At 44.5% G+C, this 144,179-nt stretch overlaps 2 protein-coding genes across 5 annotated transcripts; both read right to left on the bottom strand.

Moving 5' to 3' along the window:
• Positions 1–1,836: 1,836 nt before the first annotated feature.
• On the bottom strand, positions 1,837–10,007 carry CLEC3A (C-type lectin domain family 3 member A). The gene is made up of 3 exons (XM_081118231.1): positions 9,805–10,007; positions 5,069–5,152; positions 1,837–3,365 (listed from the first exon to the last, which is right to left on the bottom strand). The coding sequence occupies exons 1-3, from the start codon at positions 9,917–9,919 to the stop codon at positions 2,974–2,976; spliced, it is 591 nt and encodes a 196-aa protein (XP_080974357.1). The 5' UTR covers positions 9,920–10,007; the 3' UTR covers positions 1,837–2,973.
• Positions 10,008–33,727: 23,720 nt separating this feature from the next.
• Positions 33,728–136,142, bottom strand: VAT1L (vesicle amine transport 1 like). Of its 4 annotated transcripts, XR_013997532.1 has the most exons (11): positions 135,328–135,717; positions 120,284–120,413; positions 115,921–116,136; positions 96,288–96,430; positions 89,580–89,683; positions 87,406–87,461; positions 83,594–83,788; positions 38,038–38,121; positions 36,193–36,287; positions 34,539–34,600; positions 33,728–34,028 (listed from the first exon to the last, which is right to left on the bottom strand). XR_013997532.1 is itself a non-coding variant. In XM_081118403.1 (10 exons), the coding sequence occupies exons 1-10, from the start codon at positions 135,552–135,554 to the stop codon at positions 34,594–34,596; spliced, it is 1,257 nt and encodes a 418-aa protein (XP_080974529.1). In that variant the 5' UTR covers positions 135,555–135,690; the 3' UTR covers positions 34,511–34,593. The 4 variants fall into 4 exon arrangements, 3 of the variants coding, with proteins under 3 accessions (XP_080974529.1, XP_080974530.1, XP_080974531.1); XM_081118403.1 differs by lacking the exon at positions 33,728–34,028 and having other exon boundaries at positions 34,511–34,600; positions 135,328–135,690; XM_081118404.1 differs by lacking the exons at positions 33,728–34,028; positions 34,539–34,600 and having other exon boundaries at positions 34,934–36,287; positions 135,328–136,142.
• Between the last annotated feature and the right edge of the window lie 8,037 nt (positions 136,143–144,179).

Here is a 144,179-nt window from a genome sequence, read left to right as displayed (position 1 = left end):
GCAGAAAAGTTGGCCTAAGAGTAAAGACTCATTTATCAATCTTGCCTAAAGACCAATTGTTTCCTTAAGAATGCCCAACAGGCAAAAGAGACCAAAAGGAGTCTAGGTTAGTGAATCTTGTGGGTGTGGACTTTGGTTGATTGGCTAAATAATAAAGTCAAGATCCTGAGTTTGACCCTGGGCCAGCCAAATAATCCCTTAATCCACTCCTTCCAGTCTGCATCTCCCATCCATCTGCTCATTGTCTTGCTAACTCACCTGGATTTCCTCTCACTAAATTTTACCTATTTCTTTGAATTAAGCTGCTTCTCTTTAGCTTTCTGATTGGGGTGCTTGGGGAAGATGATATTATTTAACCCCATCTCCTAGAAACCCAAACTGACACTGACTTGTGTGAGCCGTGGTTGTCTTGATTCAGCCCTTTTGAAGCAGCCTCAGACTGAATGCCTTATCAAGATCTGCTGTTTGCCCAAATTGCTACCCCATGAAGGAATTGGGAGAACAGGTTAGAGCCCACTTCCATTGCCTAGTTGAACAAATTTGACCTTGTCATAGCTCCCCTATAGGTAGGTGCTAAGGGTGTAGGATCTGAGCAACTTGTTAGGTTCTGGTTACAACTCCACCGCTCCCTGACATTTGACTCAGGGCAAGTTATTATATCTCTGTTCTTCAGTTTATTCTTCTGTGAAATAAAATTGTTCTAGAACCTAATTTCCAGAGTTGTTCTAGAGATTAATAATTATGCCAAATGTAGCCCAGTACCTGGAATATGATGAGAATATCCTACCACTAATGCCTGCTCTACTAATTGTGTTATCGGTGGAGAGAGCCCATGTTTCCACCTGTTGCTTATGGGAATGGGCTTCTTGCCATATTCCAAGGAAAATAATTTTCTGAGACTCACAGGAGGATGAGATGTAGAAAGCTTTCTTTCTGTGGTCTCAAACCTCCAAGTGTCCAAGGTCCCATTTCCTTCCTGCCCCCAGGGAAGAATTGTAGCTGTGGCTTCAATAGAGGCTGGAGTCAAAGCCAGTGTCCAGAGCTGCTCTTCTGCGTCTCCACAGTCCAATACATCCGGCTAGCTTGGTTTGTGTTCCTAGCTGTAGTCAACCAGTTCATTGTGTGTGGGGTTTGCAGGTCCACATTGCTCGAGAAAACACAGGTGAACACAAGGAAGCAGGGACAAGAAGGGCCCACGAGCCAAGAGCCACAAGAAAAACAAACTCCTTTGTTTGGGGGATTATGTATTTCCAAAATTTCACAGGTTTACAGTGGCCCTGCCCATTCTGGCCAGTGATCTTTGTTCCCAGGTTTGACTGACAGTCACTTTCCCTAGTCACCCCAATTTCACTGTGCATGTGTTCGCCTCCCCTTTGTTGGACCCCTTCTCCCAGTAATCTGTGGGGAATGGGCTGATGGTTCCCTGGAGAGTGTGAAATTGCAGCTTCCTGGAGAAGCTGCCCAAATGGCCATGCTTATAATGTCCGGCCTCCCTTTTGTTCTTTTCCTATTATTAACAAGTAGCTAATTACAATGGTATCGATTTCATTAATAATCTTTAAGGAGATTAAGGTTGTATTGGAGTAGACAGTTGGCCAGGATCAACCAAAAATTGCAGATACAATTTTCTTTTTAAAGTTCCCCTCCTCCCCACAGACCTTTCCTCTTTATTGTCAGGTAAAATTATTTCCCTAGTACGTGTAAATCATGAGTCTGATCATGTCCAGGGTATTTCTCCCACCCCAAGTTGTGTCAAATTTTATATAAACCAACATAGTTTGAAAAACTATAATCAACATACAAATACATCCAGATTGATCAAAATTCAGGCTTTATTATTGTACAATGGAAAGAACCAAAACTGAATTCCAAGCACGTGTAGTTAAAGTTTGCAGAGAAAGATAATTGTTCACAAAACACATTCAATATTTAAAGGGGGGGAAAAAAAGACATTTGAAGAACAGAATAAACTTAAAATTGTTTGCTTTTAAAAAGCCCATTTCTCCCAACCCTAAACTTTGTAATTTCATAGTAAGCAATGAAGTTATTTTACACAATCTAGTTAAACGACTAAATGGGAATAGCATTTGGCAGAATAAAAAATTGCATAGACTTGTGACTCCAGAATAGTTTTATTTAAATCCAATTTTCAACCTCCAAAGATAGATTGCCCCTAATAGACTTAAATATATGATTATTGGTATACAAAGTATGTAAAAAAAGAAACTAACAATTTCATAAAGGAGGGTAGGATACTAAAGCAAGGAAAAAGCAGAAATTTCCCTTTTTCCAATTTCTCATACAACCTGCTACTTGTGTTCTGCCTTAAGGTTACCCATTCACATTGGAAGTGGTAATGTAATGCTGGAAGGGAAAATTGACCAAATATTCTATCTTATCATTTCCGTGCAGGTCTTGATTGAGAACTTTACCAAAAAAAAAAAAATTGTATGTATGGGGAAGGGGTCTTGAGGAAAAATGTTAATGAGAATCTGAGACACGTATGTTCTACCAGGAGATGAAGCAACTCATAGAAGATGTAATGGGTTAACAAGGCACTATGACTAGGATGGAACAGATTGGGCATCAGACTAAAAAGTTTTGGGATTATATAGCACCTAGAATCTCTGATTTAGAGAATTCTCATTAACAAAATATATACTAAATTGTCAAGAGAAGCTTGCTTTTCTGGCTATTGAATTTTTAATACAGACTTCATCTATACAAGTGAGAGGGACTAGGAAAGAAGGATTTTATAGCCCCTTTTGCACAAGCCACTTTAACAGTGCGTGTACGTAGCTGGATCATTATTTTCTGATCCCCCATGCCCCAAGGAGGGAAAAAAATCACAATGAAATATGGTAGCAAAATTGGCTGACTCCTGTATTCCTATGGACAATTTAACTTATTCTTGGGAAACAGCCTATGAATCACGACCAATCTTGCTTGGAAGACGTGTTTGAAAGTGACTTATTAAGGAATGATAAACTCGCATATGTACCTCTTGCTGCTACGACAGACCTCATCACTCCATTTGCCCTGAGCTGACTGGGAGAACAGGGCACAGTTTTCCCGCTTGCCACCATTAGGCTGTGCTCGGTCCCAGTTGAGGAAGGAGATGGCAATTCCATTGACATCAACAAACCTGCCTTCCGTGACCAGGTCATTGATGCCCAACCAAAAGTCATTGACACCCGGCAGGCTCCTTTTCCCATAGTCTCGAAGGGCGTTGATTTCATCCGAGTTTCTGGGGATAACCAGGGTCCCTCCCTTGGAAATGCAGTCTTCATTGGCTTCATGGAAGTGCTTCGAGCCTTCCGAAGCAAGGTAGCATTTCTTGTGAACTTTTGTGCCTCGAAGACAGACTGTAAAGATGTGAAATTTGACATATTAAGATGCTTTTTTGAGTGGAATAGATCCAGGACTGAACCTGGCAAATAGCAATACATATTTGTGGAATGAATGCTATGTGATGGTGATGCTGAGTGAACATTTATTTGCTGGAGATTTTGTATGTGTTGGACATTGGGCCAAGCATTTTACATAAATAAACTCACATAATAATCACAACAGTTCCATGAGGTGGGATTTTATTACTCTCATCATCAGGATATTGAGGCTTAGAGAAGTTGTTACTTGCAACAACTTATCATGTAAGAATATAACTTAGCATGTAAGATTACAATTACACACACCCAGGTCCATCCCTCCCTTAAAACATGGCCTTTAACCTCATGCTGCTTTGATATACACATGCTTGTTATATTGTTAGTGTATATTATATTAGTGTATTGTTAAATTTCCTTGGGACTTTTGGAACTGTAATGATATTTCATAATTATTAAAAACAAAAACAAAAGCCTGATTTGCATATGGAGAGACGGTCTTTTTCTTATGCAGATAACTCAGCCCTGCTAATATTGTTTAGGTTATCTAGGATAAACCAAACATAAAGATGGTTTAGGGCAAAGCATTGGAGAATCGGGCTCTGACATTTACTAGCTTTGTACACCTTGGACAAATTATTCAATTTCTCTGTGCCTCAGTTTCCTCATCTGTAAAATGAGGATAATCATAATGGCATGTATCTCATAAATTAAAAGAGATTGATTAACATGTTAATGTAGATAAAGCATTAACAAAACTCTTTCCCCTTCTGCATGCACATTTGACCTTCTCTAAACTTTCTGATTCTGTTTCCCTGGAAACCTGATAATGGGAATATATTACCAGTGTTACTAGGCAGCTTGCTTATGGTAAAAAATGACCTTGAATGGGTAACATTGATGGCCTGGGAGTTATAAGTACTTGGTTGAAAGCCATAACTTCAGTCTTCCATGAAGGCTGTAACTCTTATAATTGGGCAGGTCTATTGTGGGACCCTCGACGCTCTTCTTTTGAGTTGCTATGAGAGTATTGGTTCCTGGGGGGGTGAGCTTCGCAAGCAGGGCTGTTCCTGAACCACCCAGTGTAGCTTTCATGTTCTCATCCCTGGGAGCCTCGGTCAGTAGCTCCTTATAATGAGTAAAAGCTGCGGAGAGCTCTGCTCCAGAAAGAAAGGACCACCAAATACTGCCTTCTGTTGGCAAGCTGTGGTTCTAACCAGTGTCCTTCCATGTGCATTTGATGTATGTGGCCTGAGTCCTGTGACCCTGTGTTTAGTCGAATCTCAGCAGATGTCCCAATGAGTGCTTCGTAAACATCTAATAAATGCTAATTATTTAAGATAGTTAATACTTCAATTCTGTTTCATTGCCTATAAGAGAATGATGAACAGACTTAAAATGTATTATTGAAATGCCTATTTTTATTTCTATACCACCCATATATAGAGAAGGGGGTGGAAAATCAAACTGATTTCCCAAATCAATCGTCTCCTGACTTTCAGATCCTTTCTCCTGGGCACTTCTGGCTTGTCAGTATCTCTTTTAAGAAGATGTCACCTAGAACTCCACATGCACTCTAGCTATGGTTTTTGAATTGCTGGCAAATCGCAATTGCGCACCTTTCCCTCTCCCTCCCTGCCCCATCTCCTTTGAGACAAAGCACCCATGAGATGGGGTCTTACCTGTCTGCAGGGCCTGTATTTCCTTCAGGGCATTGACTTCTCTCCAGAGCTTTTCAACTTGAGTCTTTAGATCCCCATCCTTTTCTGGGGATATTTTAGGGTGGGGTGGTGTAGGAGAAATAAAAAGCATACGATTAAAATAATATGAAAATAAAACAAAATAAAATAAAGCTTTGGAATCCAGAGCCTAAGAAGGGTGGTTTTGATGAAATGGAGCCTAGTGTACGTGAAAAGTAAAGCACAAAAATAAGTTGTCTGGGAAGATTCATAGGAGTTTGGTGGGGGCGATAATACTAGAAGTGCTCCCCATCTATCTCTCCAGCCCCTTCCCATGGGACTTTCCCTCCCTCAGGCTTCAAACTCCCTGACTTTCAGTTGCGTTCCACAGCAAGCTGTCTCATTTCAGGACCCTTTCCTTTGGGTTCCTTCTGCCAGGAACACTCTTACCCATCTCTTTACTGGGTTTAAACATCTCTTCTTCTGAGAAAACTTTTTAAATTATCCTCTCCCATTAGCATCCCTCTCTGATTAATCTCTTTCTTTGAGCCTTTATTTTTCTTCAAAGCACTTTCTCCAACCTATAATTATTTTGTGTAATTTTACCTGTCTGGTTATTCGGGACAATCCTGATGTTTAACAAAATACTTAGCACATAATAGGTACTCATGATGTTTGTTGAACGAATCAACAAAATTCCAGGACTGACGGGGACTGTCTTAGAGATTAACAGTTTTGAGCTCTTCAAAGGCAGAACTCGTAATAAATCATAATAAAAATAAAAAGTGTTAAAAGCCACCATACCCTGTGCACCAAGAGCTTAATTATTTCAATATACCTGTGAGATAGAAACCATCACTATCCCCATTTCACAGAAGAAGAAATAGAGGCACAGACAGGCGAATTAACCTTTGCAAGGTCAGCCAGCTGGTAAAGTACCAGTTCAGGATTTGATTCCCACTGACTCAATTTCTCTTCTCTTCCCATCCCTCCCATCTGCTCCTGCACAGTGATTGCCTTCACCTGCTCGGTCCCTAACATATGGTCTCAGAGAGAGAAGATAATTAAAGCTTGATCAGAGCTGTCCCCAGATGCCTCCTTGTGGGCATGCCATATAGAGAATCTATGCTTTGTGCTGGGTTTTTCGAGACAGCCCCCAAATCCAAACATGCTAATTCACCATCCCCTTGAACATGTGTTTTGCAAGCCAGGTATTTCCACATGTAGGTTAGGAAAATGCCTTCTGGGGCACCCAGGGGTGGCTCCCATGTCTGTTTCACTTGATACTGCTAGTCAATTCTCAAAGCATCCAGTAGCTTAGCTCAGAAATACAAATAGCCCAAGGATTTCCTCAACAGGACCATTCAATCCAAAATAAATATATTCAAGAGTGCAAAACCATTGGCTGTTGGGCGCCAGGCTTGCAAAGACCTGAAGACTTTCTTGCAAGTTACAAGTTGTCAACTCTATAAATGTCATTCCCCATCCCTCTCAGCTTCCTGCTCCATTCTACTTAAATAGATGACGGCCACAGAGAAGCTGTAAACACTGTAATTAACATAAAGACATAAGAATTAATATTAGGCCCCTGGGAGATCAGTATGGGAGTCATTATCCAGGTGGCTTGGCTTCTGCATCTATCTTCTCTGTGACAAATGTGAATGTGTTTTGTCTACAATTAATGCAGGGAACAACTATTTTACTGTAAAAATAGTATTCATTACTGCAGCACGTAATTTTTTGAGTCCTAGAAGGTAATGCCAGAGAAATCTTTTGTTTGGAGCTAAATCACTCGATTACCATTTTGAGGTTTTGTTTTGTGTTTTTTTAAAAAAGACTTATTTTCATTTTATTATGTGTCCTCCAAAATAGGTACAGTATAGAAATAACACAAAAATAATTCCCAGAAGAAATGACCAGTAAACATGTGAAAAATACCTGAGCCTCATTAACAAGCTAATAAGTGCAAATTTTTAAAAAGTTTTTTGTTCTTTTGGTTAGATTGGCAGGGCTTAACCTGATGGTGCAATGTTGGGTGGTCAAGATGTGTGGAGATGGCCTGGCGGGGAGGGGCTCAGCGGTTGAGCATTGCCCTGTGATCCAGGAGATCACTGTTCGATTCCCAGTCAGGGCCCATGCCCAGGTTCCGGGCTTGATCCCCAGCAGGAGGCAACCAATCAATGACTCTCTCTCCTCATTGACATTTCTATCTCTCTCTCCCCCTCTCCCTTCCTCTCTGAAATAAATTTTAAAAATACGTTTTTTTAAAAAAAAGGTGTGGAGATGGACAGGCTTAGACACTAAAGATAGATCATAGATTGATGCTGTTATTTTGGGAGACAATTAGAGAGTGTGATTAACCTGAAATTTGGCTTCTAGAAATGTATCGTAACATCCTAGCGTGGGGATCAATATACATATAGACGGTCCCTGACAGGATGGTTTAATTTACGGCTTTTTGACTTTATAATGGTGTGAAAACCATATGCTCTCAGTAGAAACTGTACTTCAAATTTTGAATGTTGATCTTTTCCTGGGCGAGTGTTATTTGGTACCATTCTCTTTCATAATGCTGGGCAGAGGCAGAGAGCCATAGCTCCCAGTCAGCCTTGAGTAAAGAACCCATATTCTGTAGTATATATTGTGTTGCCAGCACTTTTTAAAATATTGTATTATGAGCACATTTAAGGTAGTTTAGGCTAAGTTATAATATTTGGTAGGTTAGGTGTATTAATTGCATTCTCAACTTAGGATATTTTCAATTTATGATGGGTTTATCAGGATGTAACTCCATCGTAAGTCAGCGAACATCTCTATATGTGTACAGAACAGTTCACTGAGGCACTGAATTAAACAGAGTGGATTGAAAACCTCACAAAAGTTTACCAAGATTAAATGAGTCGTGACCCGTACACAGTGGAATATTATGCAGCTGTTAAAAGGACTGAGGTATGCCATGCATTGATAGCCACCCAAAATTTAACAGATGGAATTAGTTTGCCTTCCAGACACTTTGTATTGCTAATTCTTATTTTGTTAAAAGTATCAATTATTAATTGTGCATTTAAAAAACTGGGAATATTAGCTCCCAACAGTTAATAGTGGGTAATTCTGTGGAGAGATTTGGGAGAGGAAAAATGTCTTTCATTTTGATTTCATATACTGTTATTTGCAGGTAGTTAAAATACTTTCAGTGTGTGAGAGGGTGGGGAGAGAACTGTCCTGCAAGTCTAGGCTTACCACTTCACATACTGTAGCATCTGTTGTTTGGGACCGAATGGCCAAAACTAGCAAGCACTGCTTTGAGAGGATAATATTAAGATGTGTACCCAGTCAGTAAAAAAAAGAAGAAGAAAAAAGTGTGTGTGTGTACACATGTGTGTGTGAGTGTGTGAGCTCTCTGTGCCCTGAACTGCAATCTCTTCAGAAATAGCCACCCGGCACACTACACATTAATATATTCGTGCCCCTCCCCACATCCCTATTGGGCAATCACCACTGTGCCACTCCCTCCCATTAGTGGTGAAATCCTGGCCACCAAACTGTGCCACATCACCCAGGACCTTCTCTCCTCCTTCCCTGCCCTCATCATCTGCAATATACTTTACCTGAGCATGGGAAATATTTCAGTCTTTCATTAAATAAAGTAACAGGGCAGTATAATTTTTATAAGGAAAAAAGATTCCACTTAAGAAACCTTGCATCAGACTTAAATTGTATAAATAAATTCCCCTAGAAAAGCGCACTTTATAATCATCAAAACACAAGACAAGCTCCCTTTCTACACACCAGCCATCTGTGTGGTGTCAAATCAAGACTAACCTTCTTGGTATTTTTTGTGCGTTTTGTTATTAATGAAGGGCAGTTGATAAGGAAATAGTGTCATAATATTTACCTTAACATATCCTGATAACAAAACGACTCAGAGGATGAGATAAAACATTGCCCGGGTTTTCCCTCTTGCTTTGGTTTCAGCATGTGGCAAATAAGTTGCCATCACCTGTGTTCTTTGCAGCATTTATTTTTTACCTCTTAACCTAATTCAAGCCACCCAAAATGTAAGATTGCTCGTAGATTTAGTTTTGCATTAAAATGTCTCCAAACATTAAATGACTGCTAGTTAAAATATGTTTAAGTTAAAGAGAGGTTCAATTTCTCAGTGACATGAAAAAGTTTAAATATATAGTATAGACTCTCCTTGTATTACAAGGGATATGAAAATATATATACATGGTAACCAGTGACAAAATGGAAGTCACAATTACCAATAGTTCTATCCTCTACTATACATTTAATAAGATTATACTTATCTCACAATTATCTTTGAATAGAGTTATATAATCTCTGAGTGAAACAGTGTACTCTGTAATCAATATGTTCTCCCTGACTCCTCACTCATAATACCAGATGTCCACATATCTGGGTGACTCCCTCTGAAAAACATTCTACATCTCTAACCCCACCTGATAAAGGATATACAATATAGAAATTTTTTTTACATTACAAGAGCTTTTTTCCTCCCTGCAAAAAAAAACCCCACCTTATTACATGACTCTTTTAAATATCAAACTCTCCAGAAAATTAAAAGGTCCCTCAGTCCCATGAAATGCCATACCCATATGATGACACGGTGCTGTCACCAGGGACCGTCCCCTGGAGGAGTTTAGAAGTGAACATGGTCCAGCCCCTCCCCACCCCGAGCGAGCCTAGTATTTTGCTGGACTGAGAACCCCCGTTACCTTTCACTCGGCGTTTGCTGTGCTTCCTGGCTTTGAATTTGGACGTGTGGCTGGCGGTCTGGTCCAGGAGTAAGGTGATAACCAGGACGTAAATTACAAGTCCACTCTTTGCCATGGCTCCTGCGCAAGTCTGGTGGCCACTTTGCCAGCTCCTCTGAAGTAGCTAAGGGACAAGTAGACTGCACAGCCACATCTTGCTCTGGAATGCCAGGGGCCAGCTTTATAAAAGTGAGCTGGGAAGGCTGGCTGCAGTCCTGCTGACGAAATGTTTGAGTGCCTCGGCTGGCCACAGCATAAGGTGGCCCCTTGTTCTCATTCCTCGTGTCAGACTTTTCTATTTTAATCTTGGGGCTACATTTCCTAGCTGACTTACCTTTTCAGAGTGTGTCAGAGTTAACGAAGGGAGGAAGTATTTTCCTTTTTTTTTTTTTTTAAATTGAAAGTCCAGGAAGCTTGGGGGTCTCTGTGAAAACCCCAACATTTAAGTCTTTCAGTTGGAGCTCTAGTGTTCACTTAATGAATGTTCTGGCAAATATGTTTAATTCAGTTTCCAGGGCAAAAAAATGACCAAAAACTAACAAACAAACAAAAACCCCCACCCCCAAACAGGAAAGTTACTGGGGGGGGGGGGAGATGCCACACCACCACCTGTGTGTCTATGCCCATTTGTACATCTACACAGCCCAAGTAGAGCTTGGGAAAGGTTTGCTTACAGGAAATAGTGGAGATGGCGAAGTGGAGAGTTCATGATAAGGTATAAGGCCTCCATTTATCAGGGTCTTATGGATTCATCAAGAATTACATTCTTGCCCTGGCCGGGTAGCTCAGTTGATTAGAGCATCGTCCAGATACCCCAAGGTTGTGGGTTTGATCCCTAGTCAGGGGATCAAATGCATAAATGAATGCATAAATTAGCGGAACACCAAATTGATGTTTCTGTTTCCCTCTCTCTCCCTTCCTCTCTTTCTCTCTAAAATCAATAAATAAAAAAATTAAGAATTACATTCTTAGAGTGAAAAGAAAATTAAGATAGTGAATTATTTTCATAAGAATTAATGTAAAATATCAACTATAGTTATGGGGGATGCCCACAACCCAATACTTTTTTCCTTGAAACTACCCCAAACTCTTAAATAACACTTGCAAGTGAAACATAGAAATAACAGAGGAAAAATAATGAAAAACCTTAGCAATGGGCTTTAAGAACAAATACTGGGAGCCAGATAGACCTTTGTGTTAAAAGCAAAGGATTTCCATACAGGTGTGACCAAGACAGAGTGAGCTAGACCTCTGGGAAAGGCCTCTACGAACTGACGCCCCCATGCTGTTATCTAGATGACCAAGTGCAGATAGAGACCGAGGCTTGAAGATTTTGGAAGGTCTGAAGAGCCACACTTATTTCATCTTTTTTTTTAGACAATACAGGAAAGATCAAGGGATGATTGATTCCTTCTGACTCCTAGTTAGAAAAACCACAGTCTAATCCATTTTCATTTTCTCCCTGCTAAAGCCACTTTTAACCTACCCACGTATTTACAACAGAGTAAGGCCACTGATGTGGGAAAGTTGGACATAATTTAGCAATGTAGGTGTCAAATAAAAAAAATAATGATTTTAATTATAATGCAAAGTCCTTATACTGACGGGCAATTTATGAGTGGGCATTTGAGAGCGTTGTGGGAACAAGCTGAGCTGGGTTCACATTCTACTTTCAGCCATTTGTCAGCTGTGTAACCTTGGGCAAGTCACTGGACCTCTCTGAGCCTTCTCCTGTCTTAACGATGGGGCTAAGAATGCTTCCTTTACAGGGCCCTGGGAAGGATTAAATGAGATAAAGGGTATAAGCACTTAGCACAATGTCTAGTGCTTAATAACAATAATAATAGCTGTAATACCCTTACCATTAATTGTAATAGTATGTACTATTTCTGGAATGCCAGATCTTTTTAGTCTTCACAGCAAGTAATGGGACAAGGAATCTCTCCATTTTACAGGTGATCTAAACTGACTGAGCCTCAGAAAAGTTAAGAGGATTTCGTCATTGTCACTCAGATCCCAAGGGTAGGAGTAGAAATTAAAATCTAGTTTTGATTGACCCCAGAAGACTGCTCTTTTGACCTGGGCTATAAAAAAAATGTGCTTTGATTTCAGTAGGAGGAAGGATCGATGTTTTACGATTGATCTTATGATTGATCAAAAATGCTTTTTGCTGGCTTCTCAAATCCTTTATTCTGAGATTTCATGTTACAGAACACTGGTAGAAAGCTAACGATTTCTCTTGGATCTTTGATATGTGCTGTGTTCATACTGAACTTACAAGAACAAGGTGTCTTTTTTCTTCAAAATAAATCTATATTGTTTTTAAGCTCTTTTTTCTTTCCAGGGAAGCCTCTGACACTTTTGCCTGGTACTCCACAGACTCCTAGCTGCTCTAAACTCCTGCACTTTCTTCCGAAATGATCTTATGCCTTCTCATGGCTTCACATTCTGCCTGGAACTTTCCCACACGTATCTCTCAACTTAAATCTCCTTCAGTCTCATATTTCCTATTGTCCATGTGCCATTTCCAGTTGGATGTCTCAGAGACATTTCAAACTCATGATGCTTAAAATTAATTCTGGATTCCTCCCCCATTAATGTCCCATGAATTTAAAAAAGCTTCAGTCTTCCTGAATCTTCCCTGTCACAATTAATGTCTCCGTCATCTACTCAGAGGGCCAATTCCAAAATCTGGGAGTCATCTTTGAGCCCAGTGTGTCTAGCCTCAAGGTCCCTTCTCATGACCGTGTCAACAGCAAGTGCTTTGGTTTTCTCCCTCCACATACATTGTTCCTCTCAGATGCCATCATCTCATCCTAAGTCACCAAGAGCTCTTGTCCTAACCCAGCTCCTGCCCAGCTCAAATGAGTGCTCCACACGTCACTAACATGGCTGTTACTCTCCTACTTAAAACCATCCAAATCTTTCCAATGTACTTAAAATGAAGCCCAGACCTCCTGTCATGGTTTCTGAGGCCCTCTTACCTGGTGAGACCTCACCTGCCCCTTCCTGATGACTCTCTCCAACTGCAGAGACCTTTGCCAACTTTGAGTCATGTTTAATTCTCTCCTTCCACCACCACTATGTCTTTCCACATATTTTTTCTCATGTCACTATATCCCACCCCTTCCCAAGCTTGCACTCATGGTGTGTGTCTAAATTCATACCATTTGCGTATGACTGACGCCCTCCTGCCCTCCAGGTCTAAATTCTAAGATCACCTTCTCAGACACACACCTTCTTTATCTGAACAACCTAGGAACGTTCTGCTCTGTTTTCTTCATCACTGTACCCGGTTTTCTTTGTAGCCCTTATCATAAGTTGGTACTTATTTAAACATTTATTTACTTAACTGATTTCCTTGCTGGATTTCAGTCTCTCTGGCTGGGCTGTAAGCTCCAGAGGTCAGGGGCTCTGTCAGGTTAGCTCAGTTCCACATGTAGCACAGCACTGAGCACATAGTATTTGCTCAATAAATATTTACTATTGTGTGGCAGGACAGTTGTGCTTTTGCTTTCCTTTCTTCCTACCTCTGCTCTGAGACGCCAGAAATTTCCAAGGCACTTGACCAAGGAAATAGCAACTCAACTCACGGAAGAGTAAAGAGACCAAGACTCATTTGGCAATAGTAACACTTGGAGCCGTGCTAAAAAGCCTTCGCTCTTAGCACTGGGCAAGTTCCAATGGTCCTGTAGGTGCTTGGCCCAGAGGCCAGACAGGGATGGGAACTTTCCTTTAATGTCTCTTCCTCCTGCAGAGACTCCAAGTCCAGTTTTTTCTCCTTCAGGGAAAAAAACAACAATGGAAGCTAACTGGCTGCAGGATTGGCTTGAAGAAGAGGAGGGATGTGGTAGGGGCAGAATTGGCTCTGAGAACACCCTCAAGGTAAGGGCTTTTGTACTTGTCTTCAATGCCAGTTGATGGCCTTCCCATCAGACATGGCCCTTTTTTTGAGGCCCCACCCCCAAAACCTCCACAGGGAAAGTAGGAAAAGAATTGGAGTGATCTGGAAAAAAAAAAATCTCATCGAGAGCTGCATACACATCAAGGATAATGGGGACCGGTGACCCTCCCACCTTGTCCTCAGGGAGGGCAGACCTCACCGGGTTTTCTTGGAGGCTGAACAGTCCCTTTTCTGTGCAGCAGGGTGATGTCACCAGCTCATCGCCTGGGCTGGACCTGGGCTTCTGAAAGGGCTATTTAAGAAGAAGCCCACATTTATAGGCAGGGAATAGGAACTATAAAAATATTGCCTTTAGTCAAAAAGTGTTTTGGTGAGGATTTAAAAACTGTCACCAGGGTTTTACTTTCTTTAATAAATTGCTGTTTACAACACATCCCCTGACCCTCCTGTGTAATTGGTGTATTTATTCTACCGGTTGCTATTTTAAAGTTGCTCTAAGCTGTTTTCCAGGCCAAATTCTAACAAACAAGTCCACCTGGATTCATTGCTGTCTGCCTGTTAATATTCAAGGCTGAATATGTTTGGAGGCTGTGTTCAGAGGTTCAAGGGCAGCATTTAGCAGAAGTGGTAGGACTGACCTTGAATATAGCACAAACCACCAGTTGAAATGCTCGGAGGAAAGATTGGTTTTGGTATATGGGCAAGTTGTCTGATTTCTCCTTAGGGCTGTTGCTTGTAGCTGCGAGTGGTGAATGTGTTAGGCCCTTTGAAGAGAAGGCAGGGACAGGTTTTAGGGAAGAGAGTTCAAAGACTCTGCTAAAATGGGGCCGCATTGAACATAGATAAGAGCAAAGACTAGGATAATTTAGGGTTAAAATTCAGATCTGTTACTTTTTAGGTTTGCGACAATGGTCAGACTTTGTCACCTCTCTGAATCTGGGTGTCTGTCTTGCACAATAGTTGAGAAAATTAGAGCATGTCTGTAAGACATTCAGATCAACATCTTGTCACCGTAGGTGATCGATCAAAGGGAACTTGGGCTCAGCTGGTGTGACTCAGTGGTTGAACATTGACCGAGGGTCCAGGAGATCTCAGTTTGATTCCCGATCAGGGCACATGCCCGGGTTCTGGGCCCGATCCCCAGTGGGGGCCATGCAGGAGGCAGGCAGTCAATGACTTGTCATTGATGTTTCCATCTTTCTCTCTCCCTCTCCCCTCTCCCTTCCTCTCTCTGAAATCAATAAAGACATATTAATAAAAAAAAAAAAGGAACTTGGGCTTTCCTCACTACCATTGTACCCATACCCATATAAGCTCCTTAGAATCACCCCACAGATTTGGTCTCATTTGCACCCACACAGAACATACTTCTATCATTCTATCATAGAACTTCTAAACATCATACACTTATTTTATAATTGTCTCCCCACATTTTAAAAAAATATGTTTTTATAGATTTTTAGAGAGAGAGGAACGTAGAGTGAGAAACATCGATGAGAGAGACATCGATCAGCTGCCTACTGCATTCCCCCTACTGAGGATCAAGCCCACAACCTGGGAATTGAACCAGGGACATCTTGGTTTATGGGTTGATGCTCAACCCCTGAGCCACACCAGCTGGGCTGCTGTCCCACATTTTTTACCATGAACATGGGTCTTGTTCTATTCTCTTCTGATTTGCTGGACCAGTGTTGTCTGACAGCGGCTAGTAGCCATCATATTAGACAGCACAGTTTTCGTGCCTGACAAGGTGACTAATACTTAGCGAACATCTAATAAATGTGTATTACATAAAATGGTTCAAGCCTGAGGATTTGGAGTAAAGAGAGTGGCTATTTAGGTTCTATTAATCTCATCCTAACTACTGTGCTAGGATTTTCATGAAATCCAGCGAGGGCGGCATTGTTTACCCTGTTTGATGGTAGATGAAATACACCCTTGGAGAGTGAAATGACTTAGAATTCTCAGCTTCTAAGTGTCAGTCAAACCTGCGTCTCCCACATCGGAGCTCAGCTGAGGCGAGAGGCCCAGCTGGTGGTAAAGGGGATTTGGAGCTTCGTGGGCTTACCTAGCGAGGTCAGGGTAGATATTTCTGCTAAAATTGGGGTGGTGGGATCAGAACAATGGAATCCCAAGGTTGGGAGAGAAAAATCTCTGCTTTGAACACTTCAGTGATGGAGAACCCACTACCCAGCGAGGCAGTCAGTTCTAATGCTAGAAAGTTTGGCCTTACCCCGAAGACATCCCTCCTTTTCCATGTCTTTTCCCCTCTTATTGTGACCAGCTTTCTTTCTTGGCAGCCTGTAAAGAAATATTTCAGCCCCCTGACATTGCAGTGTCTGACTTGCCCTGTTCACACTATTTTCCATCATCACTCTAATTTCTTTGGGTTTTTGTTGATGTTATTATAGCGGTCTCTGCCTGAGTCTCCCTGTTTCTGCCTTAGGCCTTTGGTAGCTACTTCTCTGAACTGGTTTCTAGTATGTGGTCTCATCTTGAGCTAGCTTCCTCCCCTCTAGGATCAAGTGTTCTTCTGGCTCCATCCTACCCTGCCTTCTTGTAGGGCCTCTCAGACAGTGGCAGAAGCCACGGCATCCTTGGCTGCAAACAGTCAGACACCTCACTTAAGTCTTTGCTTCCCAGAGCAACTTGCAGTCGTGGAAACTGCACAAACGACATTAAACAGACTTGGGGTTGAATCAGGGCTCTCTCATTTGCCAGCTATGTGATCTGAGTAAACTCATTAACTGCTCTGGGCCTCACATTCCTGTAAATTGGGTGTCATAATGACTAGTTGCCTGTATTATTGTAAAGATTAAAAAGATGCCCTAAAAACAAGCAATATAGTGGCTGATACAGAAGAGATATTTCTTATGTGGACTTACTATTAATAAATTAATCATCATGATCACCATCGTTGTAATAATAATAATGCCCTAGCTCTTAATGGCTTTACCATGCAATAGTTCCTCTCCAGTCACCCCACCTGGCCCATCTGCTACTCCTGTGCCCCATCCTCCAAGCACACACCGCAGTGAACAGTGCATTTTTAAAGAAAGGCAAACATTCGTTTGGTCTGTTTTCTCCAAGAGTACTGGCTTTTCAAATTTATTGTGAGTTTTGCCTGGCCCTGCTGCCAAGATAGTCTAAGAATACAAATAAGTCAGTATTCACTCCCCTTCCACCGAGAGCAAGGGCAGCCCACAGTGGAAAACCTTCATAATTCCTCTCTGTGGGCCTCCCAAGGCTGGACTTGGTGGAAAGAATTTTCGACCTTCAGGTGACAACAGTGAGGTCCTTGTTTTTCCTTGGAGTTCGGAGGCTGGCAGACTCTGCCGGTGTTGGAGCAAGAGGACTGCAGCTTGCAGAGTGAACCATTGAGTAGGTCTGTCTTTCTGGGTGCTAACTCATTCCCCACTTTAAATCCACGATCATTTTACTGGTGAAAATTTAGTGACAGAACTACAGTCATCTTGTGTTCCCCTTGAGCTGCTCAAGTAAACAGTCAAGCTGTTCCTTTTGGTTTAGATAGCATCAAAAGGGATTACCTTTGGGTCACCTTTCCAGGAAGTGCTTCCTGCCACTGAAACCTCGAATGGGGAAACTGAAATTGTCCCTAACGGGTAAACCAAGACTATTGCGTCCATGATACCTGTTTCTCATAAAGAATAGGAAATGGAGCCAAATAGTTACATAAATTGTCTGTACAAGGCACTCCATATTTACATTTCTTCTGAATCTGAGATTAATAGAAAGAGGGAGAGAATCAGCAGGTAGGAAGGATGGAAGAATCGAAATATGTTTGGCGTCGGACAAGTTGGTCTTAAGGTACTCGTGAGACACTCAGTTGGATTTGTCTAGTTGATGATTGGTAATAATTGGACACTTGAATGAGGTAAGAAGAATTGAATGAGTGAATCAATGATTTGTTAGTAGGGAATCAATGATATATTAACAGTGGGAAACCAATGATGGGTATGAAGCCAGAATACTTACACGGAGAAAAGCAGAGGATCAGAGGCAAATCCATGGGGTCCCAGATATTTAAGGGCTAGGTGGAGACAGGAAAGGGATTGAGGTGTCAGGAAAGCTGGAGAAAAGCTACACTTCCTTTCAGCGACCCAACAAACATTTTTTGACTCTCAGACAAAGGTTCTTAGGGAGGAAGGAGAGAACAGAACTGAGAAATTACGTCAAAGAAGTCAAATAGGAAAAAGACTAAAATAAACATTGATCTTGGGAGTCAGAAAATGACTTCGAGCTACTTCTGTAACTCATTAGACGAGCAAGTGAGGCGAATAGTAAGTAGAGACTAAAAAATTAAATTTTGATAGACTATTTTTTAGAGTGGTTTCAGGTGTACTGTGAAATCGGGAAAGTACAGGGATTCCCTCTACCCACAGCCCCTGCACATACGCTTCTGCTTGCATGGTGGGCGGGCATGGATGGGTGGGGTGTGTTTGTGGGCAAGGGGGTGGGGGAACCTGTCCCTCTGCAGTCTTTTGATCCACTTTCTGCTACTACCAGTTCTTTAGAGACCCAGGTCCAGACCCACAATCTTGCATGTACCTCACTCTTAATGCAGGACTGTGCTGGCCACAGGGCCACACACATCCATGGCCACAGGCTGGTGGGCAGAAGGTGGCTCCCACCACAGGCTTTGTGCTGAAGTGGCTGGGTAGGGTGGTGGTTACAGAGACTGGGGCTTGGGTTTCTTGGGATCAAATGTAGGCTTTGCTGCCAGATCTTGGATCATGGATCAGTCTCCCCAGTTTTGATTTCCCCATGTGTAAAATGGGAGATAACAGTAGGACTTAAAATGTAAGGTTATTGTGAGGCTTAAATAAGTTAATGCTTGTAAAGCATTTGTAACAGTATTTAGCCGATAGTAAGCATTAATAAGTAATAAATAATAAGTAATATTACTGGGCCAAGGGATAAAGATTTAAGATTCTTAATACATGTTACTGATTATATTTGATGGGTAAGAGAAGAAAGTCTGAGCTTTTCTCCTTCCCAGGAGGAGGGACTAGTGATAGATCGGGCCAGTTTTAGGACACGGATTGGGCTGCATGGACCAGCAGGCAGGGTCATTGATTCCCAAAGGGGTTTCACATGGAATTGGCTAGTTCTTTCTCTTTGCCTCTCTCCATGAACGTTCCTGCTCATCTCTTCGCTCCTCTGTAATATGCAACTGGATGGATGGTGGTTAAGGTCCTGAGATGTGGGTCTCAGCTCAGAAGCTCCTGAATTTTGGGCAATTTTCTGTGTTCCAGCCCAGTATACTGCAGAATGCTCTGTAGTGGAGTTTGAGGCACAACCAAGTCAGTCCTGTGTCCACTCATTACTGTCCCTTGTGCATGGAGCAGGAGGGTTGGGTGAGCCAAGGCAGGATTCAGGTATTTCTGTCCTCCCTGACCACAATATCATCTAATAACAACCCAAAATGCTGCCATCAGACACAAGTGTATTGAAAAGGGGCACACCCATTTTCCAACCTGGTAAAAAATATGCAAGAGGCAGCTTTCAATTTTATATCTTATTTTAGCAGTGTGGAGAGGTCCCTCAGGTTAGGGAGCAAGGTGGTGGACTTAATGGAGAGTCGTGCTGATACCTAAGAAATTCGGCTCTTTTTCTCAGAGGCGAAAGCCATTAGGGCTTTATAACATGAACCAGCTATTCTTTCCTTTCAGGAAACCACTAGCACATCCATTTTGAATGTCTGGTAAACAGTGAAGGAGTCAATGTTTTATGAATGTCTAGTTTTCATCTCAGGAACCTTTCTCAGCTTCTGCTTTCCTCCGACAAGCCGAGGGCCCTCCAAGTTGCATTGGATACTGTTTTTCTGCTGAAGGGTTCCTTCCAGTGGAAACCAGACAGGAAATATTCCCAGAGCTTGGCTGCTTGGTTGTGGAGACAGCAAGTCCAGGAGACAGCCTGATGTCTCTGAAAGACCCACATTCACCACGCCCGCTTCCTTCTGTAGCTCATTTCTGCCCAAGGAGACTAGGCCATCGTCCAAAATATATACCAGGGAGCTGGGATTGTTGTTGAAAACCCAGTACTTGCCTTAAGTATCCCTTATTGGAAATAAAGGAGCAAATGGTCCTGGCTTGGGTCTATTAACAATAGTTTAGAAGGAATAGGCAAAATAATTATTAACAACCAAAAATTGAAGGAGGATTACTCAAAGGGGATTAATCTCATGTTAATTAATCTTCTATGCCATCATTAAAATTCCATTGTAAAAGAATATTGGTCAACACGGGCGATTTCTAAAGGGGAAAAAGCAATCATAAAATAGAACTTATGGGTTGGGGAGTAACAGGTGTGTACGTGAGTATCTGCATACATTAGGGATAGGTCAAAATAGCAATAATGGTTACTTTTAGGTGCTGAGATGATTTTTCCCCCCTTTTTTGGTTTCCTAAGTCTTCTGCATAAAACATACACCAATAGCCCTGGCCCGGGTGGCTCAGTTGGTTGGGTGTTGTCCCATGCACTGAAACGTTGCTGGTTCGATTCCAGGTCAGGGCACGTGCCTGGGTTGCGGGCTCAATCCCCAGTGGGGGGCATGCAGGAGGCAGCCGATCAATGACTCTCATAATTGATGTTTCTATCTCTCCCTCTCCCTTCCTCTCTCTCTAAAAATCAATAAAAAATCTTAAAAAACAAAACCAAAAACCCAAAAAAATCATACACCAATATTTTAAATGTAAACATTTTACTGAAGTTTAACACACAGAAGCATGGCCAAACAGTAAGTATATAGCTTTCTGTTTCTTCATAAAATTTAAGTACGGTTGTGCTACTAGTACTGAGATAAAATAAGCAGAACAGAAACTTATTCCCAGCGCCCCAGAAGCTTCTTTGGGCTCTGTCCTAGGCGTTGCTCCTTAAAGGGTAAGCCACTGCAGGGGCTTCAGAAGATGTCAACTCAGCCTGGCTCAACTCTGTTTCACAGAAGCCCCTTCTCTGTGTGTTTTGGATTATGCTGAGGAACCAGCTTTCCCTGCAAAACACCCACATCATCAAAGTAGGGGACAATGAGACACTGTAAGGTTCTGGCTCACGCTCATGGGTTCTAGCTTACCTTCCTTTCCTTCGACTTTACCTACCTCCATCCTCCCTTTCCCACACCCATCCCTGTGGACCTCAAGTTCTGGCCTCAGACATGAAGACCACACAGCCTTGCAGAGACAGTTTAACCAGCCTCCACAATCGCATCAGGCCAAATCCCTGTAATAAGCTCTTTAATGTGTGTATGTGTATGCACACATGTTGATCTCCTAATGGTTTTGCTTCTCTGATTGAACCCTGTCTGATAGTAGATTTAGAGGGTGGGGGACGGTGGCCAGTCTTCAAGATGGCTCTCATGACTGTCCTCACTTGTGGGTGTTCACGCACTTGTGTAGCCCCCTCCTATAGCAGGGCTGACCTGTGTCACTGATAGGACGTGGTGGAAATGGTGGTATGTGACTTCCAAGACTAGGGCATAAGTGCCATAAGTGATATGGCAAGACTAGGGCATGTCTTGCCATATCATGCAGACATTCAGCTGGCCCTACAAAGAGGTAGGTTCACACTGATCCAGAACCACCCAGCTCACCCACTCTCAAATTCGTGCCTCACAAAAACTATGTGAAGTAATACATGTGTATTGTTATTTTGAGTTGCTGAATTTTGGGTTCATTTGATACACAGCAGTAGAACCACAGAATTGTGAGTAGATGAAATGGTGGTTATTTAAGGCCCCTAGATTTGGGGTTGTTTGTTATCTAGCAACAGCTGTAAAAATCCTTTCTAAAATCCTGACAGTCATGGTACAAATCTGAGTAAGCTACGGGTACAATGTGGGGGGAGGGTGCTTTTTCTTACATACTAAGAAATCTAGAGGGAGGTATTCCAGCGTAGGCTCTGTGGCTCACCACTTCGGTGTTGGTTCAGTGGTCTTTGCAGTTCTCTGGGCCTCCTTCTCAGGCATAAAATGCCTGCAGTAGCTCCAACCATCATGTCTTCAACCTCACTTTGAAAGCAGTGAGCAGCGAGCTTTGTGGGACAGAACTGTGGTCCTCACATATTTTCTGTTTTTTCAGGGAAGGAAACATGCACTCAGATGTTCCCTAGCAGATTTCCCCTTCATGTTTCATTGTCCAGAATTGAGCCACAGGGGCCCTAGACAGGGGCCAGGCCCACTTTCTCTGAGATGGCAGGTGCTTTAGTAGATACTTGAACAAAACAGGGGTTCTGTTAGCAAGGAAAAGGGCAAGGGGATGGCTTTTGGATAAACAACCAGTGGTGTCTGCCACAAACTTTCTATGCCAACATCCTATGTGTATTTCAGATTTCCACCCCTTCAGGAAGAACAACTCTGACTATATCAGAACTTTCTTTTAAACTCTTGGGGGGGTGTGAAGCATTGGGTACCTTTCTTTTTAGAACAACAATCACTGTCATTTGAATAGTTTGTTATTTAACAATGCCTACATCTCTTGCTAGACCACACATCTCATGATTCATGCCAAAGGATGCAAGACCCTCAGTTTGTGTGGCATACATGACTCCAGGAACGTTACTCTCCTCCACCACTCTGCCTCTCTTGTTCTTCTTATTTTACTTATTTATTGTTATTTCTCTTTTTTTAAATATATCTTTATTGATTCAGAAGGAGGAAGGGAGAGGGAGAGAGAGACAGAAACATCAATAATGAGAGAGTCATTGATCGGCTGCCTCCTGCACGCCCCTGACTTGGGAATCGAGCCCGCAACCCGAGCATGTGCCCTGACCAGGAATCCTGAACCACGATCTCCTGGATTCTAGGTTGATGCTCAACCCCTGAGCCACACCCGGCAGGGCTATTGCTATTTCTGATCTATAGAAATCATTGTGAGAAGTAAGATTTTCAGTTTTCTGCTGACTTTTATTTGTATATCAACCCCAGGATGTTCAGTTGACTTGTTGGGCATCACTGTTTAGTAAAGCAAGATGTTGGCTGTTTAACAGATGTAATCAACTATGAGAAGTGCCATGATGGGGGAATTGGATTTGTTCTTTACTTTATATAACTGAAAAGGCTTGGTTAAATATTAATCGGATCCTCCTGGAAACAGGGCCTGAGTTCAGTGATACGACTGGGGTTCATGTTCACAACTTAGCATCCATGCTCCTTACTGCCACCCCTGGAGTGATAATGCCGTTCCCTCAAGGCTTGTTGAGTCAGGGAGGCTCGGTAGAGGCGGGTGGGAAGATGACATGTGTCCGACTAGTTTGCTGGGCTGTGAATGGGGGAGACCACTGATTCGATTTGACTAGAATATGGTCCCATGCCCTGGACAGGTAGCTCAGTTGGTTAGAGCATCAACCCTAAGGCTGCGGATTCCTTCCCCAGTCAGGGCACATACAAGAATCAACCAATGAATGTATATGTGGAACAACAAACCTCTCTCTCCCTCCCTCCCTCCTTCCCTCCCTCCCTCCCTCCCTCCCTCCCTCCCTCCCTCCCTCCCTCCCTCCCTCATATCAATGAACAAAAAAGAATATGGTCCCTGTCTGCATCCCTATGTCAGATTTGCCCATTTGCTAAATATCAGTTGGGCCCTGCTGTGTGCCAGGAAGTGTTTTAGGTGCAAGGACACAACACTAAGCTACACAGCCTGCAAAGAGCTTAAATTCTAATGTTTTCTGACGCCTACTATTTTAAGAGCATGTATTCTCAGTTAATGCTCACAATTACCCATGAGATACAATTTATTAATCCCCATGATGAACACATACAGCTTTTTTTCTTTCTCCCAGTGTGTTTCTCTCCTAGTTACAAGACCTCTGCTGTAAGAAACATTCTTTGTGGTTTGGGTGGAGATGAACAACTCCCATTCCAGTGTTCCAGAGGTAGACAAGTAAACCAGATATGAGCAGCCAGAAAGTCTTTTCTCCAGGCCAGGCCAGAGTCCTTTCTGGGGCTTAACCACCATAACTATTAACAAGGTTCGATTTCCCATTCTGAGATTACTAAGGAGATAGTCACTAGCAGCCAAAGATGCACATACTATCCAGCCTCCCCTTCTCTCCCCTCCCAACACGTAGGCATGCACTTACACACTCACTCAGATGTGCATGTTTGCGGGGGGGCGGGGGGGGGATTGATTGATTCTGGATTCAATTGTGCTAAAGTCAACTATCTTCCAGAACTGAGCCACCAACTTATTGTTTCTCTCTCTCATTTCCCTCTTTCTACTTTTCTCTCTCACTTCTCCACTTTTCAGCAAATATTTACTGAATACTGTTTTAGTTTCTTATTGCTGTGTAACAAATTGCCACAAACTCAGAGGCATTTTTTAAAATATAAACACAAGTTTATTATCTCAGTTTGTGTGGGTCAGGAGTCTGGGCTTAGCTGATCTACTGCTTGGGCTCTAGTCAACCTAGTCAAGGTATCAGCAGGGGCTGTGTTTTCAATTGGGTGCTTAACTGGCAAAGAATCTGCGTCCACACTCAGATTGTTGGCGGAATTCACTTCCTCATAGCTGTGTGATTGAGACTCCATTTTATGGTGGTTGTCAGCCAGGGTCTACTCTTAGCTCCTAGAGGCCACCCTCAGCTTCTGGCCATGTGGCCCACTCACAGGATCTCTCACAACATGGTAGCTTCTTCAAAAACCAGCAGGATAGAGTCTTATACGATGTCACCTAATCTAGGGAATGCCATCATCACATCTGCCATATTCCTCTGGTTAGAAACAAGTCACAAGTTCTTCTGGCCCCCACTCAGGGGAAAGCATTATACAAGGGTATGGCTCATCGGGGGTCACCAATGAATGTGTCTGCCACAAATACCTACTTTATGTACTAGGCACTAAACAGCACCCTGGGGAATGCCAAAGTAAAAAAGAGATGTGGCTCCTGCCTTCTTAGAGCTTACATTCTTACAAGCTTAGAGCTTGTAAATTATATAAGCCAATGAAATGCTGTCTATTCCCCAGTTTTTTGGGTTTTTTCCCCCCTTAAGCCAGCTTGAGTTCTTGGCAGCAGAAAGAATCCTGACTGATACAACTCTGTTTTGTAGATGGAACAAGTCTACAGGTTGTAGAAGTCCAGGGTCCCATGATAGGCCTCTGGTCTTGGAATGGGGGTAAGACTTTGGGGTGAGATGCTTGGAGTGAAATGTCTTTTATCTTCGCTCCACCATTTACAAACTGCCTGATCTTAGGCAGACATAGCCTCAGCTTTCTCAGCTTTGAAATGAATATGGTGCCTGTCCATTATAGGCCCATTTTGTATGGCTCATATGTGACAGTGTTTAGAGGAATAGTTATAGACCTAGGATAACATTGCTAATGGTATTTGGAGACCAGAACCAATATCACAGATCTATAGGACATTTTTGTGCTGAGTGGTGGTTTACCTGGATTTCTCAGAGTAAACATCTTGATAGTGGGGACTCTGCACTCTCTTAGCATCTTTGCTTCTCAGGTGCCTGACACACAGGATGTGCTAAACAAGTGCTGGTCCTTCCAGGATCTTGTGAACTCTTTCTCCAAAGTGTTTGTGATAGGCAGAATAATAGCCCTTCAAAGATGCCCACATCCTAATCCCTGGAGACCTGTGAATGTTAGGTTACAGGATGGAAGGGACTTTCCAGATGTGATAATGTTAAATATCTTGAGATGGAGAGATTATTCTGGGTTATCTGGGTAGACCCAATGTCTTTATGGAGAGGGAGGAGGCAGGGTCAGAGCTAGAGGGAAGGTGATGTTATGATGGAAGCAGAGGGTAGAGTGATGCCATGGCTGGGAGGGACCACAGGCTAGGGAACGTGGGGGGCCTCTAGAAGCTGGGAAAGTCAGAGAATGAATTCTTCTCTAGAGCCTCCAGCAGACCACAGCCCTGCAGACACCTTGATTTTGGCCCATAAGAATCAATTTTGAACTTCTGACCAATAATAAATGTGTGTTGCTTTAAGCTGCTACATTTGTGGTCATTTATTATAGCAGAAATTGTAAACTAACATAGTCCTAGTCTGATGTGGTATTGTGTTGTATGTATGGCTGTAGTGTGTGCAGGGATCAGCTCCCATCCACACTCCAGAACCAATCTTTAAGTATTTAGGAATTTTGCAAGCTCATTGTTAAAGTATTGATAACATGAAGTTGACCATGTTGAGATTATAATTAGAGTTTAAAAAATAATGCTGGAGAGCTCATTTGCCAGCACACCACTGTGGCTGAGTGTTTGTGTGATATGGGAAGTGTAGGGGGCAACTGGGACTAAGTGGAGATGTATGTAACAGTAATTCCACAGGACAGTCTAAGGACCTTGAAGGCAGGGGCCGTGTCTGGTTCATTTCTAAAACTGTTCCTTCCTAAGCTCTGCACATTGTGGGCTCCCAATTTAAAATATATTGTACTTTAACAACCAGCCCAGACTGGAATCAGTCCTCTAGTCTCAGTGTCATGCACGGTGTTGTCCAACTAACCGCCCAGGGGCAGCTCAAGATAGCAGAAAACTATGGGATTTGAAATCTGTCAGAGCCTGAATTTGAGACCTGGCCTTGTCACTGATTAGTTATGTGACCATGAGGAATCAGCCTTTGAGAAGTCCAATTTCCTCGTCTGCAGGATGTAAGTTATGTTTGCAAACTGTCGTGTGAAGGTCAAACGCAATAATGGATGTGAAGGGAATTTGTAAGCTGTAAAATGTTGTATAAGTAGAGATCATTGTCACATAGAAAACTGGGTAAGAGCCTTGCGATACAAAACCGTGGTTTTCAACTTGTGTGTGTGTGTATGCCTGTGTACACATAAGAAATAAATATCTGTGAAGTTTAAAAGATGTATTTACCACAAGGGAACCCATTTTAGGCTTTCTGAAAGCAAAAACTCTAGGGGTGGCCCCCTGGACAGGTGCATTTTTTAAAAAGCCCACAGGTGATTCAGACTTATAGCTCCTGTTCTGTGAAGGAAAGAGCATTTGAGGTGACTTGTCACAGGAGTTGACATGGGACCTTCGGTAAGTCCCCCGGGGCCCCCAGGCCTCAGTTTCACCGTTGGGAATGACTTGACTTACATAAATAATTGGTAGGGTTCTTTCCAGTTCTATAAACAGTGTTGCTTTTCTTCAGAGCCCAACATAGTACCTGGCAACACCATGGGAGCTTGGCAAAAGTTTGCTGAATCAATGAATGAGAGGTCAGTGGAGGGTAAGAAAATAAATTAGCAGCGTGTTCTTGCTGACCACTAGGTGGCAGGAAGATCAAGCTCAGTTGCCCAGCTGCCCAGCTGCTCTGGGTGGGGGCCTTGAATGTGAATGTACTTCTAGGCTAGGGCTTGGCCTGGGAAGGAGGGAGGGAACCAGGAGGCCTCTCTCACGAAGGCCTCACACTTAGACAAATGAATTTATTTCCATTGTCATAGAAATTCACTGATAGGATTGAAAAAAATTCATGTAACTCTAGATCTGTATATTTTTGTAAATTTAGTGTTTCTGGAATTCTTTAAATATATGAACAGTTTCAAAACAGAATTGGCAAGCCCTTCTTCCTAGTTTCCTGTCCCCACCCTGCCCCTCCCCTCCCCAGGCCCCCGCCATGTACACACACACCTGAGAAGTCCCGCACTCCTGACCGGCAGAGCCAAGTGTAGAACAGGCCTCCTGATAGTGAAATGACACTGGACTGCTCAGCCTCAGAGCTCATTCCCACTGCAGGAGGAGCCCTGTTCTTATGCAGAGTTCTTCATAATGCAGCAGAATCACCTGGGGCTGGTGTGTATGAAAATGCAGATTCCTAGGAGCCACCAGGCTTTCTAAACAGGAACCCTGGGAGTGCTTTAGTCTACAGTTACATTGGCTTTTAACAAGCTCCCTGTGATTTTCATGTACAACTGAAGTATGAGAAGCCGACCCCTAGGCTTTCTCAGGAGACTTTCTGGGCCTCTCCTGGGCCTTCTCAGAGGTCTAGTGACACCTGGCCACCTCCAGTTTCACACACACACACTCTCGCATAGATACACACATACTCACACAGGTCGTTTGTTTGTTATTTCCTGATTACATGCACAGTAGTGCCAGGGACCCTCAAATTTGTATACCAACTGTGTAGATTGGCTGTGGACTGAGGATATGAAGTCTCACATATACTGTAGAGATCCACTGACATATGGCCATTTCATGAATATTTAGTCTTGTGCTCCTTAGGAAAGTAAATGTAGGAACTGCTGGGCTAAAGCTTTTCTTTTAATGACAGAAGGTGCTCGTGAACTTCCGGGAGGGGTCCTAATACTCAGTTCCCCTAGAGGCTTTTATCAGAGAATTCTGGGGAACCCTGGTCTAGAATCATGTAGTCCCATTGTTTTTTTATTATCATTCTTAATGCCTTAGTATATTTTTAAATTGAGATATAATTCACATGTCATAAAATTCACCATTTTGTATAATTCAGTGGTTTTTAGTATACCCACGAGGCTGTGCAACCACCACTATCAAATTCCAGAACATTTTCATCACCCCAAAAGGAAGCCCCACACCCATGAAGCCGTCACTCCTCAATCCCTCTCCCCACCCCATACACTGGTCTACTTTTTGTTTCTAAAAATTGTTTATTCTGGACATTTCATATGAATGAAATTGTACACTATGTGGCCTCTTAGGCTTGACTTCTTTCAGTTAGCATAATGTTTTCAAGGTTCATTAATTGGTCTGGTTGTCCTTACATATCAGGATGCATCAGAATTCATTAGTGATCTTATCAAAATGCAATTTTCCTGACTCTTCCCCTAATATTTCTGGTTCAGTGGGTCTGTGATGGGAACCAAGACTCTACCTGTTTGAAAATTTCTCTGGGTGGTTCTGGTACAGGCAGCCTGGGGACCACACTTTGAGAACTCCCCACCTAGACCAATGCTCTCGTTCTGCATATGAGGAGGTTGAGGCTCAGGAAGGGGAGCAATGTCACGGAGTCACACAGGTGACACAGCTAGGTCCAGGGCTTGTCTGGGGCTTGAGACTTGAGGCTCAGCCTTCTCTGTCTCACTCACCACACCCAGTACTGCAGGTTCAAACCACAGACCCACCTTAGTTCTTGATAATAATTATCTGTGGGATTCTTTAGGATCTTTCTAGAATTCATATACCACTCCCTCCACCCTCCCCAACCACAGTTTGGAAATGACTATGAGAGCACTGGGCATGTCGACTTCTGTGGAAGATTCCAGAAGATCCAAGCCCCACTGGTGGAGTTGAGCCCATGCCCTAATAGCCACGTGTGTTCTGAGCCAGGGGTTATAGGTGTAGGTCCTACCAAGTAGAGGGTTTTCAGATTAGCAAATCAAAACGCAGGATGGATGCCCAGTTACATTTGGTATCAGATAGAATAAGAAATAATGTTTTAGTTTGTGTCTCATGAAATATTTGAGACATACCTTACTAAAAAGTTATTGCTTGTCAGAAATTCAAGTTTAACTGGGCAGCCTGTATTTATTCTGGGAACCCACCAGCTAGGTGCCTCTTTTGTTTTTTTTGGGGGGGGGGGCAGCACAGCTTTGTGGCTGATAGGGGTTGAACACATGGACTCTAGAAGCAGGCGGTTTGGGCCTGAATCCTGGCACCACACAGCTGGCTGTGAAACCACTTAGCTTCTCCTAGCCTCAGTTTCTTCATCTGCACAGTGAGAGCACATAGCGAGAGGATTAAATGAAATGATCCATGAAGATGCTTAATGGGGTCCTGCATTGTGGTGAGTGAAAAATAAATATTACTGAGGATGACGCTGGGAATCCCTAAACTCCCCACAGCTACAGTTAAACATTTGATGGACATGGCTGGGCTTTTCTTTCCAGCACTCTCTGGTGCCACTAAAATTTAGCTCTTTGAAAGTACTGGGACCATTTGGGGGTGCGGGGGGCTTTGGGAGGTTTCTGTCTCCATTTTGGGACTGCAGGTGCTTGGCAGCCAGAAACGGGCTGTCGAAGAGGCTGACGGATGACTTGTCTTTCCATCCGAGTTTCCTGGTGTGGAGGAAACAAAACTTCGGTCGATGATTCATTGTTGAAGTTGGCTTTAGCCAGCACTTAAATAGAAGCGGCTGGCTGTAGAAAACATTGTCACCACCCAGAAGCAAGATCTGTTTCAAACTGTTGTGAGCAATGTGGATTTCTTACAGAGGAGACCTGGGTGTTAAATTATATGCCCTGGTGAGTCTTCTGAGCCACGTGCTCATAAGAAAGTCAGCCACCCTGGCCTCCCACCTCCCCTGGCTTCCAGCTGTTCAGCAGACCAAAGCTTCTACAAGGCTGGCTTTCTTGAGAACAGGTTTCCCTAAAGCCTGGTACTTACACCGCTGGGGCACATACATGAGAGAGCACTGGGTCACACAGTGAGAAAGCTGTTCCCTTTCCAATTCTCATTAGATCCTGAACGTGGTGTTGAGGGGGCAGTTTTAATTTGATGTTGGTATGTCTTTTAAAGTCTTTCTAAAACTTGCTAATCTCTATTTTATTAACAAGATAATAAATAAGAGGAACTTGGCCTCAGGGTCCTCTGAAATGTACAAAATACTGCTCTTGTCTTGTGGGTATGTTGGCTCTACTTTTATTTTTATATTTCAAATATTTGACCATTGTGTCCCAATTAAAAACTTGGAATGTTTCCGAAATGCCCACATTTTGGCAGGCACTCCGTCTCTTACGCTGCCTTTTAATCTTTTTGCACAATACAATCCTTTGCCAGGATACATGTCCTGAACTTTGGGAAATAAGAGTGTTGTACATACATGGATACAACCAGAAAGATGAACTATTCCAGTGACAACACTACCAAGTAATTCAAGGCCCAGTTCAGAGTCCCCCTTTATGTCAGGTAGGGAGGGTTCTTTAGTTGCATGCAATAGAAATCAGGTTTGGCTAGCTAAAGCTGCATGCATGGATTGCTCACATAATCTATGATAAGCCTGAAGGTCTAAGCTTGGGAAGAAAATGGAAACATGGGCAGCTTGGGGATCTGGGTAGCAGGGAGTCACAGGGAGTCTTTTCAGGGCACCACCATCGGGACGAATGGGCTCCATTCATTTTCCTGTGTTTGCGTCTCCCTTCTAAAGTTTCACGTTACTAGGAGAACATCCAGTTTGCCTTCCCTGGGTTATGAGTCCCATTTGGCTAGAGGACAGAGCACTTTTACTCATAGGATCCCCGACACAACATTACAATGGGTGGGATCACTCCCCCAAAGGAAAATGAGATGCAGTTGACAAAACTCCTCCTAATTACAAGTGCTTATTCTGTGTCAGGCACTTAAACTTTTTGCATCTACTGATTCATTTAATATATACCACAACCTGATAAAACTTTAATGTTATTGGCCCTCTTTACAGAGGAGGCAACAGAAGCCCGAAGATAAAATAACTTGTTCAAGGCCATGCATCTGGTAACTACAAGAGCCAGGATTCACACTCAGGCCACCTGTCTTCAGAGTCCTGCTTTTGACCACTGAACTATAAGTAAAGGAAAGTCAATTCTTGGCAGGCAACCCCTCGAGTGTCCACCTCTCTTCCACTCCATAGAGACTGTCTTACCCTCTGCCCAAATGACACCTCTCCCAGCTTTGAACCCTAAAGCCCCATGCATCTCTCCGTGTTAGGCTGCTAGCTTTTTTCCTGGCGATTCATGTCCCTGTCTCACTCTGTCTTCTAGACTAGCGTTTTTCAACCAGTGTACTGCAAGAGGCACACTGGTGTGCTGCCAGAATTTTTAAAACATGCAATAATCCCCGACTATTTAGTCATGGCCACTGACCTCTTTTCCCTTAGATTGTCAAATAAAATTAAAAAAATGACAACAGCCAACACCAATGACAATCGCAGTCCAATGTGAATGAATTAAAATTATACCTATGTTTTCGTCGGGTTGGCAAAAAATATATTTTTTGGTGTGCCATAGAATTTTAGTAATTAATTTCTGTGTGCCGTGAGATGAAAAAGGTTGAAAATCGCTGTTCTAGACAGTAGGCTCCTCATTAGCAATGACCAGGCTGTGTTTATCTCTGAATCCTTTACAACACATAAAACAGGGCCATGCATAGAGCCAAAGCTTAGGAAACATTTGTAGAATTGAATTTAATCTCCCTGATAACATTTAACCTTAGCAGAGATAGATAGCTAGAAAGATAGAGAAAGAGAGAGAGATAGACAGACAGATAGACAGGTCATTTGATCTTGAACGGGAAGGGGAGTTTTAATACACTCTTCATTCATCTAGTTAATAATTAAATACTGTAAGTGTCAATTTGATGGTGCACTGACTTCCTGCCTTGCTGTTTGATTAATCTCAAAGGATCGTTGTGAGATCCAGACTTCTGCCCCTGAGCAAAGACAGCCATCAGACCAGCTCTTAGCATCAGCAGTCAGCCCGAGCATTATGAGCCTGGACTCTGTAAATAGATATTTATGCTTGTTTTTGCAAAGGATGAAAGGATCAGATGTATTGTGATTGTGTGTGTTGGTCTGACTCCCTGTTGGACAGCGTAGCCTGTAACTCATCAGGGCTGCTGGGCCCCCTCCCTCTGGCCTTGGATAGAATTCTCCAGTCAGGAAAGCAGTAATAATCCCGTCTCGCTCCCCCGGTGGGCTTTGAAAAACTGAGAAGGGCTGGCCCCAGAAGTCATTTTAATTGACACTAGCTTAGCTTTTGAATAACTTTTCCAAATTGTTAAGTGGTATTATGTGTTTTCAGTGACTTGGGCATTAGAGGGTGCTTAGCTTGGTTTCTGGCACCAAATTCTGGAAACTCAGTTGCTACGTGTAGTTTTCGGCATTTTATTTAACTTCTCTGAGCTTCATTTTGTCATCAGTAAAATGGGGATACTTTATAGGGTTGTTTATGAGTATTTTGGCAAGTTAATACGCACACAAAAATGGTATTTTTCATTTGGATTCTCCCAAAGTAGCTCCCAAGATTCAGAGTGGGGTTCAGGTAGTTTATTTGGAAGGCGGTGTTAAGCAGGAGAGGGGGAGTGGCGAGAGTGAGATAAGTAAGGAAGACAACAAAGACGTGCTAACGAGAAATTTACTACTGGGGGCGATTTAAGCTTGACCCTACCTGGGGACCCTTGAGGTACTATCTGGAACATGGTTCGGAATCATGACACCAGAGGAAAGAGAGTTTAGGCGTTTATCCAATGGCTCCCCTCCTCCATGGTTGAGGCTATAAAAATATTATCGGGCTATAAAAATATTATTAAAATTATATGTCCTTACCTCCTGACCGTAACTACAAGAAAATTTCACTTTGTATGCGGCTGGGGCAAAAACAGGTTTACAGTTGTGAGTAAGCGAAACCCAGAGTTTATAGGCATAGGATTTGCTACAAAAGCGGGACAGATTGACAGACATATCCTTGAAATCAGAGGAAACAGAATCCCCAAAGAGTATCTAGTGACCAAGGCATGGTAATTTGAAATGCATCATATGTTAACCTTATTTAAGACAAGAGAGCATGAGAGGGCAGTTAAGGGCATGAATTCTAGCTTGGTTCAAAAATCCTGGCTCCATCCCTTGCCAGCTGTGTGATCTTAGACACGGGCAAAACCTCCCTCATGCTTCAGGCACGTCACCTGTAAAATGGGCGTAATGATAAACCCCACCTCTCAGGGCTGTTGGGGAGGTAAGCGAGTTAATTAACAGCATATAGTAGGTGCCTCATAAGTGCCATTGTGATTATTGTTATTTTTGTTGTTATATGCTGTCTTTAGTAGTTCTTTTATTGAATGGTTTTATTTTCTCTCTTAAAGAAACTTGAACATCTCTTTAAAGGCTTGTCCTCTCTCTACCCTGTATGTCCTGTACAGTCTTTAGCTCCCCATCCGGAGCCTCTTCTAGCACATGTTTTTTTTGTTTTTCCATTTCTAGTCACCTGTTTCTTACATTTCAATGTGTGTGTGTGGGGGGGGTGCTTTTCCAACAATGATTTATGTGGAGTAACTGATGCCAGGCGAGATTATATGCTATGCTGAATACTTTATTTATATTTTTTATGTAAACATAATTTGCTTTGTAGGCACAATATAACAAAAGCTCTAAAGCCACAAGTACATTAGACAATGTTTCAGTTCACTCCAATCAAGCTTAGATTACAGAGAAGCCTTCACAGTTCCTTTAAGGCAAACTGAGACGTGCTTTACCCCCCCTTCCGAGAGAAGGCGCTTCAGGCGGGAGTGCATTCAACAGGCCGTTTCGATCCTTTCCTGCTCTTCGTGGCCTACACTGATCCTCTTGGTCAAACTAGCTGTCTCTTCCCGTTCTACGAAGGAGACAAAAGGGTTTTCTCTAACCAATGGGCATTATTTGTGATGGCCGTATTCGTTTTGCTAGTTGAAAAAACAGATTTGGGGAGGAGTGGCTTTTTATGCTTCTCCTGTGGACGTAAAAAAGGCCGCCTGGGTTCCGAAGGTGGCGTTCCCACTCTCCTGGCTGAGGAGAGGCCTGGGAAGGCCAGCGGCCGTTTGCCCCTCTGGCCCTAGCGATGCCCTTTCTGTCCAGCTCACCAGGAGCGGAACTTGGGTAGCTGGATAGAAATGGCAGAAACGGTCTTCTTAACGCCCCACTGTCAGCGTGGTTATGGGAGAAACATGACCAATACTATTAGCATTTGGCAAAGGTGTTGGGATAAAACCTCAACGTTCTCTCTCTAAATGGCACCGGGCTGGAATACTGGTGAGTCCCGGGGTAGGACGAGAGGAGGACATGGTGTCGTCTTTGAGAAACTCTCATCTTTCTGCACATCTTTCCCACCCTCATATGTTACACGTACATTCACAACGAGAGACTCTCCCTCCAGGTCAGTATTTGGCATGAGTAGGTCATCATCACAAGCTTCGGGTGAGGGGGAAAAAAGAACATGATTAATGAGGCGACATCTGTTACAAAAGGACTTTAAAAATAAAATAGGTAATCGCTGAAATGCGCTCATTCCCATCACTTTGAGGAAGCGTTGGGTCTACCCTAAGGCTCGTTGGTGGAGAGATCGGGCAATCTGGGGACCCTGCAATACCTTCCAGGATGTAAAGTGAGTCGGGGTCTGATTGTGTGGGTTTCTTGTGTTCCCAGCTTGGTTTATGAGTGATGGGGGTCAACCCTTTGGGACAAAAGGATTGGGGGGGGGGCAGGGAGCCCCCTTGTGGAGATATTGAATCTTTTTCTCTTTCTGCAGGGGGACGGTTCTCAGCCATGCCAGGGAGGTGGGTAGGGCAAAGGGCAGGGTTTCTTAAAAGTTTAGGAGCTGGAAAATTGAAAAAGTGTGTAATCAAGTAGTTTGGTCCCCAGTTCCCCCAATGCAGGGGCCCTGCAAAGAGTCTGCACCATAATTTTATATTTCAGAGGAGAGGAACCACACGTTTGGCATCTGATAAGAATGTCAACCTTAGTACCACTAGAATTTGTCACATTGTTGGAACATGCTTTGGCAAATAAAAGGATGCTCATTGATTTTTTATTTTTATTTTTTCAAATACGATCTCCCACGGAGGTCTTCCTTGGGGGATCCACGGTAAAGGTGGCTGCTCACTACTAGGAAATGAATTTAGCAAAATTGGTCAATGCCAATAGCAAGTGTGCAAACACAGGCGAGTCTCGGGAATGATTTCCAAAATAGTCCCACACGTGTTGAGTTTTCTTAAAACTAAAACACAATATATGTGGTGGGAGAGGAGAGGATTTTGCTCATGAGATGTGGTTTCAGAGGAAAAATCGCTATGGCTGGTCCTCAAACTCATGCTGTTGACCCACCTTTTATCCTGAAAACTTCACATCTGTCTCCCTGTTGTTTATGGACAAGAACCAGTGAAGGGATCGAGCATCAGAAGGTGAGAGGACAGTGGTTCAGTCTTCTGACCACGACACAATTGAATGAACGTAAGGAAGCTGGGGGAGAGGGGAAGTGCTATTTGGAGAGATCCTAAATTTATGGGCTCACGAGATCGTCCGGCCTACCCTCTTTCCGCCAGCCAAGTTGGCAAGTGCTCGTATCGGAAGCATGGGTGGCTGGCAGCGAAAAGTGCCGTTGGCCTGAAGGATTCTAGGATCTGGATTCGTGCTCTGTGATAACACCTTTCAATCCAAACTTGTCTCTGCCCCTGTCCGGTCTCTCAGGCGCTGGGCCTGTGGGCTTGTACTGATTAGGCTGTTCTAGAACTGTCGGGAAGGACTCGAAGACGGGTGGTTGTGAAACAGGGGAGAGGGGACAGTGTAATACACAGAGGGGGGAGGGACATAATACTGCATGGAATGGGATTGGCACTTAATTTCAAAAACAACAGTGACCAAAAGCTTTTTAGCTCAGCTGACTGCAGACAAACACGACACGCACTGGACTACAGCATTTGTTCACTGGGGCACAGAAGAGCTTTCTCAGGCGGCTCCTCGTCTTCCAAAGCACCCTCCACCCTCCCGGCTGGGTCCTGGGTTACTGGATAAAGGGCATCCGCTCCTTGTTCTCGCCGTCCCCCTCATGGTCCTCCTCCTCTTCTCCTGCCTCGCTGGTCTCCGTGCTGTCATTGGCCATCTGCAATTCAACAGCGGACTCGTGAGAGGGCTCTGCAGCCTCACCCCCACCTTCTCCGAGCATCTGATGAGGCCACTTGGAAGGACCTCTTTAGAGGGCCGAGAGCGGGGATTGCTCGCTTCCCCAGAAAGGCAGTGCGGCATCATCTGTCTTATGTTGGGCACCCCAAGAAGCAGTCTCTGAGCTAAGGATTTGAGTGCAAGTATTTGGAATTTGGGAGGGGATTTCTTCGAGCGTAGCCTTCCATCCAGATGGGCTGCGGCCTCCGCCCACCCCAGAGATGCTCCAGATACAGACCTGAGTGGGCCCATTGTCCATTACCTCTTTGTTGCCTTAAGTCCCAGGGTAAAAGTCCTTCTGAGATTCAGGAACAAGGGCAATGATACGTGCCAAGGCAGGTTTTCAGTTCTCACCGTGAAAGGTGTGCTTTTCAGCTTCTGCTCTGGTAAGAACCACGTGTCGTTCCCCCCCCCCCCCCCCCCCGGCCTCCGGGGTCAAACAGGCCTTCCTGCCAGCCCTAGAGCCCAGCAGGGCCTCATGTGTAAGGAGACAGGTGGGAAGCCAGTGCCAGCTAATTGCCTTGAAAGCAAGAAGCAGTCCAGGATGCCTCTAGACCTGTCTGCCCGGTACTGATGGGGCTGAAACAGACTTGGACATGTGTTTAAAGAACACAACATAGGTGCACAGAAGTCCCAGGATCCCAGGCACCTTCTCCTCATTTACCTGGCCCCTCACCTGCCTTAAAAACACTTGTTGGCACAGTCCTGGAACTCAGTAAGCCCTTAATAAACTGCATCCATATCATTATCAGCAGCTCACTCATAGTAAAATGCCCTCTCATGTAAGCATCTTTTTCTTGAGTGAAATGGCCATCATACATAAACTACATTATAGTTATAAAAGCCCAATAAACACTTTAAAAACACACACGCTTTAAGCTAAAACATTCAAGACGTTTTAGCTCTTTCTCTTTTGTAAATGACTGATGCAGCTCCAAGATTAAACATAAGAAAGCAAAAAAACTTCCTAAGTATTTTCTTTGTCAAACTTTTCCTAGAATTTAGTGTGCACGAGACAATGTTTTATGCATATCATTCTAACTGAGAATTTATCAACCTCCAATGTACAAGACAGGGGGACAGAAGCCAGAGAGGCGAAGTAATTGTTTAGGCCACACATGGGAGCTCATAGCTGTGGACTTGGAACTGTGCAGTCTGGTGGCAGCTTCTGTGTTGACCACCACACTACACAAGCCCCCTTCAAGTGGCCACTGCAAGAGCGTCTGGGATGTGAGTTTGACATGTTTCACTCCCGGTGAGATTGCTGGATATAAGGGTTTTATCCTGGTAAAAGAAAGCAAAATCAGTGGAATCATCAGGAGGCGTCTCAGAGGGAGTGGGCATCGACCTGTTGAGTATATGCACGTGAATTTATTAGATGCTTACCAGGAATTCCTCCTACTCGTGGCAGCCAATAGGTAGCACTTGTCATGGACCCAGGTCGATTGTTTCTGTCCTTTCCTGACTGCCCTCAGAGTGCTCTTGAAATGCTCTCACTGAAGAATTATTTTCCTTTGCTTCCCAGCATTTATCTCAGTTTCTGACATCCCCCATTGGCACAACTGTTCGATTATTGCAGGCTGCCTCTGCCAGCCCACGAGCTGCCTGTATTTCCCTCTGCCCCACCTGTGCCTGCACCTGATCAGACCCTCTTGTGTTGAACTGAACGAATCCCTCTGCTTTTGACTCACCAGTGGAGTCGGGGTCTTCTCTACATCCAGAATTAACTTGCCGATGTTCCCCCGGTCGTGGATCCGCTGCATGGCCTCCTTCACCTGAAAGATTAGGACAAAAACGGAAGCTCACATTAGGTGAGAAGTCTCCCGAGGGTAGAGGGCCTGGAAAAGCCAAGCCTCCAGACGCCACCAGGGGGTGCCGCGGTTCAAGTTTAGAGGCGAAATCTGAGATGGTTTTGGAAGTTGGGTGCAAATAAAATCTGGTTGGGTCACTCTCACACCCTGATCTTGGTCTCCTGGGTCTAAAAAAACCAGGATGATAGCTCCTGAAATAATTAACATTTCTTTTTAAAAAGGGGATGCAGGGGTGGGAGTGGGTAAGCATCTAAGAATTGCATGCTGCAGAGTGGCAGGACATTATCAGCCAGAGTAAATTTTGACCAATAAAATTATTTTTTGAGTCATTTGCACCCCGCTTACCTAAATGTTTTATCATTCTGACTTATAGTTTGGCTAAAATGACTTATTCCCTGGGCTGAACTACATTTTTAAAAATTCCCATGATTCCTGGTATTGGGTAAAAATTTGGGGTCCAACTAAATAGACATTTCCAGGGAACTAGTATTCTCCCTAGAAAAGACGACATACTGTGGGTTTTTTTGTTTGTTTTTTGTTGTTGATGCTTTCAAATTATGGGAGCCAACAGATGTCTCCTGGGACCCTTTATAAAAAAGTGGGGTTTGACAATCTGATTTATGCTTTGGGTATTTCATTCTGCTGCAGTGTGGAAAATGAACAGTAGGGGGTGCTGTGATGATTAAATGAGATAAGAAAAGGGCGAAAGAGAGCCCAGTGCTTGGCATGGGTACATCCTTCACATTTCTTAGTGATTTCTAAATAGAAATGCAACATCTCCTGATTAAAAGAGAAGTTTCAGTAGATTTAGCCTAAATATTTTTCCTAAAGTCTTGGATTTTTAAATATCTTTGTTCATTCATTCAGCCCACAATATTCATTAATGGTTGCTTAGAGGCAAGATGCCATGTTTTAAAAAAACTTAAAAATTAAGCCAGGGTGTCTGCCTTTGAGGAACTCAATCCGAGGCTGATGGAGCAGTGTTTGCTTATATAAAAACCAAAGCCATTTTCTCATTTGGGTAAAAACTTGACAGAGCCATTAAAATGTGTGTATTCTAATTGCCTTTCCTGGGATTGTATCCTAAAAACATGATTCAGATTATGGGAAGAAAAAACTTACCACACAAAAGATACTCAATCACAGCTTTGCTGTTAATGGCAAAACATTAAAGCAACTTATATGTCACAGAAAAAGGGAATGGTTAAGTAAACCATGACTCTTACATTTTTCTACTGAATGGAAATGTTACGTAGCTGCTAAAGTGCTAATTATAAAGAATGTACAGCAGGGTCAAATGCCTTTATAATATTGCTAAATGAGAAAATCAAGATGTCTATTTTTATTTGCATCCCCATAAAAACATGGAGATCCTAAAATAACTAGATATATGATAAAACATTATGTAAGGGAAATGTGGGCCAGATTCTAGTCCGAACATTGTTATTTGGTAACACGTTATCAGATCTGTATTTAATATAAATTAAATGCATCTCTAAATGTAGCCTTTGGATAACCTAGCATTGGTTAGAATCAACATCTTTTGTAGACTGATAGTGTCATATGATTGTTAAGTTTCTTGACCCTAATACAGAATCCAGTAGATTTCTTCTATTTCGGTGGTGAACATTGCTTTGCAAAGTAGTCTCATATTTGGTTATCATAATAGCAGCTACTATTTACTGAGCATCTTTAAATATCATGGCAGACAGTCTCTAACTGTCCTCACTTCCTGACACACCTTTGTGTAACCCCCTCCCTGTGACTGTGGGCTAGGACTAGGGACTTGCTTCTAACCAACAGAATACAGAAAAAGTGATGGGATGTCACTTCCAAGATTAGGTTATAGAAGACTGTGACTTCTGTCTTACAGTCTCTCTCTTTCTCTGACACGTGTTGCCTTGCTCTGATGACACCAGTTGCCCTATGGTGAGCTACCCTATCTCCCTAGGCCCACATGCCAATGGCCAACAGCCAGTAAGAGAGGTTGGAAGCAGATCCTTTCCCAGTTGAGCCTTGAAATGAGACCAGAACCCTGGCTGACACCTGGATTGCAGCCTTGGGAGAGATCCTGGGCCAAAGGACCCAGTTAAGCCATGCCCGGATCCCTCGCCCACAGAAACTGTGAGATCATAAATGTTGTTTTAAGCTAATAATTTTTGAGGGGTAATTTGTTATGCAGTATTAGATAACAAATACTTTCTTACCTTGCCTACGTGATTCTGAACCTTACAGTGGGTATACATCATACCCATTTTACAGATAAGTACCTCAGTGCTCAAAGGGATAAGCGATTTGTCCTAAAATTCTATGGCTATGGGCGACAGACTGTGGTTGAAATTCAGGTCTGTCAGATTTCAAAACCGACGCTTTTTCCTAATTCTGCCCAGACTGTATTGCTTGATTTGATTCTCAAAGGCAGAGGAAAATGGTAGGTAATGTCTTATATAATAGGTTTCCCAGAATTCAGCTGTTTATTACCCCAGCAAGTCATTAAACACCTGGAAACTCCTTGGAGATTAGGAACAATTTTTAAGCCGCTTCTCCAATAAGATAGAACCCAGGGAAGCGAAAAAGCTGTTTTCTTGCCAGGTAATGCTTATTGTGATGCTAGGGAAAAGAAGCCCCCCTGCAGGGCTGGCTGTAATCTGCATGTTCTTTAGACAGTTCTTTGTGAAATGAACCGAGTCCTTGAAGTCTCTGTGTGGGGGGTGGAGAAAGGATTAGGAGTCTTTCTAAGAGATGACGAAGGGCCGTCTGTCCCAGTCATGCTGTTCGAGTTTACATCCTCTTAGCTGCTCTTGGAGATGTGAGAGTCCTTCTGATGATAACGTAGAAGGAAAGAAACAACCATTTTTTGATCAATTCTTTATCAGGCACAGTATGAGGCATTTTGCAGATGTTGCTTCGTTTATCTGTACACCAAGCCTCTGAGGCAAGTACTGGCATTACAGTTTCACAGGTGAGAAACCCAAAGGTGAAAAGCCTAAGGAGCCTGGTCCAGGCCAGCATCTGAATGGTGATTAGAATCAGATGGGGACTGAGAGAGCAGCCGCCCCTTTTCACAACTCTGGATGGGCAAAACCCAGGGCTCTGTGGTCTGCATCCCTCAAACTACCCTCAGATAACACCACTGCAGGGTAAAAATCTGCAAAAAGAAATTTTGCTCCCGAGTCGCCGGTTTACAAACCGAGGTGCCCAGGTAGGTGACAGCACCCAGGTGGTGGTGCAGCCTCCCGAAAGCTACTTGTCTCTCTTGTGGTTACCAGAGAGATTTTTCTGAGGCACACTTCTGCCTACAACTTTTTCCCACTATGCTCAAGAGAAAAGTCTAGCGGACCAGTGTTGCCTAACACAGCAGCCACTAGCCACAAGTGGCACCGAGCACTTGAAATGCGGCGAGCACACACTGCAACGCGCTGGAGTGTAAAATCCATACCAGATGCCAAAGACTCCATAATGATAAAAGAGATCACAGACTACCTCATTGAGAATGGTTGCCACCAGTTACCTGTTGAAATGATGACATTTCAAGTGGGTTGAATAAAACATGTCACTAAAGTTAGTTTTACCTACTTTTTACCTTTCTGAATGGGACGATTACGAAGTTGAACACTTTGCATGTGGCTCACGTTAGAATTCTGCTGGACAGCACTGGACTCATTTCCAGGAGCTGATATCTCTTGGCCTTTCTGGCTTCATCGCTTCCTCTCTCACTCCTGCCACTGGGCACATATCTGAAGCTCACAGGGCCTCTCAGCCCTGTGCCTCCGTGTAGGCTGGGTTCCTTCCGGAGAGCCCAGCTCGGATTGGTCTCATGGCTGTCGATTTCCATAACTCTTCTTGCAAGCTGCTCTGCTCCCCTCACCCCTGCCTCTTGCAGTTTGGGCCAAGCCTCCTTTGGGGTCCTCTCAGCACCTCTGGCCAGCCAGTCATGTTACCCTCACCCTCTGGCTTGAAGCTAGATTTTCCAGAACTAAGGATCCTGAGCATACTCAGGCCATTTCCACTGGAGCTGGTTTCCCATCCAGACAGTGGGAGGAAATTTGAGTCATGTCATTCAAACACTTTAAGATGCCAAGATCCTGAGTACAGAGGCCATCTGAGCCTTTTCTGACACTTCTTGTCCTTGGGAGGCCACCTCAATACCATCCCAAGTGGATAGTGGCAGGAGGCAGTGAGTACATCACTGAGTCCTAGGCTCTGCTTTGACTCAGTAATGTCATTCCAGCAAATCGCTTCATCTCTTTGTCCCTCAACTTTTTACTATCTTAAGCGATAATTGCTATTCTATCCATTCATTTATTTAGTCATTCATTCATTCATTCAGTCAGTCAGTCAGTCAGTCAGTCACTCAACAGTGCCGAAACCGTATCTCAGGAACTGTATATAGAGTAATGGGTGAAACAGATATGCTTTCTCCATCCTAAGAGAATCAAAGTTTCACTTATTAAATAGGCTAATCTTAATAAGAATTTCACAATTTTATAAGTGTTCCTGATTTTTTATTTCACCATCACATGTATCACAACCTATCAGAGTTGGTCCTGTACCATTGGTTCATGCTTCAACAAGGTCCATTGGTATTCAAGATGGCATGCAAGCATGACCCACAGGAAAAATGTAATGGGCTCAGACCATGTTTGCAGAGGAGCAGTAGTTATGATCATTTTTATTTCTGTCTGCAGTGAAACTGAAGAGGTGGGGTTTCTGGAGGCCTGGTAAAATGATAGTGAGCGAACATCTGCAAGATCCCCTGCCCTCATGAACTTTTAAAAAAATTTTATATATGTCATTATTGATTTCAGAGAGAGGAAGGGAGAGATAGAAACATCAATGATTAGAGTCACTGATGGGCTGCCTCCTGCACGCCCCTGACTGGGGATCGAGCCCGTAACCTGGGCATGTGCCCTGATCGGGAATCAAACCGCGATCTCCTGGATCCTAGGTTGATGCTCAACTGCTGAGCCACACCCGGTCAGGCCCACATGAACTTACGGGAGACACAGACTTAATCAATCCAAAAATGACTGAAATAAATGTAAGATTGCCACTTGGCAAGTCTACAATGGTGTTATGAGAACGTGGGCAGGGGGTTTGACCTGGTTGGGGAGGCTAGAGAGGGCTTCTCTAAAGAAGTGAAAAGTGGGCTGGGATTTAAACGATGAGGAGATGTACCTGAGGTGAGAAGGGAGAGAGGCTGTCCAAGCACAGGGTGAGGAATGTGAAAGCGGAGACGGAAGAGAGGGCAGGGGGCATGGGGACAGAGAGCCAAAGTGAGTGTGGGGCAAGATGCTAGGAACATCGGTTGGGGCCGTTGGTACTATATCCCAAAACGTTCCCAAGGATGCAGTTGCCCACATGGGATCATGCAGCTCTAGAATATCTTCCTGTCAGTTCCTTCACCTTTGGGTAATGAGAGTTAACAGGGAACCCTCATGAGAACATAGATGAAGTCTGTGTCTCCTATAAGATCATAAATGAGAACGGTGCTCCGTTTTTGTTTGGGGTCTCGTTGACTGTTTCACAATATTCAATTTCCTTTCGAATGGCGTGTAAGGCACAAAGTCATTAGGGTACAAATGACACCACTTAATAACCAAAGCATTGGGCTTGTGTTATGAATAATAACAAGCCTCGCCACCTAAAATAGGAATAAAATAAAGATGGATTATTCCACAGATAATTGTCCTTATTAGATGATAAATTAAAAGATTTGAAAATAAGAAATGAGTAATACTGCGATTAAGAAGCACATCTACCGAAGTCACATGTGGGAAGATTACTGATAGTAACAATGGCTATCTTTGGGGGTTGTCTAAAATCCAAAGTGGGTGTTGGAAAGTAACACATACATTGCACATAGACTTGGAATCTGGAATTTCTGTGTTCAAGTAGCTGCAGGGGTTGAAAGTGAGTGAGCCCCCTAGATTTTGACCTAGGTGGAAGAGTGTCTGGAAAAGTAAAACATCAGGAATTGTGGACTGATTCACTGGAAAGGCAGAGAAAAGATTCAAACACTCCAGTTCTGGACCGGTTGCATATGGGGTCTTTGCAATAATGCAGGATCCAGGAACCTCTCATGTATGTGGAGTTTCCATAAATATGTACATATCAAATTTGGCTTTATTCTCCTGCAAAAAAAAAAATAAATACTGCAAGGCATGGAGTAGGATGGGGCTAGAGACAAGGGAGCAAAGCTAAGGTGGTGTTCATTCTCAAGTGCTGGGTCAGAACCTGAAAGTAAGCACCTCCTTAAATACTGCACCCTTGTCACCTTTATTGTCCCAACCTAGTCCTGGCCCTGCAAGGATGGCCATTATTTTTAAAAGAAGGGGAACATTAACTTTCTGTCATAAGAGAGGTATCTGCCTGGCCGCAGGAGAGTCAATGGGGATGCTCCAAGAGCACTTTAAAGGGCCATTAGTGTGAACACTGGGTTGGAAGAGGCCAGGAACTTTTGAGAGTGAGGAGAAGGGAAGGCTAGAAGCAGGACAAGTAGAATCCAGACGGAGTGACTGATGCTTTTCCTCTGGGTACTGGGATGGCTGAGACTCTCTCGATCAAATATATATCGTGGTGATGCTCTGCAGAGATCTGCGATCCACAATCAAGCCAAACTACATATTTTTTTATCCTACTATATTTTGAACTATAGCAGAAGATGGGGGGGGGAAATCTAGTGAATTGCCTCCAGTGTTTGTTTTCTTTTATCTAACAATGTTTCCCCGTGTTGGATTTGGATGGCTGGATAGAATGGAAGGGGAAACTCCAAGGGTGCCTATTCCACCCTGTGAGTGAGGCCTGGGAGGGAGCACACGAAAAAGCACATGAGATGATCTCTGTTTCCTGCAGAAAAATATCTGTTGTTCAATCTGAAGAGCAGACATTTGAACTGTAGTGGGGGCGCAAAAGAGGAATTGAGGATTGGAGAAAGATGAAAGCCAGGGAAAACAATTGAGAAGAAGTGACTTTTAGTCTGAGACTTGAAGGTCAAGTGGAAGTTTGTGACTCAGCTAAAGTAGAAGGACAAATAAGTAATGTGAGTAAATATTGCTCTACTCAGACAGTGAGTCATGGATGGCCACAAGCACACTGAGGGTGATGATGGTGAGTTACCCCTTGGAAGTCCGCATGAATTGCTTAAGCTCCTCAAGTGTGCTGGACTCGGGCTAAGAAATAGCCTGAGCCCCTGCTGCTCCTGAAATTCCACAGGACAGTGGCAGAACTTATGAAATATAAGTTCAGCTGGTTCTAGATTTTAATTTTTTTCCCCCCCAAATCCTCCAACCAGGGAGAGATAGTCGGTGTTTCTGCTTGAAGGGCTCTGGTTCCTTATTAATGATGTAACTACCTTTCTTCCAGATAATTTTGGTTTTACTTATTCACAGATTAGCAGCTATACCATTCCATGCTCCCTGAATGTTTTCACCTGGAGTTACCAAATATGAGAGTTGGTGAAAGAGGTTTAGAACTACAAGGAGCCCCAAAGACCCTTCGGTGTCTTGAAAGTCCTCACTTGGGTAGCCATCCATCCTTGGGAAAGGATGGCAGCCAGACCTGCTGACATTTAGGAAAGTCCAGTTTAGACATCAGAGGGGATCTTTCTTTAGGCTTGGAGAGAAAGGGCTTGTTTGCAGGTGCTTGGGGCATTTTTTAGTACCTTAAGGGAACTGAGATATGTTGACTGTGTCATCTAGACATAGCTGTAATTCAGGCAGGTGCTAGAGTGCCTCAGGTACAAAATTAGAGGTGGCCAGCAGAGGAGCCATGCCTGAGACAAGTTGTCTGGGACCTGTAGAATGGTCTAAAGTAAGGAGTGGAAATAAGAGAGTGATTGTATAAGGGGCATTTGCCAGCAGCCTGCTCCTATAGAAAGCTGGTCCTCGGCCACTTCGACTGGAGGGGGTTTTCTCATAGCTCCTCCCACGCAGAGGGAAGGATGCAGGAGGGCTGCAGGCTCTGGACCTAGGAGCACAGCGCTATGAGAGTCACCAGCCTCCCACAGGTTGCATTAGGAGAAGGTGAGAGTCTCAAAGAGTCGAATCTAAAAATCAGGTAAATTTACACCCGGCTGGGCGTGGCTCAGCAGTTGAGCATTGATCTAGGATCTAGGAGATTGTGGTTCGAATGATTCCCTGTCAGGGCACATACCTGGTTTGCAGGCTCGATCCCCAGCAGGGGGCATGCAGGAGGCAGCCGATCGATGACTCTGTCATTGGTGTTTCTATCTCTCCCTCTCCCTTCCTCTCTCTGAAATCAATAAAGATATGTATTTTTTTTTTTTAATCAGGTAAATTTAAAGGATGGAGCAGGGGTGGTGGGGAATGTAGTTCATTATCACAGCAGCTGACCTATGACGAATGCTTGGCAGGTGCTGTCACTGAGCAAAACGCCTTACATGCTTGATGTCAGATGTCATTGCATTGCACCAACCCTGTGTGGTAAGTGGGAGTTTGTCAGACTGTCAATCAGAAGTACATAAAAAATATTCTCCCTTTCTTCTTGAGTTCCTGTTGCTCGTGGAGGAGAGCGAGACGAAACTGAGGATTAGCAAGGTTAAATGGTGTGCCAAGGTCAAACAGTGACATACGGGGAAGCCAGGCTTCAAACTGAGCCCTGTGCAACTCCCGGGCTTGATGCACTGTTGCCAGGTATTTGAGACTAGGATGGAGCCAGGGAGGCTGAGGGTTGGGAGAGAGGAAGGAAGGCTGCAGGGCTCTGGGTCGTGCACCATAGAACCAGTAATGCATTATTTCCTCTGTACTTTCATGGGCACCTTGCTTCGTCCTTGGTTATGAGACTCATTCTAGTCTCTCTTGAAGAATTTCTCAACCTAGGGACTATTGACATTTTGGGTCACATAATTCTTGGTTGTGGGTGGCTATCCTATGCATTACAGGGTGTTTAGCAGCATCTTGTCTCTACTCACTAGATGTCAACAGTGCTTCCCAGAGTGGCAAACGAAAAGGTTTCCAGATATTGGCAACAGTCCCCCAGAAGGCATAGTCCTCCCCCATTTGAGATCTATGGTATGATAGCAGCAAATTCCCCATCTCCATCTGCGGGTTCTTCAAGGGCAGGCACCTGCCCACCTCAGTACCCACAGGACACCTTGACAGGGACTTGCCCACAGGAGATTGGGTTCTGCTCTTTCCTCAGGACTGGGAAGAGTGTGTGGTACACAACAGGTGCTCAATAACAGAAAAACACAATATGGTCCCTGACCTCAAGGTGCTCATTGGTTAGATTAGGTTTTCTTGAAGTGTGGACTGAAGGCTGCCTGCATCAACATCACCAAGTGTGGCTTTAAAAGTGATGTGCTGGCCTCACTCACCCTATACCTATTTGTTGCAACTGATTCAGAGGCTCTGAATTTTAGACCCTTGAACTTACCTGGTGTTTCATTTAGTAAATATCAATTACACACCATGAGTCGGGCACTGGGCTTGGCTGACTCATGGTGGGGACAGGAAAGGACATGTCCCTGGCTTGGCTGACTAAGATTCCCCCAAGAAGCTGGGTTGGTATTTGGATAGGACCCACTTTAACACTTGGCTTAAATATCATTGCACCTTGGAAAGTTGCAGAGAGCCAAAGCTACAACTCCTCCCATTCTAGGGCACCGGAGAAGGAATCAGGTCTCAGCTTTGGTTCTGCACCCTTATGCAGAAATCAAACAACTTGATTTCTGCTCTGTGCACTAAGAAACCTGTAGGACATTGCTTGACCATTAGTTAAACCCACTCAGTGTCTCTATGTGGTCCCTCAAAAGACTCAGCAGCTGAGTTTCATCTGATTATGGTTCAAGGGGATGATCTCCATGGTGGGGCTATAGGACATGTGCACATAAGTTAGAATCAGCAGGTTACCCAGGCAACCCACAAACCATGGTGTAATGAGCCAGATCTTACTGCAACGTGAGCAGAAAAATCAGCAGAGTTGCATGCTGGAAATGCAGTGGGAAGGCCTGTATCATTTTGAGGAAGGAAACAGTAGGATCTAGTGTGAGCCAATGGCTAGTAGAGATATATACCCTCGAATTACAAAACGCAAATTAGTGCTCTGTCAAGTGAAAACCAAAAGTCCAGACATAAAACTATATTTGACCCCAACTACAATCAAGTAAATAACTGTTTGCATATGGACAAGAACCTAGAAATAATACCTTGAAAAATCACATTCAGTGTATAGCTAACGATCCTTTCCATTTCAAAAAATTACAATCCCATGGGAATGTTTGGATAGTATATTTGTTTCTTAGGGCTGGTGAAACAAGGTACATCAAACTAGGTGGCTTACAACAGAAATTTCTTGCACAGTTCTGGAGGCTAGAAGTTGGAAATCAAAGTGTCAGCATGGCTGATTCCTATTGAGAGCTCTGAGAGGAATCTTTTCCATGTTTCTCTCCCAGCTTTTGGTGGTGCTGGCCATCCGTGTGTGCGTGTGTGTGCGCGTGTGCATGTTGTCTCATCTCCTATGTGTTGATCCCAGTCTCGGTCCCTGCCCGGCTCCAGAACCCATCGTTCCCCCGACCAGGATGATTCTTCCAGCCTCCTGTTTGTTCTCTGAGGCTCCAGTTTTCCACAGTCCAATCATCCCTCCTTCTGCTCCCAGAGCCCTGCTTACTGATACAGTCATATGTCTTTCATGTCACAAATGCTTGAGACCGTGCTGTAAATTTAGTGATGATAATGATAACATAGTGCTTCTGATGACTCACGCTGACCACTTAGCACATGAGCTGGGCATGGATTTTTCACAGAACAGTCCAGTGTTCCTCATTAGAACCCCAGGGTGCAAGTGTCATAATCATTCTCATCTTACGCATCTAGGAAGTGAGGGCCAGGGAGGTTAATTAACCTGCCCAAGGTCACATATAGTAGGTAGACAGCCTAGAATTTGAACCTAGACTCTTTATGAAATTTTGGCAGATGAAATGATTAATGTCTGTGATTTGCCTTAAAATACTCCAGATAAATAATGAGGGAAGGGAGGAAACAGAGGAAACTAATTTGGCCAGAAGTAATCACTGGGGAAGCTGGGTTGATGGGTATGTGGGGGTGGGGGTGAAGGTGGGGTCAGTATTCTATTGCTACTTTTGAATATGTTTGGAATTTTCCAAAAAGTTTATAAATGTGAATTTTGAACTTTGTTCAACAACAACCATAACAACAATTTCAGCACCCAAATGCTTGATTGTTACACCATTGTCTGATGCTGATGTTATAAAGAGGCGTTTGGGTTCCTTAGAGCTTGGTGCTAGAGAAGTCCAAGGTGTTATTCTCTTATCCCCAGATAGAAAAATGCATCCTTTTAACCAAATAACCCAGCTTTGTGAGGGTAATGACTTCCAGTATTGGGCTCCTACCATGTGCCAGGCAGCGTTCAGGGAGCTGAACACACACGGCCTCCGCCCTGGACAAGCCCACGGGCTGCCACGGAAGGGAGGCCACTAAACAGTCAATTGCAAGAAAGCGTGGGAAGAGCTATATTCTAGGTATGAAAGAAGAGGTGTGTGAGCCCAGGGGCGGAAATGACTCAATTTAGAGAAAAGTGGCATTACGTTGGGTTTTTAAGTGTGGGGAGGCGTTTTCCAGGAAGGGAAAAAATGCATGCGCACAAGGCAAGAACAGAATCCTGACCGGTAGTGGACAGCTCATCCAGGGAACCGACAATTAGTGGGGGGGCACTGTGTGCCTGGGGGGCACCCTGTGCCCAGCTTTGTGAGCTGGGCTCTCTTCTGTGGGGGGTAGAGGGCTACAAGAGGTCTTCACTTGGACATAGTTGGATGAGTGTCTCAGGAAGATGACCCAGGTAGTGATGTTGGCAGATGGGGCACTGGTGGAGGAGACACTGGGAGGCCAGTGAGAGTTGGGAATTAGGGGTGCTGGCGCAGTGGGACGGATACGATGTGAAGGTGGAATACAGAGATATTCCACCTCACCTGTAAGAACCCCACCTCACCTGTCAAACCCCACCTCACCTGTAAGAACACTTCAGGCTGTTTGGAAGCCACATAATTCCCCGAAGGGTAGAAAGATTCTCTGAAACGACTTATGTTCTGAAAGATTCTCCATCAAACAGATGAGAGTCGAGGTAACTCGATTTATCTTCATCTGTTTTCATTAGCATTGGAAATGGATGACATGAAGCCTTCCTTATGCCAGTGTCCGTCTGACTCCGAAGTTTAATTTTTAATTACCCCTGTCCGTTTGCAGAGACACAGAGGGGAATGGGCGGGGGGCAACCTTTTCTTCCCTGCATCTCTCTCGCGTGTCTGTCAGCTGAGTTTTCCCCCCTAAGCACCAAGGCTAATAGCTATTGTCTTGAGGCTGTGTTGCCGTGGAAACAAGACAAAAAGCAGGCTGTTACGTCAGAGGGGAAAAATTAAGTAGATGAGGGCTCTGTTGTCTTCCAGCAACTTTTCTTCCTACTCAGGGGTTCAGTGCCTCAGCTGACCGCGCAGCATGTCGGAGACGGACAGACTGGACCACTCTTCTTCTGAACTGGGGCTCATTGGGTGGTCACAGGGGACTGATTCCCTAGGGGCAGCTTTGGACAGCTTTGCATGATAGACCCTCTGGAGTCTTGGGGAAGGGAGGATCTGGGAAGGTCCCACAACAGGCAAAGAGTTTGGGAGAAGCTGTGGAGGTGGGTGGCAATTCACTCACACTAAGACCCTGGAGTCATATCCAGAACAAGCAGTGTAGGAAATGTTCAGAGAGTCTTTCAAAGGTCTTTAAAATGCCTTGCAAAATCTTTAACGTTCTCTGACTGGTAATTCCAATTTGGGGAATATATCCTAAGGAAGTAATCTTATATCTGAAATAATAGGAACACAAGCTTTATGCCCAAAATGTTTGTTACAGTTATAACAATAAAAATGAAATATAATCTAGCCGTCCAGGAACAGGGGAACTGTTGATACACCCATTTGTTGGAATATTATGTGGTAATGATAGTTTAAAATGCTTATGAGTCTACAGGAGGAAAAAAAAACAGTCTGCAAAATTTTTTACACAGTGTGATTATAATTTTTTTTAAATGTCAAATGCTCAAGCAAAGGAAAGCAAAACAGCCCCTCGAAATGCACAAAGATAAAATATTGAGGGAAAAAACAACAAAATATACACAAGGGTTATTCTTGGGTGGTAAGAATATAGATTTTTCCTTTCCTTTGAAAGGCAATATATATATATATTTAACTATGTTTTAATTGATTTCAGAGAGAGGAAGGGAGAGAGAGAAACATCAGTGATGAGAGAGAATCATTGATCGGCTGCCCCCTGCACGCCCCCTACTGGGGATTGTGCCCAAAACCCAGGCTTGTTCCCTGACTGGGAATCTAACCATGACCTCCAGGTTCATAGGTGGGCACTCAACCACTGAGCCACACTGGCTGGGCTGAAGGGGAATATTTTTAAGTGTGTCTATTGAGTATGTGTCACTTTTACTATTGGGAGATTTCCTAATTAAAAAAAATAATTCTGCAATCAGGAATCAGTCATATTTCCAAGTGAATGAGTCTCACCAAATGCAGATACCACAAGCCACTTACACTAGTTTTTGAAGGGGGGTGGCTCTTCTATGTGTCAGAGCAATTATAGGCATTCTGAGAGTTATGAAACCAAATGATATGGCATCTGTGCCCCCATGGATCTGAGAGACTAGGTCTTTTGGCTTTTGGATGGTAGTGCCATTGAGCTCTCTGAATGGCCTTTGGCTCAACCCAGATACTCTATAGGAACACACATCATATGGGCCTGTGTACCAGAGTCTATAATTAGCCTCATCACCCTCATTACTTGGGATTCCAGGCCATTGTTGAAGAAATGATCTCATGGATGAAGAAAGCTTGGGAGAGCGTTCAGTTTATCTCTGCGTACGTGCAGGGGGAATGGTTAGAAACCTGCCCCTGTGCAGGCCCCGTCTGCCTGGATCGGTTTCCTTTCAGTCTGCAGAGTCTTGGCACAAAGAAGAGGCAGGGATACGTGCCTGTCAGCTGCCCATAGCTGTTTAAGAAACTGAAACCGATCCAGGATAATCACGTGGACAAAATAGCTACTTGAGCTCTATTTACTGTAGGCAATATAATAGTAACAGTAATGAGGTTAACGGTATGTTTACTGAGTGTTTATAACGTGCCAGCAGAAACCAGCTAACTGGTTAAATTTTCAGGAATTTAGCAAATCACTTGACAGCACATTGGTAGGTCGAAATTGGCCACGGTGGGAACCTTTGCACCATATAAACTGGCAAATACTACAAATCCGAGCTTCCCATACTCCAAGATATGATTGTTAAAACATTCACTAGCATGCCACTAGCTAAAGCTTTCCATGCCAAGTTGAACTTGTTTAAACCTCTTTAGGCTACAGCCTTAGTCTTCTGGGGGCATCGATTCCCTTTCTCCCTCCTTGGAGAATTGTGTTGGAAAACTTGAGGTATACCAAATAACATCCTGAAGTCTGGTGACTTCATTTTCATGATTGCATCTTAAAGAAGAGCAATAGAAACCACTGCTGAGAAATTCACTCTGATTGATTACTATATATAAAGTACACCGGCAATTCTTCTTTCTGACCCATACTCTTAAAGAGCCATTTTAGTGCCTCCTCTGCTAAAGGTTTAAAATTCATAATTCCCCGGAAACTCATCAGTTTCTGAGGGTGTAATGACCATTATAAAAAAACAACAACAAACAAGAGATAAGACAATAAATTGAGGGCAGGGATTTTTCACCCTTTGTGTTTTCTCACATCACTACAGTCTGCTTTATTCCAAGCCTTTCTGTGTGTCTTTTCCCCCTCTATGAAATCACTGTCCACCAAGCATGATGAAAGGGACTCTTTTGCACAAAATTTATGAAATTGGGATATGTCTCATATAATGTGAATTCTGCACACCAGCAAATATAATAATTGACCCCAGGACTCTTCTTTCCTGCTTCCCTGATCCACCTTTTAGCAAACATCTCACGGGCCTTACTCTCCTATAGAACACAAGTTGGAAAATCCATTGTAAGCCCGGGCCATGTGGCCCAGCAGCTGATCATCAACCTGTGATCCAGGAGATGGAGGTTTGATTCCTAGTCAGGGCACATGCCTGGCTTGCAGGCTTGATCACTCGTGGGGGGCGTGTAGGAGGCAGCCAATCAATGACTCATCATTGATGTTCCTCTCTCTCTCTCCCTCTCCCTTCCTCTCTCTGAAATCAATAGATATCTTTTTTAAAAAACAGAAAGAAATCCAATGTAAAAGTTAATTCTTTGTAAGCTGTTGTTTGTTCGCAGAGGCGAAATGGCCAAGTTATTTCCTCTCTCTGGCCCTCAGATTTCTTACTATTTAAAAAAAAAGGAACTATTGAAACAGCTGAAGCCCAGAACCTCTCCCTTCCGACCTTCTGTCATTCCATTAGTGCTGACGTCATTTCATATGAAGTTAAGCAGCTTAATGCCCATTTGCCCCCTCCAGCAGAAGGATGTCCTTATGAAGCAATAATTCTGATCTAGGAGGCAATGTAATAAAGGGATTAAGCCATGGACTTCTGGAGCAGAATGACCTCGGTTTGAATTTCAGTTCCACACCTAACCGGCTGTGTGCTCCTGAGCAAGTCACCCTTTTTTTTAGCCTCATCTGTAAAATGGGCATAATACATTGCCTCCTCCCTAGAGTTGTGAGGTTTAAGGAGATTGAATTTAAGTACTTAGTGTAGTGCTTGGCACATTGTAAGCACTCAAGAAATTATGTTGAATATATGTCTTAGGCTGGGTCAGGGTCAAGCTGGAGAGAATGAAGTGTCAGGAGACCAGCCTACCTTTCTCCATCTGTTCTTTCTAGGACAAACACACTGGACCAGAGAGAGAAGGGCACGCAATCTGCATGCTCCCTTGGATAACTCTGCAATATTTGGGCATGCCAGGAGATGTATATCTCCTGGGAGCGAGAATGAAGGGTTTTCTTAACAGTCAAGGCTTTCAATGCTCTGGGATTAACATCATCCAAGTACTGAAAGGTGGTCCATGCCTTGCCCAGGGTTCTAGTTGGTGTAAGGGAATTTACCCTGAGATATAAATGAGACAGGAGCCCTGGGACCCATCTAGAACACTGGATCAGGATTAGGGGGGTGTTGCTGAGTATGATTCAGCAGGATGTCATCTATATGACACCCCCGGGAACTTGTCTTACCAGCCATGCCAGAAAGTCATTCAAAGGTCTGGGTCAGACTAAACTCTTGCTGGCCCTTCTCACTGTGGTGAGAGACAGAGCCAATGGATGGGGTAGGGGGTGACCACTGTGCAGAAAATAGCTGAGCAGTGCACCCCAAAGAACACCAGTTGTGGTAACAGTGGGGAAAACCTAACGGCTGTCACGGAGGCTATGCGTGGCCAGGAGACAGAGAAAATATATGGTCTAGGGGTAGAATTTGGTGGTTTGTTCCAAGAATGATAAGGAATAAGGTCCCAGGAGTGGGTGTTGGTAATTCATTCCAGGAATTATAAGGAATAGGAGCTGGGGGTGTTGGTATTGGTGATTCATTCTGAGAAAGATAAAGAATTTGAGCTTGGTTGGCTCAGTCCAAGGATAAGGGATATGGGTTGGAGGAGGGGCTGCGTTGGTGGTTCATTTAGAAAAGAATACAGAATATAGGCTATGGGTGTGGGCTGGAGGTTTATTTGGAAATACGGTGCCTTGTCTGGACAGGCCTGCAAGAAGCTGAGTGCATTGTGTCTCATAGCCCAGCAGCGTGGAGGGTAGGCTTTGGAACCCTTCTGCTGGCTTCAAATCCCAGTTCTATCACTTACCAACTGGGTCTCCTCAGACAATCTGCTTAACTTCTAAGTGTTTCCCCAACGATAAAATGGGGGTAATTAAGCACCTACGTCATGTCATCCTGTGAGTACGAAAGCACGTAGTAAGGGTGAAGGTGGCCTTTGCTTCATTCTGGGAGGGGTCAAGCAAACAGTTCCTGTCTGATTCCCTATCTGCCACCCTCTCTGTTCTGAACACGTCAGTGGTTTGAGATATGTTGACTATTTAGGAAAACGGAGCTCTTTTCTTCCACTTGGAATTGGCTTTTATATTTTAAATGTTCTCTGGAACACATCCATGATTTGCTAGAGCTGAGAATTGCTACTAAGACTTTATTTATGAAGTATTAAACACTGAAAAAAAATTCAGCATGTCTTGAAACTCCTTAGGGAATCATAGATATACGGCCTTAGAAACACATACACACACAGGGCTCATATAACTCCTGTTTCTACCCATGTAGAAAAGTGTAGCTGATCCTTCCCTCACTAATGATCCCTGCCCGGAAGAGAGTGCCCCATTGTTCAGGTGGCACTCTGCCAAGAGACTAATTATCGAAGGAGAGGGATGGGGATTTCTTTAGACAAAGAAGGATGTTCTGTCCCATCCAACTAGAGAATTCAGAGCTCAAATAAAGAACATTGAAAGTATATCAGTACCATGCAGCATGAAAATAGTAGAGCATCCTGGTACAGCATGCTGGGAGGTTTTAAATGTTCATTTAAAAAAAGAAAGAGCCCGGCCTGGCTCAGCAGTTGAGCGTCTACCTAGGATCCAGGCGATCGGGGTTCAATTCCCATTCAGGGCCCATGCCCGGGTTGGGGGCTCTATCCCCAGTAGGGGGGCGTGCAGGAGGCAGCCCATCAATGACTCTCTCATCATTGATGTTTCTATCTCTCCCTCTCCTTTCCTCTCTCTGAAATCAATAAAGATATATTTAAAAACTAAAAAAGAAAGAAAGAGAGAGGGAGGGAGGGAGGGAGGGAGGGAGGGAGGGAGGGAGGGAGGGAGGGAGGGGGGGGGGGAGGAAAGAACAAAAAACGTATTTCTGACTCCTCTAACAATATAAGCCATCTTGTGCTATCATTTTTAATAAATAATTTTGGTATAATTTTGGTGAGTAATATAAAACAAGTCATTCAAGAGGGGCTTGCTTTCAAATCTCACTCCCTTGATCATAACTTACTCTTTAAATGTTTCTAAGGTGGGAAGTGTGAGGTACAAATGCTTTAAGGGGAAAATGCTGGATGGAACATCCTAATAGAGGTTTCTGAGATGTCCATTATGGAACATTTAGATATGACTTTTGCCTCACATGTAATGTAGCGTTATAAAAAGTCTCAACACTTGATGGTGAACTTCAAAAAGCTGAGAGACAACCTCCCTCCCTCCCTGATTCCAGCCTGCCCTTATCCACAATGGGATAATAGAGAGACATAATAGCAGTAACAGCAGTGGGATTAGTGAGCAATTACTGAATTTTTTTAAGTCCTGGGCACTGTGCTAAGTGATTATATATAATTTTTCTCATTTAGGGTTATCCACTCACTCATTTGTCAGAAAGGAGTCCGGTGATCAGAGAGATAATGGTTTTCTTGGTATCTCACTGGTAGCATATGGTCCAGAGTCTCTGATTGGACTCAACTACATTAAAATGATCTTGTCAATAAGTCCTGCTGTGAAAATGTTCCACTGGAGCCAAAAAGGCACCAAAGATACTAAATTTCTTTATTATTCTGATATTGTAAGAGGACCCATCTAGTGGTAAAAGGAAAGGATTGAACTAGAGGTCAAAGGACTTGGTTTCCATGAAAAAAAAGGGAGTCAGCACCATAGATCAGGAATGCTCATTGTAAGAATCCGAAAAGAATTTTGAAAACCTGACGGCTATGGCAATTTTATTTTCTCAACTGCAAATCAGGATTGATGCGACTTAATGGGTGTACAAAGGGTGATCATAGGGAGACAGCACAGATTCCCAGCTAAGAGTGCAGACTGTGGAGATGGACGGATTTTGGTCTTGGTTCTACCTCTGACTAGCTGTTCAGCCCGCATCCAGTTAACGTTGCCAAGCCTTAGTTTCTCCATCTGTAAATGGGGACAATAGCAGTACTTACTGTATGCAAAGCCCTCCTAACCATGTAATGGGCACTAAGTTCTCAGTAAACAGCTAATAATTGTCATGCTGTATTGTCTGTTCCTAAACAGACAGGTGGAACATGTAAATGTGTCATGGTCCTTGAAAATCTGGAGGAAGTGACTGGTTGATCTGTAACTTCAAGGGCAGCCATGATGGGCCTGAGTAACCTGAGGAGCCCGAGCTGCTTTCCAGGTCACATGCGGAGGGAGAAGTGTCCCCATGAAGGGAGACTGCAAGAGGAATGAGGCATGGCTATGTCTCTGGGCTGAGAGGAAAGGCTCAGGCAGACGTCTAAGTCGGTAATTTGCACAGTCTGAAAAGCTAGTGGGCATGGGAAGGGCTGTGAAGCCAACTTTATTTTTTAATCTGATATACTTAAAAAATATATCTGACTATATTTCCATGTCCTTGATCAACTACCATATCTTTGAGTGTTCTGTTTTTTCCATTATTTTTAAATGATGGATCATTAGCAGGAAAGGACCAAAATGAACATGTACCATTGATCATCAAAGGACCAAATAAAGCATGGAGTCAATTTCATGGTCAAGGACTTTCAAAGCAAGAAGAGGGGAGAAATTAAAGAAGAAGTTTCCTGTTTTTTATGTTTTTTTAAAGTTTTCTCAAAAGGTACTACCTTATGATCTAGCAGCGGCTCCCCAAGTCCACAGTCTATTTTACTCTCAATTTCCTTTTGTCTCCCCTCTAGACTTTTACGCCATTCGCAGTGCCGGGAGAAAGCAAAATCGATTTTAGGAAGGGGAACTCTGAAAAGTGGTTCTGGGTTAGTCTCATCACCTGCTTAGTTCATTAAAAATAATAATAATAATGAAACAGAAAATATCGGATCCAGGGAAGCTGATCTCATCCCTTTTCTCCCGGGCAGAGGAAAGTAGCATTTACTGAATGAACTGCTCTACGTATATGGTCACCTTTAATTCCCTCAAAAACTCTTTACATTTCAGGGGTATCGGTCTGACTTTATAAATAGGTGAAGCTTACGCAACTAGATTAAGTTGTGAGTATTTGGGGAAGCTGCGATCAAATTCACACCTGTCAGGTTCAAATAACCATCAAGGGCAGACAGTGTTGTAACCAGGGTCAGGGCCAGGGCAAGGTGGCATTTAAGGAGGCGCTTGCTCTCAAGGTTGTAGAGGAACCTGAGAGAGGGGCCCTCCTTAAATTCTGCATGCTGAGTGCCTCATGTGCCTCATGTAGTACTTCTGCCCTGCTGTCAGCATTGGTTGGGGATGGGGTGGGGAATGGGCTGCTGACTTTAAGGGACCTACTGTGAATGAATGGGAGGCTGCCAGGAGCTCTGTGAAAAGCATCGCCCATGCTCTCAAATGCCTTGAGAGAGAATATACTCACCTTCAGGGTACACGTGATTAGCTAGAGACAGTTATATGCACCATAATTCCTCTTATGGACAGGATCATATGTTTGGAATAAAATCCTTTGATAAAACAAAAAGGCACAGAGAGTGAACTGGCCTTCTCTCTGCCTCAGGGCTTTGCCGATACCAAGTCTTGAGAGAAAAGAAATGACCTAGCCAGATGGAGGGAAAATAATCTGACGGTCTTGGGAGGTAGGGTTGAGGGGAGTGGGAAGAAGGGGCACTGGTGGAGGCTTAGGGAAGGCTGAGGGTTCATGCATCTTGCTGTGATTCCTATCCCCACCCTCAGATGCCCCTGAGCCTCAAGCTTGGATTGGGGCCCCAAAATCTGCATTATGAAGCTCTCGGGAATTTCGACTCAGGTGGTTCACAGACCACACTCCGAGGCGCATGGGTACAGTGCAAATCGCGTGGGTTCAGAAGTTGGGCAAACCTAGGCTAAAATCCCGGCTTTGCTCATAGTAGCTATGTGGCCGTGAGGAAGGGGCCTCATCCTTTTGTGCTTAATTAAGCTTCTCTTCTTCTTATTCCCTTTTGATCCAAATGGAAATCTGAAATTTAGTAAGAGAATTTACACAGTAAAAATATAAGAGTATTGATTATTTTTAAGCTTCTTCACGCACCAAATGGGAAGAATTTTAGGGTACGAAAGTTTAATGAGGATTTCTAAAAAGAGCATAACAAGCGCCCGGCACATAGTAGGAGCTTCATAAATGTCCATCCCTTTCTCCCTCTGCCCTGCTTTGAGAGGCTGCTTCCTCCCCTGCTGGTCCCTGGAAGCCCCGTCCTTCCCAGCACATGCCGAATCACCTCCATCTTCACCAATTCCCGGCTGTGACAGGCCCGCAGCAGCTGCCTATCTTTTCATCATAAGGAATTAATCTTTCATTCGGAGGCCAAGGCAGGAAAAGAATGTTCCTTTCCAGCCGTTAATAAGCAGCACTTTTCTGACAATGGCTTAGGCTCCCTTTGTCTGTTCCATTGAAACGTGTCAGGCTCAGCTGCCTGGATGGAACTGGCCTTGGTAATTACTGTAATTGTGTGGCTCTGGGTAGCTCAGCTTGAACACTATGCTTTTTAATTCCAAGACCTGATAAGAGCCGCATATATTTTATACATGCATGCATGTGCGCGCACACACATACACACACACGCGTTCGCACAATGATTCTTCATTTATCGAATACAGTTTTGCACATGCTTGAATTTTCCCAATAGTAATGCTTTGTCTCTATGGGTGCTGATGTGAAAAAAAGTTTTTCTAAAGTGCACATGATTTCCTGGTGGTTTTCTATTCAAGTAGGATTTGAGATGACTTAGAAAAACATCAATGCCCAAATGTCTCAAATAAAGTGATCAAATTAGGGCAAAGGGAAAAATATTAATAAAGACATAAAGTTAAGCCAGTGGTAAGGTGAACAGGTAAAATATATACAGGAGGTCCTATGCCAGATTACAGTTGAGCCCACTCTGGCTCCCACAGCCCCTGCAGAGGGAAACATAATTCATTGCAGGATGTGCAGTCCCAGAAGATCCGAACAACCAGTTTCTTATAACAAACACAATTCTGTCTCCCACTAGATGTCTTTCTCCCATGGGTCCTCATAAAGGGGAATCTCTGAAGTAGATCACATTCTTCAAACACCCCTATGAGATGCACACGGGATTTCCTCTTACTGCAGTATCTCTGGGTGCGAGAAGGGAAATGTCAATGCAGTTCAGTGAAAGCAGTCCTAGGAGGAGTCGGAGCTAAAGGATCCTGATTTAAAGTGCTCTTGGGCTCCTACTTGCTCCAGCCCAGAAAGCGTAGGAAGCCAGTTGCCACTCTCTTCCCTCCCACATCCCATGACATGTACATCACCTATCAGTAACAGCCTTTCTTCCTTCTAAGAGTTGGCCTCAGCACCTTTCCCAGCACAGATTTCCAGGTAGCCACTGGCAACCCACTGAAATTGGTGTATGAGATAAAACTTGTTCGCCATTGCTGATCTAGAAGAATGAATGTCCATGTTAGCTTCTGATGGATTCCCTATATGGATGTGTGTGTTTCTGTGTGTATGGACACTAGAGTACATACACACACACACACTATGCACATTTATAGAATACACATATACACATTAATACATATATACATACACAGACATAGTAGGTATACACACATATATTTAGGTACTCAGTCTGCTGAGTAATACATACACTTATATATCCAGTCTTAGAAGACAATGTAAGGCCATCAATGTGATCATTGGGTAATGTCTTGAACTATAACTCAGTGGGTTTTTTCAAGTGCTAATGAGGTATATGCTGAGTATTTTGCCCCTGCTATTAATGGTGGCTGTGTTTTGGTGAGAACTTTGGACAGTGTTTTGGAAGTCTAAGTTTTTCCTCCCCACTTGCTGGTCTACTGGCTCTCACTCTGGCAGTTGTCACAGACCTGCCTCTGTCAGTGTCCTCCACCTTTTGCAGCTTCATACCCCACACCAGACCAGATGAGAAGCAGCCAAGATTTGCAGTTGATAGAACTGCATGAAAAGTCAAAGTCCCCAGGAGCTGAACTAGGTCTTGCCCGACTAGGCATATGCTTTGGGCAGCTCTGGGAGGTCCCAGCAGTAATCACTTTGCCCTTCCTTCTGGAATTCTGGCTGTGTCTAGACATGGTTTGTTTTTTGGTTAAATGAGATATATTGAGCCTGTCTTAATAGTTCCAGGTATTTCTTGCTTTCTGAACTCTTGCTCTGCAAATCCAGGAGCCAAGGTGATTTAGACAGTAAGGGATATCTTTTAAGTTCTTTTTCTTTCTCTGTCACAGTCACCTTTTCTCTATTTCACAGAGACTCACGTTAGCTCATGCTACGTGAGAGCCACCACTTGAAGACATGGGATCTGAGGAGGCAGCACAAACTCACTCAAGGACACTCCCATATTCCCACATCCTAGTCCCTGTACCCCTGCTCTGTGAAGCCAGGGAAGGGGGTATTCTTCGGTTCCACACATCTTCACCTCCAATTAATTTAAATAGGCTGCCTGGCAACGGCGCTGCTGAACACTTCCCATTCCAGCTCCAGACTCTATTTCTGTTAATTGGAGAATGTTTTGTTTCAACTAATCAGCCCAGAATCCTTTCCAATCAAAACAGCATTCTAGTCTAGGTAAAACACCCATCAATGGGGCCTGATTGGGTTTGCAAATCAGGAAGCACAGGAGCTTTCTGTTTCCCTCTGGATGCCCGGGTTGCAGGCAGAGCATCCCAGCACACACTCTCACACACATACACACACACACACACACACACACATACACAGACCCCATCACACCATCACACCATAAAAGCTCTCGAGGGACCTCGAGCCTCTCATTAGTGGCTGGTTGGTTTCAATGCCCTTCCCACTGGCACAGCCTCGACACTGAAAAGTGATGCGGATGCCTCAGCTTGTTTATCTAGTCAAGGCTCTCGAATAAACAAGAAGCTAGATAGGAAGGAATGATGGGTAACACCTGCTTCCCAAGCAACTTAATTTTAACTAATAGCCATTCTAAACAAGGGAGGGAGGGGGGGAGAGAGAGAGACAGAGAGATTATTCCGTTGAACCAACATTTCCTGGGAGCCTATCCTGGGCCAAGTATTGTGCTATATAGTCTAAACCCTGAGACGAATAAAGAAAGATTCTTTTCCCCAAAGAGCTCCAAGTTGGATGGAAGAGAAAGACAAAGTAAAAATTATGTAGAATGTGGTAAGAGGGGAGGCAGAGGAAACCCAGGGGTCCAGGGAGCATGGCAGTGGGATGGCTGGCTCTTGTTGAAGAGCAAGCAGAGAAGGCACTCTGGAGGAGGTGATGTTTGGTTTGAGTCTGCAAGAGTTCCTGGTACAACAAGATTATCTTTCTCAACAGATACAGTATTAGAATAGCAATGTATTTTTTTTTTTAAAAAATATCTTTATTGTTTTCAGAGAGAGGAAAGGAGACGGAGAGAGAGAGATAGAAACATCAATGATGAGAGAGTCATTGAGCCCGCAACCCAGGCATGTGCCCTGACCGGGAATCGAACCCCGATCGCCTGGATCCTAGGTCGACGCTCAACCGCTGAGCCATGTATTGAAACCACATTGTGCGAGGGGTGTCAGCGTCAGCAAGGGAGAGGTGTGTGTGGCTCACAGATACCCCTTTTGCAGGGTGTGAAAGGCAGTGTGATTCTTTGACTACGCAGCCTGACGGAGACTGGGGCGACGCCCAGGCGTCCCGCTCCAGCATGAAGCCATGGCCCTGTAGGATGTCGGGGGAGGGGAATGACCCAGGAGACTGTGGGAAGAAAAAAGACAAGGAGCTCCTGGAAGCTCTATACCAAGCAGACTACTTATAGACTGAAATTTAAGAAACCCTGTGCACCGTCCCGTGAGAGGCACGATCATGACCCCCTCGGGAGGGCTGATGCATTTCCTGCCCGTTTTAAGCCTATATTTTCAGGGATGAAAAACAATTGGAAAGGCAGATTTTTCTATACTCCCTACAGCTCAGGTCAACCAAGTGCACCCTGGGTGGCTACGGTCTCAGCAGGCATCTGGGCCTGATGTCCGTGTTGGCCACAAGGGCAGCAGGGATCAAGGGGACAGGAGGCAGGGAGACAAGTGGCCAGTGGAGAAACCTAAGGAAGACGGTGGGTGGGCAGTGGCTGTGGGAGCGACGACAAAGAACTAGACTCAAGAGAAATTTAGAGGGAGGAGTGGACAATATGTATGTTTGAATATGTGTCCTTGGAGAAGGAAGATTTCCACTGTGGCTGCCTGTGTGCATGGGAGGACCGTTAGCTGGGATGTAATGAGGACATTTCCAGATGTCTGAATCAGTAACGGGCTTACTGGGCTCGTGGTATCCCCTTTTCCCGGCCTCTGAGACAACATAAACAGCCTGCCGGGCCAGCGGGTATGAGGTCAGGGAGAGAACCTTCTGCTTTATCGAGCCAGTTAGCAAATTGCTTAATGCCTTTGCTTTGCATCCCCACAGCTCCCCATTCACACACTTACGGGACCATGAAGGTCTTCAAAGTGTATCTTTTTGACACACAAAAGATTCAGGCTTATGTCTCTGTTCTTTATTTCCCTGCCTAGTTGGGTGCCAAATAATTGTTTCTTAGGTCGACAGAAAGGGGCTGCCTAGATCTAGGGGGTCTTATATAGCCAGAACTTCAGTGTCCGGCTTCAACTGATTTTCATTCCTGGGGCTACCCCATGTATGAAGACAGGGGAGTTTGGGAATTCAGAATCCTTCCAAACCATGTGTCTCCTACTCAAGAAAGAACAAGTCATATACGCCCTCCTCATTACTCTTTGTATACTTCAGTAATAAGCTCTCCTACATTCCAAAAGATCCACTGGAACCAAAACAGCAACGCAGCATAGTGGAGGGACCATTAGATTAGATAGAATCTAAATCTCTCTTCACCCTGTGCCAATCTTTTTGAGCCTCGCTTCTCCTATCCGTAACCTTGTAAAGTGCCTATTAATGGAAACTAAAGACAAAGCAAACCAGAGAAAATGCCGTTAGGGTGCTGAGTTGGATTGAAAAGTGCCTTTTAAAAAAATTTTATTTTATTGGAAAAGTGCCTTCTTAATTGCAATGACTTCAAGTTGAACAGGGATCTCTGGGACTGCGCTAGGGTGAATTTAATTATCTCTGCTAAATTTGCACTGGGACCTGAGTCCCTTTAGCAGTTTTTATTATCAAATATTAAAGATGATATGGTTCAAGGAAATACTTTAATAAAAGGTACTATCGTTGACGTGATAAAGCACAGATACGACTTTCACGCAATGCAGGACACTGCCCCCATCTGTGGTTTCACTTTCTGGGCTTTCAGTTACCTGCGGCCAACCATGGTCTGAAACAATGAAGTGGAAACTTCCAGAAATAAACAACGCATACGTTTTAAACTGTATGCTGTTCTGAGAATGGGATGACACCGCTCACAGTCCTGCTTCATCCCGCCTGGGATGTGAATCATTCCTTTGTCCTGCGTGTCCCCTGATGTGCAGGCTACCTGCCTGTTAGTCACGTAACAGACATCTCGATCTGATCGACTGTCGTGGTATCCCGGTGCTTGTGTTCAAGTCACCCTTATTTTACTAAATAATGGTCCCAAAGTGCAAGAGTTGTGATGCTGACCATTCAGACATGCCAAAGAGAAGCAGTAAAATGCTTCCTTTAAGTGAAAAGGTGAGCACTGTACAATAAGACATATTGAGAGAGAGAGAGACCACATTCACATAACTTTTATTACAGGATATTGTTATAACTGTTCTATTTTATTTTTAGTTACTGTTGCTGATTTCTTACTGTGCCTAATTCATACATTAAATCTTATCATCGGTAGGTATGTATAGGAAAAAACAGTACATACAGGGGTTTGGTACTATCTGCGGTTTCAGGCACCCACTGGGGGTCTTGGACTGTATCCCCCATGGATAAGGGAGGAACTGCTCTACTTATATGTTAGCCCTCAACGCGGCTGAACCTCCCCTTTTTCATTTGTCCCAGTTTTTCTCCCCATTTCCAAGAAATTCCACCTTCCACCTTAATACTTACTGGGAAGATGAGCCTAAATTTCCTTTGAATGCTCCCTTGTTTTTCTCTCATCACCCTCCCAAATTGGCCCTCAATTAGTGAAAGTGAGGCTTCCAAGGGACACCGGGAATCTAGGTTATATTTCAGAGGCTCCATTAGGCCAAGGAGACAAATTACTCCAGACGGTCTCTTATCTAAATCTTTCAAGTGCTGGCGGACGAATAATAAACTTTGATTCACTGAAGTAATACAACAGAGATGACTTTTTATCAAAGCAGTGTCTGTTAGGCCTCTCCCGGTGGGCATGGCTGTTGCTGTGAAAATGACTAATGTCGCCCTAAGTGCGAGCACCGCTAATCAGAGGGTGCTCTTTGCGCAGGATGCCAACGACAAAGTGGAGAAGTGACGGAGGTCTCTTTGAAGATGTGCCTACCTTTAAAAAAGAGAATGAAATTCAAGGTCATAAGAAGGATCCTTTTAAGAGCAGGTTAAAAAAACAACAACTCTGCTATAGATTCTTTTGAAAACCTTTCTTTGATATTCCTATGTGATAACAGTAACAAAATCCTAATGTGCAAAACACCCTCGTGTATCGTTTTAATCCTCAGAATGACTTTCTGGGGCAGGTAGTAATAGTCCCATTTCACAAGCGAGGAGAAGACAAGAACCCTCAGAATTTTATAGTCATACAGTTGCTAAGTGGCACTGGTAGGACTTGAACTCTGATCTCCTGAACCCAAGCCCCTTGCACTTGCTTCTGTACCATGTCATAGGGCTCCCATCACAGGGAAAGCTCTTGGGAAGGTAGCATTTCCAGGACACTGCTTTGTTCAACAACATACAGTGTGATGACAAAAGTAGGTGTACTGACCGGCTGGTGTGGCTCAGAGGTTGAGCATCGACCTAGGATCCAGGAGATCCACAGTTCGATTCCTGGTCAGGGCACGTGCCCGGGTTGTGGGCTTGATCCCCAGTGGGGGGGCATGCAGGAGGCAGCTGATCAATGACTCTCTCATCATTGATGTTTCTCTCTCTCCCTCTCCCTTCCTCTCTCTGATAGCAATAAAGATATATGTATATATTTTTAAAAAGTAGGTTTATAGTTGTTGATACACAAAACAGGGTTTATTCTTGTAGTATTTATTATTTTCCATGTGAACAACTGTAAACCTACATTTGCCCCACCCTACATTTGCTCCAATGATGTAAGATGCCGATAATAACAATAGTAATACACTGACAACTTTGGGAAATGGTGGTTTAATGAGGTCTCTTTAATGCAGGACTAGTATTAATGAGGTCTTTTTAATGCAGGACTTCTCAGTCTTTAAGATTCAGAATGCCTAGTGTATCCCTAAGAAGTGATATTATATGCGGAATTTCCAAAACCACCGGCATTCATGTTTGTGAAGCACACTGGGAGAAGCCCGTTTTTAGCTTTATCTCAAAATCTTTGAAACTTCCCTTCAGCAGAAGAGAACAGCTGCTGTTTCCCAGCTTTTCATGTTCCCTTCCCTTGAAGCAGCAATATTATTCATGCCCACACAGCAGCTACCAGGGCCCCCGTCAGAGCTCCAGGGAACTGAGTGGAGTTTTGGGGTGTCCCCGTTATCCATCCTCACGGGAAGAATTCACATGTTTGCAAAGAATATTCCACCTCTAATTACATTTCACCTTATTGGTCATTCTTGTTTTCCAAAAGGGATCTGAACAGGACTCTCCTAAGACTTCCCTCTCTAGCTATTCGGCTGCTGATATATTCGTGGTACACGGTTTCCAGCTGTGTTCTTCCAAGAGCCCGTGAGGCTCGGTAGGAGCCGCTCTCTGAGGAAGGACGCACGGTAAGCCGGCAGGACCAGCTGACGGACACGGGGAGCAGGCAGGCCGGGAAAGAAATCAGCGTGCCAGCAATGCGGGTTCGGATCCCAGCTCCTCCACTGAGTACACGCCTAGCCTTGGACGAGTCCCTGAGTCCCTCTGAGCTTCCATCTCCTTCCCTGCCAAAGTGGTTTTGGTTGTGAGTCCGCTGCATGAGAAAATACAGGTAGAGTGCCCAGTACCGAGTAGCTCAAGAAGTCTTTACAATCCTTACTGCAGAGAAGTGGAGAAAGAAAGAGCAGAAGGACGTGAGGATTGGAGGAAACATACAATTTATTGAGAAAGAACTGTTATCGAAAATTTTCTAAAAATTAAAAGTTAAACTAAATCTTTAAAAGCTCTTCTAGAGTAAGTGGCTGCCTTATCTTTCATGTCTTCCTGAGTGACTTTAGGCAGTTACATTACTCCCCTGTGTCTCATTTGCCTTCTTGCGGAAGAGGGGTGAACAGTACCATCCGCTTCCTGTGGTCACTGTGAGGGTTAAATGAGATATGAGGCATATAAAGTGCTTGGGACAGCGCCCGGTTCATCTTAAGTGCTCCGTGCGTGTTGACGACAACGATGACGATATATTGTTGTTATTAATCATCATTCTTTGCCACATCCTTCTGTTTCCCCTTTCTTCTCTCTCAGTTCTCTCTTTTGCTGGTTTCAAGCCACTGGAAGGTCATCCCTGTCAGAGGATAACCACCTTCCCTTCTGCCAAGGGTTCCTCACTTTTTCTACACTCTAACAGCTTCCATTATCTGGGCTGTCACCAGACAATTAATTGTGGAGAACCTTCCGACGGCTTTTCCTCCGTTGTCTGAATTGTTAACTTCAATCTTTCATTGCCGCCTGATGCTTTTATTACATTCTCTGTAAACAGGCACTGAGCAATGACTACATGCTCTCTCTCTAATCACCGAGGGTGAGAAACATAGCTTCAGGCTTTTGCTTTTCATAGGAGGAAACTGCCCTGCTCATGAGCAAACACGACTCTTGTCAGGACTCAGTACTTTTCCTTGAGCGAGAGAAGAGAGCTAATAGTCATGGTTTCAGGCACTGTGCTAATAAGTTAAATGCTGGGAATATAAAACTAAACACAATGTCTGCCCCTGCCTTTGGGAATCTTAGAGTTTGATGGGAAATGTGGACAATAAAAAGACAATATATGTCTCAGCGTTGGAAGTACAGGGTACTGGGGGCACACAGGAGGGACTTGAACCGGGGGGGCGGGTGTCCAAGAAATGAGAGCTAAACCGAGGCAGAAATGGTCCTGAGGTCAGGGGTTGCTGAGAGAGGTTCTGCCTGGATATTGATTTTTTTTATACAGTCTCACAGTAAAATTCTGGAATGTTCTGAGATTGTTTCTCTTAGTTATATCATCATACCAGGTGATTAGGCAGGCATACAGCCAGGGTTTTTCCACACAGCAGACCAGCAACAGTGAGTTCTATGCCTGATGGAACCCACCCTCCAAGTGATCCTATCATCAGCCAACCCATAGACCTTGAGGCCAGGAAATGTGTCCCAGGGGCTAGCTCCCACGGCGATTGTGTGCGTCTTTTCCAAACTGTGCATTCAGTGATGTCATGTTGGTAACTTGATATTGGTCGTGGTGGACAGTATTTACACCATGGAAATTGGCAGGTGTGAAATATCAGGACTGTCGTTTCCAGGATTGGTTAAAACATTTACCAGCATACCATTGTGTGTACCTCCATTTGGGAGCTTTCTATGCTGCCTCTTGCAAGGTGTAACCACTTTACAGATCTCTCTATCTTATTCCACTGTGGTGCATATAATTTTATTTCCACTGTGTTGGACACCACTTGTATACCCCTTTAAATCTTCTGAGTCCCCTTCATACTCTTGCTACTGCTTCTGAGACCACACACAGGCATAGTTGACCAGCTTCGTGCAGATGCAACCTGACATGGCCTTGGGTCCTGCCTGTACCTATGCTTCACCTTGAGGTATAGCTGATGTGACAGTGGGGAGCCCACTCGCATGCATGCACATCCCAGATGTACTGGGGAGCTGGTGCCTATAGGGCCACCTTGACTAAAGGGAGATGACAGTCACTGACAATGCTTTCCCATTTGGCTTTCCAGGAAGACAGTTCTGAGATGCGTTTTCTAAATCTCTCTAATAATTGAGCACTCTACTTGTATTTTCTCATGCAATCTGACTTTAGCAGGAAAGGAAACAAAGGCTCAGAGACACTCACTTACTTGTCCAAGATTATGCATCTGCTTGGTGGAGGAAATGAGATTTGGACCCACATCAATGGAACTCTGATTCTTTCCAAGCATGCAAATTGCCTCTGCCAGTCAACCCAGTCCTGCCAGTTGGCCCTCCTCTCCTGCCTCCTGAGGGTGGCTCCTACTGGAACACCTCAGGCTCTTGGAAGAATACTTCTGGAAACCACTTATCATAGCAGTAGCTGCCTTTGATAACACATCCTTTCTTCATTTCCAAAATTCCATCTACCTCACTCATCCTCCGTCGGATTACTTCTCACAGACATTCTTGTACACAAGCTTGTATCCCAGGCTCTGCGTTGAGAGGATCCCAGCCTAAGATGTCCTCTCAGTCTGTTGACACCTGCCTCTCATTCATATGACTGTCCTGTTGTGATACCCACAGCGGTAAATAGGAAGTAGCCCAGTAACGGAGAACCAGGTCAAGTACTGCCTCCTGTTTTGAAGCTTTGCCTGGTTCCCTCAGACCTAGTCGTGCTTGTTTCCAAGAGAACTGCTTTGTACTGGAATTCATGTATTTATACATCAGATCATTCCCCTCCAGACTCTGGACACAGGGCAGTGGGATGTTGTTTTCTTCACCTTACAACATCCCCTAGCACAGGGAAGGTATCTATAATATTTTTGAAGAGTGAATAAAGAAAATACTTTGAAGAACTGGGGAAGAGCCATTCATTCAACGCCCGTCGTTGGGGGGAGATGGCGAAGTGATTTCCTGACGGCCAAGACCATCCAAAAATCACAGAGTGATGATGGTGACAGGAGACGCCAACAAGAGCAGGCAAGGAAAAGGAAAAGCTTACACCTGTAATAAATATAAGCCAGAACCTCCTAGATCCAACAAATCCTTAGAACGTCAAAGAGAGAAGCAGTAGCCACTGGAATTGATGATTTTTAAAAGACTATTTTTTACAAGGCCTGTTTCTCAGCACTGTGGATCTGTGATAAGCTTATAAACACTTTAGGGGAGGCACAAACGTGGGTGATGAAAGTTACAGAGAGTGAGTCATGTTTGCAAAGCTTCCAGGCAAGATCCTGTAACACAACAAACCTAAATTGCATCTAATGATATAAACAGAAAATAATGATGCCGGGGAGCCTGCCAATCTAGATGACAGAACAAAGGAAGTCAACCTTTGAATCACAGGACAGCAGAGGACACTCAGTAATGGCAGCCCGGTGGAAACCAGAGGCAGGGAAACAATATAAACATCGATCTGGGGTGGGGTGGGGGTGGGAATGATCTCAGCAGGGGTAGCAAGGACTACTCGGTATTTGCTCTCCAAAGCTTCCTCCAGGGAACCTCTGAACAAAGCGCCTTGTCAAATTTTTAAAGGCAAAGAATAAAGGTTAGAATCTTGGCCAAAAGCCAAGGACAGTGTGCGTAGCAGTGGGTGTCTCCTCTTAGTTGTTGCACTTTCTCTTTTAATTCTGCTTCAGATTCTCTTCTTCCTTAAAAGAAATGAAGCCATGCCAACATATTTAATGTTACTTGGTTTTGGGGTTTTTTTTTTTCAGCCATAGGAAAATTATTTTGAGGTCTAGAGCACCTAAACATTCAATTGTCTTTATAAGGTGCCAGTAGGAGGGGTACAAATGAAAGCCCAGTACCTTGACAGGGAAGGGGACGGTTCATAAGGATCTTTCTTAACCACATAGCCCCTGAAGCAGAGCTGGATCCCCCTTTGTGCCATCGGTATTTCTCATGAACCTCTCCTGTTAATAAACTTGGAACACTGTATTTTAATCGTCCATTTTCATGTCCACTTTGGCGCTTTGCTTTTCTGTCTCTCTGGGGCCTAGCTCTGGCCTTGGTAAACAGCAGGTGTTTGATAAATGCAAGTTGTTTAACAAATGAATTGAAAACTACTTTGTGCCACTACACACAAGTTGGAAAAAAAGTTCTTAAATTTAAAAATTGGGTGAAGGAACAGATCCATATGCAGCCCAAACAATACCGAAAGCACACTTCTTTACCTGAAATTCTTACGTTAGAAAGAAAAGACAGGAAGGATTATTTTAAGTCTCTCTAGTGAATTCAGGAAGTATTATGGGCTGAATATTTGTTTTCCCCCCAAATTCATATGTTGAAGCCCTAACCCCCAGTGGCTCAAAGCAACCACCTCCTCCATCTTGCTGTGACCCCATGTCCCTCCTTAAACAAACATCATAACACACTCCTCAGGTACTCACGCACGCTCATGAGCAGATCTGGCACTTACTGTTGTGACTGGGGGGGAAAAGGTGTACATGAATAAAGCCAGGAATGGCATAGCGGAACACAGTAACAGTCGTTTTGTTTAGGGTGGCACAATTATGGATGTTCTCTTTTCTATTTTCTAAATGTTGTATATTGTGGTTATATGATATATTTATATAATTTATTCTTTTAATTGCAAGAAAAAAATTATGCTGGGGAAAAAGGCATAACGAACACATAAGCAAAGTACACATATACTCACAAACACACAAGAGCTCCAGAAAAAGAAACCTGACTTGGATTCTTGGTTCTTGTACCTGGCACAAATCACCTCAGTCCCTCTTTGTAAAAATATCTGTAAAATGGGCACAATGCCACCTGTCCTACCTATCGTTGTGGGTTTACTGTGAGGTTTGGTTCCCATAAGGCAAGTAAAATGCTGTGCAAATAGAAGGTGTGGGCTGTGGCATCTGTGAACTGTCACCTCTGCACTTCCCAGCACAGCTCTTTGTGCAGTGGCTTGGATGGTAAATGTGATCATTTGGAGCATGTCCAATTGCCAAGCAATAAAAATGCAGTAAAATATGAACCCAACTAGTTCGTAATTTGTAGTCTTTGGAGCAGGACAGAGAGGGAGGTGGTGAAACTCAAGTACTGGCCTTGGATTCAAGGGAATTTGTGCTGCCACTTACAGGCCTATGTTTTGGAGGAGGCATCAGCTCTCCCGGCCTCCATCTTCTCATCTGAGATATGGGCATAACTACACCAACTGCAGAGGCAACGTTGAAGTACGCATCACATGGCTGTCAGCTTAATCCCCACGTCCTAATCTTCACCCTATCAGTGTGTGTGGAACAAACTCACAGAGTGATGACGTGTGTGAATGTGCTCGGGGAGCTAGGAAAATGACACATGAAAATGGAAAGGAAGAAAGGAAGAAAATCTGAAGTATTAAGCACCCACTCTGAGGCATTCCTGTGCAGTATTCATGTTACAGCTCATATACATGGCTTGCAACAGACTTTAACACTGGCAGGAAAAGCAAGGCTTATCTGCCTCATTTTACAGATGCAAAAAATAGGGCCTGAGATGCAAAGTCACCTGTCTGCAATCATACAAGTTAGGAACTGATGGACCAGGGTCTTGCAAACCAGTCTTCTTCCCCTGAACATGGAAGCCTGCAATCAGGGAGATGGGGCAGGCAGAGTGAAAGGCCTGGGACAGAGTCACCCCCACTCCTGCAGAAGGGTGAAGCTGTGGTTACAGGCATGGCTTCAGGAGAGAGCCAGCCTGAGCTTCCAGTTTGGCTCCACCACTTCTTGGCTGTGTGACCTTGTCCGGGCTTCCTAACTTTCTCTCTGAGCCTCAGCCTCCTCATCTGTTAAATGGGGAAATAGTAGTTCCTTACAGGATTGCTTTAAGTCTAGATGAGCCAGTGCATGCAAAGTGCTCAGGGCAGTGCCTGGCTCGGTGTAAATACCAAACTTTAGCCACTACTGTAACTTTGTCAGTTGCCCAGGGCTCCTCAGGCAGCTGTGCATGTAGAGTTTATTAAATGACTAACAGGAGCATGGCACTCTCCTGGCGGCACCTCCCCAAAACAAGCTAACAGTTTAGTAATCAGCCAATTTAGTAGTTAGTAAGCAATGAGATGGTTGGAGGATGGGGGCTCCAAACACCAGCATGTGTTTATCATTTGTGCTGCTCAGAGCTTCTGTTCCAGGCAGCAGCTCCACAAGTGTCTTTGGAAATGAATGAAAGCATAAGGCAGGGGCACCAGTGAGCCTGGCAGTAGCAAATCAGGGAGGAAACCAGCCCTGGGAGGTTTAACTGCAAGAGGCAGAAACACCGGGCCGCACCCACCCACCCCACCCCTTCTAAGAGGACCACAGAGGCTGACTTTATTTGTGCCAGGACGCACCTGGACAGCTTTCCCCACATGGCCTCATGACATTTTCACAGCAATCCCGTAGAGTGGGCCCTGACTGCTATTATCCCCATTAAAGAGAAAGTGATTAACTGCTCAGAGGACTCAGCTATAACTGGAGGAAGGGGGGCTTCAACTATTCTAGACCCACCCCTTTAGTCCTTATGCTAAATTTTGTCTCTTCAGCCCTTTACAAATAGTTTCCCATTTTGATCTTATCTGGCTCACCATTTGGTATGGAGTGAGTTGTGTTCTCCCCATCCCCCGGCCCCCAGGAAATTCATGTTGAAATCCTAACCATCTACCCATTAGCAGTCCTTTCCAGTTTCTTCCCAAACCCCACCTGCCCAGCTTTAGCAACCACTAATCTACTTTCTAAACAACCCTTCTCTGGACCCTGCTCCTCCTGGCTATCTCCCAACTCTTTGTTCTGCTCAGGGCTAAATGAGAGACTGACGCTGGCTGTCAGCCTACCCTACACATGCATTCCCTACCTGACCCTGTGCATTCAGACTTCTGCCCTCAACATTCTACTGAAAGGGCCTTCTGAAAGGTCAAGTTACCCTCAGGCCAAATCCAAAGGCTGTTCTGCTATGTGCTTCCTGACTTGTCAGCAGCAGCTGACACTAAGACCTGTCAGATGGTCATGATGGTCCCTTCACTGCTGACTTGTTTGTGAATGCCTCATCTTTTGCCTGTTGTGTGAAGGGGGGGCGATGCTGGGGTTCTGGCCTTAACACTCTTCTTTCTGCAGTGAGGAAGTTAATGCCCATGGCATGAACTCGAGAGCCATGCTTTCTTGGTCTGAATGCCAGCTGTGCCATGTACCAGCTGGGTGACCTGGAGCGCCTTACCTCACCTCACCATAAGTCCATTTCCTTGTTTGTATCACAGCAGCACCTGCCACTTGGGGTTTGTGGGAGTAAATGAGTTAATTAAGGGAACGTGCCTAGAAAAGTACTTGGCATATGCTATACTAAGTATTTGTTAATGTAATAATTTTGCTTAGTCTTTGGTTCAATGAGTTTATACAGTCATTTTTTTCAACAACTTCTATGCATTAGATTTCCCTGGGATTCAAATTTCCATTAAATTACAGTAAAAGCAGGGACCCTGGGCAAGTATAATTTCCCCAAAGCCTCATTTTTGTGACCTATAAGATGATGATAATAGTAGCTAGGTCTTGGGATTGTTGGTGCGTCTAAATGAGTTAATACATGCAAAACATAGGGCGATGACTGGCACAGAGTACACCCTCTAGAAATGTCAGTAGCCGCAGTAATTATCCAGCCCTCCCCCCTCAGTGTGACTGTGGGTTTGAATTGCCTGTGGACATCTCCACTTGCGTGTTCTACCCTAACCTTAAACTCACATCCCACTCATCAGTTCCTCATGGCAGCTTCCAGCACAACTAGCTAACATGGTATTGCTGACACCCCACTCATTCTCCCAGATTGCAAGACCATTGGTCATTGGTCCTCTCTGATTCTTGCTTCTTTATTTCCAATTGGTCCTTTATTTCCAATTCTCATCCTTTCCAGTGACTCGGATTCACTCATTCTGTCCCATTCTACTGCCCCCCCCTTTAGTCAGAGGCTTACCTATGGCCACATCTAAAACTCGGCAGTGGGCTCCTGGCCAGACTAGCTGCCCCCAGCCTATTCTCCAAACCAACGTGCACGTGATACAACACACATTGCCTGCTTTTTGGTGATTCTTTTAAAATGCTCCGCCCACCCCCAACTGTGTCTCAGAAGGGTACTCCAAATCTTTAAAGAAGGCCCATGCCAGCCGGTTGCCTTCTGCCATAATTAAGTGGAACTTTCCATGGTTCATCCTTGAGTCTTCGCCTCTTAGTTTGGGTTTGGGCACCTGTCTCAGAGGCTTGGCTTCATTCTATCTTAACTTCCCAGTCTGGTATCGAAGTTGAAATTTGTAGCTTTTTTAAAAAAAATGGGACAGTCACACGCCCACTCAGCCTTGCCTCTGGGATCATTCCACCCTCCCTGTTGCTAGTTCAACATTAATCTTCCTTTTATCAAGTCATTATCTTGCTCTGGGACAGATAAGGGTCCCTTTCAAGTTCAGCATCACATTGTTTTTCCTTCATTCGTTCTTTTAGACAGACTTATCTCTGTATAGGTTTTGTGATAGCATAGAATGAAAGACACATATAATTAAACCACAATTATTAACATGAAGGCAAAACTGTGGTGGACGTATAATGAGGAATTAGGGGCACTTAAATCAAATAATGGACTGCATTTGGGCAGTGAACTTCACTGCAGCCAAGACAAAGAGATATATACGAGGAAGGGCATAATTAACAAAATTTACTAAAAGGTAATCATGCCAGATTGCTGAAGAGGAAAAATTTTTCCTACCTTCAAACAGAAAAATGACATCATCTCATAGACCAGCTCCAATGGAATATCTGAAATGATAGGAACGTTCCTCTATCCCTGCGCAGTCCAATAGGGTAGCCACTAGCCACATGTGGCTGCTCACCACTTGAAAAGTGGCTAGTACAACTAAGGAACTGAATTTTTAATTTGACTTCATCTTAATTTAAATGTAAATAGCCACATGTGACTAGCGGTACCATCTTAGCCCAGTCATAGACCTTTATGTAAGCAATGCTGTAAAACACTACAGAAAATGCTTTTAAGAGGAGATTTAAAAATTGCCAAGATCTCCATGCAACCCTGTATCAGTTTTCTAGGGCTGCCATAAAAAGTACTACAGACCAAGTAGCTTACACTACAAAAATTCATTTTCTAGCCTGGCCGGGCGTGGCTCAGCGGTTGAGCGTTGATCTAGGATCCAGGCGATCGGGGTTCTATTCCCGGTCAGGGCACATGCCCGGGTTGCAGGCTCGATCCCTAGTTGGGGGCGTGCAGGAGGTGGCCAATCAATGACTCTCTCATCATTGATATTTCTATCTCTCTCTCCCTCTCCTTTCCTCTCTCTGAAATCAATAAAGATTTTTTCTTTTAAAAAAATTCATTTTCTCACAGTTCTGGTGGCCAAAAGTCTGAGATCGAGGTGCCAGCAGTGTTGGTTTCATTCTGGGGTCTCCCTCCTGAGCTTACAGATGGCCTCACATGGGCTTCCCCCCTCTGTGCACCCATCCCTGGTGTCTCTCTGCATGTCCTAATTTCCTCTTCTTATAAGTACACCACTCAGCTTACCCAGAGGCCTCATTTGAACTTATTTACCTCTTTAAAGGCCCCATCTCCAAATACGATCATATTCTGAGGAACTGGGGGTTTGGGCTTCAACATATGCACTTGAGGAGGACACACTTCAGCTCATAGAAGAGCCCTCCGTGTACTTTTAAATGGCAGGTGGAAAAATACATTTTTCCTCAGAGGCTGCAGCTGTACTGTCCAGGTGTGTATCTTTCTAGCATCTTACTTGGGACCCAAATGGGCTTCCGGGAATTGGGAGGGTCAAACAGTGCATGTTGCTTAGGCCACACTCTCAAAGGGCAAGCCGCTCACTCAGAGTGTTGACTCCAGCTTCTCTGTCTGGCAGTGAAGGCCTCCAGGATTTGATTTCATTGACCCCAAGCAATCCTGGTTCCTCTCGTCCGTCCTCAGTCAGCAACCTCTGCTTTGCTTTGCTTAGCTTAGGCCTCTCAACCACACCTACCCCATACTCACCCCTACTCCTGTGATTTCTGCCCCTCCTGCTTATAATACCTATTTTTAACCTCAACATCATCCAAAGAATTTGCATTTTCTTCCGATCTCAACCAAGCCCCACCCCATTCTTGAAACCATCTCTGAGCATTCATTCTTCCTTAATAGCATCCTCTCTCATTTCCAGACCCACTTGCACTTGAAGCCAACTCCCCATGATCGAACCCTAAGTTATTCTTTGTTTTATAGTTGTCCCAAAAAACAAATCATAAACTCAAGGGTCAGGGGAACACATCGTCTATCCCTTCTGTAGACCGATATCCTGAAATAGATTTGACATCCTACTAGCACATAGTAGGTGCTCAATAATATCACTGCTGCTTGGTTGACAATCGTATTTTTCATACCTTTCCCACCTCTGAACTTCTCGGAGAGATTTTTTTCCAACTTGATGTACAGCTGCACATTTAATATCTGGAGGCAAACGTGAGGCTGCAGTGTATCCACTCTGCTTTGTGTATTAAATTTAGAGTGAAGTCAAAGACAGATGGCTGAAAAGAAACCCTCATCATCTCTGATATTATTAAATCTAGTTTGAAGGCTCAGAGAGCCCAAGAAAATTTTCTTTTAATCCCTATGGGATTTATATTCCATAGATGAAATTATAGAGCTAGCCTGAAAAGCAATTTTGTGAAATCATTTATCAAAGAGGAGGGGGGGAAATGATTATAGTCCTCCTTCTGAGGTTCACAAGTAATAAGCATGCTCTACTCTCTCCAAGCCCAGAAGAGCTGCGTGGGCTTGATAAATAGCTGAGTTTGGCCCAACTGGAGCTCTAAACAGATGTCTGTAAATATTGCCGAAAAGAACCCTCAGAAAGTTGGTGGGTGTTACTGATGAGTGCCTGTGGATGTTTTTGTTGGCAAATAAGCAGCAGCCGTCTGTCTTCCCCTCTGTGAATGACTGGCCTGGTATGGGCACTTATAATTCCTTTGTTTTCCTGGTGACAGACAGTCTTAACCAATATGGCTTTTTTTAAGGCATGGCTCTCAACTAGGGGCAATTTTGACAATGTCTGGAGCTATTTTTTATTGTCACAGCTGCTGGCATCTAGTGGGTAGAGGCCAGAGGTGCTGCTAAACATGCTACAATGCACCAGGCAGCGCCCCCCTCAAACAACAGATTGTTCAGTTGAAATGTCAGTTGCGTCCAAGCTTAATCTTATTTGAATGAATCTCATTCATTCAAAAATGTTTACCGTTAAACATGGAAAGTATCCAAGTAGCCATATTTCTGTGTGTTGGTGAATTCATTAATTCATTATTCATTAATTCACTCATGCAATACAAGTTTATTATTATCTACTCCATTCCATATCTACTCCATTCCAGGCACTGGGGTCTTGAGAAACCAGGGTTTCTCCTAATCTAGGGTTTACATTATAGTGAAAGGGAGAGAAGAGTCTAAACAAGTTGATGAATAAATGATTAAGATAATTTCAACCAGTGGTACATACAAGGGAGGCTATCAGACAAAGTAAAGGGGCAGAGGATGGCCCAGGCAAGGAAGGTTGTGCAGGATGCTCCCCTCAGGGTTTGGGAAGGCCTCTTTAGATAGGTCTCATTGGAGCTGAAACATAGCGATGAGAAGGAAGCTCTGAAATCTCAAGGAGGAAAGTTCCAAAGAGAGGAAGCAACAGCTTCAGTGGCCCAAGACAGGAAAGGCTTGAGTGGGTTCAATCACCAGGGACGTGCAAGCCACTGAATCTTGGATGTAGGAGGCGCGGTGGACAGTGTGAGGCTGATGAGAGGTCAGGAGTTCAGACTGGGCAGGGCCATAGAGGCCTGGCAAAGGAACTCAGACTGGATTCCAGGTGCCATGGGAAGCCAAGGAGGGTTTTAAGCAGGATGGACATGATCTAGGTTAGGTAGTGATAAGTTCACTCAGGCACCTGGGTGCAGGACACCCTATAGAAGCCCGTCGGGAGCTCCTTACAGGAAAAAACCCCACTTGGCTACAGTGCCATCAGTGGAGACGAAAGGAAGTGCGTGAATTTAGGAAGCACTTGGAATAAAGTCCTGGACTTGCATATGATCCATCATTTAGTCGGCTACCAGCCCTAGCTCTCCCATCTCTACTCAGTGTGGGTCCTGAGAAGCTCTGCTCTGCATCCTTGGTTGATTCACTTCTTGAGCCAGTCCTGACTTAGCTCCAGCATGCATGGAGCTCCGCTTCCCCCTGGCTGCCTTACGTGTTCCAGCCACGCCTGGTCAGAACCCCTCTGATGAGAGCTGAGCTTAGCCGGGTGCCCCCTTCCCATTCCTCAGTTGCACTGTCTCCTTTGAATAGCATCAGGCTCCTGCAGCTGGAGCCTAACAGTTTTGGTTTCTTCCCTGGTGACTAATACCCATGGGACCACGATGCAGTACCTCCTAACCCTGACATTTTAGTGGCCTCCTGTGGAACTTAGAGTAAAATCTAGATTTCGACCTGGCCCCTGATGGCCATATTCATTCAGGCTCTCCTTGAACCATCCCCTCCTTTTTTCACAACAATACAGGGAACCTGGTCACCTGAATCCATCATGATCTTTCTTTCCTTGTCGCTTTGCTTTTGAGGGTCTCTCTGCTTTGCATGCTCTTCTTCCAGGTTTTTTGGTGTGTTTTTTTGCCTCTTTCATGTCCTATGATACCTAACCTTTCTTCTTGGAAGTCACTCTACAGCATGCAATCTCAACAGAAGTGATCCCACCCCAAAGGGGTATACACAGGTTTTTGGCAGGTGGAAAAAATCTTATTATTTTAATGTATGAAGCATAGATATATACACAGAACATAAGTAGATAGATATATGATAGGTAGGCAAATAGAAAAATATAGGTAGATGGAATACCCATGATAATAAAATTTCATAGGGGGGTTAATTAGAAAAGAAATCTAAAAAGTCTCCCTTGGGATAAAATGAAAAAGAAGTTGAAAAACACTGCTCTATGGAAACTTCCCCCCCTCCACTTACTTGCCAACATATACCCTAATCTAACTCCTTCCAAGAACTTATTACAGTTGGTATTTGTCGGTCACTTAAGTATTTGCTGCCCCTTCCCACCCCTCTGAACATAAGCTCCGTGAAACCAAGGGGTTTTGGCCGTCTGCTCGCCACTATATCCCCAGCATCGGCACAGGACTGGGCACACAGTAGTTATTCAATACGTATTTGGCAATTCATTACCACTGTGACCAGGACTGATTCCAAGTATTAGAACAAGGAACCACTGGGCTGAGGAGATCCCTCTTGCATTTCAACCTCTGCTTAAATGCTACCAGTTTTGTTGGGTCTCTTTTGGGCACTGAGTCTACGTGTAAACCCCCGTCTTTGTCCCATGGTAAAGCTAATCTCTTATCTCTGGTCTTGACTATTCCCAGTTTTCTTTCCTTCCCGACCACTGAGAATCCAGTAATGGTGTAATCCAGCTGAACTCTGTGGCAATGAGATATCGTAGTGAATGCCATATGGATGCCTGACTCATTAAATTAAAACTTGTCAAGAAAAGTACAATGATAGGCTAACAATCTTGGAAATTAAACAGCAGAAGGAACTAATGATTATCTGATCTGATTTAGCAATAAATTGAATCACAGTGAGCATCTGTAAATAGGAAAAAGACAGGAAAGAAGCAAACCAAAATGTTAATGATGTTATCCATTTCTGGAACGTGGACTTACAGTTCATTTTCTTCTTAAGCATTTATGTCTTTTATCATAAGAAAAAAGGGATTTGGTGGTTGGGTTTTTTAAGACCGTTCACAATACTGCAGGATCAGAGAGGCATCCTGGCCCATGGATCCAGAACCAGTCCTATTTGATTGTACAGTGACCCCCACAAAGCTTTTTGGTGGGATTTCTGTGTTTAGGGAAGCCACAGGATGTGGCCAACCTCTTCCATTAGGCAAATAACACCAGCCTTCTTGCCAGGAGGACACCCACTCTCTGTACCACAGAACTTTGTGTTTGTTAGCGTTTCAGAGGTATCCATGATTCCCAAAAGTACAAAGAAGTGTTTATACTCTAAGGTACTCGCCCATGCAAAATGCAAACACACACACACACACACACACACACACCAACAACAACGATAACAACAACAAAACACATGTTCTCATATATTTTAAAATATTCCTCAGTGGCTTCATGGCTCCCTGAAGCCAAGGGTATGAAATCCCGACTTAGGAAGATTTCTTAGTAAAATGCCTCTGGAAACCTAGGCCACATCTCTTCATTTTCTCCTCACAAGTAGCTCCTGACTGGCTTCCCAAATGTCTCAAACATTCCTTGTCCTGGAGGATTTTCTAGACCCTGCCTCCTCCTAGATTATTTCACCTGAACCCAAACAACCAGTCACACTTCAGTATCCTTAAAGGTTACATTAGGAGTTCTTAATTCTTTCATGATCAAGGAACGGCTTTTAAACACTAGAACATTTGGTAGATCAATGAATGAAAACACTCAGTCCAAGGGTAGATCCAACAATTCATCAATAATGACAGTGCCCATTGGGACCGCTGATAAGCATCCGGGCTTAGCACACAAATCATTTCATCTCTGAGCCACTGTCTGCCCTGACCTTGATCTCTTATATACCCACAAGGTGACAATATCAATGATGCTGCAACAATATATATGCTCTCTTGTACACAAGATGAATCGTATACATAAAACTTGGCTTACCTGGAAAGGGTTTCTGGTACAAATAGTATGGTGAGGCATGAGGTTTTAAGAACCACTACGGGGAAGACAGGATCTAAGATGGCATTGGAGTAGGTGGATGTTACTCTCACCTCCTCCCAGGACCAAACTAGAATTACAACTAAAATATAGATAGAGCAAGCATCCTGAATAACCAACTGAAGAGAAGTCTCATTACCAAGGATTTACGGAAGAAGCCGCAGCAAGACTGGTAGGAAGGGCGGAGACGCAGAAAGGGCTGGCTCCTGCTCCCACTGGCAGCAGCTTAGATTCCGGAGGGATATCTCAGCTGTCAGGGTTCCCCTTAAGAAACATGAGGTTTCAACCCCAAGTCTGGCTCACAGCCCAGAGCAGCAGAGCCAGGAAGAGGTGCACACATACATCTGGATATGAAAATCAGTGGGGCTTCTGTCCACCAGGGAGAGACAGAGTCTGCTAGAGACAGGCACCCTCTTTAAGGGCCAACACACAAAATCTTGTTCACAGCCACTTACCCTGGGCCCCAGTGGAGGGAGGGCAGAGAGGACGAGAGTACCATGAAAAAGACTAGAGTTTGTGGCTCTGGGGAGAGAGCTGAAGGGACAGCCGCCAGGATCCCTGTGCTGAGTCCCTCTCCCACACCACAGACACCACCTTTCTTGGGTGGAGCACTCCCCTCCATATGGCATCAGCCTGCAGGAAAGCAATTGCCCCACCCTCTGGTCTCCCCGTCGCCCCAGCCTGTGGAACCTGTACCCCACTGAGGAGTCAGCTGCCTGGACTGGGGTGTGGAGGTCTGGGCAGACTCAAGGCGTCAGTGACTGACATACAGATGGCCAATAGACATATGAAAAGATGCTCAGTGTCACTAATCATCAGAGAGATGCAAATTAAAACCACAATGAGGTATCACCTCACACTTGTCAGAATGGCTCTCATCAGTAAATCAACAAACAACAAGTATTGGCCAAGATGTGGAGAAAAGGGAACCCTCGTGCGTTGTTGGTGGGAATGCAGATCGGTGCAGTTAACTGTGGAAAACAGTATGGCGTTACCTCAAAAAATCACCTTAAGACCCAGCGATTCCAGTTCTGGCAATATATCCGAAGAAACCCGAAACACTGATTCAAAACAATATATGCACCCCTGTGTTCATTGCAGCATTATTTACAATAGCCAAGTGCCCGTCAGTAGATGAGTGGATAAAAGAGCTGTGATACATTTACACCATGGAATACTACTCGACCATTAAAAGAAGGAAATCTTACCTTTCACAACAGCAGGGATGGACCTGGACAGTATTATGCTAAGTGAAATAAGTCAGTCAGAGAAAGACAAATATCATATGATTTCATTTATATGTGGAATCTAATGAACAAAATAAGAAACAAAATAGAAACAGACTCATAAATACAGAGAACAGACTGACAGCTGTCAGAGGGGAAGGGGTTTTGGGGGCTGGGTGAAAAAGGTTATGGGATTAAACAAAAAACACACAAACTCATGGACACAGACAACTATATGGGGACTACCAGCGAGAAAGAAGGGTGGGTAGAAGAGTGCAAAGGGGGGATTAATGCTGATGGAAGGAGACTTGACGTGGGTTGGTGAACACACAATACAGATCATGTATTATGGAACTGTACACCTGAAACCTACACAGTTTTATTTACCAATGTCACCTCAGTAAATTCAATTAAGAATAAATAATTTTTTAAAAAAAGAACCACTAGGGAACTTAAAGTATTTCTTACATCCAAAGCACCACACTACGGCGCAGTGACTTTTAGGACTGTCGTTGAAAACAAACCAACCTGGAGAAAAATCATTTAGCAAAAAAATTGTATTTGGCTGCCCAGACCTACCTGGAAAAACAGAGATTATTTGCTGGGGAAGAACACGCTTCTTACCTCCTCCAGAGCCCACAGGGAGTCCACAACGGGCCTGATCTTCTTCTGGTTGTACAGCCCTAGGAGTTTGTCCACCACTCCTCGAATGAGGCCTGCGCGGCCCTGCTTGAAGAGCAGGTTTAAAAGGGAAAACCCCGCGATGACTTTGTTCTCTTCATAGAGCTTGATGGGGTTCACCTTCTCCACCTGCCACCACTGGAAAAAGAGGTTTCCGGTTACAGGGACTCAGTGCCCGGCTGTGTTGTCAGCACTGACTGCGGGGAGGGAATGGGCCGCAGCGGCCAGACTCTAGCTGGCCGAGAGGTCGCTGGGTGGCGTGTTTCTGACAGCATCTGTTGGGGGAGCGCGCGGGAAACTACAGACGGCGATGCTTATGAGAAGAGCTCAGGGTCAAGGTGGGAGGGAGGCCTTTACAGAACAGCCCCTGGGCCACATGTAGTTGGAACGTGAAGGCCCGTGGTTAGGATTATCAGCTCTGGAGGTGAATCCTGGCTGTACAACTTGCTCCCTGTTTTCCCCTGTGCTTCACTTTTCTCAGTTACATACTGCGGGAGGATATTGCCTCTGATGTTTCCTGGGAGAATTTAGTGTAAAGCACTTGGCTTAGTGAGTTGGTGGTGGTGGTGAGGGGGTTGGTGAACGGAGTGGGGTGGCACAGAGGTTTACAGAGTGCGCTGGGGACACGGTAGGGGTGATGGCATTGACTGCAGGTGCAGCTTTCCTAGGGGGGATGACAACGAGGCTGGGGAGCTGACTAGGAATGCATCAGGTAGGGAAGGGTAAGGAGGAAGGAACAGCGCGATGGAGTGAGAAAACCAGAGTGTTGGGGTTAAGACAGTGGTTCTTAACTGGGGGCAGTTTTGCGCCTGAGGGGACATTTGGTAATGTTTAGGGACATTTTTATTGTGATGACTGAATCTACTGGCCTCTAGTGTGTAGACACCAGGGATGCTGCTAAACACCCTACAGTGCAGAGGACAGAGCCTTGCAACAGATAATTATTCAGCCCCAAATGTCAATAGCACTAAAGGTGAGAAACCCTGGACTGAAAGTCCTCCATGGTATACACACGAAGGGCAAATATAGCTGCCTCTTTCCTAGTCTCTCATCTCCCAATCTGATGTGAAAACAAGGAAACAGTCCACTAATAAACTGCAGAAATGGTGATCCAACTGCTTTGTTCTGATTTAATTGTGTTTCCTTGGCTGCCGGTTTGAATTTGGAAATTCCAGTTCCAGTTTCTGGAGGGTTCTGAGGGGTGAGATGGTTACTCTCGGTTTAATACTGATGGCGGAGAGGAATGTGATTGATGGGCACTTACGCGCATTTATAACATCTGTGTTATTGCTGTTTATTTACATCCTGCCTCTTTCCAGGATTGAAAAAAGATCTGATTTTTTTAAAGTGAGAAAATCATATTGTTAGGAAAGGAACTCTGAGAAAGACAGGTTTAAATAGGGATAAGCTTCACACAGAAAATTCTTTAGCAAAGCACATTCCCCAAGGGACTGAGGGCAGCTCCAGGAGAGCCACGTATTTGACCATGAGTTACTTGCCAGAAAAATGCAAAAGAAATCATTAATAATTTGAGTCTCAGTGTATCTGCAATGCCTCAACAAATATCTGTGAAATGAATGCTTGCCGAATCTACAGTTGCTGCACAGTTGTGGTTGAATCCTAGACACAAAAGCCTGGTTTTGAATCCCAATTCCGCCACTGACTAGCTGTGCAACCTTAAGCAAGTCACTTAACGTCTCTGTGCGCAGCCTCCTTGCTGTACCTCATGGGGTCATCTTGAGGAGTAAGTGTGTTCGTACAGACAAAGTGCTTAGCTCAGAGTCTGACATCTACTAGGCGCTCTATGAATGTAAGCTAGCTTTATTAGCATCTAATGCTGAAAGCGACAGTTTTGATTTAGTGAACAGGCACTCTGAAACTGGAGTCAGGCTGCTCTCTAAATGCTAACTTCACCTGTTATTAGCATCATCGTTATGGTCTGAAAGCAAATGGCACGCCTCACAAAGAGCGTGCGCAGGCCCTGTGGGAGTTTTAAGGTAGAGCATAATTAAGATAGCTGAGTGAGAAATTCCTGCGTGATTACAAAACATGCTTTAACTTCTAAGCCTTTCTTGAATGTACAGAAGAGAATTCCTTTCTAGAACCTTCCAGAACAAAGGTGTCATTCCTCTTCTTGGCACGCCCTATCTTCAGTTTGCTTCTAACTGACCAGCTGACATTGGGCCAGGCCTCTGAAAGGGAACAGCCTTCATTCTTGCCCTCCAACTAGAAAGTGTTCTGGTAACCGCCACCCTCGGTTTGGGCAGGAGAATCTCAACCTCCATCCTGGCTGTGTTTTCATGCATGCCGTCATCGAACCTGGGCACCCTGCAATTACTTCATTAAAACTGCATGTTGGGATTGTGCATTTGGGGAAGAAAGGGAAAACACTTCTTACAATAGTAGTAATTTGGGACCGATTTGGTTACCCACAGCAGGCTGTCAGCATCACGTTAATTACAGCCACAGCAACAGAGCAGCTGTGAGTGACACAAAGCCTGTCTTCAGGGGACACGCTGCAGATAGCATCCATCATTTCACCCTTTCTGCTCCCTGTTCATTCTGTAGTTGAGATGATCCTTGACCTGAACTTTAAAGTTCAGATGTAAACAGAAGCCCTTTAATTCTAATTTCACGGGACAGGAAGCACTGATCATTCCCAGAATCAGGGAATGTTGGGGTGAAGCCTCTGGCAACCAGTGTTGGCACTTAAAGGGCACTCAAATACTCTGTAGCCACACTTAGAATGAATTTAAACGGCTTACCAGAGCTTTACCTGACTCCCTATTCAAAAGGCCTCTTGCCTGTCTTGCCGTTTTCTATCTCAGCACCCTGCTTTTAGTTTCTTCAGAGCTTATGACCATTTACAATCATGCTGTTAATCTGTTTTAGTTATTTCAGTTGTGTTTCTCATTAGAATGGAAGAGTTACAAGGGCCTAAGATGCAACTGTCTCACTCGCTGTGATGCCCGGTGCCTGGCTCAGAGCCACAAATAGCAGGTGCTCAGAAGATACTTGCAGAGTAAGGGAAGCACCACGGAGTCTGAGAGGAGAGAAGACAAAAGCAAGCTCTTATGAGAAGCAGCAATCCCCTTTTGCTGGGGAAAAGGGGGGATAAAATCAGAGTTCAAGGCCGAATTCTTTAATTCTAGCAAGTGTAGCTCTAGGTGAGACTGTAGGTCAAAGTAGGTTCATTATGGGGTAAATGCCCAGGGATGTGGCTTTTCCATTGTAGACAAAGTAACCACTGTATTCAGAGCATGATTATCTAAGACAATGGTTCAGAAACTTGCCCAGGTCTAAAATTCACCCCAGGAGCTTGCTCAAAAGGATCCCATCTGTGTCTCCAACTCTGTAAAATGAGGATTCAGAGAAATCTCAAGTACCTGCAGAAACCTGGTCAGAAAGTTTATTTGTTCTTCATGGGAACAAGTAAAATGCACCGATGCTAAGTTTCTTTTCAACTAATGATTAAAAACATCAACAACACATAGCAATCTCTGTTGAAATCAAAATAAAGCTTTCTGGAGTTTCACAGACACTCCCCCTCTCTCTGCCTCATTTGGGCAAAAGCAGCCCAAGCCCCAGCTCTGCCCACGTCTACTGAGCAAGGCGGGAACGCAGGCTTCACTGAAGACGATGATGCTACTGGACAAACGAGGTTTAGTTATTAGGTCAACGTCCTTAGATGGAAGAGCTCACCACATGCAAGTCACCGCACCACCACCGTTCATTAGCCATGCGTGGATACTTACTGATTTTGCAAAGCTAAAGAAGCTCTTGGTCTCTCCAGTCACCATGTTGGATGAACCTGAAAATGGAATATTCCCAAATCAAGCGACTGCTAATGAAAATCAACATCCCTCGTTACGCATGAAAGAATGGCAGTTGTTTGGTTCAGAACTGTCAAGAGCTGGAGTCAGCCTGGGGGAAATGAGGATAATGGAGGGAGTGGGTGGTGTCAAGTTTACTTAATTTTAACTGCGTCAAAGGGAAGTAACATCTCTCAAGGTGACCATGTCATTACTTTGGAAAGTTGGGCGTGTGGCAAAAGTGTGATTTAAGCCCACGTTCTAATAAAATGATGAGTTGCTGAAATGTCTTGTTGGTTCTGTTCTTTGAGACTGAGAAACGAACCGTGTGAAACTCCTTTATGGTTTGAATTTGGTTCCTTGTCAAGTGAGGGGCTTGGGGCTGTGACCTGGGCGGGGCACTTAAGTGGTGGGAAGAGATTGGGCTGAGCTGGAATGTAGATAGATGGGAAAAAAAAAAAAAAAAAAAAAGGCAGACAGAGGAGCAGAGGAGAGTGAAATAGATTCAGAATCCACGGAAATAACATGACCAATGCCTTAGCTCCAAGAAGGTCTGGGCAGAAAGCTAAAAACCACTTGAGATAAATAGTATGAGAAATTGAACTTTGCTAATTGGAATAAGCACTGTGAATAGGAAGATGGGAGGTGAAGCTGGGAAAGACCTTAAGATGTTCCTACAGGGAGCAAAGACTCCTCTGTGGGTTCCCAGAAGGGGTAAATGAGAGGACTCTTAAAAGTTTAGATCCTATATTGGGGCCTTTTCAAGGAGTTTCCTTCTTTGTTCCCATGGAACTAAGGGTAAGTTATTCTCAGAGAACTGTTACTTAATGGAAAAAAAACACACAAAACAATGTATTTTTAAACTTAATTATTTGGCCTGGGTAAACTAGTAGCCAGTTAATCACTGCCTCTAATTTTATGTGGCGGCTACCACCAAGCATCGTGGTACTAGGCTTTAACTACTTAGTAATCAAGTAATCAATGTAATGAATTAGACACTGCGAAATTTATGAAACTGGGGCAAAAGTAGAATCAGTAAATGAGTAAAAAATGAATCAGTTGTCCATCTGCATTTGACTCACGTGTTAGTCAGTCTGCATTTGACTCACATGTTCGTCATATCCAATATCCCTACATCATGCATCGATGCTCAGAGCTTCTTGTGTCAATAGTAATAATTAAAAAAAAAAAAAATGTCGACCTCCAAAGACTTTCAAGTACATGGCCCCTGTTGAAAATACCAACGTGCTCCAGCAATGAAAATCTGGTTCCCTCTCTTTCTTTCCTGATGATCTGAGGACAACAAAAAGGTGTTTGAATATTCACACCTCTCGATTATCTCTTTTATAAGCTTCTCAGCTAATAGCAAGGAAATAAGTATTTCGTTGAGTTATACAGAGCTAAGGCTCAATTGTACCTACAGAGCACAGAGGTACCAAAAGTCTCAAATGTTGGGTAACTAGTATCAGTCGGCTTTGCAATGGGACATCTGACTTCAGATATGCTTTTCTGACTTCGCGGAGACTAATGTTTAAATTACTTAGCCTGCCTGTGAAGGGAGAGAAGAGGGAGGGGGCTCTGGGTCTCATTCTGCTCAAGGAAACCTGCCCCCTGATGTCTTCCATAAATCCTTCCAAACCCAAGATGCAGAAGCAGATCTGTGCTCCATCTACCCAGGGCTTCTGTCTTGATTGGGACATACAGGGGTCATTTAGAGGTCTGTTTTTTGTCATTTCACCTCCAGTACTGAAGAACCTCCTTTAAAACCCCCAGCCGCTGCCCTCCATCCTACTGTAGGTCCTTCGTTCCTTCATTTCTCACTGGTGCCACTTTCTGTGGGTCAAGTCCCATCTCAGTGACTACACTGGCGTGGCTTGGTCCCTTATAGTAGTCATGGAATAAGAAGTACTCATGGGAGTGACAGGGCAGTAGGCACATATGTCGCTTGTATCATCAGAAACAACTAATGCCAATAGCAATATTTTGGAAAACATTACAAAAGGTAAAGACCCCAACCTCCTTGCCCGAACACAGCAACACATTCCATTTTTTAGAGTGTTTGTCTGCAAGCACAGGTGCAGTGGTCCTCATCAGCGAGCATGTCCCCCGCTACTCACCGTATAAAATGTAGGTTCCCAGTGGTTTGAGAAGGCTGAGGCCTTTTCCAGTGTTGTCCCCACAGAGGCAATCCAAAACAATGTCCACTCCTTCAGCAGAGATTCTAAGTGGGGAGAAGACAAAGGACAATACCTGTCAGGGACCAAACTCTCTCCTTCCCTTCCTGTGTCATACTGTTTACTCCCAGAATCAGGAAGAGGGAGAGCTCTTGGGAGTAGCAATAAATAGGGCAGACGCCCCGGACGTGCATTTATCCTCATGGGTCCAACTATAAGAGTTTCAGACAGCTGGAGGCATCTAAGACTGGCTGGTGGCCGATACAGGGAAGCAGCCCGGGCTAGGAGGAGCATGAACATCGCAGTCCCACAGTCTATATTCTGTCTAGCTGCCTCCCTCAGCTTTTCTGTGCCTTCGTCTTCTCCTTTGTAAAGTGTAGTTAGCATGTTTCTTGGTGCTAAAAATGAAATGAGGTGACCAGTGAAATACTTGGCCCACTGCCAGCCACATAACAGTCACCCCATAGGTCGGCCAGTTGACAATTCCTGTTTGCAGAGGCCGAGTTATGCACCAAGCTCTGTCCAAGGTGCTAGAGACAGAGTGGTGAACAAAACCAAAATGCTCGTTCCCCGTCTTCACGGGGCTTCTGGTCTCGGAGGGATCGGCTTTCTTCCACTTCCACCTCCCTTTTCAGTGAAGCTATAAAAATCATGTTAAATTAATTTGCAAACTTCTGTGTGTCCAATCTTCAGGTTCAATCTAAAACACAGCCTTGTGTTTAAAGACTGTTAAAGGGTTAAATAGAGGGGATCTTCCTACAGCAATGGAAGGTTCCAGGCTAGAGAGAATCCGCCATTCACCATTCGTACTCTATTAGGCAGCAGTCTGTTAGGAAGGAGATCCCTTCTTCCACTCACTTACTTACACCTTCACTGATTCGCTCACTCGCGCATGCATTTAACAAGTATCTACTGGGCTTCCACTGTTCGAAGATACTATGCAGGCGGGAGCTCTGAAGATTGTAGGGAAAATATTTATGCCCACTGAGCACCCGACTGTGGCTGGGCCCTGATCTGCTCAGAAACGAATGGCATTTCCTCAGATATTTGAGTTTGCAGGATTATCTTGTTTTAGTACCTAGTTCAGTTTTTCTGTCCCCACCCTCTTCCCCCAGCAAAATTTAGGTACCACTGCACATGTCAACAGCTGTGTCCATAGTGTCACTAACTGGGAATTTTATGTGCATTTCCTGGGTTCAGACACTAAATGGACAGCTGAGTCTTGATGTGAAAATTCCCTTCAAAACCCTCAAGTCGAGCCTAAAATCCATCCCATTGCAAAGGCTCATATGAAATGATCAGCTTCGCTTCCACCTAATAGAGCTCTTATCTGCACAGGTGTGTCCTTTCAAGTCCCACCTGTAAGTTTAGAACTAGGGAATTAGGCCAGTGGATCATGAACCTAAGTGTGCATCACAGTCTCCCAGAGGGCTCATTAAAACACAGATTGTAACTTGCCCACCCTCCCCCTCTCCTTCTAGCTTCAGTTGGTCTGGAGTTTGGCCCACAGATTTGCATTTCTGACAAGTACCCAGGAGATGCTGATGGTGCTGATTCAACCGCCACACTATGAGGACCTCTGGTCTAAGCCAGTTACTCAAGAGCCAAGTCAATAATTTTTTAAATTAATAATTAATTTGTTCATTAAATATTTAGCATTGGCACTGCACTAGGCACTGGGGGATATATTGTTGAGGCCAAAGAGATCTGATTTCTCCCCTTTTGGAGTTTACATTAGGTAAACATTAACCAATAATTACACAAATAAAAGTTAAATTGAAACTGAATGGCTCTAGAGTCACAAAGGTATTATGAGACCATTTAAATAGAGGGTTTGCTCAATCAGGGTTGCCAGAGAAGAGGTCCTGGGGTAAGTGATGAGTGGAGAGTGAAGGAATTAGCTAGGTAAATAGTGCTGGGAATAGTGTTCCAGGCAGAGGGATCAGCATGTGCAAAAGCCCTATTGTGGGAGGAGCCTGATGGGCAGGAAATCTGTGAAACAGTGAGTTGTGAGGGCTGGAGCAGAGAAAATGACAGGGAGCTTGCTGTAAGCTGAGGCTGGAGAGACAGGAGGGAGGCTGAAACACACAGACTGTTGGTGGGCTCTAAGCTGGTGCCTCACACCTGGTGATCAGGTCTCCACCTTACATCATGGAATGAGTAACTGTGCTCTTCCTTACTTCCACCAGCTCCATTTTCTGCCAAGTTTGCTCATTCCTGTAGAAGTGGAACCCTGCTCTACCTCCAGCCTTCCTGGGCTATCAAGCCCTCCCTGTGAACTCCATTTTCCCAAGACCTCTCTCTTTGCCTGCAGAATGGCTGTGCTAAGGAGCAGTGTCCCAAATGCTGGGCTGTGCACACCTTTAGGCCACTGCTCCTCCCCACACCTCTCTCAGCATTTCCATAGTTGAATCAGGTAAAACAGAGTTTGCACGTGCACAGGGCCAAATATGCCACAGATTCATTACACCCTGCTGTTGTTGCATCCTTTTGAAGGTCATGGTGTGGTGGGGGTGAGATGAATTCTGAGGAAGAGAAGCTGGGTAGAGGCAGATATCATTCCCTGGGCCCCGAGGGTGAAGATGCTTTGGCCTTTTCTGTCGACATGTAAGCAAACATGGCTCCTTTTGAGGTTAGCAATGATCCTCATTGAAAAGAGTGCCATCCCTCGTTCAGTCATTACCAGCCCAATCCATCAACCGAACTGGACCCAGTTGGGTCTATTTAAAATGCTGCTGACCCCACAAGTAGCCTTGGGATGGGTCCTCCCTCAGTCATGCTCACACTGAAAAGCACCCTAGCAGCTCCTTTTAATGGGATAATTGTGAGAAGCACAGAGTGAGGTTGCTTCCCAGAGGCACAGGGTCAGGCTCATTTCTTAGGCCACCAATTCCCGGGGGTGCTTGCCCTGCCTACACATATATAATCACGATTACATAAACTTGGAGCGGGTGAGGGCAGAGAGCCAAATGCCAGGTTGCTATGTCTGCTTTCTCCTGCTGTTATAAATCTCTCCAGATCTGAAACACAAATAGGCCCAGCTCAGGGATTCTCTGGGCCAGATTCAGCAGCAAGGTATTTTGGAATTGCTGATCCGAGACTTTTGCGTCTGTCCTTCCTTGGTCCCCAAACTCCTCACCCCTTTATTGGGAATGCCACCTCTTTGCTTCCCACCCACATGGTCAGTGAAGAATTTCTCTTGAGTGGTGGCAAGTACCACAGAGCCATTGCTGGAGAGAAACGCTTCTACTTTGCCAAGAAATTAATTCCACTTTATGTAACTTTCATTTCCAGTTGGGTCCTTGGCTCTCCCCTCGGTTCTTCTTTTTCTGAATTCCTTTCCTCTGAGAACTCACCTATGCCATAGCTTTACCCATCACCTCCAAGCTTGTAACAGAGGGATGAGGCTATTGCAGAGTGCCTGGCACAGTACCTAGCACATAGTAGGCCTCTCACAGAGGGCTGAACACAGTGTCCAGTGCCCAGAGGGCTGAGCACAGCACCCAGTGCCCAACAGACTCTTCACATAGTTCCAAGCACAATGCCTGGCACACATCATGCTTCTTCGTAAGTGTTTACTACTAATGGCTCCCACATGTACTTAGACTCTCATTAATTTTCACTAAGTCTCAGTTTCTTTATCTGTAAATGAGGAATTATCACCTTGCAGGACTGTCTGAGGCACACACACGGTGGTCTAGCTGCGATGCTCAGCAGAGTGAGTGGAGACCAGCAAAACCTGGCGCTATTACCCACCTGGCGCTGGGCTCACTCGCCTTGCCTGGGACTCGCTCTCCACCTCCCTCCCCCTCCTGAAATTGCTCCCATCCTTCAAGCACCCCCTTAGGGGCTGTCCACCCTGGTGCTCTCTCTGGTTTTCCTCTCCTTTGTTTTTATGGCCCCTACAGACAGAGGCACATGATTCAAGGCTTCTAACTCTTGTACTTGGTTTCAAGTGTAGTCATCTCTCTCCTCCCAAACAGAAGAGGAAGTGATGAGGTTAGGTCTGTATATAAATCTTCTTTCCCTGTTCCTTTTACAGTGCCTGGCTTGGGCTGAGAATGTGTTCAGTGGAAGCTTACCAAATGACTGGCTTGTAAACGAGTTCTCATCTCAGAGGATTTTATGTTATTTTTTCTAGTTACTCAGACACACACTAGTGTAACAAATAATATCCGTGATCCAGAAGGAAAGAGAAAAATACTCTGCGTCCCCTCCTGTTGCATGTTAGTGGTTGGATTTCCTCCCCTCCTTCCTTTCATTTTATGTTTTTATGAGTCACGAATATATACAAAGCTGTGATCACAGCGTAGATGGAATTTGGCAGTCTGCTTTTTTCACTCAATATGCTACCATGGGTATTTTTTTTTCATTTTGTCACAGAGCCTCCATAATTATCTTTTCTTAGGGGCTGCATAATACTCGAATGTGTGGGTGGAGCGTAATCTGCTCAACTATTTTCCTTCTGTTGATAGCAGGGGCTGCTTCTGCATGTTCACGATTCCAGACGAGGCTATAATTCACCCAAGGGACATATGCCGCACACCTGCAATGAATCAGAAGCAGTGCTTGGCTCTGCAGTAGGCAACTGGGGACCTGTTGCTTTTTTTTTCTTCTTTTGGATTATTTCCTGAGGATAGGATTAGTGGGACAAAGGGCATAAACGTATTTGCAGCTTCTCGGTCATTTTTAGTCTGATCATGGGGACTTTACTTAAAAACATAAGGAATTGTAGGAAGTCACACTTGAAAGAAGGTGGTGGTGAGGTGGGTCTCAGATGCTGTTAACATCAGTAGAAATCTGCTGACATCAGTAGAAGTCACTGATTCAGGGGCTAAAGGCAGTGGGTCAAGGATGGAGAGGGACAAGGATGGAGCAGCTACATGGGAAAGGGGGATGACAGGAGCTCCCTGGACATAGACCGTCTGTCACATTTTCAGAAGAGCTGCCCCTCCTGACCCGCTTCTCTCGCTACTTTCCACATCCTACCCCTGCCAGCTGCACTGGTCGCCTTCCAGATTCTGGCATTTACCAAGCCTTTTCTGATGCTGGGCCCTAGCACATGTCACTCCCCCTGATCAGAAATGCTCTTCCTTTGGCCAAATCCACCAAACCTCACTAATTATTTGATGGACAATGCGTCTGATTTCCCCATCTGCATATGTTTACTAGTACTTTGCATTTCTCCACCAGAGCACATATTGAAATTGTAAATCAGTGAATTAAAATAAAAAATGTTTGTCCCCTCTTCCCCCAGCTACATTCAAACTCCATGCAGATGGTGACTCGCAAGGTGGTCTGGCTGTATCTCCCGTTCTGGCCCAGTACCTGGCCCAACACAGATATTTAGTATTTATTAAGCAGGTCGGTACATGAATAAAAAGAAAGGTGCTCACAAAAAGATCCTTAAGAGGATGAAAGGAAAGATTATGGAAGGGACAATGGTAGCCCATTTTCCAGAGCACAGGTTGATAGATGCTAGTTAAAAGAAGGAAGAACCACCTCTGGGTTATGAAAATAGGCAAAGGTAAGTCCTGGAAGTCTTTAAAACATGCCTGCAATCTATAGTCTTCTGAGAACCAGGAAGGGAACTTCTAATATCTAGCTCTAAAACTCTCTTGTCATGCCCTACTGGAAATATTGGGACAATTTAAAATTATATGCAAATCTCTCTGTTGAAAATTTAAAAATAAATAAGAAGATTCAGACTATCAGAAGACTGTCCTTTCTGAGAAACTTTCATTACCTGGTCTCAATCTACCACCTCAGACAACCGATCTCCCATCCCTCTAGTCCTTTGATTTTCCATCTTAATGTGTGATTTGCAGGAAATCGTGATGCTACTATTAGGGTGCTAATTGGACAACTTAATTCCTTTGTACCTTACAATTTAGTGCTGATCAATGGAAAATTAGGAAACACTGGCTCTGGGACATCCCTGAATCCCCTCAGGAGCTGTGAGTGGAACAAAACCTGAGAACCAGCCTTGAACTCTGAGCTGCAGGAAGGCTGACATGCACAAATCATCTGAGCACACGGTGGCAGCTGGGTTTTCCACCTGAGTCCCTGTGTTGGCGTGCACATAGCCATGAGCAATAGCTTCAGGATCACAGGTGGAAATGGATCAGGTTAGAAGCCAGCATCCCCCTGGGTGACTGCAACAGCCAGCGGACTGATCTCCCTGCCTCCAGCACACCCTCCCCCCATTCATTCTCTGCACACCACCAGTGACTGTTCAAAACCCAAATCTGATCATGTCGCCACTTTGGTCCTTTGTTGGCTCTCAGTCACACCCAGATTGGAGTCCATATTCCCTCAGGAGGTTGTGTGAATGAACAAGAAATAAACTTCTCTATGTTAAGGCCGTATTACAGCAGCTAGCATAACAGCTTTGCAAGTTATAAATTAGCTTTGCAAGGTACTTAACTGCTCCATTCCTGGGTTTTGTCCTTTGCAAAAGGAGGGTAATGGGGCTGCTGAGAGGGTTCAATGATCTAATACAGGTGAAGTATTTAGCATAGAGCTGGTCATACTAAGCCCCCAATATATATTTATATTAGTAGTATTAGCCCCCTTCTAGATGAATGCAACCATTCTTTCAGAGAGACAAGAGCAAGGGCCAACCTGGTGCTCTTTTGAGCAAAACCATACCTTTTCACTTCTTGCACGTAGTCTGCATTTCGGTCAAAGAGGTGGGTCATGGAGTCTTTGATGGCTTCATGCTTGAAAGTAGAAGCTGTTCCAAAGACAGTCACATTGGGGATCGTGGAACATAGCTGAGCCACAGCTTGGCCCTAGAAGTGAAATACAACAGACAAGTCACACACGGGGAGCTACCATCCAACAACCAGTACTGCTGGGTGTAGAACAGGATTTCTCTACCTTGTCACTACTGGCCAATTTTAGGCTGTATTGGTCTGGTTGTAGGGAGCTAAACTATGAATTATAGGATGGTTTGGCAGCCTCCCTGGTCTCCACCTACTTAGGAGCCAGTTGTGACAACCAAAACTGTCTGCAGACATTTCAAAATGTCCCCTAGGGGACAAAATCTCCCTTGGTTGAGAAGCACCGATGTAGAGGAATGTCGGCATAAGCCAGCAAAATTCCAGCAGCAAGACTTATCAGCTATTATTTAACCTCAGATTCCTCTCTATAAATTAGCAATAATGGTACCTACTCCACAGGGATCTTGGGGGATGGCTTAGTTTGGATCTCTCAGAAGCAGACACTGAGGCAAAGATGCAAGCATTAGTACTTTATCAGGAATACAATTTCAGGAAAGACCAGGGTGTCAAGAGAGAAACAGAAGGCAGCCCACAAAGGATATGTTATCAAGCCCATATCCACCCTGGGCGCCTGGAACTCAAGTCGTCTGAAGAACTCAGAGTTATCCCAACCAAGTGGCGAGGAAGCTGGAATATTTATCCACCAGATTTCCAGCTGATATTGGTCGAGGGTTGCTTTTGCAGCAGTAACTCTTGTACATGTCTGGCTTGTCCTCTTGGACAGCCAGACAGAAGCCCTAAGCAAGCAACCTTCAGCACGTTGAGTTGTGGTGTGGCCAGACAGTTTTGGTCAAAGACTCCATGACCCACCTCTTTGACCGAAATGCAGACTACGTGCAAGGGTGTCACATGAGGGCATACGTAACACAAGTCAAGCCCCTGGCACAAAACAGGACACAATAAATCTGAATGAGTTCCACCCTTTGGTGGCTTATTATATCCAGGGCTGAGATGTCCAGGTATGTAAGAAAAGGCCAATACATGAGGCTTAAATATTAAATGATCCAGGAGAAATCACAAATGAAGTCAGAAATGGATGACTTTTCCATGTCTTTTTTCAGCGTGCTTGGAAATTTAAGTCATCGGACAAAGTATGGTGACCATGTGCTTTCAGAAACATTCCCCCAAAACCGAATTTGCTGGTAAATAAGATGCATTCTAAAACCAAGTACTGTCTCTCCCCAGTGTTCCATCTGCCATGTTTAGGAGGCAAAAATTATTATGGAGGGAGCTTATTCTACCGAAGTCGCCTGTGATATTTATTTCTGCCTATCACTTTATTTACATGTCTTCTTCATATTGGTAGACTAAATTAGGCTGGCAGGTCAATTTGTGGAAATTTAATTCTCCCAACATTTACAATGAAAGGCAACGTTGAGAGAATCAGAATGTCAGGCTTGGAAAATCATCCAATTACCCTTTCCCACCACTGTTTATGGGTGAGGAAAGGGCGCTCAGAAAGGTGAAGGTGACCCGGCTCTTCAGAGGCAGACCTGAGATTTAAAGTAAGGTCTCCTGATTTCCAGTTATTGCCATTTTCCATTATGCCATGTTGTCAAGTTATTCTGACATTTAAGCTAACCAGATTTTTCAGCTGCGACCTAAAATAGACACAGTACTGACACGCTCACTCGGAGGTCAACACTTCAGAACATGGGTGTGAACCTGGGACACCAGAGAGGCTGTGTAGTTCTCTGTTCTAAGAATAGCTTTGATATTTGGTTAAGTTTTCTGTCCCGATTTTAGAGAACCAACAGCACTCTCCTCACTCATGAGTGTAAATACCAGCAATCAACGTAGCCACCCTCTCGGGTTCAACAGGGCTTGAGCTAACCCTGTTAGTGCTGGGATGGGAGATCAGAACGAGTTCCAGTGTCCATGTAGTCCCTCCTGCCCTCTCTCCTTAAGCAGACATGACATGGACCCGCTCAACTATTTTTCAAATTCCTATTCTGTGCTAGCCACACTGTGCTATAGATGCTAGAATGTCAGAAATGACTGACACACTTTAATCTCCATCTCTAGACCCAAGTCCTTCCCTGAGTCTCAGGCTTGTGTATTGAACGATCACTTTGGCACCTATCTCCGCCTGGCTATTCAAAAATAACACATTGTGTAATGGGAAATTCCCCCCATCGTTTTGCAGATTGCTCTGTCCTTTAGTATTGCAGCGTGGGAATAAAGCATGGATTCAATGAACAAACCTAGTCTCTGATCCATGCAGAACTCTGCCATTTCCTTTTTTAATGAGAAAGATACATGTGGTAGTAAAATGAGATGATCTGGAGTAAATGAGTTACTTATATATTTATCTTATTATTTAATATATAACATGAGTATTATATATGTAATATGCAACACATTGATATAAAAATATATAGTATAATCAGAATAATGTATCATATGTATATATGGATTATTAGTATATATATGTATACATATATAATTAATACCTAGTACATAATATTCCATTTATAATATATAATTAGTATGGTTATACAGTATCTCCTGTACTTATTCGCAGTTTCCCTTTCCGTGGTTTCAGTCACCTGAAGTCAACCACAGTTCAAAGATATTAAATCGAAAACTCCAGAAATAAACAACTCATAAGTGTTCAGTTGTGCACTGTTCTGAGCAGCGTGATGAAATCTCCGTCAGTCCTGCCCAGGATGTGAATCATCCTTCTATCCAGCTGCATGCAGGCTGCATCCACTGCCACCTATTAGTCACTTAGTTGCCACCTCAGTTATCAGATCGAGTGTTGTGGTATCACAGTGCTTATGTTCCAGTAACTTTTATTTTATTGTTATAATTGTTGTATTTTATTGTTAGGTATTGTTGTAAAGCTCTTATTGTGCCTAATTTATAAATTAAAGTTTATTGCAGGTATGTATGTGTAGGAAAAAACATATGTAGAGTTTAGTACTAGCTGCAGTTTCAGGCACCGGGGGTATTGGAATGTATCCCCTGTGGGTAAGAGGAAGACTATTGTAATATAAAAATATGATTATTTTTATATATTCATACATAACATATAATATAATTAGTATAACATACAAGCATTATATATTTTATCATAATTTATATTATTATATAAATAATACCATCTGTAGAAAATACAGATTCAGTGCCCATCTATTTGCAGCAACCCACCCACCTTTTAGCTCTGTATTACTTCAGTTAGGCAATGAGAGGCCCTTTCAAGATCCTCAATGATTTTCTAAAGTAAATAATGCTCAGCATTCTATATTTAAGCAGCAAAGTGCTTCCCCTCACATTTATAGAAAATCTGTACTCTCCCTTCTCCAACTCCCCAGGTGAGTGCAGGATCAGCACCTAATTTATCCTGTTTCTCCCACATGCCTAACAAATAGCACAGACTCAATAAACATTTGTGGAAGACGGAATGAATTTTCAATAAAAAGGATTTGCAATTTACCTACAGACTCGGAACATAAAATGAGCAGGACAAGCCATTCTCCCACCAACAGCAATAATTGGAGATAGGCATGTCCTTGTTTTTAATTGATTTTCCTTTCCCCCTTTAGGAGGTAAGGGCTCTGCGGCAAGCCTCCGCTTCTCCTCCCTGTGGCCCACAATACAGCGCTCACAGCAGCTGCGGTTCCCTTGGTCTCACCATGTGCCAGGTACTGTGCGAAAGTGCTTCATTAAATTCTCAAACCACTTTTAGAGTATTTTTGTTTCCCTTTTATGCCTGGAAATGAGGATTCTGAGAGGGAAAGGAACTTGTCCAAGGCTATTCGGTTTGTAAATGACAGAGCTGAGAGTCAAACTTAGCTGCAAGGCCACCCTGCTATGAATCTTCTTACCCATCCAGCTAAGCCCTCAAGTTGCTGACATGGAACTGAAGTCTTAGAGAGAAACCATAGGTCCTTGGCATCAGTCTGGAAGGCTTCATTGAGCCACTCCTTGGAAAGCTTGGTCTCAAGTTCACATAAATGAACATATTTCAACCAGATCAGTCCTAATTCCAGGACTATAGAGGTCCCCTCAAGCAGAGCACAGACTGTGGGAAATCTAGGAACAGTCGTTATAAGAGAGCTGTTTTGCATCCCTAAAATCTGACTTGTATCAATACACTGACTGCTCAAAAAAGATCCTGTTCCAGAAAAGCTAGGCACAGTAGACAAATGACTAGAGGAGCAAATACATCTACGTAAAAGGCTTGAGACACTGCCTGTTACATACTAAGTACTCAATAAATGCCATTTGTTACCTATAACTGCCCTGAATGTAGGACTGAGCCTGGTTGAAATTCTGGTCACTCTCTAAATGGGAATTTAGGACAGATGATCCTGTCAGTGCACTGAGATTCAGGATTCCACATCAGAGATTCAACTAAGCAAGAGGCCAAGAATGGATGGCTTAAAAAGGATTTATAATGGAGGTACTATCTATCTCCCCCACTTGTTCCTCATAATATACCAGAATTCTAGCTTTGACCATATGGAAAAATGGCCAGTCTTTCCCAGGGACCTTTGCACATGCCATTTCCACTGCTTACACCATAGAACCTTTGCACATGAAACTTCCCACTCTCTCACCACAGGACATTTGCACATGCAATTTCCACTGCTTGTAAACCTCTTCCCTGTTTTCTCTCCTGGCTGATTACTAGTCATCCTTTGAATCTCAGCTTCTCTCTTACTTCATTAAGTCATTCATTCTATCGTGATAGGGCTTTTGATGAGTGCCTCTAATAGATTAGACACTGGAAGAGATGCTGAAAATACCAAGGTGAGCAAAGTCATATATGGCCCCTGTTATCTTGTAGCTTGCATTCTAACAGAGGCAACAGATACTAATGAAATAAATATGCTATTAAAAGTACAATTATGCATCTATACCAGTAGGGTGGGAACACCAATTCCAACTACTGAACCCCTAGGCTAAGGCCACATTGGTACACTACTACATTTTTGCAAATATGCAAAAAATGAGTGGCATGCATTAAAGTCACACGGACATGCTTGGGGGAGAGACCAGATAAAGTGGGAACTTGGACTTGATGATCTCTGTGGTCTCTCCAGTTCTATGATTCGTGGGTCACACTGACTGGTTCTTTATCTGGGCTAAAGAAGCTCCCCGAGAGAATGAAAGCTTACTCATTTCCCCAAGTTTGGTGGAAAATGAAACCCTGTATTGCTAGCTTGACCATTTCCGAGATCACTTTTAAAATAGAAATTATATGTCTCTTCCAAAAGTTGTTTTCACTTTTCAACAGCTCATGGAAACCACAGGCCATTCATGTGGTCAAAGAATGGAAAAGAATCAGCAGAATGAGCTTGTGAATGTACTGAGAAGACGCCGGGAGGAAATGGTGAGGTGAGTTGTTTGCTTCCAAAGAATTGTCAGTTTATTTTTTCATCTTCATCAATGCAAAGAAGGCTCTTGGAATAGAAAAGATAACTGAATGTTATCATGAAATCTAGTACATTCAACACCGAGCCACACTTATTACTTGCTTTACCTGTGACAAATACAAACTCCCACGCTGGGATTTAGACACAGGGTTAGAAACTTATTTTTTTTTCTGATCAGGGCTGTCATTTGCCTGTCAACAACTCAGTTGACTCGATTGTTGCAAGGAGAGGATATTCAAATCCCACTGTGTGGGCTGATCCATGTGACTGCCATGAAAGGCAGCAAAGAATATTCTCTGTTCTAGCCGAGCACACATGAAGAAGCAGTCAGCCTTTCCTTGTCTTTATCTTGCTTGTTCCTGCAAAACTGCTGAACTACACACGGCACTCCCTCTAACATACAGGTGCTGAGAATTTCAACGGCAAGAGCTCCAGGGGCAAAGGGCTGAGGGGGAGGGAAAAAAGGAGGGAAAAAAGTGACGAGTGTGACAGGCATTTTTCAACTGCTTAAGATTTAAGTAGGGAAAACATTGTATAATTCAAAAATGCAGTATAGACTCATTCTTTGGGAAGACTCAGCAGACAACATCTTTTATTTCCCCCTCTTTTATTTATTATGTGGATCCATGCTGCTCAGTTTGGGGGCCAGAACAGCAGTCACATTGTCTGGAAACTTGTTAGAAACTCAGATTCTCAGGCCCCGCCCCAGACCTGCAGATTCAGAAACTCGAGGGGAGGGGTGGGGGAGTGCAGCCTGGCAGTCGGAGTTTTAACAAACCTTCCAGAAGATTCTGCCGCAGCTCAGTTCTTCATCAGAGAGGATCTCCTCCAATGGCCCCCCGTTAGATGCTGAGGCCCCAAGATGCTCAGGATATCTTAATATCAGATATGTTATTTAAAACCAAGGTGGGCTTGAGTATTAGTACATATTTTATGAGTTCCTTGGGTAATTCTAATGCGCAGCCAGTGCTGAGATCCAGCAACCTGTAAAGTTTTCCTTCTTCCAATTTGGTCAGTTTTGGCATTGTGACAATCTTTTTCTACTTGGGGTTGACATCACAGCATGTGGGCTTAGTATGTGGGATCCCGTAGATCGGGGCATGACTAACACAGTCCTCTGTGAGTCAGAGGCAAGAAGAGGAAAGAAGTCCCATCCCTGTTCACAAAGTCCGAAGCTCTGGATGCTTGGAGGAGTTCTGCCTCCCTGCCCCCTGGGCCTCAGCTGGGCTGTTGAACCCCAGGTTTTCCCAGCCACTCACTGCTCTGCCCGTCAGCTGACAGCAAGGGTGAATAAACCTTTCCCCTGCTCAGACTGCACTGAGATCATTGCACACGCACTCAGCTGAGAAGCAGCAGGGCCAAAGGGTGAAGCGTGTAGACTCTTTTACTCAACCTCATTGCACAGGTAGGGCTCAGCATGCTCTAGAAACACCAGCTCTGTCGATCTGCCTAAGCACTTCCTCAGCTACTATCTTCTGCCTCCTGACCATCCTCGTGTTTTCCCAAGTGGCCCTGTGTGGCATGTTGTGCCTTTTGTCTCTAGGACCTATCACTAGAATAAATATGGTTTCCCCGACCCTCTCCTCTGTCTCCTGTGGCCACGTCTGACTGACCATCTCATAAAACAGTACAAAACAGCATCCCTTGCTTGCCCCAAGGTTGAGTATTTCTGTAGTGTTTAACTTGCCCAGCTGCACATGGTAACTCTACTAACAAGCCCTCATGGGGGTGTTACCAAGGCTGTGTCTGTCAGCAGTACCACCTTCCAACTAACGGAGACCATGGGTGGGCACAGGGCAACCCATCATCCACGGACTCCCACGCTGCCTGGGAGCTGGACTCCAGCAACCACGTGGCTGGAATCCTAGCCAGGAAGCTAGTCCAGTCCACCAGATGGCAAAGTCCCCTCACCAGGGCTCTCAATCACGGTGGGGCACAGCCACTTCCACCCTGGCTGCCTTCCATGCAGTGTATCCGAATAAATTTCCTGGATGACTATGTTTGCATAGCAGGATGCCAGATTCACATTTCCAGCCAAATTACGATTTGTACCCACAGTCTGGAGCTGTGGTTTTGATAAATGCACCTATTTCAAACAAGAACTTGTTAGGTAGGGTGATCATACAATTTATTGTCTAAGTCAGGATACTCTTTGAGAGTGGAGGGGACACTATTATTAAATTTGCTTGTTCAACAGGCATAAACTGGAAATGCCATAGATAAATTGGGCCACCCTACCTACTAGGGTGTGGCCACCCTAATATTAAGAAAAGGAACTAAAAGGGTGGCCAGAGAGGAGAGCAAAAATGTAGGCATTGTGAGACTTGAATTTTGATCCCTGGATCTACCACTCATCACTTGAAGGACCGTGGGTGGCCCAATTATTCTGAACTGACAGTTGTATCTCTAAAGGTGGGATAATACGGCCTACCTCACAGGGTTGTCATGAGTGTTAAATGGACATACATAGAGAGAGGTCCTCACGGGACTGGGGCTTAGGAAGTGTAAGCTCGCTTCCCTACTCCCGTGTTTGCCTATCGACTACATCGCCTGAGCTCTAAACACAGGGATTTGTGAGCCAGCCTGCAACAGCACCTGGTGGATGCACCTGCCCTTACTTGGGATGATGGTTTTCACAACTCAGTGGTCTGACTTCCCTGCCTCTGTCTGAGTTCCCTATTCACTGAAGGTGCCTCATTACGGAGCCTGACCTTGGTTTCAGCACCTGTCTGACATGATCAACAACTTCACTGGAAGCACCCGCCTTGGGCATGAAACACTCAGGCTCTCAAATCACTGCTGTCCCCTGCCAGCCTTCAGAGATCAGACATCGGGACTCTTTCTGCAACTTCAAATCCCAGGGCTGAGGTTCTGAACTAAGCAGTGCAGAACACCTTCCCAGCTGGAGGGTGGCACTGAAAGCTTCTGGATGAGAGGACCATTAATACTCAGTCCTGTAGGAAATGGAAGTGCTGAGCCCGGGTCTCTAGATGGGAGTTCCTGTGAGGATGTTTAGCGTTACCTGCTGACCTTTTCTACGTCTTCATCCTCAGACCCACTTCCTCTCTCTTTTTTTAATAAATATGTTTTTATTGATTTTTAGAGAGAGAAAGGGAGAGGGATAGATTGATAGAAACACCGATGATAGAGAAACAGCAGTCGGCTGCCTCCTGCATGCCCCCCACTCGGGATCGAGCCCACAACCCAGGCACGTGCCCTGACCAGGAATTGAGCTGGTGATCTCTTGGTTCATGAGCCAACACTCAACCACTGAGCCACACTGGCTGGGCCAGACCCACTCTCTTTGAAGAGCAGCTCATTTTCCAAAGAATGTTAATAAACATTCAGTTAATTGACTTTCTTTGTAAACACAACACGTGTAAAATTATTTCACTTTTGATATTGTTTATCAGGCCATCTCTCTGACTGAAACAGTGACATCAGCAGGTCCAGTCCTCTGTCTTTAATACTTCTTTATCTGGAGTCTCTCCCTCCCTGCCCTGCACAGCACCAGGCACATAGAAGATGTCCATAAAGTGTGGGAATGAATGAATGAAAATCTCTTCACATTTTTTCTTCCTTTACACATCTCAGTAAGGCAATGCCCTGTCCCTTTCATGGTATCCTTTTTGCCGTCCTGCAAATTTTATGTATTTATTGTCCCATTCAGAGAAAATATGTGTGCCACACACAGAAATCATTGTGCTCTGTGCACATTTACTTTGTAACATGCACTATGCTATATTCTAGGAATGCTAAATGGTAGGCTCTGGACACAGATAACCTGTGGGGTACACCTGACTACACTTACTAGCCACCTGGAATGGAGCAGGTCACATAAGCCTTCAGAGCAGTCGTCTTCGCAAGCATGGTCAGGATGCCCTCCTCAGGGTGGGCGAGGGGAGTGAAGAATGAGACCTCGTAAACGAAGGACATCCTGCCTGCCTGGCACAGCTAATGCTATGGCTAAGGACTTCAATTCCTCTCTGTCTCTCCAACGAGATCTTCAGCCAGGCAGTCACCCTGGAGAGACAGGAAGGGAGAGACCTGAGGAGCGCTGAGAGCATAGATTTGCAGGCACCTAAGACCTCCACATGTTCTTGGGTCACACTCCATCTCCTTCCTGACAGAGGAAGCCAGACTCAGCTCCCTCTTGTATATTTCCAGAAGAAAAGCTAATGAGGTGAGGGTGGTGAACTAATTGCCTCCCAAGTTAGCCCCTTCTATTTTGGGGCAATTCTAATAGTTTCAAAGGTTCTATTTGTATTGTGCTATGGGTAGTCTCTCTGTAGGTTTTGCCTTAGGAGGTGTGGCACACAAAAAAATAGACTTGTGTGTCTCATATCCCTTATTATTACTCCCACACCCTGAATCTTCTTTTCTCCAGCCTGACCATGTTTGATCCATTCAACTCTTCTCTTTGGCCAATGAAACTGTGTCCAGTGGACAATGGCCTGTAAGGTAAAAATCCTCTTAAATGTGGCACAGGCCCTGGCTGGTTTGGCTCAGTGGTTAAAGTGTCGGCCCTTGGACTGAAGGGTCCTGGGTTTGATCCCAGCCAAGGGCACATACCTCGGTTGCAGGCTCAGTCACAGGCCCCAGTCGGTGCGCATGCGGGAGGCAACCAACCAATGTGTCTCTCTCACATTGATGTTTTTCTCTCTCTTCCCCTTCCACTCTCTCTGAAAAGCAATGGAAAGAATATCCTTGGGTAAGGATTAAAAAAAAAAGTGGCACAGTGGGACTATCTCCCTCCATGTGAGCGTTAGCAGTTCTAGATATTTCAGGGTCCTCAGCCTACTTTTTTATAACAGAATTTTGGTCAGCACAACTAAATATTGTAAATCAGAAGGTCAAAATAACACTAATAAATAGGGAAGACTATGTTGCTATTTACAACCACAGCACAGCAATTATCTTTACAGCCTGTGAAGGCAACGACAGTCATCCTACTGTTCCCTTGGTTTCACCACTTGCTCTCAGAACTGCTTAGTGGCCTGACAGGCTATTTTTACATGAACGCATGAGACAAGTTTCTCGCATGGCCCAGTGAATAGGCGATCTTCCTGAGGCAACAGCTTCGATCTGAGCTGCTGCTTTTACTCACAGCGAGTTGAATGGCATGCCACGCTGCATTTTAGAGCTCTCGCATGTCCACACTCTGGTGGACAGGCAGATATGCGTCCTCAGTTGTAGCCAAAGTCAGGTGTACAGGTGGGTTAATGATTGCCAAGGTTCTGAGGTGCATTGCTGGCACGGTATTAGGGCAACACAATTCAGGGGCCACAGGTTTATATGTCAGAAGCACGAGGAAACAGAGGGAGAGGTGGATGGTTTGGCTTCTGTCTCCCTTTCTCCCCCCTCACACCCATTGCTTTTGGCCACTAAATATTTATAGGCCACAATCAACAGAAGAGCTAAAGGTAAACCGCTCACAGTTCCAGAGTTTCCTGTCTGCTTCCTCATTGCCATAAAACTCTTGGTGTGGCTGAAGCCGTTACTTCCCAAAGCACAGCAGAGACTCTGAACATTTTAGTAAGCTTTCCCGATAGGTGAGAGATGAAATGCCACTTTCTGCAGTGGAAGGATCTGTTTTGATTTCTACTAAGCTCTTTTGAAAAAGTATTACTATGAAAGCAACATATGTTCATGCCAATTTAAAAGAATGAAATTTGGAAAATATAGAAAACTATAAAAATGTCAACTATAATGCCATATTTCAGAAATAAATCCTCTACAGAATATGGCTTATTTTGTTCCAGTAATTTTTCAACATGGAGAAACATATCAATATTTGGTTGTCCAAAGAATTGGAATCACACTGAAAATACCATGTGTACCCTGATTATTATATTTTTCTTTCTAAACTTATATTGTGAGCATTTTTCTGGATCATGAAAATTCTTTAACAGCATCATTTTGAATGGCTGGGGAATATTCTACTGTGTGGATATACCATAATTCCATTTTAACCAATCCCTGTTTCATAGGAAGTTAGAACGCTATGTTATTTTAAGCCGTATTTCAGTGAACATCTTGGTACATAGATCTTTGTAAGTTTCAGAAGGCAGAGCCTAAATCTGTTTTACCTGGTCCTGTATGTTTTATGTTTAGCACATTGTAGGACAAAGTGTAGATGCTCAATGTTTGAATACAGACTGGCTACCTGTTTGACTAACTCCCTGATTATTTCTTTAAAAGATATTGCCAGTGCATAGGGTTGCATCTTGTATTTTACACAGTAACCCTACCAGTATGAAATTACAAGGTCAAACAGCTTAGTACAGCTTTGAAAAGATTTGGGAGGCAAAGCAGGAATTCCAGACTCTGTAGTTCACAGAGTGATGAAGTGGAGTCTGCTGAGGGCCGTTTCTGCTTTGAAGAACGGTTTTTGTACTGGGAAATCAAGCATGGTCACTGGCTTAATTGCTTACAAGCTATTTTAAGTAATGAAACTGGCTACATGTCATTCACATTTTGATGATAACATACTCATTTATTAATTCCACATACTTAATAAATGTATCCACCTCTGTGTAATTAAGAACCTCATTATCATTACACAGATGCTGTCTGCCTGGAACAGGTAAAGTTCATCAATTCAATTTGATCAAACAGTTGCCAAGTACCGACTCCATCCTGGACCCTGCGCCACATGCTGGAAGCACAGACATGCCTAAGACCTACTCTCACCTCAAAAAGCTCCATCTAGACAGGAAGGCCTGTGGACAACTGCAGCATGCTGGTGCCTGCCTGGCATATGGAGGTACTTGATACATATCTATTGGATGGGTGGATAGATGGATGGGTGGGTAGTGGGTGGGTAGAGTCTGGTGAGGGCAATATCAGTAAAACAGTATTGAGGGTGTAGAGATGGGAGAGCTGGGAAGGTGTCCAAGGGGAGGTGATATTTAAATGATAAATAGGAATTTTCCAGGCAGAGAAATGAGAGCCAGCAAGAGCTGTCAGGTTGAAGTGTGTGGTTGTAAGAGGAAGACAGACAGACGCGGCTAAAGATAAAAACGTTGGTGGGGAGGAGATGATGGGGAGGGATGCTTGGGTTAATTTTTGGCTGATGGTGAATGACTTGTTCAGAGGATTTGCTTTTCCCCAAAAGCAGACCCTAAGGTGATTTGTGTGCACATCGTTTGAGAATTGACCCCAGGAAGGGAGAAGTGGGGTAGTGAAGCAGGGAAGGCGGAAAGCCTGTAAGATGGCTTAGCCAGTGCACGGCCGGAGCTCGTGTCTAGTGGCGCCCGTTTGAGAGACCATGTAGAACACACCTCACGATTCTCCCACCCAGGGGGAGGAAGCTTAGGTATTCACCCCCCAGCTCCCGTCGCTCCCTTGTTGAGGGATGCTCTTGAGGGCATTGACTCCCAGAAACTTCAGCCTGTTCTAAGCAAGGGCCAAGTTGCAGAAAACGACCTCAGGTAGAGAGCTGCAGAATCTGCTGGCTGAACCGGGACCGTCTGCACTGACCTCAGGGATGGGGGGATGGTGGGCATCTGGGTGTCTGCCGCAAAGCTAAACAGCTAACAGGCTAGATCTCAGCAAGCAAACTGTGATTAGACAAGCATCGTAATCCTCTCTCAATGACTAAAGACCATCAGCACTTCCTTCCTGGGGTGTTTGCTGTTTCCTAAAGCCTGCAATGTGCTTCTTTCTTGCTTTTCCTATAATTGCCTCCTTGTCTCTGCTTAAATGTCACCCACTCAGTGAGGTCATCTTTGATGATTCAATACGCAGTATGCCTTTCTCCCTGTTTATTCTCTGTGATAGCATCTCAATCATATAATTATCCTTTATAATATATGCATATTCATACATATTTATAAAACATACACATATACACATGTGCATTATTTATACATATATAGAATATGTGTGTGTGTGTATATATATATACACGTACACATACACACACGCACACGCACACACACACACTTTGGTATTTATTTGGCTATGTGCCTATCTCCCTTATTTACCATTGCATGAGGCCTGGCACATAGTAGTTGCTCAATAAAGGCCTCTCGGGTGACAAATAGAGTCCATCACTTCCTCATGCACTTTGTGGCAGAGGAAGGCTGGTTTCTTCCATTGTCCTCATCTTCATTGCCCCAGTCTTCAAGGTCCTATCCCCTCACCATGCTGCAGAGTTGTGTGGCTGGGGAAGACCCCTGAGCAGCTGGGAGTAAGACTGGTCTCTGCTTGGCCTTGGGAAGGGGAGTCCATGTCTTGGCATCGAACACACAGCCATTTTCTCATCAAGGGGACGGACTCTAGAGGAAAGGGCTCCTTTTAGTCTCTTTTCTTGAGGCTTAAAATATTTGCCGTCCTTAATGGATTTCTGACTGGATGCGTCTCCTAATCATCTCAAATCCAGGTTTTCAGACTCACTAGTGTAATTAATTCCCTGGAAGGTTTAGAACTTGTTGTGAGAGACCTCGGGGAGCGCTTGGGAAGTAAGGGTTGCCAGATAAATCCATACCTGCTAAATCTGGCAAGCCTACTGGCATTGACCCTCTGCTGGGCCTCTGGAGAGAGGGGAGTCATGTGCCCATCCTCCAAGCTGGGTGCATACTCACCGCCTTGCCCTGCTCCACAAGCTTCACTCCTGTCCGCCGCCTACCTGGCTCCTCAGAAGCCAGCATGACCCTATATGCCATCGAAAAAGACAGCTTGTAGCCAGGTCGCTCAGAAACTCCAAAAATAGGCAGGCAGGCAGAAGCAATGAGCAGATGGGTGGACTTCTGCCTGCTGTCTTCTTTGTCATTTCCTGACCTACCTTAGTGTTTTTACAACACAGGCTTTGAGAAAGACCCATCCAAGTGTGAATTCTACCTCTATCTTCTTTGCCAACTATGTGGCCTTGGATAACTGACTTCAGCAAGCCTCAGTTTCCTAGATTTCAAGATGGGTTGATACCTCATAGGGTTGTGGTGAGCATAAATAACATAACGCGTGCAAGGCACTGGCAGAATGCTTGTAAAAAATTTAGCAAAAAATTCATTTCCATGCTTAATTTCACATATATAAGTACATACTATGTATAAAATGTTTAAAATTTGAAAAAGTGAAATTTGACAATTTTAAATTTTTAAAAAATTGCTACTGCATATTATCTTGGCTCTGATTCATCTATCAATCCATCCATCCAGAGTTATAAATGAAATTCATAACTGGGAGCTGGGAGATGGGGAGGGGAAGAGTCTTGTGAAGCCGGCATTCCAGGCAGATTAGGGCTCTCATGATCTACCCCTGCCTACCTGTGTCCCTTGTCACTACCTACCCAATACTTGCAGAGCCATGCTTTCCTGGGGCTTTGTGCCATGTTTTCTGGCAACTTGGAAAACTCCTATTTATCCTTAAGAATTCTGCTGACATATCATCCCTCCCCCATGAAGAATTAAGTGTTCTTTTCCAAAGAATTGTATTACTTCCATTAGTGCAGACTCCACACTCTACTTCACAGTTAGTGGCTTATCTGTCTCCTCCGGAGAACACAGAGTCCTCCCCTTGCAAGGACTGTCTCCTCCAGCCTTGTTTCCTCGGGGCACTGTCCAGTGTCAGCACGGAGTGGGCACCCGTATGTATGGCTCTATTTCAACTGGCCCTCAGGTTCATTTGGCCCCAGAAAGAGTTTTCAACATTTTCCCTTAGAAAAGAACGACCAGCCTGATTTTGAAAGCCCTTAGTAGCTTCCCCTGATGGATACAGTCTTGGGTGTCACCATGGCTTTCAGACAAAGTGGAGCCCAGACCTGTCTTTGCGGTTAGTTGAAACTCCTATTTTCACACCACATCCCAACGCCAGGCTGAGCTCAGGACAATGGCCTGCAGAGGAAGCAGCCTCCAGGCTCTTCCAGTGCCCCAAGAAGTTCTCCCCGCCTTCCCCTCTCCTGTCAGAACAATGAAGCCCAGCTCTGGCAGGCAGGGAGTCCAGGAGGCAGGCTGGCAGCTTGATGGAACTTTCCGTCAGCTCTCTGACATACAGGGCATTCCCGGCCCTGACTCAGCCTGAATGTGGCCCAGACATTGATGGGAGAGAACAGGAGGCCGCCGTTGAACCCCTCCACTGCCCCGAGCTGGGTCGGCGGCTTTGACAACCTGTCATGTGCAGTGGGTCAGCGCGGAGGAAGCACGAATGGGCACACCTGCCCGGTATCGGAGTTACATAAGAGCATTTAGAAATACTCATGGGAAACACGTTATGGTTGTAGAGGGCCTTTGATTTAATGGTTAACTTTTAAATCTGTGTGGCTTGCTTCAGGTTTGAGACTGGAGTTATTGTGACCCAATTTAACCTGATGATGAACAGGGCAAAAAAACAGTGCAAAACCAAGCATGCGTGTGTAATTTGAATTTATGCCTCCTTAAGTCCATGCTGGATAGTCTAATAATATCATTTCTAATAGTAGAATTAAAAATAGCTAAGTAGGTATTCTGTGCCAGATCCTGCGCTGACTACTTGATATACGTCAAATTAGTTTACGCCTTTTATCAGTGAGAATGAGGGTCAGGGTTTGAGCCCACGTCTGCCACATCCAGAGCCCTAACCACTACCCCTCCTGCGACATGAGTCAACAACCTGGCATGCAAACCTGAATGCCTGCTCCAAGCTGAGGAACAGGGACATGAATGCCAGCCAGGTTTTATGGATACACAGTAAAAATTAAACCAAGGAGGGTAAATAGCACTTTTAGTGTCCAAATACTTGTTATGGGCTTTCTCAGCACTTTACAGTGAAGTGTGTTACTGGCACTCCCTAATTGCCAACTTTGTGCTCCAGCAAAGTCAGCCCTTTCGCCAGCTGGACGAACACACAATACAATATACAGGTGATGTGTCATAGAATTGTACACTTGAAACCTATATAATTTTATTAGCCAATGTAACCCCAATAAATTCAATTAAGAAAAAAGAAAATCCTCATCTACACTATATAATAAAATAAAAATAAAATAAAATCTTTATAGTTAGCACTGGGAAAAGGGGTAGAAACTGAACAAATATTTGTTAAATGCATGAATAAATGAATGAATGACTTGGGATCTCCCACCATTCTAGGTTGTAAAATGGAAAGAGAATAGTCTTGGGAATCAGCCAGATTAGGGTATGAATCCTAGTTCTGCTACTTGCTATGTGATTTTCTTCAGGCCTCTGGGGGCTCTCCACAGTGAAAAGGAAGGCAGCCCAGAGAAATGTCTGTATCAGTTCCCTATTGCTGCTATAACAAATTACCACAAACTGAGTGGCTGAACTGCCTCCCCCGCCCCCCACAGATTTATTATATTATAGTTCTGGAGATCAGAAGTCCAAAATGGGTCTCACTTGGCTCAAATCAAGGTGTTAGCAGGACTGTGTTCCTTCTGAAAGCTTCAAGGGGAGAATCCATTTCCTTGTCTCTTCTAGCATCTGAACGCTGCCCACATTCCTTGGCTCATGGTGTTTTCTCCAGCTTCAAAGCCACTAGTGTGGTGTCTTTAAATCTCTTTGTGACCCTCCTCCCTCCCTCTCTCATCTTTAAGGAATCACCTTGTGATTGCTCTGGGCTAGTCTGGATACTCTAGGATAACATCTCCATCTCAAGGTCCTTACCTTAATCAAGTCTGCAAAATTCCTTTTGTAAGGTATGCTCACAGTTGCCAGGGATTAGGACATGGATGTCTATGAGGGGGGAGGGGAGGCATTCTCCTGCCTACCACAGTAGCCATGCAGCTAGTGGCCGCACGTATCAGATTTGTCCGACAGACTGGAAGCATCTCCATTCCCCTCCAGGGTAGCACAGATACTACATTAAAAGTGCTCCCAGAGAGCACCCTCCAACCCCAAGAGCAGTGACTGGTTGTCTTCTTAGAAGGAATCTATTTCTACCTGAGGGTGAATCACCGGTCTTTCCACTGTGGGGCAGTGGAATGGTCTGGGTTATCCTTAGGACCCTTTAGATTTTGTAAGACAGAGTCAACTCCACCACCGCTTGGTTGAGTGTTGATACACATGTGTACTTGGCCAAAAGTCATCCCTTTAATGGTAACCTTGAGCTCAGTGCTCAAACCGCACATCAAATCTCTGGTAGGAGAAACACTATTCAAGGAGACCCACTGGCCTTTAAACTTGCCTCAGATTAAGCCGGACAACTTCCTTTTGGCTCCAGGATATTTGTTTTCACTCTATTTTGTTTTACTTTGGTGCTATTAGACTATACTAGAGATACACCTTAAGAAAAGCATCGAGGAAATAATGGCACTTACTGTAACAGGTTTGTCGAGGATGTTCATTACACTTCTGCATACATTTCTTATGGGAAACCACCGAGAAAATCTCAAAACTTGGTACTAGTTATGACTCTCTGTAATAACTGGTTATTTCCATCAAGTGAATACTAGCTCACCTCGCTGGTCATTTCCCCGTTTGCACACAGTATTAGGAAGCTAAGTCCCAAGACTGTTGTCTATCATCAGCCAAGCTTTAGGGCATCCTGGCCTGCGTTACGTATGCCAACTTGTCTTCCTACCCTCACTGTCTCCTTCCCCCAGTTCCTTCACCTGTTTTCCATTCCAGCTCTTACTGTTGTGATGTCAGTAAACCCAGGATAAGGCACAGTCAAAATTTTATTTCCAGAGCTTTTTTTCTCTTTTGTGAGACACATGCTCCTGACACATTCCTCTTTGTTCCAGAAACAAATTCAAATGAAAAAATATAAAGACATGAAAGGAAACATCATCAGTGCCAATGTTTAAACACTGACTCTCAGCAGAACTGGGTTTAGCATCATCGTAAAGACTGACGCTTATGTTGATAATATGAAAACAAGTCTCCAACGCTTTGTATGCTGAGCACATTAAGATCATAAATGCCAGAATTCTAAATGGCTTGCTTGCTGTTAGCATATTAGCTGGCACTGAAATCTATTTCTTTTCTAAGGGATGCTTAGCTTTTATTATATCTTTACTCATGGTCAAAAGACATTAGCAAATTTGCTAAAATGATTGAAGACATTCCTCTTAAGGCATTCCTAAAGTTTCATCTCTTTGCCTTCTCTTTTGTATGGGAGCTTATTTTCTCAGAAAGAAAAAACAGAAATGTGCTTTATACTAGGTAGGGTTTTGATAATGGTAGAAAGGCAATATTTTTAAAAATCAGTATTAGCATGACCTCCATTGAAAATGTCTTCAAGGTAGACACAAGCATACGAGTTCACATCTGTGAGTTCATCAAACCACAGAATCACCAGCACTGAGAACCTCTCAAACCCCCCTAGATGGTATATTGGGACCTTCTCTTATTAAACTCTAACCCAAAGAGTCCAGGACATACTGTGTGTTCAACAAATACTTGTTGCATTAATGAGTAATACCTCTCACTCTCAGAAAGGCTGGAGTTCTCCAACCACAGCAGACCGTGACGGGACACAGTACTTGCCATGTGGCAGGCGTCTAGTACGTACTGAGTGATTGTCACTGAGACATGTCTAAACCGTGGAAGAAATGTCTGCCATCCCTGAGCTCCAGAGCATTAATTTTTAGGTTCATCACTTTCCCCCTTGTCAGACACACCTGACAGATGACATTCGCATGTGCAGCTACCCTCGAGGGTGTGCTGAGGTTTATGTGAAATTCCCATTGTGCTAGTACAACCTCAGCCTCCCTCTCTCCAACTCAAGAAAATACATCAGAACACAAATGAATTAGGATGTTATTAACATGGGAACCATCTCGAATTCGCGGCAATTTATTGAAAGAGTACATCATCCACCGTTGTGGCGTTTCAAATAGTAGCAGCGCAGGACCGTGAGGCGTCTCGCAGTGACTGACAGAAACGGCTCGCTGCAATACCAAGACTGAGAGTGCTTCTGACGGAAACCATCTCTGAGACCCGCTGAGTCCTGACATGCCATCTTGGGGACCTTCCCAAGCTCCAGAGCAGCCGTCCCTGAGGCTCACCGTATCCGCAACGCAATCATCTCTATGACCTCTTCCGCCCACGTGAGCGTCCCCAGCATGACAGATCATCCCTCCTAATGGAAACAGCTCACACAGGCATCTCATTGTCACTCGGGTGTCACTCCACTGCCACCACCATGACCTCGAGGACTCCCAGGCAGTCCACTTACCACACCGCCACCAGCCGAGTGCACGAGCACAGACATCCCTTCCCGGAGGTTGGCAACTTCAAAGAGCATCATGTAGGCTGTGACGAAGTTCATGGGGAACGCAGCTGCCTCGGAGAAGCTCATGTCGTCTGGGATCTTGTAGACAAACTCCACTGGCGTGCACACCACCTCTGCCCAGGCGTTATAATTGACAAATGCCATGACACGGTCCCCGATCTGGGCGTAGGGAAGCACAGGGTTAGTGGAGGTTGCTTAACCTTTATTGATGGGTTTCTCAAATACTCAATAATCTGATGAAGACTATAGATTCCTTCCCAGAAAAAACAAGCATCCAACCCCTCAAATATGCACACCCTCACCAGCCTCCCAATTTCAAGGCGTTTTTGGATGCTCTGAAGCCCATCTATAAAAAATTCCCATGGGCCATGGAGACAAGGTTCTTTACTTTTCTTGAGCATAAATACACAGTGTGAAGCACATTGCACACCTTGAAGTGTTCGTGTCAGAAGGTCATTTTACTGACTCAGCCTCTCATCTAACCTCTCTGTTTTGGAGCTGAGAAAAACTGAGCCATGAGAAAGGTTGCTGGGGCAAGGCTCAGAGTAAAATCTACTCTCGTTTGTTCTCTGCCACCCCACATGGATGCCCCGACAGGCTGGTTCACTGTGGTATTGGCATCAAAGGTTAGCAATGGATCACCGATCACTGTGGACATGAACGTGGTCATCAGAAGACCATGTAAATCTAAGTGGAGGACACTGAACAAGAGCTACCAGGCTTAGATCCAAATAGGAATATGCCACCAGGTGTGAGAACAACTATTATTTATGGAATATACATTATATGGCAGGAATTGTCCTAAAAACGTCTCATGTTTTAACTCAAAACCCCTATAAAGGGATGGCTGAGTACTCTGATTTATTTATCAGTAGTTTACATAGCTAAACACCACGAGAGAAAAAAAAAGCAGTTGTCCCTTTAAAGCAGTTATGGTGGTATGCTAAGTTTTTTTCATAGCATATCATTACTAAAGGGAGATACAAATAACTGAACTAATACTATTAGTTTGTAGGAGCTACAAAGTGCTAGTTACAGGGAACCATTCTGCTGTCTGTGTTAGTGGCTTGTACTGTGACTTTCAAATGCAATATTGAAACTGCTGTGGTCATAATAAATTCTCAATAAATTAACAGCTTTCCTATATGTGTGCTTTAGTATATAGTGTGTGTGTGTGTACATATGTAGTATTTAGTATATATATGTTTATCATTGACTCTACTGTTTTAATTTCTTTGTAGCTTAGCATTTCTCTTCTACCCCCTTCTCAACAAACAACAAAAGTCTCCTATGAGATGGGTTCTGTAAGAATTTCGTATTATAGATGAATGATTGTAGATTTTACAGACATTTAAATTGACGCAAAGAGAAATTCAAGTATAATCCCAAGGTCATGTATCTAGAGAGCAGCTGGGCCAAGATTTTAATCTAGGTAAGCCGACTCCATATAAAATAATTAATTCATTACACCTGAGATAAGTGCTACAAAAAAGACAAAATTATATAAGGGTGTAAAACAGGTGAACCTACCAAATCTGGGACTGTTAGTTTAATTCTTTAAGCCTCCGTTTCCTCAGCTCTCAAATGGGTATACTGTTAGGACAGGATCCTTATGAAGATTAAATAACATAATATACATGCCATACACTAGGCAGTATGCATGTAAGAAAAGAGCAATCAATGTTCACTCTTAGAAAGGCCAGATTGGTTCCTGATCTCATGGAATTCAGTTTAATGATCAGAAGCTAACTACAGACCCATTAAACCTCATGAAGCAGAAGGAACAGCTGTCTAATGAAGAAGCCGATGGAGAGGAGAGGCTGTCCCCCTGGCAATGGGTGTCTTAATCCCTGGAAGTGTTGAAGACCAAATGACGAATGTTGGGAATATCATCTTAGATGTGATGGTTTGGACCATCGGATCAATGCAGCCTAACACTGGCATCCGCTTTGACACAGAATCATGAAAACCCAAAGGTACAGACTCAGTACCCCAAAGTAGCCGACGGCCGCCAGTGTCCACATGGAGTGCAACGAGGAGTATTTCAACCACCGTGACAGTGAGGGCCACAGCCACCACGGCAGGGCTGACTGCCTCCCTCTTCTCCATTTCATTATCCAAATGGTGAAAGTGGCCAAGCCCATCAGAGTCTAGAAGTGGACAACTTTTAAAAAAAAATTCAATTTTATTTCATTATTTGATTCTGTTAAGAAAAAAATAAAAGTCCTGGATGACTGAGACCAAATTATTCTTTTACTGCTGTGCCTCTGGCAACAACTTTTCAAGCCTCTATTGCGATCGATCAACCAAGAAAGCTATTCAGTGTGCTGCTGCATGGAATTCCATCTCTAACGTGACTGAAAACCTTAAGTCAAAATTACAGAGGGAATCTTAGTGTTGGTTTTCTCCCAAATCACACCCTACTGGAAACCTGCAGGTGGTGTCTTTTATTTGAAAGTCACTGGAGGGAAGTGGAGGTGAAGGATAGGTTTGACAACATGCAAGCCAGGGCTAACTAGCAGAAGAAAGGTCATATATATAAAGAAAAAGATACATAATCAAGCAGAGAAAGTTCTCCCTCTACACCAGGGATGGGGAACCCTTTTTCTGCTAAGGGCCATTTGAATATTTATAACATCATTCACGAGCCATACAAAATTATCAACTTAAATATTAGCTTTGAAAAAAGCTCCTAGATTTATTGAATTTCGAGTCCCGCCTGCGGTTGCCTTGGCAGGGCCAGACCAGATGATTTCTTGGGCAGTATACAGCCCAGGGGCCAGACGTTTCCCACCCCTGCTCTAAACCAAAGCCAACAACATTCCTATCTACTGTTAGAGTCTAAAATAATGGATTATTTATCCCATGCTCAGAATTAATAGAGTTAGTAGTATGATCTTTTCCTTTGGGACCATGTGGAGGAGTGAAGAACAGATAATATTTCTTATATGCAGCACTTTCTGGGAGAGATGGCTCTGCCTCTGTTATATTGCTTATCTGGGGACAGAAAATGTAGTCATACTAAAGAAAAAAAAAATCACACATATACTACTTACTCAACATCTTTCCACTATATTATCTGAAAACCATTGATGAAAAGACTAATGGGTGAGAAGGGATCTCCAGGCATTCATCGTAATGAATTTGGAGCATATTAATATGTTCAGAGTACACTGAGGCTCAGATGCACTGAGACTGAGCAACAGGCTCAAATGCAACTCCAAGGGCGCTCTGGCATTTTATAGGATTTTTCTTCCTGCGCTTAGTTTTGCGGCATTTGCAGGTTGGGAGCAAGGGCAAAGATCACAGGATAGCGAGAAGGCTCTGGTGACCTGAATCCAGGTTCTACTACTATATATACCACCTTTCGGACCTCACAGAAAATTACTGAACCTCATCTCTGAGGAGACCGTAACAATGTCTACCTCTCAGGGCTGTGGTGAGGCTGAAAAAAGATAACTTGCCTGTGTTTCTGGTTATAGTGGATTCTCAGACGTTAGCTCCATTCATGTCTCCCTGGGGAAGCACTTAGTTATAAGTGAGAGCTCTTGTACCTAATTTCCATTGGTTTTTCTGACTCCAACTACTGCAATTTTGTGTGATTGATTTGCCCACAGTTTTTCAGTTTTTATAGACCAGATTCTATTTTATTTGCATTATAGTGGTAGAAAAGGTCCTATATCTTTTCACTGTTTAAATTTTTTTATTATGGAGAATTTTGAACATGTACAAAAGTAGTCAGAATAACATAATAACCCTTTTTATCCATTGCCCTAACTCACAAATCCACCAACCCATGGCCAATTCTGTCCCACTGACAGGTACCACTACCCTGTGGCTTTAAAATTTCACCCCAAATGCCACTTCCCCAATGTCTGAAATAATGATTATAAATGATTACTTAAATGCATCAAGATAGGAATATAGAGGCTATTTCTCCCCAACTTTTGTCTTTTGTAATTGATTTTTGAGCCAGAAGTGCTGAGAAAGTGTGAACTATGAGTGGGTGGAAAGGGTGTGCACACTTTAGTTAAACCAAGGCCGAATACCCTTATTTAATTTTTATGTAACATGAATAAGGGGATGACAAGATCTCCCCTGGCCAAGAGCACCAAGATGTTACATGAGAAAGGCATGAGACATTTGGAAAGTCCTATCATTTATAAACATTGTTAATAAGACCAGACAATAAGACATCAATAACAAGACACATAATAGATTACGTCAAGCATTTTTGCATAATCTTTTATTATCTCATTGGGTTCCAGATTAATATTACTCTTTCAGTCAAAAGTCAGAACATTACCTCGTATCCTTTCACGCTGTCCCCCAGAGCTTCAACAATCCCCGAGCACTCGAAGCCTGGCACCAGGGGAGTCTTGGGAGGGTTGTCGATGTTCCCTTGTCGCACCATCAAGTCAATGAAGTTTAAACCGCTGTGGTCAGCATATAAGAAAAGAGAGAACTTCAAAATGAGGTTCCAAAGCAAGCACTGGCCTGGCTTTTCTTCCCTTCCCTGCCCCACCCTTCCTCGCCCACCCCATCCCATTCCTCTCTCCTTTTTTTTTTTTCCTTTCTGGAAAAGTGTGCCTAATAGTAACATCACTTAGTTCAATGTCACCAATAAAGCAAAACTCAATTATCTCTATAGACAAGGAATGCTTTCCTGGCAGTTAAAATAGCCGTTAGAGTTTATACTCTAATTCAAAAGATAGTCCCTTTGCCCTCTCTCAGAGCCAGCTTACTCTTACTTTAAAAACACATATTGACTAGCCTGGTCATTAGCCATCTGAGCACTTAATCGTGGGTAGAAAATACACTAGGAAGGAGTTATAAGAAGACACATGGAAAGCAGCCAGACACAATGGCCATTAGCTGACTTATGAGAAAGGGAGAAAAAAGACCTGATTTAAAAGGTCTCAAAACAACCGTCACTCCTCAACCGTCATACGGATTTACATCAGCAGCGTGCCACAAACAGCACCCATATGGTGACTATGAGCCATCGGGAGACGACATGATGTCCAGCTGGAGGAGGGCGGGCTCGAAGAAGAGAGATCACAGGGATGGACCAATGGATGGGGGAGGAATGGAGGGTTCATTTCAAAATTTTTAGATATCTCTGGATGGGAGAAGTTATTCAGTGTTTTTTATTAACATATTACTTTTAAATTAAGAATATTATCATTAAAATATGTCAAAGTCATCACCTTGTAAAACCATATACTCGATTCTAATGACGCTCCAAACTATATATATATTTTAAGAACTACGATTGGGAATTGCATTTAACACCCATTTACTAATCAAATGAGAAAACACATCCCAATACCTATGTATTTTTTTCCACCAGATGTGATTCTAATAGACTTCCTGTTTTTATAAACCACCATCTATCTAAGGAAGACTCCGCTTATGGAAACAAAACTCCTTGGTCTGACCCAAAGCCCGGTAACATCTGACCGCAACTGCTTTCTCAAGCAAGTTAACTTGAACTATTAAACACAGCTTACCGATTTTTTTTCTTGGCCTCTTTGGAGACAAGGAAGCATCTAACTCCACCTGGTCTCAACTCATCAGTTTTATCCATAGAGAATGGGCATTAATGAGGAGGACGACTTCCTTAAAAGTTTCATTCAAGAATCACCATCATCTTAAGGTTTTCCTGCCCACCGTCAGGCAAGTTTCACTGGAATCCCTCTAATGTGAGCGCTCCTTGAAGGCAGCTGTGTGACTCGTGTTTCTTTGCCTCCAAAGCGCCTGGCACAGTAACATAGTAGGTACTCAAGTAACATGTGCTGAATGAAGGAAAACTGGACCTTTGGAAGTCTATACACACATTTTAGAAATGTGTCCATTTCTCCGAGCATCCCTTGGCCACGCTTGAAAAGTAGTATGCAAACGGCAGCATATATTTTTGAATAGTCAGGAATATTCTCTATGTTATCCTAACACCCAACTTCCTGAATGCTTTAGAGTTTCCATTTCTAAAAATCTCAAACTCTATTACCGTGGTTCTCAAACTTTATTGTGCATCAGAATTCCCAGGAGGGCTTGTTAAAGCACAGATTGCTGGGCCCCATCCCTGAGTTCCTGACTCATTAGGTCTGAGGTGAGGTCTAAGAATTTGCATTTCTAACAACTTTCCAGATGCCGCTGCCGCCGGTGGTCTGGATACCACACTTGCAGAATCGCTCCTGCATCATTTCTTTTTAAGCTACTTCAAGTCCTTTTTGGAAGGAAGCTAGCTAAAAATTAATAGATGATTATTAAATAAATAAGAAAAGTAAAAGCTCTCTCATGTCCACTAGGGCAGTTGAATGTTTTATTGTAGTCCAAAGAATGATATGCACCCTTATTAAGTGTGGTCTTATTAGGTTAGGTTCATCATTCCAATCTGCCTGGCTCTTTCTTGAATCCTAAATTCTTTCATCCTTGGCTCTTTCTCCTGGATTTGTGTCCTTTGAAAATGTGTTTATCAGACCATTGACATCTATGTCCAAATTGCTGATAAAAATATTAGATGGGCTGTCATGTTCCTGGTTATCGAGGGTATTTGTGAAGACTATGAAGATGTCACGGAGGGAATTTAAAATACAGGACTAGCTGACAGGTTTAAAGTTTCTTCGAATCATGAGCTCTTACGATTCTATGAACTATCTCTAAGACACTTTGAATTTACGTGTAACAAGTACTCAGTAAGACCATTTATTTATACTCAGTCTCCCCTGGGGACACAGCAGGTGTTTATTTCTAAGAAGGTTCCTGAAAAAGCTAAAATCTCTAATGCTCCATGTTAGATGTTGACCAAGTCATTGACTTCCAATCGGTACCTGGAAGCGATTGGTTATGTAAAACATTCAATCTAATTAAATTTAAATTCAGCAGCTCCCTCCATGGTTTGGGGCTTGGCTTCGCACTAATGTTACAACAGTGACAATGACAACTCTACCTCCCAGGAGTTCAGAGATAAGCAAATAAATAACTACACAGCATGACAGTTCCCCACAGGAGGTGATACAAGGGTCAGAGGTAGCACAGGGAGGGCAGTTATTAGCTCATTTGGCAGGAATCAAGGAGGCTTCCACAGGGAAGTATCGCTTGGGAATGGCTGTGTCGTCCCCCCGCCCCGTTCCTCGACTTCTCCAGCCTCACCCCCCCCCACGGAGGGGAAGAGGCACTATAAGGCCGTGCAAAGTGCTTACTGCTTGACTTCTCACTGGAGACCCAGAGGGACGGGGTCCCCGTAGAGAACCCATCCATTTTTGCTATAACATGACAGTTACCTCCTAAGTTCATGGCTGCTTATAAAACAAACAAACAGCGTTTAGTAAAACATTTGTTTCAATAAGAAAAATGGGATGAAAAATAGGCAGCATTGTGTAAGAGGACACACGTCAGTGACGGAAATGTGTGTGTGTGTGCTGTCCAACATCGGCCCGCTAGCCACGTGTGGTTCCAGAACATGTGAAACGTGACTAGTGTGATTGAGGGTCTGAACTTTTAATTTTAGATGACTAATATTTCAATGTAATTAGCCAGGAAGGAGGCAGTAGCAGAATCACTACCCTCCTGTCTTCCCCATCCATTATGAGCAACTCCAAGGCAGAGTGTTTTAAAACCCATTCTTTAGTGTTCATTGCTTAGCACAATCCAGTCTTGCAAACGACGATTCCTCCACTGGAGGCGTGAGTAGGGAAATATGTATGTAGAAGTGACTCAAGCTCCCGCCTTCTTTCTTCTTGCTAAAGGGAATTCTCTCTTAGCCGTGCTCGGCTGGCAGCCTTGCGTGTATGCTGGTTGTGCTCAGGGGGAGAAGGGAGACCAAAGACCTGCCTTACGGAGGTGCTTTGGGAAGAGCAAAGATTTACCCCTGAACAATGAAAGAATAGTTGTGAAAGGCTAGCAGAGACAGATGCAAGACAAGAGGTGGCAGGGCCGGGGTTGAGAGTCTGAGAGAGTTAAAAGACCACAAAGAGAAAGTCTGGAGGTAACAGGAGGCACTGGGGAGGTGTAAATGGAAAGGGAATGTTTTTGAGAAGTTTTCCTCTGGAGCATGAGTGGACCCAGCTTTTGTGTTTTCTAAAGGACCAAATAAGATTTGACGGTGCTTTTCAGGTATGTTGGCAGTTGGGCTTCCAGTCAAGAGCAAATAGGCCCGGCTACATCAAGGACACAAAAGGAGGGTGGGGAAGCACAGGAAGCGAAAAAAAGTCAAAAGAGCAAAAGCAAGAGGCTGAGTCTCCCCATAAGTGTTGCTGGCTGAGGACAGAAACGGTTGAGGCTCCCGGGGGATGCGAGGGTGAAAATTGCCTTTGCTCTTTCTTTCCCACGAAGCGGCAGTCCCAGAGGCAAAGACCGTCTCCTCTGCGGTCAGACAGAGAAGGTTCTCAAGGATCTGAAGGCAGATAAACCTGAAAGCACCGTCTCGGGAAGGTGGGCACGTTGCTAGCTGCGCTACACACCCCTGGTTCCCGTTCCGGCTGCCAAGGGTTGAGTCAGAGCTCATTCCGAGGTCCCTGATCAGAACACTTTTAGCAAGTGCAGCCAGGAGGGTAACAGAGGATCCAATCACCAAGTCACTCGGATGAATCATAGGAACGGTAGGCTTAATAGCGTCTCATTAGCTGATTGAACTAGATGTAGCATAGATAAATGAAAAGCAATTCTTTCTCATCTTGGACAAGGGATCCTCTTTTTTTTTTTAAGAATGTCTGTAAGTTGATGGATAGCCTTTTTAAGAAGCAAGTGTGTCTGTGTCGGGAGGAAGGGGAAGGCGCTGTGTAGAGCGCAGCCTGAAAGCCTCATCAGCGTTCACTGTAGAATTCAGGCTGTCTCAGCCAGTGGGGCCCCCCCACATATATATCTATTGGCATGAAGAGCAGATAAGCCTCCTGGGGGAAAGGAAAAACAAAAACTCATCCTAACGGAGATGTGAGTTGGAGAACATAAGCCTGGATGAAGAAGCCTATGGTGATGCAGGAGGGAGGCTTGGTCGGGAGTGTGGTGTTTGCCACCAAGGAGCTTGTGTCCAGGACAGAGCAGTAAAAGGCGGGTGCAAAGTGAGTGAAAGTGTGGCCCTGGGGAGACAAGCCTGGCTTATGGCACAGCTCCCCTTGCCTTGCTAGTTGTATGTCTTTAACAAGTTCCCTCACCTCTTTAATCCTGTCTCTTCAGCTGTAAAAGTTTAGTATCATAGAATTCCCCTGAAACACTTAACCCAGTACCTGTGGCTCAATCAAGTACTCAATAAAGGTCATTATGATAATAATGATAAATAATTAATGCCAAGAGTGTCATTACTATTAACTACAAACAACAGGCCTGTAACATATAAGACGTCCATGGCTTCAGGGTAAGGTAGGAGGAGCAGAACAGGGCGACAGGAGAGGGTCAGAATCAATGAGGGAACCAGGAGATATTGAGAGGTATTGAAGGGTGGGGGTGGGGGTGGGGGTCCTGAGACCTACAAAGAAAGTTAGGGATAGTCATGGACATACTCTTTGTTTTCAAATTGTCCCCCCCCCAATAGTTTGAAGTATTTATTAATTTTCAAGTTTTATTGAGATAAAATTGACATCCTGTTGGGTTCAAGTGTGCAACATAATGATTTGATAGATGCATATATTGCAAAATGATGGCCACACAGTAAGTTTTTAGGTAAGCAATGTGTTAACAGCCAGGCCGGCGGGCCCTGGGTTCCTAGGGATGCGAGCATAGAGGAATGCTTCGGTAAGCTCTCGGAGAATAGCAATCATCAGAAGCCCCACAGCGGGTCCTCTCCAGAGCCCTGGCCTCCGGCGCTCATGGAGCCGATGTCGAAAAGGAGAAAACTGACAGCATCCTGAGAGGTCAGAAGCCCACATTTGCCAGCCTAGGGAAAGCAGTTATTAGAGATGAACTCGGAGATTCAAGAGAACAGACTGTGTAAGGGAGAGGTGTAGCTCCCTGAAGACATAGCTCCTTTGGTATTCTTTTAAGTTTCCCCTAAGAGACCTGCATGCTGGAGAGGTTTAGGCCTCTTGTCAGAGAAAGCCGAGATGACAGAGGGGAGCCTGCAGCCACACTGGCTTCGAGTGGCCACTGTTTGTATTAAGAAAGTCATATTTACAAGGGAAACGGCAACTTCTGCAAAAATGTACACCTGACGTTTGGGGAAATGTCAGTAATATATTCAGTCATCCTCCAAAAAGTTACTGGGTGCCTACTGTTAACCAACCACAAGGCTTGGTGGTCATCGGTTAAATGACAATAGACAAAGTTTCTGGAATTTCCAAGACTGGAGGACAGTAAAGGAACACCAGTCGACATGGGTGGTGAACACACAATAAGTGCACAGATAATGTGTTGTAGAACTGTGCATCTGAAACCTGTGTAATTTTGTTAAACAGCGTGACTCCAATAAATTCAATGAAAAGGGGAAAAAAGAAACCTATTACGGCTTTCATATTAAGGGATGGGAGAGTGAGCATTTTTTCTGTAAACAGTGTGAGGCATTTTCTCCCCCATCCCAGTGTACTATAACTACCTTCTGCAACTGGGGGAAAAATGATGGGCCTCCAAGTTGAAAATATTACATGTTATTTAATATGATTCAGTAACTTTGTGCTGAAAAATGTAAGGTCCCAGGATAGAGAATGGAGATGTCTTTCCCCAGTCCCCTCTCTGATTCTTCACTTTTTCTGGTAAAGAAAACCGTCTCTTATCCCCCATGACGGCTACCATTTGGATCAGTCCAGTGTGTTTCTTACTGCTCTCTTCTGGTAACAGTCCTCCATGCCTTTTAGAATATCTGCGTCCACCCCAACACACACCCATGCACACTTCATGCATTCCCGGTGGGGCTATCAATTATGATGCCCCATTCTAGGTCTGGCTAGGAGGACATGAGACACATGTGGCCAGTCACAGCACCTCATTCCCTTGGGCCACAGAGACAGATATCCCGGGGCTGGTATGTGATTCACAAAGGGCGATCAGATTCCTTCCTTGATATATCAAAATTGGGAGAAAAAAATTCTCTTTGCCCTGGGTCTTGCTAAATCTGTGCCAGGCAACTGGAGCAAAAGGCCACCATAGTTCCTAGTGCCAAGAAGAAAGCTTATAGCAGTAGGGGTGCCCGAAGCTAACTCATGAGGAGAGAAAAGATAAAAGGTGGAAGGAAAAGAAAGGGTAGAGCCAAGAAGTCCAGCAACCTGGTGGTCAGCATGGCTGAAATAAAAAGAAGTCAGGGCAGAAGTGATTGGTGTTCCTTTTGAAGATATCGAAGCTTGGCCCAGTTTCTGGCACACAGTAGGAGCACAATGCATTTGGGTTTTGTTTTCTTTCTTGTTTTTTCAGGAATTAATCTGGGTCTTCTTGCTTATGTCACAGCATAGTGGCACATCCTATCTGGACCACTTTTTTTCAATCCTCACCCAAGGGTATGATTTTATTGATTTTTTAGACAGAAAGGGAGAGAGAGAGAGAAAGAGAGAGAGAGATGTGAGAGAGAAACATCGATTGGTTGCCTCCTGTACGCTCTCCGACTGGGATCGAACAGCAGCCTAGGTATGTTCCCTAACCAGGAATCAAACCCGCAACATTTTGATGTACAAGATGATGCTCCAACCAACTGAGCCATCTGGCCAGGGCTGGGCTACTTTTGAGTTAGGGTCTTATACCCTTTGGGGGAGATACATGGAATCTGAATAGAAACTCCATTCAGAAAGCTTTATGAAGTATAGAGGAAGTTTCTAATATTCTTTGCATCTTTTCCCCACCATTAATATGTATTAAACAAATACTATGTGACAAAGGACTTCATTCAACAAATATTGAATGTGCCAACATCATTGCTAAGTACTTCAGATGCATTGCATTTTATAGCCACACACAAAAACTCTGCCCCATAGATATAATTATACCCATATCACAGATGAGAAAACTGAAGTTTCAAAAGACTAAACCTTTTCCTAAGGTTACACAGGTTGCTGAAATTATCAGAGCCAAGATTTGAATCCAGGTCTGTTTCATTTCCAACATTCACTATTTTGTTACCAAAAAGGATACTGCCTCCTACCCAGTTTGGGTGCATAGTCCTGTCCAAGAAATAAGTCATTACCATTATCATCATTCCTCTCACAGATATCTTGCACTAGGCTCGGAGACTACATCCGTTTAGAGAAGTCAGGAGTAAGGGGATCCAACCCTACATCTGCCAAGGGGGTTCCTGGCTCCAGAACAATGTTGGGGATAAGGCTTGGCTAAGGGGTCAAGGGTCACTCACAGAAGGAGCTTGAGGTCAGAAGCTCACTGCCTGCTTTCATCAAGAAGATACCACACTCAAAGATGAAACAGCTCCTTTCGCTGGAGTATCTATTTTTGTCTCCTGGGCCTTCAGACATTAAATATACTCATTGTAATACCAAGACTCCAACCAATTTTCTGTGTGAGATCACACACAGAGGGATCAAACTGATTTGAGATTACACTCCTTCTGCCCTTTCCTGTGAAGAGTCTCTTCTTGCTCCTAATTAAACTTATCTTCTATGACAAATGCCAAGATGCCAAAAAAAAACCATCCTTATTAAGAATAAGAAGTGCCACATACTTGGGGACATAGGGTGCTATTTTCCCATGCCTGGGTGAGCTGTGTTGTCAATGGTGAATGCCAGTGATGTGCCAGAAGGTCATGGATTTTGGTTCCTTTGAATGAGACTGAACCAAGGTGCAGAGACTGGACTATACCTATGCACACCTTGCTATCAGAGAAATCTCTGCTACCAATCGTGGGTGGGTATGCCGGCACCTGGTGTGAGGGTAGCGATAGATCAATTCAAATCCATTCCCAACCCTGGGAATAAAACTCAGAAGCCAGCATCCTGCCCTGGCCAGTGTGGCTCAGTTGGTTGGTCACCGTCCTGTGCACCAAGAGGTTGTTGGTTCAATTCCCAGTCAGGAAATTGGGTTGCAGGCTCGATCCCCAGTGGGGAGCGTGCAGGAGGCAACCAATCAATGTATTGCTCTCACATTGATGTTTCTCTCTCTCTCTCTCTCCCCTCTCCCTTCCTCTCTCTCTTAAAAAAAAAAAAATTTTTTTTTTAATCTTTTTCAAAAAAGACATGGAACAACTGGACGGCATCCAGTGTTCATTCTGTCTTTTACAGCCCGAGTGACTTAGGAAGGAAAACAACCTTCCTAAGCACCCACTGTATGCACGGAACAGTCAGGACTCTCGCAGGCTCTCCGCTAGCCTTCGAAACAATACCCAGATGTGGGTGTCATTACCGACGTGGCGATGTGGACAAGTAGAAAGTGTTATTTGCTTCTGATCACACAGGCATGGTGAGGCAGGCAGGGTCCTCACTATTTGCTCTCATCGCTGAGTCCCGGTGTCCTCTCTTAGGAAGTGAGGGTAATAACCTCAAGGAGTCGTGGGGCTCAGGTGAAAGGTGGACAAGAATATTAGGCTTTGTTCCTGCAAAGATGCTGCAAGTGGCGGGGAGGGGGAGCGTGATCATCAGTCATCGTCCCGGTTGCCCGTCATGAGCCACCTGCCCTTGCTTTCTGACTAGCGCCTGTGTCATTAAGATCAGGCCACTGTTCATGGAAACCTACTACCGTCAGATGTTCTCCACTCGCCTTTTCTATAAAATAGAAGAATCACTGATTCTGGGCTTCCTTTCATCTTTGAATTGCGGGGAGACAAGAAGTGCTTCCTATTACCGGTTGAAGAGCAGACATTGTCACCACCCCCAGCCCTTGCCAGGGAATATGCAGACTTCGATGGAGAAAGAACCCTGAGGTAGCATCGTCCATCGTCACCAGTGGGGCTCAGCGTGACTCAGCACAGGCATCCTTTCCTGTCAAGCCCTGACACCTCCGTCCAACACAGTGATTCAGGACACTTTCTTCCCATCTCTGTGCCAGGGTGGCTCCTGGCTTGGGTATTAGATACACTCCAAGCAATTTCTCAGTTTTACAAACATCTGTGCCACTTAATCTCATGTACTCCATTTGTTTATTTGATAAACCCAGGGAAGATCATCTTGGCCATATTTCCTAGGATTGACCTTATCAGTGACAGTTTCATGCTGTGTTATTTGGGGACATCCTGTACTCAGGTTGCCGGTGTAGCAAAAGCCCAATTAAGGCAAATGGGGTAGAGGAAGGAAATCGCATGCCTCTAGTGGATCCAAGGAGTGGTGATTATATTTAATTAGCGTGGGCATTCGGGGTGGTCAACAGTCGTAGCAATTTGATCCTAGTGAATCCCCCAAACATCCTATACCTCAGAAATGGAGGGAGGGAAAGTGGATGTGGTGCAGAATCACATTTTGGGGGGAGGGGGAGATGGCACTGGGCAATCTTGAGTCTTATTAGTTACACTTCAAATCAGCCACACACATTCATGGTTCTCTCTCTGTATTTCTGATTCCAGTCTTTGTGTCTGTCTGCCTGTCTGCGTCTCTTGGGGTCTCGGTCTCTCTCTCTCTCATGCCTTTGTCACTATGTCTCTGTTTTTCCAACTCCTAAACGTAAAGAGTCCAGGAACAAGGCAGAACTTGGATTTCCCCACCACTCTTCCACTTAGCAGTTTGTGATCTTGACATGTCTCTGAATGTCAGTTTCCCTGTCTTTAAAATGGAGATAGTAATACCCATCTTGTTGAGTTGCCATTAGGATAAAATGAAACAAAGAATATATATCAGGCAACTCAGTTCTTGGCTCATAGCAAGGGTTCAGTAAATGTTAGTTCCCTCCCCTATCTCCAATACACTTTACCCTCATGATATATCGGACCCCATCAATCTGTTGGCTTTCCTCTAGTGTGACTTGCCCTCGGTCCATTTTCAGATCAGCCAATGGAGCCGTGACTGGCTGGAACCATTTTTCATCCAATTGGTCTCATTCCAGCAGTTTCATGAGGCCTCTTGCTGTAAATCAGTCTGGGAAAATAAACGTCCCCAATCCATTAGTGCCTTTCCACCAAGCCAATTTGAGCCACAAACCAGACAGGGCTTGTTAATGGCCACTTAAATACATTCCTGCAGCCCCACTTGGAGACCCTCTGCCTCAGCTTCCATGAGCTCCTTCCCAGGAGAAGCTCCACTGTGACAATACTGCTCACAACAAAGGCATCGATCTGATCCTTATCAGTTATGGGGGGGGGGGACACCACGCACCTGGTTTGCCTAGGAAAATCCCACTTTGCTCCTGTAGTCCCAGAGCAATTATTTTAGTGCCCCTTTCAAAAGAGTTCCAGTTTGAATGATAAACTATAGACGGTGTCTATGGAAACAAAAAAATAATCATTTAAGTAATAATAGCTATCATTTATTGACCACTTACTATGTGCCAGGTATCATCAGAAAGGTCTTTATGTACTGTATCTCATTTAAACTCCATTACAATGCTATAAAGGAAGGTGCTGTGATTATCTCCATTTTATAGGAAACTCAAGTTTAGAGGAGTAAGCAGCATGGTCAAGGTTAACCACCAGTGTAGAGGGCACACTGTTTGTGCTTCACCCATCCCCTTTACTGGGCAGTGCACCCATCCACCAGCTGCTGGGAGTGCTGGTTGCTCGCTCAGAGCAGTCCCCTTCCCTGCTTCCCCCCTTCCAAGGGGGACTGCCCTCAAGTCAAACAGATGCCACCTCTGCTTGAAAGGTTCCATGTCCTCACTCAGGAAGTAGCCCCCAGCCCAAAACTATCTGAAGAACGTGGCAAGGAGGGGGTGGTGTAGGGGTGCAAAAGGCTTCCCCCATTGCTTCTGGGTCAGATTAGTTCTGTGGTACAATTCATGCTCCGGAATTACTGATGGATCCAGCTGCAACCAAACCTTCTTGCTTAGCTTCTTTCCCTGCCCTGCCCAGCTTCTCTTGCTCCCATCAACCACTTAAAAAAGCACCCCCGTCTCAGGCTCTGCTTCCAGGGACCAGACCTCAGACATCCAGTTAGCAAGTGGCAGAGCTGGGACTCATGTCCAGGAAGGTCTCATGCGTAATCACTAAGCAGGTGTGACATGATATTGCCTACTTACAGACATGATCAAAATGATGGCCCTCAAGCTATCAGGCTGCCAAGAACTCTGTTGTATAGGCACAGTTATGACAACACCCACAACAACAGCTACTATTTATTTAGTGCCAACAGTGGGCAGTCTCTTTCTTGTATCTGATCCTCTCAACACCATGCAGTTCATATTATTATTCCCATTTTTCAGTCGAGGCATGGAAAGCTTAGAGAAGTTAAGAGAAAGGCCCACTGGCGTTACACGGATAGAAAGTGGTAGGGCTTTGGCTTCCACCCAGGTCCATCTTTCTCCAAAGGCAACATGCTTCTTCAGTTTGGCTGCTTAAATCACGTGCCGTGTAACTTGTTCAATGAATTGCTGATAAAATCAGTTCCCCATCAAAGCCAATGTTCTTGTAACAATTTAGACAGAAAACTCTCATATCCCACACTCCTTGAGTTGGTTCCTTCTGAGGTGCATGTGACCATCATGTCTCTACTTTAGGGGAAAAGCCATTTTACTCTGGAAACAGCCACCGAATATTCCCTTAAGCCAGACATAAAAAGATCAAAGGAGCTATACTCACAGAGAAAGGAAAAGAAAGCAAGCTTACACTCCAAAGGTCTGGAGAGGTAAATCACATTTCTTTACCATGGAGAGAGACAAAACAGAATAAAGGGAAACGACAGGGTTTTAAGGAGACACAGACCAGGATTCAAATCCTCACTCTACTATCTGTGTGATGGTTTTTGGCAAATTACTCAGTATCTCCAAGCCTCCATTTGCTCTGTCATTAATACCTATCTCATTGGGCTCATAAGTGAGAGGGTGTAAATGAGATATAATATGTATTTTCCCCACCCCTTTTCTCCCATATCCATAAAATTTACAGAGAAACCAACTTGGGCCTTCATTCTGGGTCTGAATACTAGTTCAGATGAATTATACTTTATCCCCAAGCAAAAAGCATATCCTATTTGATGATAAAAGGCCTCCATTAAAAATAGAGAGCAGATAAAAGAGGGACCTTCATCCAGGAGACTATCAACTGATTCATAAAAATACCGAATGAGTCATCCTGGCTCTCAAGGCTAAACTTACAATCAATGGGCATCTTTGGCCAGCCAATCTCGGCCCAGTGGAGGAGGAAGAGCCCAGCGGGCAATCTTCACAAACCTATTTCAATCCCCCCTTGCAAAACGGATGAACCCTGCTTCCAGCTTGGTGAAATGAAAATCAATCTGGGACCTTTGCAATACTGTATTCCAAATGCTCCCCCTGGCCTAGCTGGCTGGCTGAACAACTAGGGTGGGGGATCTGCAATGGTTCCCATGTGGGTGTGGGTGTGTGTGTGGGTGTGTGGGTGTGTGTGTGTGTACGCATAGAGCCCTAATGAAGAACAGGATTGAGAGTCTGGCATTGAAAAATCAATCTCCTAGCTTTCATCTTGACATTTATTATTTCAAAATGCTTCAGTTCCTGTCAGCATGTATGCACTTAGCATAAGGCTAGAGAACCCAGACCTACTGGCACTACAGATGATATTCTTTTCTTCACAAAGTAGCTGCAACATTTTCACTCCCTGAATACATACTCTGACAGAGTCCTAGAACCCAGTCCTTAATTTGGATGGAGAATCATAAATGACATATACACAAACACACACACACACACATACACATACATAAAATATTTCTGATTGGTGGTTATGGAAGGTGAATTCTCAATACGTGGTTTTAATTTTACTAGGCAGACATTCTTCCATCAGCAAGCGGAGAAAAGTAATGACACAACAATCCCCCTCCAAGCATCTTCCCTGGATCCATTCACTCAGCAATAACTTATTTAGGATGTACTGTGCCGCGCACTGGGGATTTATCTTTGAAAAGGAAAGATGTGAGCTCTGCTCTCAGGGATCAATCACTTTGGTCCAGTCAAGAGTTAATGAAATATAACTGCATAGGAGCCCGTTTGCAAAAGCCTCTTCGCTTGCCCAGAATTCCCCCAGGGAGAGGCCCAAGAGTCCTGTTTAGAGTCCAGCACGACCAGCCCCCTATATGCAGAGCGAGCCAGAGACCGGCGCCTGCTTCTCTCAGCAGCTGCCTTCCAGTCTAGAGAATGAAACCTGCACCCGCTCTCAACGTAGCAAGGGCAGGGGGATCCCCTTTGCTTTCTTCTTGCCTCTAGATATGGTCCCAGATTCTGGGCTTGGGGCTCTAACCTGAGCTGGCTGCTGTGTTAAGGAGCAGTGTCTGTTGGGGGATTTAAAACACATATGTTTGGGCAGGGATAGGCCCACCTCACTGTGCTAACAGCAAGTTCCCCTTAGGAGCTTCCCAGCTGCTGCATACAGAGCTCAGAGTCTGGTCCAGTGAACACCCAGGTGAGCCCCTCCTCCCCCCAGAACTTCAGGGAAAGGCTCCTATAGTGACAGCAATCAGAGAGACTTAAACACACAGGGGGGGGGGGGGTCCCCCAGGAGGAGTGGGGGAAGACAAGGACAGTCAGGTTGGTGAGCTCCGTGGAAGACAGGAGCGGGAGGTCAGGGAAGATTGATCAGGTTTGGGGTATTTTTCCCCCCTCTTCAGAGAAACACAGAAGAAAAGGGTGGGTTAGACTTTGGCTTCGGTGCTTGGTACCTAACTCCGTGCTTCCCAGTTCCTTTCCCCAGGCAGGCCACAAGGAGGGACTGTGCAGGAGCGGGGGAGTGAAGGACACATTTCCCCAGCCTGCATCCTGTCCCCAGCCCCATCAGGATGTCACATAGAGGTTACAAAGACCTATGACCAGATGCCGGCCATGGCACTCAGCGGTGGCAGGGTGATGGGCACACCACTCTCTCTGAGCCCCGGTTCCCGCACCTGTAGCGGGGGATGCTGACGGTCCCTAACTCACTGGGTCCCGGGAAGTATTAAATACGATCGCTCACATAAAACTCTCCAAACCAAGGCTGGTGCACCGTAAGCCGACGGTTATTGTTATTATGTTTAACTATGTTGCCATCAAGCCTCCCGTCCCGGCAGCTTCCCCCACAGCGCAAGCATCTAGACCTGGGAGCGCTGGGCGCCACCACCCAGCCCTCGGTCCCCTCCCGAGAGCCCGCGGACTCCTCGGGTCCCCTCCTAGGTCTGGCTCGGGGAGAGGAAAAGCCACCTCTCAGCATCCTCCCCAGCATCAGCCGCGGCTGGCGCGGAGAGGCTCTGAGATCGGGGGTCAGGGCGCGGAGGGGGGCGCCCGCGGCGGGGGTCCCCGGGGTCGGCGTCTCGGCGGAGGCTCGGCCACCTCCTCCCGGGAGCGCCGAGCGCGCAGAGAGGAGAGAGAGAGAAAGCGAGAAAGGCACGGATACTGGACCAGGCTTTGACGCGGATCTTGAGCTCGCCGTCCTGCGGCTCGGGCATGGCCTTCCTGGTGACCCGCAGCTTGTTGAGCCCCCCGAAGCCGGCCAGCACCACGGCGCGCATCTCCTGGGCGTCCCCGAGTCGGTGCGCGCCGCCGCCGCCCTCCGCCGGCTCCTTGCCGGGCTCCTTCTCGATCATCTGCTCCGTCTCTTCCGCCTTCTCCACGCCTTCCTTGGCCATGGCGCTCGAGGGCGCGGGGCGCGCGGGCTGCGGCGGCTGCGGCGCGGGGGGCTCGGAGCTCCTCTCCCGCGGGCTCCTCCTGTTGAATGTGGGATGCTCGGCTGGGCAATGGCTGCAGCCGCCGCGAGCCGCGCCGCGGTCCACGGCCTCCGCCGTAATCCTCGCAAGAGCCGCGCCCGCGCCCCCGCTCCCCTCCTCTCTCCGCTGCCAAACGAAGCCTCAACTCCAGTTTCTGAACCAGTCGCCCGTCAGGATCTTGATCGCAGCCCCAGAGCCAGATTTTTCTCAAGATTCGTGAATAAAACACGCAGAAAGGCCACCGCGTCCTCCGTGGTGGGCGCAGTACTTGGTTATATACGGCGCAGGCTCGGGGCCTTGAAAGGGACGGAGATGAATGTCTGGGCCTGGAGGACGCCTCCCCTCGACGGGGTCGCCTCCTCTCGCTCCCATCTGCGGACCTGCGGGAGCCAACGACGGAATGGACGGGAAATTGGGCTGTTTCCCAAACCACCCGGTCCTGGCTGGAAAGGCAGAGAGGTTCGGGAAGCGGGAGGCAAGAGATCCCGCACATCGATCTCAAAGTGTCCAAACCCAGAGCCGGTTCGCTCGGGACACGCAGGGTCAGCGCGGATGCTCTTTTCCTGGCATCGCTAGGAGCTTCTTATGATGGCTCATTCTCACCACCCGCGTCATTTCGGGCCATTCCAAAAAGGGTCCTGTGCGCTCCCTCCCCAGCACAGTAACCCCCCCCCCCACACACACACACACCAGTAACTGGCTTTATGATTTATTTTTGTTATAGAACCCTTAAAAAAAGAAATGCTAGAAAAACTTGAGTTTCCATGATAAAAACTTGGGGGGTTGCCTTGCGCCCGTTTGAAAAAGACATAGTTGAGGACTGGTCGGTGTGTATTCTAGTTACTGTGTAGCCACTGCCAGCCTTGGGATGTTGGGCCGCTCGTTCTACCTTCCTGAGCCTCAGCTCTCTCATCCAGCAAGTGGATACATTAATTTTGCTTATTTGCATTGTGCTAAGGGCTGGGGTGGGTATGACTTTTAGTGATACGTGGCTCTGACCTTTGTTGTTGTTAATCCTCAAGGGAGGATATTTTTTCCGTTGATTTTTAGAGAGTGGGGGGAGGCGGGGAGAGGTGTGAGAGAGACATATCATTGATTGGTTGCCTCCTGCGCAGGCACCCTGACTGGGCTGGGGATGGAAACTGCAACCCCAGCTACATGCCAGGGATGAAACCTGCGACCCTTCCACGGGCCAGCCTATGTTCTAACCACCCACCCACACCAGCCAGGGCGTGGTTCTTACTTTTGAGGACCTCATTCTGGGAGCATGAGTCAGGTATGACACAGCCCCCACAAAGACACACAGAATGAATGGTATAAGTGCCTCTTCTCTCTCCATTTTCCACATGCTTCTTTGCTTTAAACACCTTGGCCTTCTACCCTCAAAGAGTACTGTGTCCCCTCCTACCTCCTGTTGTACCCAGGCTTGGAACCTGTGGCCCATGCCCTTCATCTGGTGATAACTCCTACTTCACTCTCAACTCAAGTGTCCATTCCTTGCAGAAGGCTCGCCAACCCCCAGGTTAGGTCGGCATCCTTTATGGTAAACCCACGGCATGTGTGACAAACTTTTGTACGATTTCCCGATAACGTCTGTTTCCTTTTCCCAAGTGCGATCTTCATGCATTTTCTGCTTTTTATCCAGCATGGTTTCCCCGAAACTTTGCACATGATTGGTTTAAAGTAGAATATGCTCAGAAAATGCTTGTTGAGTGAACGAATGACTCAGTGAATGCAGATGCTACAGCGGGAGCCTGGAGGAGGAAACCACTGACTTACCCAGGGAATGGAGAAGTCTTCGTGGAGGAGGGGGCATTTGAGCCAGGCCACGAAGGATGGGCCCTGGTTCTTCAGACAGGGAAGATCACGTGCACATTCAAGCACATCAAAAGGTGGCAGGCAACAGGGCTTTGAGACAACACTGGCTTTTTCTGTGTGGGCTGAGCATCGGCTGTGTTTATCGATCACTAGAGATAAAGCTGAAAGGTTGTTAGGAACCAGCTTTTTTTAAAAAAAAATTTATCTTTATTGTTGAAAGTATTACAGATGCCCCCCTTTTCCCCTCATTGATCCCCTCCACCTTGCATCCATCCCCGCCCCCCACCCCAGGCCTTCTCCACACTATTGTCCGTGTCCATAGGTCATACAAACATGCATCTAAGTTCTTTGATTAATTTCTCCCCCCTTTGCCCCCCAACCCCACCTTCCCTCTGAAATTCGTCCGGCTGCTCCATGGTTCTATATCTCTGTATCTATTTTGTTCATCAGTTTATTTTGTTCATTAGATTTCACATATGAGTGACATCAGCTTTGGACAGTCTTTGCATACCATGCTATACAATTTATCACATAATCGTGGAGGCAATGCGCGCCGCTGAAGTCTTAAAAAAAAACAATAGCAAGGGAATGGCATTACCAAAACTGCATTTCAGGATGATGACTCTGGCAGTACGTGGGTGATGGATTAGACGTCAGAGGTACTGGAAGCATGGAGCTCATTCAGAGACTTAGGGCAGAAGAAATGAGTTAGTGAGAAGCGCCTCAACTGAGGCAATGGCTGTGGGATGGAAGACAAGGGGTGGAAAGGAAGCTGAACAGACAAGGTTTGGTGAGTGAATTGAACATTTTACTGTAAACCCAACTGTCCAAATTATTAAGCCACTTTGCATCGTGAGTATAGGGTTAGATTGGACTTTATTCTGAAACAAGATTTTTGAGCGCCGATGGTTTATTCTGGAGGTAATCCCAGGAAGCTCCCGTCAGGAAGTAAGACAGTGAGACAGGGACGTGATAGAAGCCAACGCAGGAGCACTAATGAGCAGGTTCCTGCAGGGGCAAATGGGGCTCAAACACACAGGAGACCCCTGGGAGGCAGGGTAAGCAAGCCTCGGGGAATTGTCCTGCTCAGGGAATGAGAAAACAGATATTCACCACTAAATGTTCCAGGCTAAGGTCTGTTCCTGGACGTGTTAACTCCCTGGCACTTTCTTCCTGCCCCATGTACCTGGGCTGAGAGACTCCCCAGGCAGGTAACTGCAGACCTTCTCCGTAGGAAGCCATTACCTGTCCAGGGAATGGTGAGTCCCAAGGGGGTAGGGGCTCAGCAGTGATAACATCTGATATGTGATATTGTTTTGGGGTGTCTACTATTCTAGACACTTTAGGTATGTTTTGCAATTTGATTTTTAGGATAACCTTATTAAGTAAGCACTATTCTCCCCACTTTTCAGAAAAGGAAAGCGAGCCTTAACATGGTGAATTATCATGCTCAAGGGAATGCAATGTTCGTGGTGAGATAGATACAAAACCAACTCCAAATTGATGCTCTTAACATCTCACCATGCGTGGTTATTTGAATGGGCCAAGTCAGTGCTGCCCCTGATCGATAATATTCCATGGCATTTTTTATGTTCTCTGCTCTTTCATCGGCCCTCTCATGTCTCTGTCCCACCAAGATCCCTTGCCTTGGTTCTGAAGGTTTTCCCTTTGCATCAGTAAAGTAAATCTACTTTGCACTCAGCACACAGCATGTTTAAGAGAAAGTGTTTGCTCTATAGTATGTTAAAGGGAATATAATTTCTCTCTCCAAGGGAATCTTCTGGCTGTTTACAAATTCCAAATTATAATTGGTATGCAGCTGATTGTCACAATAACTGAAAGGAAACACACCACAGTCGGTGCTGCTTGGGGGAGGAATACTTCCTCGGAGTCCTGTATGCCACTATTTGGATGGTTAAGTATTCCCAAATCTGCTCCTCCCTAGAGGACTGTCGCAAGAGCCATACTGCAAGCCATCTCTTCAACTAAACACAATAAATCTATTTTCCATTTTTAAAATTGATTCCTTGGGCATTCTCTTTGAGCTTTAGTTGTGAAATATCTTACATGTAGGGCAGTGTCAAACAGAGCCTAACTCAATTAACTTGTACATGGCCTGGGAACGGGTGTATGTGCCTGTGAGAAGAGTGTCAGAGGGTCACATTCAGGAACCCCTCAAGGTGTTGGCCATCTGAGGGAAGTATCACCCAACAAAGGTTAGGTATTTGAATAAGGATATGTGGGAAACAACTTTAGTATGATTTTAGGAATGGGTTTTAAATAACTTGGAACGGTTGAGTCACTTTCCAGAGAAATATATTACCTCAGACACTCTATGTCTTCAACTATATACTTTAATATTTTATCTATTGTAGTTTACTCAACACAAGGAGAATCATTTATTATACATATACATATATTATTTAATCTTCAAAATAATCCTGTGCCATGGGTACTATCATGTCTATTTTACACAGGTGGAAATTTAATAGGAACTGAGTAGCTTTCCCAAGGTCGCCTTCTTAGTCAGTGGCAGAGTTGGGTTTTGAAGTGGGAGCCGTTTGATTCTACAATGTGGATTCCTAACCACCATGCTACGACGTCTTTGCTGCTGTGTCTTTCAGAAATGACATAGAGTGGGTCCAGAGGAAGGAGCCCAATTTAGAAGGTCGGTGATGGAGAGAGGCAGCAGATTCTGGCTGTGAAGTACCTTAGTAAAATCCAGGGGCTCATATTAAAGGCTGTGTGCGTAATTTCTTGTAGTTTGTGCTGAAGCCGTTTAAGAGACAATGGAGCATGAATGCCACGAGCACAGTTATGTTCAGAGAAGCGCCGCGTAGGTGCGCCTCCCATGCCGAACCTGCCCAAATAAACTGCCCGTTTAGATCTCCTAGGCCCAGTTATAGGCGGCGAACTCCAGACGCCTCAGAGGGGGCGAAACGTGAACTGATGTTTATCCAGCACCTCTGGAGTACTGACCTTGGGCTATTGCTAAGTACTGGAGATAGAAGGCCGAAAAAGACAAACATATTCTCAGCCCTAATGGAGGCAGTGTCCTAATCAAAGAGACACATATCAATGTAGGTTGGATTCCCCAGAGGCAGACCTTTCTTAATTAGAGCGTTTGAGTGCAAATAGTTTATTTCCGTGGTGATTCCAGGAAGCAGGAGTCTGGGGAAATGAAACGGGAGAGGGAAAGGAGTCAGAACAAGGTGTATTATCTCGCAGGCTATCACCATCATTAACTCGGGTTGAATCCTGCTGGATAACTCTAGATGATTCTAGCATACAGCATACCTCAAAGGTATCCCAATCCAGAGGCCGGGGAAATGAAGTACCCATCAAGTCCTGGCGGTCCTTGGTTGAGGGATGTTTCTGGAGGGCATTCATCTGCCTCTTCTGGTCTGCCCTGTACACGGCTGTTTGAAAATTGGCACCTAAACAGAGCCGTCTTGAAAGGGTTGCAGGTATTTCCGTTGAAAGCCATTGGGCCATTGTGTGTGGCAATGGTGAACTCCAAGAGGGTGTAGGTAGGGCATCAACAGTCCCTGCTACAGATATTAAACCACAAAAAATCACCTAAGTAATTAATCATTTCCTAGAATGAAAAGTGCCATAAAGAAGAAATATTAGGTGTTACCTGGAGGGCCAGGGGAGCCTTCCCTATGCAAGTGATGGTAGAGTATTAGATTCAGCAACAAATCACAAAACCAAAATAAAACAGTGGTTTAAAGAAGATAGACTCCCTCAGGATGGTACAAAAGCTCCACAAATCCATCGAGAACCAATACTCCTTCCATCTCTAGGTCAACTAGATGGATCGACCCTCATTCTCATGGTTCAAGATACAGCCACCACATCCATGTTTCAGGTAGCAGGGTGGAGATGGGTGGGAGGGGAGAAAGGCCCAGCCTTCTTGTAAAGGAGACTTCAGGAGTCCCCACCACAGTATAACCATTTCACTCTCGTGGCCACATGCTGTTTGCAAAGGAAACTGGGAAAAGTCGTGACAGTGTCCCAGGGAAAAGCCAGGCCTCTATAATTAATTTGGAAGGGGAGAGAGAATATTAGGAGGTATAGCAGTGCCCTATAGCAGGTGCCACTGAAGGGCTTTTAACAAATGAACGTTAGACTCCGTGAAGAGTGGAGGCTAGTCCCTTGCCTCGTGAAAACACCAAATTATCCACGGGTCTCAATCTCTGGGATTCAATGCCACCCTCTCAACAACTTTTTAAAGACAGTTTTCTCTGCCCCAGCTGGGTGGCTTGGTTGGGTGGAATGTTGTCCCATACACCAGAAAGGTTGCGGGTTTGATTCCCAGCCAGGGCAGACACCTAGATGCCCTCTCTCTCTCTCCCTCCCTCCCTCCCTCCCCTCCCCCTCCAACTTTTCACCCTATTGCATTCTCTCTCCATAGGAATTCATGGGAAACCCCAATTCTCTTTCCATACCCAAAGATGCTAGTATCAAGACGCGGAGAAGCCTCTCAGCTCTTTATGAGCCTGATTGTGTATGAATAGAATTAGAAACCTTGCACCAGCTCGTATTCTCTTATCCATAAGTGGCTGTTATCCACAGAGAGATAATCTTGTTGATTGTTTAGTATCATTTGGTAAACACGGTTGCCGAGCGAGAAGGAAAATATACCACATAGGACTGAAAAAGGGGATTTAAATCAAGTAGTTTATGTTTTTGAAGTCTTGTTTATGCTACAAGATCATTTCTGAGTGATTATTTTTACCCCCTTCCCTGAATATTACCTAGGGTTTCCCCTAGTGTGCGACTCTACGATTTCTTGTATGAATCATCTCCACAATGGTGCTGTCTGCCTCTTTCAGCTGCTGCCGAGAGCTGTGTGCTCCCCAAAGCACTTTGCTATACATCATTGTGAATAATGGTAATGGGATGGGGGTGTAAAATTCAGGTTCAGAAGTAAACAAAGCATTTACTCCTAGGATGGAGTCCAGGGGAGCCAGAAAGTGGGAGAATTCCCTCCCCCATCCCATCGCCACCATTTTTTTTTTTTTTTTTCTAAGCTGACACACACACCACACTACAAATCAGGATGAAAGAATCCTCTAGCTAACCCAGTCTCTTATTTCCCTGATGTCTCAGGTTTAGGCAAAGAGCTGATTTCCCTGAGAGTTGTGTTTCCTTTATTATTTTAATGGCCCATATCTAGTTGGTTGAGACTTTCTCAGAGTAATAACTGTGTAAACCGTAAGATTTTTTTTAATTGATTTTTTTTAGAGAGAGGGAGATACATCTATGTGAGAGAGAAACATCGATCAGTGGCCTCCCACACGCACCCCAACCAGGGATCAAACCCGAAACCTGTGTATGTGCCCTGACCTGGAATCAAACCCACCACCTTTTGGTGCATAGGATGGCGCTCCAACCTACCAAGCTATTTTTGGTTGTCACAGCTGGTGTTACGGACATCTAATGGGCAGAGAGTGGGGATGCTGCTAAACATTTTACAAAGCACAAAACAAAGAATTATCCAGCCCCAAATGTCAATAATGTCAAAGTTGAGAAATCCTTCTCTAAGCCAGGGATCCTCAGCTCCTGCAAGGGAGGCGAGGTGGCCTTTGGGTTTGACTTGCTGCCTGTGTGACTTTGGAAATGTCCTTGTACTAGGTGGCAAAAGAGGATACTTGGACTAATTGATGCTCAGGGGACTTTCAGCCTGGGGGCTGAGGTCACATTAGTCATCAATGTTGGCAGTGGCCTGGCACAAGGGCTCTCTCTGCGGAAACGACATTGATCAGAAATGATAACTGCTGAAATGACAACATGCACAAGGGGAATGTTTCCAACCCAGAATACTGTTTGTCCTTTGGATGCATTCAGAAGTCTGTTCCATGTGGGTCTCCCTCCAGACAGCTGAATAAATTTGAAGCTGCTTTTAGAAGGCTACTAAATCATGCTGGGCAATTTTGTTTTAGAGACCATTCATATTTTGTTGAAGGAGAAATCAAAGGACACGCTTTAATTTAATATACCACAGCCCTTCCAAACAGGGACCTTCTCTCGGATATTGATTTTGAGTTTTGGCATTGCCATGAGCCTGTTTATCCAGTTGATTATCTTGAGCAAAGTTTTGTTTTTGTTTTTTTTAATCTTAAGGATTTAACTCAATCATGCCCACAGTGGAATGGAGGCAGACTACAGGATGAGGTACCTGGAGAGGGGTTGATTCTTTGAGCAGCACAAGCAGTAATGGGGAGGGGAGGGGTGAACAGAAAAAGAGATTAAATGAGGGTAATGAAGACAGGAGTCTCCAATCCATAGACCCAGCTCATTACTGCTAATGTCAACTCTAACCCCATCTCTAGGCAGCGTGACTCACCACTTACTCAGGCTGCCTCCGTGTGACAGGCATCATTCCTCCTTTCCTTGACCCGCTGCAGGGTTTCTCAAACTGCGATAAATTATTAGGGAGAAAGGGCTTTCTGCAGTGCTGGAGAGGTAGAGGCAGGGACGTTGTTTAGGGAGTCCTGGCGAGAGTCCTATCCTGCCCCCACCCAGCACTCCCTGGAGGGGGTTGTGACCTTAGTGCTGCTGAGTTTCCTCCAGGAACCAGCAGAGCCAGGTGTGTGCAGCATTTGCTTTCACAGAGGCATGTGGATGTCAGGGTAAGTTCCTCTGGAATGGTGATACGAGCTCGAGGAAACAAGAGCAGCAGCAAAGCGAAACCCCAAGCTCTGGGACAGTGTCATCAGCAGG

The sequence above is a fragment of the Miniopterus schreibersii genome (genome assembly GCF_964146895.1).
Source record: "Miniopterus schreibersii genome assembly, chromosome: 18".
Classification (NCBI taxonomy): domain Eukaryota; kingdom Metazoa; phylum Chordata; class Mammalia; order Chiroptera; family Miniopteridae; genus Miniopterus; species Miniopterus schreibersii.
Note: the sequence above shows the minus strand (reverse complement) of the source record. Positions and strands in the feature narration are given on the sequence as shown.

What these genes read in the sequence shown, in the direction of transcription:
- CLEC3A (XM_081118231.1), bottom strand. Translation starts at nt 9,919, where the DNA reads ATGGCAAAGAGTGGACTTGTAATTTACGTCCTGGTTATCACCTTACTC. An exon ending in CAGCAAACGCCGAGTGAAAG is followed by an intron (nt 5,153 to 9,804) that starts GTAACGGGGGTT and finishes AAATATCCCCAG; the next exon opens with AAAAGGATGGGGATCTAAAG. An exon ending in AATACAGGCCCTGCAGACAG is followed by an intron (nt 3,366 to 5,068) that starts GTAAGACCCCAT and finishes ACATCTTTACAG; the next exon opens with TCTGTCTTCGAGGCACAAAA.
- VAT1L (XM_081118403.1), bottom strand. Translation starts at nt 135,554, where the DNA reads ATGGCCAAGGAAGGCGTGGAGAAGGCGGAAGAGACGGAGCAGATGATC. An exon ending in ACTCGGCTGGTGGCGGTGTG is followed by an intron (nt 96,431 to 115,920) that starts GTAAGTGGACTG and finishes TTTCACTTCTAG; the next exon opens with GGCCAAGCTGTGGCTCAGCT. An exon ending in TACGTGCAAGAAGTGAAAAG is followed by an intron (nt 89,684 to 96,287) that starts GTATGGTTTTGC and finishes CTCCCCACTTAG; the next exon opens with AATCTCTGCTGAAGGAGTGG.